Consider the following 128,786-nt stretch of genomic DNA (forward strand, 5'->3'; position numbering starts at 1 on the left):
TATACTGATTTGTATTCTTGCGAATGTTTTTGATTTAAATAAGTGATTGTTATTGTATAATTTATAACTTATCGGAAAAAATAGCACATTAAGTAACAATGAGCTACAGGCAGTTATTTGTTTATCGCGTACTATAAAAATTTAATATTAATTTAATATTAGAAAGAATTGTTGTCTAGTCGAATTGTCATTTATTCGAAATTACATTTTCCAGAATTCTTAAAACGCTGAACTTCTATTTGTCCGAAATTTCAAATGACCGAAAAACAATAAACAGAAAAATTCGCGCCAAAATTTTTGACAGATATTTGAAGAAATGAAAATTCTGTAAAATAAAAATTCTGTATTTTTAGAATTCTGAAAATGTAAATTCAGGTAGAAAAGATAATTTAATGAAAATTCAAGTAAATAATACTAATTCTGTCAAATTCATGTTCATTGACATAAAAATTCTTTAAATAAAAATTAATTTAAATCAATATAGAATATAGAATATTATATAATATAGAAATTCGTTTTAATGGAACTTCTGTAACATAATAATTCGGCTAAAAGTAATTTCTAGGTAATGAAATTCTGTCAAACAAAACTTCTAACAAATTAATTTTAGAGCTTAATCATATGCGTCTATTTAAAAAGCAGAAATTTATCATTTTATGAATTCTGACAATCTGGTAATTTTTAATTAACAACCCCAAGAGCATCTGAATAAAAAGTTTCAAACAAGTTCAAATAACTCTAGATAAAAAATTTAATTTAATTTAACTTATGCAAGGAGTTGTAGAACAACAAATGAAAATCATTTATTTCCATTAACAAACTTTGTGAAATAAATATTTATAATTTCTTTTGGTATTAAAAATTTGAAAGTGTTTTGAGAAGAATTTTATTTGTTACTTCATTCAGTTTTTTTTTTTAGTAATTTGGGACAAATTTGCAATAATATTTTATAAATTATTCATTTAAGGGGAGAAATTAGTTAAATTGAAAATTAAGGATTTAAAATTGTAATACAATATGAAAAAATATTTTATTATTTAATAAATAACTGGAATATATCAATCAATTTAAATCAAAGTGATAAAAAATACCCAATTTTTTAACGATTCGATTGTTCAACTATTTAAATTAATTTCCAGATGTAACTATTGTTATAAAAGTGAAAATACTAAATTATCATTTACTGTAAGAATGTAAAATGAAATAAATTAAATTTGTATTGAAATAACGGTAGCCACGTTCATGGATAAACTTCATTTATTATTTTTTTTTATCAATTTGTTATTTATTGAATTTTCTAAATATAACTTAAAAATTCTGGAAAAATTAACTTTTCTCATAATTTGTATTATTTTTTCCCAACAATTTTTTTAAATCTTTTTTTCATGATTCTAAACAATCAAGTATGGATTTTTAAAATTTCCAAATTTTTTCAAAAAATTATTTCTAAAAAAATAATAGAAAAAAAAATGTAAAATGGTAATTAATTATTTTTCTTTAAATTTTAATAATGAAATAGTTAACAAATTTGTTGTGAGTAACATTTTTATTATTTGCAACAAGTTGTCTGTAAAAAATTAATGAAATGCAAACCTGTCACAAAAATAAAATTATAAAGACGTGCCGTAAATTCTCCCGAATTATTTAATTATCAAAATTTTACCACTATTTTTGTTTCACGAGACAATCTACCTCTTTTAGAAATTAAATCCATAAAAAAAGGGCTACAATCAGTTTTTTTTTTATTAAATTTTTTTTAATCAATGGCACTATACTAAAGTTTGAGCGCTCACTAAAAGTTGAACGCTAGTGAAACAAAAACAGTGTAAATATCAAACAATTTATGAGAGTTTTTCTGTAGTAGTGCCGATTTAAAAAATATCTTATAGAGTTGAAACTGGATGCAGATGTTTTTTTTATATGGTTTCCTTCCCTGGTGATTATTCGACGTACAATAAATACAGCAAAAAATAATAAATTTAAACAATTTCCATGAAAAACAATTACTTTTCTAAAATTAAGTTCAATGATTTATTTTAACGTATATTAGTGACAATTGTCAATAAAATTGACAATAACACTTTGTAATAAAGTACAATGACTTTACTATAGTTTATCAATAAATTTTACATTTCAATTCATTATATTGTAAAATGAGCTGAAAAAATTTTATATTAAAAAAAAATAGAGACAATTTAAAAACTTTTTTTATTAATATTTTAAAACATTAAGTTAATTTAAAAAAAAATCAAGTTCACTATTTAAAGTGAAAACATTGCCAATAATTTTATTTTTAAATATCAGTGTAATATCTCTCAGGAAAATAAATCACTATAAGAATAAATTCATTTTATAAAATTGGTATAATAGATTTTTAGAATACAGTTAAAAATCAAATTTTTCATAATCGACTTTTGTCTCTTAAAAATTGACTACTTTCCTCGTCGACTTTCGACTTTTTTCTCTTTAAATTTGTAATATGAAAAGATAAAAGGTGTAAATGTATCTTAAAATCAAAATTATATTTTTTGTCATAACTATAGATGACATTTAAAAATGAGAAAGTGCATGTATCTCAGATGGAAAATTATATCTATAATTTTTGTGAAATGAAAATGCAGAAAAATTAATTTTTTCCACTTATAAATTTTTTAAATTAATTAACCAGAATCTTATATGTTCCAAATATACTTTTCGACAATTATTTTAAATTCAAAAGTTGAAATTTTTTTTATTTTTTCTGAACTAGGAAAAAATTTTCCGTTTTTTTAACAGAAATATTTTTGGCTTTTGTAAACATTTTTTTTTTTAAATTTACATACAGTTCCTTTTGAACTTGAAAATTTTTAATTTTTTTGAAATTTCATTTTCAATTGTAGTTCAACTACTATTTTATAGATTTTATAACAAATTGCCATTAAAAATTTACTTAAAAAAAAATTGAATCCATAGATCAGGGACGAAATTACGATTAAGTTACACGCACTTATCTCACTTTTTGTAGAAAAATTTTTCAAATTTCTTTCTTTTTTCTCTTTGAATTATTTTCTATTTGAAATAGCAAACAGCAATATAAAATAAAAAAAATTTAATTTAACTAAATTGACTAATCTTAAAAAAAAATAAAATATATAAAATGAAGTCGACTAATTGTGAATGATTGATCGATTTTTAAGTCAATGAGTACAAAGTTGATTGAAAAATCGACTTTTTAGTAAAAACTCTCCAACCCTAGTCTCCATAAATGCAACAAAATTGTTTATCTATTTTTAAATTTAAAATACGTGATAATTTATTGCATTTAACTTCTTTTCAAAATGTACTTAATCAATTCTTTAACTATATAATAAGCAAGAGGTATATAATAATAATAATAATAATAATAATATAATAATAATAATAATAATAATAAAAATAGTAATAATAATAATAATAATGATAATAATAAAGGTGGTTAGTGGCATCTACATCGTGTTTCGTATATTGTGCACCATGACTGCAAATTTGTTTTTAAAAAAAATTCTATTTATTACTGCAGAGCAAAAATTTGCAATTTTTCATTTTTTTTCTCCACTTTTAATATATATTTACAATCAATTAATCATAATAGAATGTTTAAATCTCATCAAATCATTCTAGTTTGCTTCTATTTTCCAATAGAAATATTGATACATAAATTCGTCATATTAACATTTTGAAAAAAAATCATAACAGACTCTGTCTGATGATTCAATTTTATTACACTCGACTGTGTTCCATTATATGGTATTGTTTTTTTTTTTTTAATTCTGAGACGCGATGACAAATTTAACTGGCGAACGTTGTAAGAAAAATTACATAAAAATTGCACCGAGAAAAAAATTGAAACGTTCGCAACGAGAAAATCCTAGAGGATTCGAGCGCCAATTTTCATATTAGTAATAAAGTAACGTGATATGTCTTTCATGTTACTTTTTTTTATTACCAAGAAACAATGACTATTCTCAGCAATTACGTCTTTTTTTTCCTATTGTACTAAGATTAAAATACAAATCTTCAAATCTTCAAATTAAAGTAATTAAAGATTTTCTATTTAATGTGTAATTTTAAAAATATTATTTAAACTTTAAAACAAAACACTTTACAAAAAAAAACACTTTTTTTCTAGTTTTTCTTTTTCATTAAAAACTTTTTTTTTTCTTAAATCAATCTTCCTTTATTTGATTCCTATCATTTTTCTAAATTTCATTAAATATAGAAAATTTTTTTCTAACAATAACAAAAAAAACATGCTATTTCAAAACTCGGCTTGGAGTAAATTTTTTAAATAAAAATTTCCATTTTAAAATATAGATTACTAATTTTTAAGGTTTAAAAATATGAATTAATTATTAAATCAAAAAGTATTTATTATACTATTTAATTTTTGATGACTACTAAAATTTTAATTATTTAACACTCGGACGTAATTATGCTAGAGAGAGAGAGAGAGAGAGATAAAGAGAGTGACGTAATAGAAACTGTTTTCAGTGTTTCCGGTAAGTACAAAATCGTTATTACAAGTGTTTACAGCGCGTCAAATTCCCTGGATATAAACTCGAAGGAAATTAAACGTATTTTTATTATTCCTGCAAATGTTTACAATTCAAAATCAAAGAGATCCGATAGACCTTCTTCTGTACCTAACGTGAAGGGATATTCAAACGGTGCCTCCAATGGCAGTAAAGGATCTTCAAAATCGAGTAAGTTCATTTCTGCAACAGAGTAAATAAAAGTACATCAGTATTAAAATTTACATTAACATTTTTTTTGCATATTTATAAAAAAGAAAATTTATGATTAGATTTCATATTTCGTCGAGATGATTTAGCGGCAATTAACAGCTACCCAACTAGAACTCTGCCTGTGATGTGACTCAATAATACACACTGGTCACAGTCAGAGCTCCATCAGGGAACGGTAAAAAGAATTTCTGTTAGTCAATAATGATGATGATGATGATTATGATCATTTTGATGTAGTCTTCTGAAATTATGTAAAAAATTTCTGAAATGTGAAAAACAATTTTAAATAATCTTCTTTATGAACAATACTGAAAAAATGGTTTCAATATTTTTTAATTAAATCTTTTTCAATTCACAATTTCGTAAAATTTAATTCTGTTGATTTTTTGGTCCTAAAACTCTCATGAATTCGTAAGGAATGGAAATATCGACATTAAAAAAGAAAATAAGAAATAAGTACGCTTTTGAATAAAAATTTGATTAAACAACTTTTTTGTAGGTCATATATTTTTTTCATTTGTTTCTATATTTCTATTCATTTTCAAAAATTTTGAAAAATCTCATAAATCTAAAAATTATAAACATTTTCAAAAATTATTTTGAGACATTTCATTTATATGGTGTATTTCCTTACCATTTTACCAAGTTTTATTGAAATCGATGAACTAGGGGACAACATTGATATTTTAGGCCTGGTTTCACCCAAAATTATAAAAATGTGAATTTTTTTTATTAATTTCAATGTATTAAAATTTATAAGACGGCAATGACTATCAAAGTCAATATAAAAAATAAAGTCCAGAAAAACTACGAACAAAATATGAGAAAAATGACATAATGGATGACGAAATTTATAATGAAGTATTTTATAAACGTCAAAAAAATCATGATTTACAAGGACATCCAGGTCCGGAAAAAACGTTCAATAAAATTGCTGAATTTTTCTATTTCCCTTTGTTGAGACGATATATCAAATTGATAATTTAACAAGGTTTGTCAACATAAAAGCAGGCAAAGATATAAAAGCATCGAGTTTAGTCAAAGTGATGGAAGACTTTATTTTGGATTTTGGAGCGTCTATTCGTATAGTTTCAAATCGAGGAATGTGTTTTACGTTTGAACTATTTAAAGAATTTTGTTCTCGTCATGGAATTCATCATACCTTGAATTCTCGTCGACACCCTTACTATCCGCGAGAAAATTCAAGGCCCCTGAAAAATGATAGACTTTCACTTTGAATAATCCTTTAAAAAAAATTGCTAGGAAAAAACGGAAACAATATTTGGAAAACTTAGAATCTCACAAGCTTGTATACTTCAGGCTGTTTCTCCAAAAAAAATTTTCTTTCTGACAGACGCAAAAATAGATCAAAATGCACCCTATTTTTTGTTACTTTAGAAATTACCTGACTTTGCATGACACTTTTATATGAAAATCTTCATTGAAAAAATTTGAAAAAAGTATCATTTATTCATTAAATCCTTCGGTATGAAGCAATTTTTGAATTTTTAAAAAATATTAATTATTATTGTTTTTATTGTAAAAAAATGAAGACAGTGTTATCTCTCGATCTACTGGGCCGATTTTAATGAATCAAATTTCTGTGCATAAATATTAAACCCAACAATTAATTCAATTTGTTGGAAAAAGTGTAATTATCGTTCTTTTCGCGATTTGGGTCATTTCTGTAGACAGTTTTTTTTTAGGAACAGGTGAAAAAGGGTAGCGGTAGGCTAAATTTTCTTGAATAGAACTATTAAACCTGCCATAAAAAAAATCCCGGCCAACTCCTTTGCCTGGACTCAGAATTTTTTTCACGAAATATTATCAGTGCTGTATATATGTTGTGACTAAGGGCCCAAAAATAATAATTCGTATGTTACTTATAAATGACATTTATTTTTTAATAATAATTATTATAATAAATAAAAACAATAATAATTAATATTTTTTAAAAATTCAAAAATGGCTTCATTCCGAAGGATTTAATGAATAAATGATACTTTTTTCAAATTTTTTCAATGAAGATTTTCATATAAAAGTGTCATGCAAAGTCAGGTAATTTCTAAAGTAACAAAAAATAGAGTGCATTTTGATCTATTTTTGCGTTTGTCAGAAAGAAAATTTTTTTTAGAGAAACGGCCTGAAGTATATAAGCTTGTGAGATTCTAAGCTTTCCAAATATTGTTTCCGTTCTTTCCTAGCAATTTTTTTAAAAGGATTATTCAAAGTGAAAGTCTATCATTTTTCAGGGGCCTTGAATTTTTTCGCGGATAGTAGGCTAATGGATTAGTTGAACGAACCAATAATTCATTAATTCCTGCTATACAAGCTAGCATCAAACATTCAGACGGTAAAGAATGGGATCTCAGAATGAAGGAAGTTCAAAGAAATCTTAACTCGTCACCTAATTAGATTAGAAAACTTACAATTGAAAATGAAAATAGATACTCATCTAATTTTACAAGAATCAGTTAGAGCACAAGAGCAAACAAGAGAATCTACTAAACTCCAAAGTAAATTCAGAGGACCTTTAGTGATCACTCGAGTGTTACCTAGTTATACTTATGGCGTAGCAGCAATTCAAAAAGATAAACAAAATCATCGATATGCTAGTACAGCTCATGCAAATCAATTAAAAATTTGGAAAGAACCATTATTAGATGACAACCATGAAAATCAAAATTATTCTTCTGATGAAGTTAATTTTTTCTGTTTGATTTTATAGTTATCTTAACTCGTGGTCGAGCAATTACCAGGATGGTCGATTGTTAAATATTTTCATATTTAACAGAAGTTTATATCAAATAAGTTTTATGCTGAATGAGATTTATATCAAATCAAATTTATTCCATATAAATATTATGTTGAAAGAGAATTATGTGAATTGAATTTTGTCAAATGATTTTATGTAAATTAATATTTATATGTTAAATGAAATTTGGGGTTTAATCATACGAGTCACGATTTCAACTCGAAAAATTATATTCGTTATAATTTCGTAAAAAAAATGGTTTCAGCTAAAGAAAAAAATACGTTTTGTCTAAAAATCTTTGAAAAACATTTCGGAGAAAAATTGATTTTCAGCTCCGTCCATATTTAGCTTATCTAATTTAAAATGAATCCTGTCTTTGATGTTAACAACACGATTAAATAGTTTAAAATATTGTTCTCCAAGCAGTATCTCCATGAATGGTTATGTTATTATTTTGACAACAGCTAACCCTAGACCGAGGAGATGTTTTAAGTGCCAGAGATTGTCACACAGCTGTTCAATGTCGTTCTACATTTCCTTCTTGTGAATTTTGTGCGGGCAAGCATTATACCAATAATTGTTGTAACAGAAATGGTAGAGCGAAATGTAAGAATTGTAATGGAACACATATGTCTTCATCAAGTGAATGTCCTATTTATAAATCTGAATTTGGTATTCTAAAATTTAGAACCATTGCTGGCTGTTCTAGAGATGATACCAAAGCTATACTTTGTTCTGAAAATCCAGATTTGCTGTGTGATGTTTTGCCTAGGAATGATAACTCACTTATTGATTCGCTTAATGATTTGCCTTTAATGTCATCTCCTGTGAGTGAAACTATTAACTTGGAAAATGATGTAACTAAATTGTTGAATAAACCTTTAGCGTCTACTCCAGTTGGAGATATGATCAGACACGATGATGATGTGGTTCCATCAATTAATGATAATCTATCTTTGTCTGAGATTGCTGATTTTATTGGTGATTATGTATTATCTGAAAAACTGGATGCTATTGATGAGTTGGTAGATTTGAGTCGTTCTAAGCAAGATTTAATAGATACAATGCGCCGCAGTCTATCTTATTGATATTTTTCAATTAGTGTTCTTTTTGTTACGTTTTATTTTCAGTTTTTTGTTTTTATATTTGTTTTCACTAATTGTTCCCTGGATGCTTGAATTATTAATTATTTTTGATTTTTAATTTGATAAATTTTTGTTAATTTTATATTAGTTTTATTGTTGTTTGTTAGGCAAATTTGCTTTGAGTTTTTATTTTGGAATGCTCGTAGTGTTATTGGAAAGTTGAATCGATCCTTCGTTTAGATGATTTAGATATTTTATGCATTCCAGAGACTTGGCTCTTTTGAAAGTGTCCTGTTTGACAGATTTCTGGTTATTTTACATATAGGAAGGATCGTAGTGATCATCATATTGGTGGTGGCTCTTTATTACTAGTTAGAAATTCTTTATTGATTGCTCCTTTAGTTATTATTAATGGAAATGTATTGTCAAAGATTGATGTTGTGGGTGTTTCTGTTGATTCTAAATTTGGTACTTTACAATTTTTATCTGTGTACGCTCCTCCGGGTAAACGTTTGTCTTCTTCGATATGGGCTGATCTTGTTCAGAGTTGTGATTTGAATAAGAAGATTATATTATATGGAGATTTTAAAGCACATGCTTGGTCTTGGGGTGCCAGTTATAATAATTATCGAGATTCTGATTTATCTAATACAGTTGAAGATTTTGATTTATTACCATCGAATGATTCTGTTCTAACATATATAAAATTGGATGGTGTTAAAAGACATTTGGATTTGATTTTTGTTTCTTCCTCTCTTGCTCAAGTTTCATCATTTGAGGTTACAACCGATTCTTTCACTTCAGATCATTTTCTTGTTATTGCCAGTTCTGATATTGAACTTAAGTACAATAAATCATCTACTAATAAATTTAATCTCAAGAATGTTGATTGGTCTAAGTTCTCTGATATTATTGTGAGTATATTCCTTCAAACTTATCTGGAAAAGGGAAAGTTAAACCACTATGGTGGGATTCAGATTGTGATGTTGCCCTTGAAAGAAGGAGAACGGCTAGAAAGGGATTATTAGCTTTTCAGAGTAAAGAATTATTGGAAAAATTTGAATTGGTTGACAATTAAGTGAAATGGTTTCTTCGTCAGAAGAAAAAATCTGCTTTTGTTGCTTCCTGTGATTCCATTAAACCCACGATGGGAGCTAAGGAAATTTGGGGCAAGGTTAGAGCCTTTTCTAATGTTTCTAAATCTTTAAATACAGGAATTTGTAATGATCCTAATTCTAAGACTTTTAAGAAGCTTCAGGATCCTATTATTTTTAAAATTGTTAACGTTGTATTTGTACCTTGAAAAAGATGGTAGGTATGTCTTATAGTTTCTGAGAAAAAAAATATTTAGTTTTTTTAGCGCGTGAAGTCATTGAAACTATATACTTATATTATGACATTTCATATGAGAATACGGGGTCATGTCTCGGATTTTTCTCAAAATTCGGTAAATTGTAGTGATAGTGGTGCTAAATAAGTGTACAAATTTTGAATATTTTTCGAGATATTTACAATAACAAATTAGAGCAATCTTTTTTTGCTTTACTTATAACTTTTTCCCTACTAAATAATTAAGAGAGAAATGTTGAGAATGTTTTTTACGCAAAAAACCCCAAACTTTTAGAAAAAAATATTAATTTTTAAATAATTTGTTTATAACTTTTAAACATGTTCTCCCTCATTTTGAAGCACGAAAAAAATCATGAATATTGTTTAAGTCATAATAAATCGATGGTTAAATTTTTGAAATAACATTATTTTTTGTTTTCGAGATATTAGTTTCAGCACCCCACGGTATAACTCGGCAGTGGTTGCCTACCTACTAGGCATGATATTTTTCAGTCTTTCTCTAAATACCATTTTATTATTAATTTTCGATTCTTAGTAATACTTAATATTCTTTTTTGACGCAGAATTAGATGATTTTCCAAATAAAAAAAAATTGACGATTTATTTTCATTTCTTCAAATGTTATTAATTATTAATTTAACACCCTTTAATCCAAAATAGTTCATATAGGGCTCGTTGGGTGCGGATTTCGATAAGCATTAAAATGGTATTTTTAAAATTATTCTAATTTTATTTGTTCGTAAAATATTTAATTTTTTATTAACTTTTGTTAGTTAATTAGGTAATTAATATTTCGAAAACAAAAAATAATGCTATTTCAAAAATTTAACCATCGATTTATTATGACTTAAACAATATTCATGATTTTTTTTGTGCTTCAAAATGAGGGAGAACATGTTTAAAACTTACACTGGAACGCCGGTTATTAGGACAGCTCGGGTGTTTGTCCGAATAATCTGTAAAGGTCACCTTGACGAAAAAGCATAAACTTACAGGGCCGTAAGAAGTTTTTTTTTTCCTTCGATTGAAATACATAACCAAAGTTTGACATTTAAATAACAATTTTGAGGTTAGGCGCATTAGACGTGAGAAAAGAAAATATTAATTGAGAAATATTAATTGTTTTTCAGAATTAAAACAAATTTTACTTAGCAAAATTATCACACAGCTTATTAATTTTTATCATATTCATATAACACCAATAAATAATTGCAAAATAATACATTAAATCAAGGCGGGGAACGGACTCTTTAATAGATGCGCTACTGCGTGCAGATATACTTCCTTTTTCTCCTCAACCCGTTTTAGCGCCTAACCTTTCTAAACAATCCAGTGTCCTAATAACCGGCATTCCAGTGTATAAACAAATTGTTTAAAAATTAATATTTTTTTTAAAAATAATTTTTTTCTAAAAGTTTGGGGTCTTTTGCGTAAAAAACATTCTCAACATTTCTCTCTTAATTATTTAGTAGGGAAAAAGTTATAAGTAAAGCAAAAAAATATTGCTCTAATTTGTTATTGTAAATATCTCGAAAAATATTAAAAATTTCAAATTCAAAATATGTACACTTATTTAGCACCACTATCACTACAATTTACCGAATTTTGAGAAAAATCCGAGACATGACCCCGCGTATGCTCATATGAAATGTGATAATATAAGTATATAGTTTACAATGACTTCACGTGCTACAAAAACTAAATAATTTTTTTCTCAGAAACTATAAGCTTTTAAGCTGTCAATTGGAAATTTTGTTAGTGCTCCTATTAGAGATTTTTTTTATCTTGTTAAAATCTAATCTGAGGTCTTAGGGGCCATCCCTAGGGGGGGAGTCGAAAATGGTGAAAAATAGTGCAACGTTATTTATGGATAGCCCCTTAGTCTATTAGATTGTTGCCTTTTTTTGGAACCAGGGTATCACTTAATCCTTATTTTAGCAAGGTTAATGTTAAATCTGTCAGACCTTAGTTTAGTGGCATTGATGCTTCGCGTAGACATATTAATTTGATTACCAGATTGAGATCTGGACATATTTGTAACAGTGAACATTTCTCTAGAATGAACTGGACTCTTCCTTTGGATTGTGAATGTGGCGAAGAATTTAAAAGTCTTCGTCATCTATTGAGTTTTTGCCCACTATTATCAAATGCAAGAACTGCATTTTTTTTATTTATCTTCTAAAATTTCAGATTTTAATCCTGACAGCTTCAAGGTGGATAGTTTTATTTTTAATCCAAATTTGAACTCTGTTTTGGAAATTCGAAAATTTTTTTCTATTTGTAAATTAATATTCTTAATATTTATTATCTCGAAGCTTTAATCTATTTTTTTGTTTATTTATTTTATTTTGTGTGAATTTATATAATTTTGCTTCCTCGTGGAGGAAGCTTTGTAGTCCTTTCGTTTATAAAACTTTTCAAAGTGGTGGAAACAAATTTTTTTCTTTATAGAAAAATGTTATATGAGATCCTGATCAATTGTCCGGATGTATGTATGTGTGTGTGTGTGTGTGTGGATCCCTTTTTTGTTTAGAAGATAACTTTAACAGGTTTTAATGGATTTAGATAAAATTTGGTAGGCTCATTCATCATATTAATATCTCAAATCTGACCAAAGAATTTTGAAAAATACCCAAAAAAAAAAATTTTATCGTCTTTTTTCAAAAAATTTTTTTTTAATCGAAAAAATTTTTAAATAGAAAAATTTAAGGTTATATATAATAAAATCGTATTCCTTACGTCAAGACGAATCAATCGATATATATATAAAGTATACATTTGAGGTAAATTTAAAGAATTAGTGAAAGTTAAAAAATCAAAAATTCATATTTTGTCAATAAAATTTTGCTTTCTCCACGAGGAAGCAAATTTTTTTGCTGATCGTAAAGAGGAAGCAAAATTCAAACTTGGCAGCGGTAGTGACCGGACGGAATTTGTTCCGGCACTCCATGCATTTAACATTGATTTAGTTCTACCTTTGATTTGTTCAAACAAGTTTTGGTTCATTTTTAGCCAAGTTCTGTGCTGTGAATATATATGATTTGTTCTGCTTTTAAAAGCAACTTTTTAACCTTTTTTTAAACCGTTCGTTCTACCACGTGCTCTCCGAGGTGTTCTTCGAAGTTTGTTCTAATCCTGATTTTTCTGAGTTTTGTTCTATAAGTGAGTGTGACTTCTACCCTCGCCCATCGTAACCTTTTTGTGAAATATCCAAATTTTTTGTGTCACCCTGAGGACCCATTTTATTATTTTATTCTGTTCCGTGTGACTTTTCATGAATTTTACTGGTTGTATCTGAGTTTGAAGTGTCTCACTGTTATCGTGCTGTGACCTCTGCTGTTTATAATGCTTTGTGGAATTATGTTTTAAGTTTATTGTTCTGACAGTTGGCTAAGCCTTAAGTCATTTAAGAAGAAGAAGAAGAAAATCCTTGGAATTGGATTCTATTTGGAAGTTAATTATTATTTTTTCCCTGGATGTGACTTTTAGTACTGGCTATTTGTTAATACAAGAGGCCATTTAAACAAAACAAACAAAATATTGTTCTATAAAATTTAGAATTTTGATTAAGTATAAAACAAAAAAATTTCAATTTTTGAACAATAATAGCCCTAGTTGACGGTATATTAATTAATATCTTGAAAAAGTAAATATTTTAAAACAAACTTTCAATATAAAATAAAATTTATAATGTTTGAAAAATTATATAAATAAATAATCATATTGTTACCTAAAGGTTGATTCTGGTCCTCAGATTGGAGATTATATACTTTTCGTGGCACAAGATTGAATTCATTCAATTCACCAAGAAGAGCGTCTCTCATGCCAGCAGACGAGGAAGGAGGTGTTAAATTGCTTTCATGTTTAATGTTGCTTGGTGAGAGTAGTGATGGTTCAATCTTAATATCTCCGTTATTGGCTAATAAACCTGTCGAATAATGTGACAAATTTGATACAGGAAATTGTGACGAGGTCCTTGTTTTAGACGTTGATGATGACGATGTTGTCGCTTGATTTGTAGATGCAAGAGCCACAGGTGGTTTCGGTACAGGTTCGTCGGGACACAAAAACACTTCAATTTCACCTTGCGTAGATCGCATGTGTATTTGAAGCTGAAAAAATATTTTAATTAGGAACCTTTCAAAGAATGTCAAGAAAAATTTTTTTACAACTTTTAACATTTTTCTAGAATATTTTTAAAAAAATTAGTTTAACCCTTTTTTATTTTTTTATTTCTTTAACGAATTAAATATGTGTTAATTTTAATGATATTAAAGTAAAATTTTATATGTGTTTTTTTCCATAAAGATTCGTCGAATAAAATATTTTGACATTTGAAAAATCCTATCATTTAAAATTCTGTTGAATGAGAATTATGCTAAATTAAAATTCTTTTAAATTGAAAATTGGGTAAAATGAAATTCTGAGAAATTAAAATTCTGTCAAATAAAAATTCGGTACCTAACAATTTTGTTAAGTAAAAATTATTTTTTTTTTCAAAAAATGAAAATTTGTAAAAAAAAATAATTGAATCTAAAAAACTTTTATAAATTAAAAATTCTAAATAATTATTTTTATGTAATAATCATGCGCCCCCTTAATAAAAATAATTCTATAAGAATATTATCAAGAAAATTTATTTGGAATATTTCAGAATTTAAGACAAAATTTTAATTGAGTAGGACAAAGTTTTTAAAAATATCTTAAAAGTTCCATTTTTTAAATTTTTTGAAACTTTTTTTTTAAATTAATTGAATTTTCAATTATTTACAATTCAAATTTTTGAAAATAATTGAACTTCAAGTAATTATTAATTGAAATTTTCGGTGATTTCTGTTGCTAAAGAGATTATTAGAAATTAAAGACAAAAATTGAACTTTAAAAGTTTTTAATTGAATAAGTTTTCAAATAATTAAATTTCGGAAGAGTTATAGTTGAAATTATTATTATTACATTTGCTATTTTTAAAAATTTTAAACAATTATTGATTTTCCTAAAATTTTTAATTGAAAAATAGTTTAAGATAATTTGTGAAGAATATCATTTAAATTATTGAAAATAATTAATTTCAAGAAGAATTTTAATGAAAAATTTGTTAAATAATTGAAGTAAATAAGATCTGAAGATCTGTATTGTAAACTTTTTACATTTTATCAATTAAAATATGGAACAGGAAAATTTACATTTCACATTCTTTATTTTCTTATGTATTTTTTCTGATTGCTTCGTCATCGATTAATTTTTTAAAATTATAATTTACTTTTCAGAAATAATTTTGATGGTATTAATTTCACGAAATGAAAATAATTTTTGTTCAAATTTTTGTCACATTTCAATTTAAAGCATAATTTTAGGCGCCTTTTTTTTAAATTTGCTTTTTATTTTCAATTTAGAAATAAAAATTGAATGACATACCTTGGGTGGTCCATAATTAGGAATTGGTTTTGGAACATGAAGAGTTGCTTCCGGTGGTGCTTTGACAGCCATAATTGCTTGATCCTTATACGCAGAAACGGATCTCAAGTCGTGATACGTCACATAAGCAAATTGCTTCTCGACACCTAGTTCTCTAAGGGTTTTCTCAGCTCCATGTATTAATCGATCCAGAGCATTTTCTTTAGCTTCTAGATCATCAATTTCCTTCCTCAAATCTATTACATCGTTTTTTTCACCAGGAAGCTGCCCACCTCTGAAGAAACAAGTTTTCTTTTTACATAATATCTATAATTATGAAAGAATTGAAAATAAAAATTCAATATTTTCACTTACTTCCATTGAATATTGTTTTTACTTTTTTTCTCTAAAATTCCTATACCCTCTAATACGTTTGTGATGTCATAAATACGACGCTTTTGAACTTCCAATTTTTCGGAAGCAATATTTAAATCAACCACCCCATCGGGACTACTCTCAACTAGATTTATAAATTTTTTGGTAAGTAAACTTAGTGATGTGTCGTATCGCGTCCTCTCTATAGTTTTACCTAAAAACAGATATATATATTATTAAAATTTTAATAATTTAAATGTCAAGAGACACTTTTTCACATGTTTTAAAGAGAAACAATTTTTGATAGAAAATTTTTTTATTGCTATTGTGTATTTGTTAAGAAAAATAAATTTTTTTTGTCTTTTACCAATATCGGGCTCAAGTTAAATTTTTATGGAAAATATTTTTTATTATGAAGACAATTACTAAAAAAATTGGAACAAAAACTAATTTAGAGTTTTTAAGTAGGGGAGAGTAATCAGGGTTGGACAATGGTCAGGGTTGAGCCATTGCGTTTATTTTGTTTTATCACACTAGAGCCATCTGTCTTTGTATGTAAGTATTTGTTATCAATGTCAGGGAACTTTTCACATACGTTGCAGTGAAGCTTGTGCGAGCAATAAAGACGTATTATGCGAGTCACTGCTATACGATCAACAAAAAACTTTTTTCTTGTTTCAAAAGAAGACAATTAGGTGCAGAAAAAATATGTCGAAGATAAAGTAACTTGACTAAAATTGTTTATTAAGATGTTATATGAAAATGTGGAACGTAATATGGTGTTTGAATCACGCGTTTATTTTTGTGTGTGATGTGACGCTAAACGACGCGTGAGACAGGGTTGAGCCACCCAAAAATTTTGCAATTATGAAGGGTTCTTGCAATGGAAATTTATTTGTCGACTTGAAGAGGTGTCAAAACTTCATTTCCATTGGAAAGAAAGGAAATACATACAAATTTTTGATAATTTTTTTTTCACTTTTCAGACCAGCTTCGCGATACAAGCGAAAATATGAAAATTACACAATAAGGGCTTTTTATTTGAATTTCGTGGTTCCATTACACATTTCCAAGTGTATTTGAATGACATTCTATCATTTGAAGGTCATTATTAATCATTTACCTGCATATTTCATTGATTTTCTACAGTGGCTCAACCCTGACTACCTGGTTCAACCTTGACTACTTTTTTTTTTTAATTGACTATAACTCGGAAACTTTTGGTCAAATATTTTTACAATGTTCAGCAAAAACATTGCATTTTAGTAGATATTTCGAACCATATACAAGAAATCTCAAAATTCGGCTTACAGGGGAGGTTATAGAGAAAAGTTAAAACTATGTGCAACCCTGACTACACTTTATTAATGTATAAGGAAGTTTTTTGAAAAATGTCAAATTGACTTATTGAACAGTTTAGAAAAATGTAAGTTTTAACAAACTGCGCGTGGCGCGGTAGTAACACCGAAAAAACGTAAAGCTAAATTTAATAATAATTTTAAATATTATTTTTCTAATTATTTATTAAATTAAAAATTTAATATATATGGTACCTGGTACTATCTACATAGTACCCCGTACCATCTATTTCTCTTCGTTTGTGTGTTTAGTATTTTATTAATTAATTTTATTAATTGGAATTTTAAGTAAGAGCTCCAAATACCCCACGCGGTGGGGTAATGAGAGAAAATGCATTTTTTTAGAAAATTTTTTTTTGCAAATTTCCTTTCTTTTTCTTAGTTTCTAATTAATTATAGTTAAAGATAAATAACAAAAGGAGTAAAATATGACCGAAACCATATTTTATCATAAGAATAAGTCGGTTTTTTAGTCATTTTCCTTAAGGGGCTCCAATTCTCCCACCTTCCCCTATTAGAGAATTCTAAATATTTTTTTTATGTTCCGAAGCGATATCATAGAAACATTCAACCTACTTATACTGGATGTAAATCCCTACAGAATACTATTTTAAATACTATGTGTGATGCATTTAATAGTGTTTCCAATGATTCTGAATTTGATACCAATTTCCATTCTGTGTTTACTTTTTCAAAATTGGAACATGATTTTACTGAAAGGAACTAATTTCACTGCGATAAAATATTTAGTCATTATCTTTATCATTGTACTTGTTATACTCTATATTTTGTATTAATAATCCTGTAATTAATCTTCGGACTGTTGGATTAAATTTCAATAAATAAATAAATTCTCAAAATATTACTCTCTTCAAAACCTAAATAAATAATCAGATATTTAAAATTTGACTGTGCCATAAGACTTTTAATATTATTGTACAATTTCTAAGTAACACCTATTTTCCTTTGCTCAATAAATTGATATAATGGTTATAATTCATAATATTTCGATTGCTGGTCATTGACCCTATCGTCTGTATATAATGCGAAAATTGTCATCGAGTCAGTCAGTTTGACTAATCACTTCTATTAATATGTTTGTGATTTGTAAATTTAAATATTTTATATTTTTGTTGTATTTTGTTTATTTATTTCATTTTATTTATTGATGTCATGCTTATTTATTGATTTTAATTAGGTTAAAAAATTTATTGTTTAATTATATAATTTTGAATTTAAATTTGTGTTGTATTTATTTGAATATAATTTTTTATTAAAGTGACCTAATGATGGTGGCGAACAAGACCACCGAAACGTTGTCTTAAATTTTTAAAAAGGTGAAAGATTGTTTTTTCTTTTACCTTATATCTTCCAAAAATCAAAAATCTAATTTATTAAATAATTGTGGAAGATTAAACTAAATATTAAATTTCAAAAAAGTTTCTAAATCAAAAAAAAAAATATATTCATGCGGTGACAATACATGTCTTGTTAAACAATAAATTGATGAGCAAAAAAATCCAAACTTCATAGGGTGACAGTATAAGTCTTGTTAAGCAATAAGTCGTGGAGCAAAAATATCCATACTTCCTAGGAGGATAGAAAATGTATTGTACAAGAAAAATAATATTTTAACAGGCTATATACCAGGTATAAACTAGAAATAAACAGGATTCTCCAAAAATCATAATGATGAAAAATAACTGATTACAATTCAATAATTAATAAAATAGAGCGTTAAAAAATGTACAGAATGTAGTAATGTAAAATAAAATTCAGCTTACTTTTAGTTGGCGTGTGTCCACCTAATGAATTAGAACCAGTTCGCCTGCGTTTACCCCGAGGAGTTTTAAATGCAGAATGATTGGGAGTTGTGGTTCCCATTTCTAAATTAAGTCTTCGTTTAACTGCTTGTACTGACATCTGCAAACAATGTAATAAATAATTAAGGTTCCAATAATTCAGCTTTCTGATAAATTTTGACTGATAGATAGCCTTAAAAATTAATTAGCGATAAATTTTTGACCAGCTTATTTTCAGGTGAATATTAACGTATTTTCATTTTACTGAATTGTTAAACTAAAATTCTTTTTTGTGGAAATTCTGATAAATATAAATTCTCTCAAACGAAAATCGCGTTAAATGAAAATTTGTTTATAAAGTTTATTTTATAAAATTTTGTTAAATATGAAATTGATAATTTTTAATTCGACACCTCAAAAATTCTAATAAGTTCAATGTGGGTGAATATTCATGTGTCCCAAGAAGAGGTTTAAAGTGCTACAATCTCATAGTTTTTATACATTTTTTTTTTCATTGAATTTTTTTAAACTCTGAATTTTAAAATTACCATTACACATAAACTTGCAGTAATATTGCAAAAATTGCCTCAAATTTAGGTGCAAAAAATGTATAATACTAATGCGTAAATCACACTGAAAGAAATTTATTATGAAAATGTATCAAATCTTGTATTATATTTAAATATATTTTTTTAGAATTTAGAGAAAAATTCGGACTGTCGGTTGAAGGGGAATAAAAATAAAGTTTTATAATCAATGATTTTACACACTTGAACATTTAAAACATTTAGAATCCTTTAAGCATTAGGAGAATTTAGCAATAAAATTTGAAAACAATATAAATGTACCTCCGTCCGAGGTGGTGGCTGTGCAGGCCTTCTTGTCATTTGATAACAAGGTGTTTGTCCATATTGATGATCCTGTAGATGTGGACTTGGCGTTTCTTCTGCCAACTTTTGTGACTGAACTTCACCCAATGATTCATCATCAATAAATTCAGATTTTACTGAAAACAGATATAAAATATGTACAAACAAACATAATATTACAATAAATCTGAATTTTACTTTCAAATAAAATATAAGAGATGCATAAATAAGCTCTAAAATTAATATGTTAGAATTTTCATTTAACAGAATTTCATTACTTACAATTTACTTTTAGCCGAATTTTTATTTCTTTGAATTATTATTAAACAGAAACTCTATTTAACCGAATTTATATATTACAGAATTGTTACTCGAATCTTTATTTTACAGACTTTTTATTTCATCGAATTTGAATTTGAGAGAAATATTATTTTTTCGAATTTTTATTAGCAAAATAGTCATTTAAAAGAATTTTCATTTTACAAAAGGGTCAAACAATTATATTTCAACTAAAGTCGTTGCTGACTAATTTTTAAAAATTATAATACTTTACAAGAATGATTTTGAAGTTATCAAGATCACGAAATCAAAAGAATTTTATTAAAAATTTAATTATTTATTTAGGTTAAATTAACCATTATTTTTCTTCTACATAAAAGTAGGATTGAAACGAGGGAGAATTTACTCTGGTAGTCAAGTGTACACTTGCCTGGTAATACTCGGTAATATCTGTAATATTTTGTAATGTCTTGTAATGATAAGTATTACTGTGTAATACCATGTAATACTGTGTAATACTTGTAATATTGTGGTTTTATGGTGTAATACCTTTAAAAATTTAAAGAAATCCAAACCAGAAAATGTTAATATAAGTAAAAATTTTAAACACTTATTCAAATGTAGCGCGGGAGTTGATGCTGAAGTATAGCAACTTTGCCATAGGTGGCGGTATCGAATGTTTACAGAACACGATAGCAGACGACAGTTTCTAGCTTAGTTTTCCAGTGACAACGAAAATAAAAGTTTTATCTAGGTATATTTTATTATTACATGTAATTATAATTAATAATACTAAATTATTGATTTTATAAGTTGTATAACTTAAATAGAAGACGGTAAATTGTGACGTTTGGTCCGTTTATAGATTTTAAATCGATATTAAATAAAGAGGTTAGTTTTGTAAATATTGATGATGATATTAATACAAATTAATTACATAAATTCTATTTATTTACAGGCAATGGATAATCTATGGAGCATTTTCGAGGAAGAATCAATTTTTATTCCTGAATATTTAAAATTAATTCTGTCGGTTACGAATTATGACAATTTGTTCAATTTGGAACGATTTACTAAAGATGATCAAAAAAAAATTGAAAATTTCATGCAAACCACTTTGCATGTAATAATTAAAGAAGAAGATCGTGGAAAATATTACGGTATTTTTAAAGATCATCCTGAAAAATTCATGTTTGTTGGAGGTCTTGAACGAGCCCTGTCAGAAATAGTAAACGTAGCGAAGAAAATTGCTTTAAAAAATAAAAAAAACTAAAAATGTTGTTTCTGATGATTCTTCTGGCTCAACATCATAGTTGGTTAAATCTCACGAAAAAAATAGTCAGAAAGAAAATACCAGCACTGTAATAGATTTAAAACTTACATTGGATAAAAATGTGAACAAATTTATCGAAGAAAATTATTCTAGACAAGATTTGCCTCAAATTTCAGCTAAAGTAGCAGAAGATTGTCTTGGTTCTTATGTTGCTACATTGGAATGTCCATTTCCTAAGTGTGGAAAAGTGATTAAAATTACAAGAAATGGAAATAGATGGATCACATCAAACTTTTATAAGCATATTAATTTGCATTCTCAAAAACAAGAAGCTAGTAAAAAAAAGAATTTGACTATTGATAAAGTGTTTGATAAATTGCAGGAAAAAAATTTAAACAAGATCAACGAGGCAACTATAGAAGGAAACGACGAGAGAAATGATCAGGGAAATAACATGAAACCTAGTTTAAAACGAAAAAGGATTCAGACTCATGATTCAACCAGTGATTTTTCTTCTGATGAGGATGAAGTACAGTCTAAGTCACAGTCAAATAAAGTAGCTTCACACTTAGAAAATGAAAATTTAAACAACACTCAAGAAACATCTGACATTACTTCTACTGGTGAAAACTCAAATTTTCGGAACTTGGAGAAGATACAGGAGTGGTAACTCTTCTCCACAGAACTAAAACAAATCAAGATAATAAATCACGCTCCGCACGAAATCAAAGAAAATTAATGTTTGCTTCTCAAAGTTGTCATAAAATCGATGAATATGGAAAAATTTTAAACGAAATGGAAATAGTTCTAATGCAAAACGAAGATCTTAAAAATAAGCTCGTAACGGTCATGAGATCTAATTCAAAATCCAAACAGCCTACGAATGTTAGTAATATGCTACAATTATTGCTTGATTCTGCCAAGATTAATGCCGATAAAAATCCAAATGGAAGACGTTACTGTACTGTTATAAAGGAACTTGCTTTTATTATTTATTCAATTGGTGGATTATCTATTTATGAAATTCTTTCAGCAAATTTATGTTTGCCTTCAATTTCGAATGTTAGGAAACAAATTTATAGCAATAAGGTTTTAATTGAAGGTGAATTTCGTATTAAGGAATAGAAACTATTTCTTCAGGAAAGACATTATCCACTTAGAGTGCACATCTCTGAAGACAACACACGAGTTAACGGGCGCATTCAATATCATTCGGCTACAAATCAAGTTGTTGGTTTTACTCTTCCCTTAGATTCGGATGGGATTCCTATAGTAGGTTCATATCTTACTAGTTCAGCTGAAAAAATGTGCAATTATTTTGACGAATGTGATACTAGCAATGACGTGTACTGTATAATAGCTCAACCACTCTGTGATAACGCATCAGTATTCTGTTTGGCTATGTTCGGAACTAATAATAAGTTTACTGCATCACAAGTTCTAAAAAGGTGGAAGTGGATGAAAAAAAAATTGAAAGAAGAGGATATTGAGATAGTAGGCATCTCTTCGGATGGGGACACTCGACTTTTAAAAGCAATGAATTTTCGCGTTATTACACCGTTACATACAAAATCGTGGAAGTGGTATCAAGCTGATCACTTAGTAAAATATTTACATATTCAGGACCACATTCATATTGGCACGAAACTCAAAAGTAGACTTCTCAAACCATCAGTAATTTTACCTCTTGGCAAAAAATGTGTAGTTTCCAGTGGTCACCTTATTGAGTTAATACAAACCACAAGTAAAGACCAACACGAGCTTTGTTTAACGGACATTAATCCAAGCGACAAAATGAACTTTCGAGCAGTTCAAAAAATGTGTGACAAAAAAGTTCCAACGTCACTTCGATCAAAAATTCAGAATAGTGAAGGTACGGCAACTTATTTAGAAATGATACGTGAAGTCATGGATGCTTACATTTTGCCTGAACTGAAACCTTTGGAACGAATTGAAATGATCTGGGAATGGATTTTTTTCTTAAGATTGTGGAGAGCGTAGATTTTAGAACAAGATGACTACACTTTGAGTAACAACTTCATCACATCAAATACGTATACTTGCCTTGAAATAAATGCTCATTGCTTAATTCAAGCAATAATTAAATTTCGAGAAGAAAAAGAGCCTAGTTTGTTTTTGCCTTGGTTGATGTCCAGTCAACCTTGTGAACAAACTTTCAGAAAATTAAGATCAACAACAACATCTCATTGTGGTGTAGTTTCGTTTTCAATCTTAGATCTGCAGAACCATTTTAGGCGAATCGATTTGTTATCATCAACGTTCTTAAAATTGGGGAATGAATTTTCTTTTCCTAGGCATCATAAAGCTTTTAAGGTTTCTGATGTTACACCTTACATTCCTACTACCCTACCGGAAAATTACGAAATTGAAAATTCAGTACAAGTTGCTCTCGATCGTGCTATTAAAAGAGCATACAATTATGATTTAATTAAAAAAAATAGATCTTCTGTTCCAGAACCTGATTTGCGTGTAATATCTCCAACCGAAGTAGATATGAATACAATGGATGATGTTTACTTGGATGAAGATAGTAATGAAAATCTCGATGAAAATGATCTCAATGGTGCTGATGATAATCAAGAGCTAAATGGTGATACTGATTATATCCAGGAAATTGATAATGAGCTGGATCAAGAGGAGGAATTAAATGACGTCATCGAGGACCTATTCATTGTTTCATCTGGTGCTTTGGGTGTCAAAACTTTCAACGATGTAAATATTAATGATAGTAGTCCATTTGTTAGAGTAGCGGGTGGTAGAGGCAATCCTGCTATTATTAAAAAGCAGATTTTATTATGGCTAAGAAGCTCTGGAAATTTGAAAATTAGTTCGGATAGACTTCAGCGAGTTCAAGCGACACATGTGTCCCATTTAACACCTTTGTGGAACAAAGGACTTTCTTCTCCACAACGAGAAGATTTTGTTTCGATTGGAGATTGGTGTGCGTTCAAATCAGAAGATGGTTCTCTTGTAATTGGCCGAATTTTAGCTTTTAGCTACCTTACAGGTATAATTAAAAAAAAAGAGAATACAGTAAAACATCTGCTCCTGTAATTACACCAAAACAAAATTCACGAGGCTTAGGTTGTTTATGTTCATGGTTTACTATAGCAAAAAACCAAATATTAAAAGTTATAAACATGGATGCTCATGGTTATTATAATATTGAAAATTATATTTGTTCAGTTCCTCGTCCAAAGTTAGAAACTAATCAGTTACATTTATAGTGTTCTTTGAAAGAAATTTCAAAATATTTGAAATAATATTGTTATTTACGATTTAAAAAAGAAAAATTTATTATTTTCTTTTATAAGTAATATTTAAAAATATTTAATTATTTATTTCTCTATTTCTTATTTTAGTTTTGCTCTTAAATAATAATTTTAAGTAATTTTGTTGAAAGTTCTACTTATAAGAAAGTGCTATTTAACGTGTAATATTTTTTGTAATAAAGGGTAATACTCAGTAATATATGTGTAATACTTTGTAATACAGTAATATTTTGGTAATAGTATGTAATGCTTGTAATAGAAGTAATACTTGTAATATATGTGATACTAAGATAATAAGTGTAGTTGTAGTCAAGTGTACACAATTTTTACTAGTAAATTCCCCCTCGGATTGAAATTATAAAAAACATTTGAATTGAGTGGAAATAATTATTTGTACCTTTAACTGATCAAATTTTTCATAATTTCAATCTGCATATTTTTCTGAAGAAAAAAACTAGTGATGTGCAAATCGAAATCGATTTTAATTGAAAATCGAATATTGCTTCTACAGTAGGGTACACTGAAAAAACGATATTCTAGATTTAAGAACGCCTTCTTAAATAGGAGTGAATGAACCTTAAACCAGTAAATGAACACTTATTTTTTTCAAACAGTTTATTTATTATAAATAAACTAAAAATTCGGAAAGAAAGAATTAATAAAGTTAATTGCTAAAATCTTGAAATAAGTCATGCATATCAAAATATTAAATATAATCTGAAAATAATGTTGACATAAATATTGCAAACATTAGAATTACTCTGTCAGCTGTTTTCGATATTAGCGCCGCCTAGCGGATAAAAACTGGCGACACCAATGAAAAAACACTGTCTATTTACTGGAACATTGATATAAAAATGTTTCAGTGAGTGAACAGCTTTAAAATTTTAATGATATGAATATTTTTTTGTAAAAAATTTTCATAATAAAACTTTGAAGTCTACAAAATTTATTGGTAACATATTTTGCACATCTTATTAAAAAATTGTATTTAAAATACATATTTGAAATTTAGATGTGCTTTCTACAGTGTAACTAGAATTTATCTTCTAGACCAGCAAAAACGGGCATCTATTTAAAATCTATATTATTGACAAATTATTTTAAATTAACCTTTCATAATTTCTATATAATTTAATAAAAGAAACATTTTAAATGATTAATTTACAATTTTTATATTAAATAATAATTTTTAGCCTTAGTTATAATACTTTTTCGCCAAGTGTTCATTCACTGGTACATTTACCCTAATTGATTTTGAAATACTAAAAATCGACAGTATTCCATTTTGTCAACGATTTTTATTTTATCATTTTTTATAGCTTTACTTTTTGCAATATGGGTGGTTCACCATTAAATAATTTTGTTTTATTTGTTAAAAAACATGTTTTGCGTCTCCTAAAGTATTTATTTTCATACTTGAAAAGTTTCATTATAAATATTTTATTATGGAAAAAAATGCTAAAAGACAACAATTTTTCAGAAAAACGAAAAAAATTACAATTTGTAAAAAATTGTAGTTTTTCTATAATTAATAATATTTTCAGCTAATGTTTTACTTTTGTGTTCTCGAATAGTGGTTGGTTCAATAAAACAAAAATAAATTCTATATTGTATTTTTTTGACGAGATCTAGGTGACAAATGACTGAAGCATCTTCGTCAAATATTTGACTAACTAATTTTTCACTTTAGGACGGGCATAAAAATTTTTAGTTAGAATTTTAATTTTGCGAATTAACATTTATCAGAATTTCTTTTTTAAAGAATTTTTAATTAACAGAATTTTTAGGCTCCGAATTTTTATTTGTTCGAAATTAAAAATGGCCGAACAAACAATCGACAGAAAGATTTCAGCGCGATGTTTAAAATTCACCAATCAAAAGTTATCAACAAAATCGTGATTGGTGGATTTTAAAAATTGCGCCGAAATCTTTAGGTCGATTGTTTGTTCATCCATTTGCAATTTCGGACAAAAAATTCGTCATTTTAATAATTATATACAATAAAAATTCAATACACAAGAATTCTGTTAAGTAAAAATTTGTTTAAAAATAAATTCTGTCAAATGTTAATTCGAAAAAAAATTGTCAGCACTGTCGTGTATTCACTGTAACTGTCATAACTAACCAGATTGAAGTTATTTTAGGTTATTTTCTTATTAAAGCTCTTTGTTTAAAATTTTATCCTCCAGGATTCAATTATTTTTGTAATATTTTACTCATTATAACGAATTCAAACGAACTCACTGTTTTGTCGTACAAACTAAAAATATAGGAAAGCGCCATTATCACTTAGGTTAATTTTCTCATTTTTATACTATAGTAATTACGATCTAAGCGACGGTGGTGCCTACGTATCTTTTTAAGGAGGAATGAGCCATAACAAAAAGTAAAGATTTCTTGATACATTTGCAATATGTTAAAGTTAAATTAATTTTACGTAATTTTGAAAGTTTAAACAATTTTCACCGTTTAGTTTTGAAAATATTTGAAATCAAATTAACATTGTGTCTTATGAAGTAAATCTCTCCAAACCTATAAATTTAGTTTTTTTAAACACTTTCAGTAAAGATATAGTCCTAGAATTGTGATTTTTTGATAAATTAAACCTCCAAAATAATGTAAAAAAATTTTAAACGAAGGTATGGTAACACTATTTTATGCATGCAGAAACATTTGGCCGGTAAGACTTTAACGAAATCTATTGAATGTTTAGTAACTTTCTAGTTACAACCGAAATTTTTGGAAAATTACTAGATTTCGATTACATTTACTAGATTTCGTTGAAGTGTGACCTGCCAAATGTTTCTGCATGCATGAGATAGTGTGACCGTACCCTGAGACTTCACCGTCGATTAATATATGAAAAATATTTTTAAGGGGTTACACCACCCTAAACGCCTGAAAATTGGTCGGTATTTCAAAAATAAATCTTGACAAAACTATTAAAAATATAACTTTTTAATAATTATGGTTTAAAAATACATGTATTTAATTTAAAAAAAATTTTTTTTAAATTAAAAAATATTCAAAAATGGCGGAGGTATGGCGTTTTTTCGAAAATACATTTTTCGGAGCGGTGTACATGTTATTGCAGAAACTACTCAACCGATTCTCTTGAAAATTTGTACAGAACTTCTCAATAACAATCTCTATTGCATCATGTAGCCGTTTTTGAAAAAAAATTTTTTGAGCAAATGGGAGCACTTAAAAAAAAGTTTTTTTTTATAAAGGTATAAAATTTTTTAAACAAATCATATCAAAAAAAAATCCTACATGATGCCATAGAGAATGTTATTGAGAAGTTGTGTACAAATTTTCAAGAGAATCGGTTGAGTAGTTTCTGAGAAAACATGTACACAGTTCCGAAAAATGTAGTTACGAAAAAACGCCATATCTCCGCCATTTCTCAATATTTTTAAATTAAAAAATTTTTTTTAACTCGAGTTTTAACTTAAATATATGCATTTTTAAACTATAATTATTAAAAAGTTGTATTTTTAATAGTTTTGTCAAAATTTATTTTTGAAATACCGTCCAATTTTCAGGCATTCAGGGTGGCGTAACCTATTAAAGTGAACTAAATAAATCTCGAAATAAATATTTCAGCAGTTCCCTGAAACATGGCAACATTGTATTTTTTTTAATTAAACGTAATTTGGCGCGAAATTTAAAAACTGTTGCATAAAAGCTTTAAATAAATTAATTTCTGACGCCATGTTTATTTATCTGATGTCATTCGTGATAGTAAAACATAGATAAAAGACTGCTAATTATACTACGCGATTCAAAAAAGGTTATTTTTAATATTCAATCAAATGCATCATTGCCACGTTTCTTCAAAATTTTTCTCAAATTTTGGATAGAATCTATAATTCTTTATGTATTTTTATAGAGATTTGACTTTTAGTTATTCTTAGTGACAGTGTGTTTCACAGATAGCTAATACACATAAAATCGTTCAATAATTATAAATTATAATGATTTTAGTTTAAATGAATTTTTGTGAGTCACCCGATATAACAATTTTCTTTTGCCAATATCTCATTAATTTTACTATATTTCTCCTAAATTCTTTGCATTTGTGACTCGTAGTAACGTAAATATACTTCAAAATTAGTTTGCTGATTTTATAAAATTGTTTTATAAATATTTTTTTGTAAAAGCTCGCTTGACTTCAATTTGCGGTATATTCCTCCTTAATTAATTTGTACGGCAGTGTTGACATGGTCAATTCTTTTCAATACATCTTAACGGATCAGAAAGCAGAATTAATGCGAATTTCCTGAAGTTAATTCTATTCAATTCACCTGAATTCGTTTTTTTTCTGGATATAGTTATACAACAATAAAATTTTTGTGACTTCCTTTGAAGAGGATAATAAAGTGAACCATTAAAACGTTGCAATAACTTAAACAACAAATTTGTTATTCATTTTCTTCACTGGATCAAATTTTCATCTCTATATTATAAAGGAAGGATTATATGATATGAGAAAGTTAATAAATAGGGTGTAAATTAAAAAAAACCATTTGAGCATAATTTATACCTACCTAATTTTGTTTGTATCATGTCAGGTGTGACAGGTCTAGAAGGATCTTCCAGGGCCACATGCCTTCGAACTCGTGGCATATTTTCAATGCTGGAGAACCTGTAAAAATAAATAAATAAATATCTAAAGATATTAATTTCTTAAATTGAATAGTAATAATAGTGTAAAGTGACTTTATTTTGTGACCCAGGTGATATGAAACTGAGTGTTCAATTAAAATTTGTTTATTTTCTGTAAATTACATAATTTTTTAATAAAGTTTAATTTATAAGTTTAATTTATCTTTTAGACTATAGTTATTTGGAAGAATATATTTCGTAAAATTCTGCATCACCCTTAATTTTTGTTTGTAATATTCAATTTAAAAAATGCAAATCGTATTTTTAATCTAATTTACAAGTTATGCAATTTCTAAAAAATTTTTTTTATTAAAACTGCCGATTAATCTCTATTCCGCGTAAGAAAAAAAAGTTCTACACTAAAAAAGGGGTAAATTGTTTAAATTGTAGTGTTAATGGTTCATTTTATTCGTAACCATATCCATTCTTAAGCTGTAAAGTTGATTTCTAAAACTCTTGCGATTTAATTACTCACTATTAATCATTTTTAAAATGTCCTACCGTTTTGCGTAAATAAATAAGAAAATATGTAATTTTTGACATTTAAAGAAAACAAAAGAAAATTGTAGCGATAAGTTATAAGATGTTAAATAGATATTTGAAATAGTGAAAAGTATTATCAGCTAATTATTTTTCCACAAGCTATGTAATCGTTGCAGAATTGCTTATCTAGTGTTTAATTGATTGGCTATTGATTTCAAATTTTCAATAAAATGCAATATTTTTTTAATCCTAAAAGAATTGGAGTAACATAACAAAAATAAATTCCTGGAACATTTTATATTTTAATGAAATAGTAGGTACAGTAATAAGTTTAAAAAAAAAGATTTTTAAAAAAACAAACAAACTTTGTTAGTTAATTATACAATTTTTATTTTATTTTAAAGATAGTAATTTATATATTATTCTAAAACAAAATTGGGGTGGTTCCAGTTGTTAATACTGTTACATGAAGCTTTATATTAGGGTGATAAACACAGATAGTAATAAAAACAGCATTTTCATTACTCGAAAAATTCTCGAATCAATTTTACTTAATGTATCTTAAAGGTCCAGAAAAATTTTAGACCTTTTTGAGCAAAACCGGTTAAGGAGTTTTTAAGATAACAGGCCTGCAATGCTTTTATTACGACCTGTTTTTATTACCAAATATAAGGCTGGGATGTAACAGCAACAACTGCAACCAATTTTTTTTTAGGAAATATAAATTACTACCTTTAAAATAAAAAAAAATTCTATGATTAACTGTCTTAGTTTTCAAGAAATATAAGTTTTAAAAAACTTGTTTTGACTTATTATCGAACTGTCCCTTTAAAAAGTTTTTCATTCATCAAAAAATGGGTGATCGCGGTACTAAGCGGTACAGTGAAAAAAAATTATTTTTATCTAAATAAATCATTTACTTGACTATTATCCTATTTGAGCATTAAATCCAGTTTCAAAAACATCGTTTCGAAAAAAACGAGTTTGAACATTTAAATTCCAAATGTACAAATTTTTGTCAAAGTTTGACACTATATTTTAGAACTTAAACATTTTCCAATATAAACATTTCTTATGTGCCAAAAACCGCAAATTAGAATGAAAAATACATCGCGCTCATAAAAATACTATATAAAGCTGAAATTTTATTATTTCTTAATTTTCTAAATTGGAGTCGTCTCATGGAAAGTACTAAAACACATTTGCATAATTTATAATTAATAATATCAATAATTAAAAAAACTATTTAACTAAGAAATACATGAAAATGTATAAAAAAAATCAAGTAAAAAACATTTTATAAAATAATTTAAAAAGTTATGAATCCGGCCAAATTTTTTTTTAAAATTAATTATTAAACATCCCTGAAACAAATCCCACAAACAAAACTTGCCCGAATTTGCCCCTTTTTGATTTAGATGTATTTTTATTCAATTACTCCAATTAAATTACATATCTCTCTATTGGATTTTCTATTCTATTCTATTCAACTAATATTACAGTTATTTATACTAAAAAAGTTTTTTGGTCGTTAATTATAAATCTGAAGTCAGATTTATGAAAATTCAAGATGGCGGATCTAATAAGACAGCTAAACATTGTAAAAAGTCAATTTTTAAAAAATCTTGGAGTAAGGCGGTTTTTTGCGTTACTAATTACCATTCAACAGTAACGCCGATGGAATGTTGCAAAAATTTGCAAGATAAGCAATTAAATTCTAAAACAACTACGCCTGCGCAATAAGTTTATATTCTTCGGATATAACGCTCAATGTATTTTGAAAAATAAATAGTAGATATGAAACATTTATTTAAAAATCATAATTACTCTTCCGTCTTCCAGTGAGTTTAATTAAAAAATTGCAAAACTAATTAGTCGAAATAAAATTACTTATTTTATTTATTATTACATTAATAATAATTATTTAACGAAATTGGTTACTTTTTTAAAATAAAATATTCGAAAATGTCTTCCACGATTTTGACAAATCAGGCGTCTTTATAAAATAATGACAAATTTTTTGGTAATGGTGTCACCAGAAGTGAAATTCAAATTTGTAATCAGCGACCTAAAAAATCCCCTAATACTCATTTTTTCAAAAACCCATTGATTTTTAAAATTTTAATCCGCCATATTGGATCCGCCATTTTGAATTTTAAAAAACTGACTTCCCCCTTTTACAGTTTGTGATAAAACCTAACAATAATTCGTGGTCAAAATACCCAATACTAGGGCTAAACTATGTGCAAGTTACAGCCCGATCCGATCAATTTTTTTTCACTTAGAGATTGGCTACACCAAGAGCCAATCAGGAGGGTTAAATTTAATCCTCTGGCGTACTAAACTGGCTAAATTTTGCGTCTGCGCAGAATGTTTTCCTACTGAAAATCCCCACATAGGCACCTATATAGGAACCCACATAGGCTCCTATATAGGAAGCCATATGGTTTCCTATACAAAATCGTATACGTAATTGGAATTTGAATAGGAAATTAAGTAGGAATTATCATATGAATGTACATTATATCTTAATATCATGCGCAGTAGTTTTCTTCAAATTTTTCGGCTGCGCAATAAATTTTTTTCATCTCTGTAGTCTATTAGGAGCCTCTACTATTGAAAGATATATATCTTAGAGTTGAAAAAAAATTCATATTATAGGAATTGAAATAGGAATATACATAGGAATGTACATTCCTGTATGGATGTGGATTCATATGATAATTCCGACTTAATTTCCTATTCAAATTCCTGTTCCAATTACGTATACGATTTTGTATAGGAAAGCATATGGTTTCCTATATAGGGACCCATGTGGTTTCCCATATGGGAACCTATGTGGGAATTTTCAGTGGGGTTATGTACATCTGCGACCATGGTTGCGATAGCGAGAGGTTAGAAAAGTTAGGTTAGAAAAGGCTATTACGTGGCCGCTAATCCCAGCGAACTTTTCTAACCTGTCACTATCGGAACCATGGTCGCAGATGTACACAAACATTCTGCGCAGACGCAAAATTTAGTCCACTTATTTAGTACGCTCTTAGTACGCTATGCAGGAATTTTATCCTATACATATAAAGTAGAGGAGGTTGAAATTTTATTTTATTTAATAAGATAAGTTTTGACTTTTACGGTAATACTGTAATTTCTAAATCCGTATAACTTCTACAAAACATTACGGATTTTAATTTGTCAACAAGGTTTTTGTAAAGGACTTTTCATGTAGTTTTCAAAGCCAAAAAATTTTTTCCAAAAAATAATTTTTTAATCCAAGTTTATCAAAATAGCTGTTATTTTTCATTTTTACCCATTTTTTGCCTTTGTTAAAAAAAATTTTTTGATATTTTTATTTAAAAGCTAAAATTATTTCCAAAAAAAACTGTATAGATATAAAAATAAGAGAACAATTTGTTTGCGAAAAAAAAGAAAAAAAGGGTAAATAAATGTTTTTGTTTTTATTTTCTCTGTCAAACCCAATGTTGTTCAATTTTTATATTTATAAAGTTTTGTTGGAAAAAATCTCAGCTTTCAAATAAAAATAACAAAAAAAAAAAATTTTAATGGGGACTAAGGGGTTAAAAATGAAAAATAAGGTTAATTTAAAAAAAAAAGTAGGATTAAAAAAAGGTTTTTTGAAAAAAAAATTTTTTGCATTAAAAACTACTTCAAAAAACCATCAAGACAAATTTAAATCCATAAAGTTTAGTAGAATTTATACGGCTTTGAAAATGACATAGTTATCTAAAAACTATTCAACCCCCTCTACTTTTTATAATTTTATTTTAAATGAATTTATATTTTAAGGTTTTTGTTACTTTCATATCGAACGAAAATTTACCAAAGTATCAAGCAAATCGCAGAACTTTTTTTTGGGGGTGCCTCTTTTTTTTCCAGAGAATGCCTCATATATATTATAAATATATTTTTTATACATAATGCTCAGATTGGAATTATGCTGCTTTAAAAACTATTGTTTTCCAAAGAAATATATATTATACTTTCTAATGCTTTCGTTAATTGCAACTAGTTCAAAAAAAATACTTTCTACCATGCGAATTTAAACACTAAACTAAACAAAATTAACGAAAAATATTTTTATGTTCAAGCATAAAATTCCTGTTTCACATTTATAGTGAAATTAATATAAAAATTTTAATTCTTAAAAAAAAAACCAGTGAAAAATGACACATTCTAAAGTTGGTGTAATGGAGTTGATTAAAGCAGACTAAAAACAGGTTATGTTGTATATACCAAACTTGCTGAATCTATAAACCGCACTGTCAGATTACTTTCGATATAAAATGATTATTTTTTTTTAACAATGCAATTCTCAAAAAAGAAGCATCAAAAATAAAAAAGAAATCTCACTTTTTTTCTATAAAAATATACTTACAAGATTTTTTATGAACATGAAATCTTATTTTTTCTAAAATATACAGAAACATTCACAGAAACTATACAGTATGTTGACATGCTCAATTCTGTTCAATATGCTTTGGCGAATCAGAAAAATACACAAGAATTCCGAAAAAAAAATTAATTCTTTTTTCTAAAACAGGCTAAAAAAATTTCGCTTCATAAAAAAATAAATTCCCCCAAATAATCGTGAAAAATCACTATCAAAATTATTCGAATTTAATCGTATTTTTTTATAGCAACCATAATTTTATAAGTATGAACATTTCATGTCTAATCTCTATAAGGTTATGTTAACTTTGCCTTCGAATTAAAAAAAAAAGATTAATTCTTTTCTACGTTCTAATCAAATAATAATAATTATAATAATAATTATAATAAATATGTCCTTTTAAATTAGCGCTTGTTCATAATTTTCTACTGGGAAAATTATTTAAATGTCCTTTATTCGTTACTACCTAACCTCTTTAAAATGTTAAGAACGTTAAGAATAAAACCAACCCCACAGCTTTTATGTATCATAAGAATCACTCAAAGAACCCTAAAGCTGAAAATAATGCCAATTTATTCTACTCAAATTAATATTCCTTTCGTGTAGAAAATTTTTTTCAACTACCATTTTTTTCGGAGTATTTTAATTTTACTAGAAAAAGCTGGACTTTAAATTGAGAAATATTTAAAAATTAAAATCATTGATGACCCTCATATTTCAGGAAGAGAGTGTAAGAGAGAAAAAGAGAGAGATAGAGGGGAGGGGAGTTTGTATTGTGAGCGCACGTCAGTCATCCCGCCAAGGATTCCTGCAGATTGTAAAGGGTTTCGGGTTTATTAATGCCAGCATTAAATTTCCAGGCACTATTTAAATAGATTTTTTTTTTCTAGAAAAATAAATAAAAACTAAAAAATTTGATCGGTAATATTGTAATATTACAAAAACTGAACGATTATAGAAAAGGAAAGGAGAGGGAAAAAAAATGTTAGGCTTTTCTAGATTATATACACCTAACTGCAGATGCACTTACTTGGCTTGTATGTGCAGTATTTTAGGCCCCCCCAAACTGCTTTGGGTCTCTCCGTTTATCTTGAGCGTGTGTCACAGCGGCATTCCTCTTTCTTTTTCCCGGCAAAAGAGAGGAGATCCTCTTCTCTTTTTCTATATAGTGTTTGAAAGAAAAAAAAAAAAAAACCCCTCGTTCCTACGAAGAAAACACAAGCTCGATGAAACAAATATTCCACAGCAAGTGAAACATTAAGCGAAAGAAAAAAAAAACCCTTTTCGATTGGAAAAAGACCTCTCTTTTTTTTCTCCTCTATATCCCTCTCATATAGGCGCGCACACACAATACACTCAAGCCCTCAGCCACATAACAGACGCGCACGCACTCACACAAACACACACCGACTATACTTTATTGCAGCCTGCCTTCTTTTTTTCTTCTTATTCTTCAATTTAACATTCTACCGAGCATCTAAATAATGACTAACATTGTTATCCATTTTTCCTAATGTTCCTATACTACAAAGTAGTATGCACTATAAAGCAAATAACCACACACAATAAAAAAACAAAAAAAAAAACAAAATAGTCACAATGCGGGAGAAATGAGATAATTTACAAGTGTTAATTTGAAATAAACGTTTATTTCGCGATTAAAAAATAGCAATAAACAAAGAAAAACACATGAGGCCGGTTATGTGTGTGGCCGAAAGTGAACTGAATTCAGCTGTGTTGGATTATGATAAAGTGGCGCGCTCGCGCCTTACACTCATTGCCATCGTCTGCTGCTGCTAATACTGCCATGGAGTATTTTCAATGCACACACGCACTAAATATGGCACAAGAAATAAAACACATTTTTTTTCTCTTTTTTTTTAATTAAATAGTAAATTTATAAAAAAAAATTAATTTATTAACATTTATAACATAAACCAGAATTGCACATTATACAAAACATACTGGTTTCAATCACTCGTAACTGTCACACAACAAGTCGGGGTTTCTGGAATAGGGGGAAAAGCAGAAAAAAGAAACGAACGGAAAGAGTAAGAGAGAGAGGAAATATTCTTCTCTCTATTCTATTCAATGGTAGATGGAACAGATGTAGTTTTAAAGGTTCTTCTACAATATAGACAGGATTGTCGTAGTCACGCGTAAAGGAGTATTTTCATGGGAGAAACAGCTGTGGCAATGAAACAGCAGATAGAAAAAGACAGACGTTGCAAATTGCGTGTTGAGAGAGATAGGTGATCGTTGACTCTCTATTTCCATGGCCGATTCCGAATTGGGATTTTTAATCACAAATACGCTAAAAATCCCAATTCGTAAACGATCGATAAAAACGCCGTCCCATGACAGCGTGAAACGCCGACGTAAAGCGGAAAGGATGGAAACGAAAGAAATGAACATATCTCACTATCTCTTTCTTTCTCATGCATCCTGCTTTTACGCCGGCGTTTCACGCTGTCATGAGACGGTACCTTAAGTTAGACAGAGATAGACATTTGTTTTTAACTCAGGGGAGAAAAAGGTTTTGAAGGTTAAAATATTGATTATATTTAAATGCAGAAATTAGAAGTATTAAAACATATGTTCCTAAAGGCCCTAGAAGCAACAATCAACGTATGTTCCTGACTTAACCAATCATATTTTCGCAACGAGACCATAATATACTGACAATTAGAAATATACAAATTAAAATACGGGTCTATCTTTATTAATCAAAATAAATATTATAACGACTTTTTGTTTTAGGAAAAAAAGAACTCAAGTTTGGCTCGTTGGTTAAACTCTGGACTCATGTGCATTATATTCAGGGTTCTATTTCTACTATGAGTCCATTTGTCGTTAAACTAAAAGTCATTGTAATATTATCTCAATATTAACTTAATGTTACAATATAATGTTACCTGGCAATATTGGCTCAGACTTGCCGTGTAGTATTTCTTCAATATTGCCTTAGAATTGCCATGCAAGGTAGTTGTGAGGCGAAGCTATTCAATATTACACGAAACTTGCCTGAATATTGCAATGTATTATTACCAAATTTACCATGCAATACTATGTCAAGTTAAATGTAATTCTGATAATCTTCTAGGAAAATCAAAATGTTCGCCTCATAGAATATTGCAGTGACATTGAGGATCGCGACATATTCAATAGTGATATATTGAGGGAATATTTCACGGTTATATTGAATTTTTCTTTAAATACGTTGAAATCATGGAAATATGTTATAAATTATTATTTAAGTAAGGAGGATGATTAAAAACAGTATGTAAATATGTGATGCTTCACGTGAAAAGGGACCTAACGCGACAAAACAGAATTATACAGGAGAGGCGTTTAAAGTCAAACGTTCTCATTGGCTGAGACGCGCCAGCGAATATCAGCCCCACTACCTTACTACTACATCGTTCCTACGTCTCACGGATACAACAAGTATACTAGTAGTAGTGGTGGTGGGGATAGTTTCCGTAGTCCGTGCTGGAACGCGATTGAGGTCGTCATGTTTAAAGCTTTATTACAAAAAAAAGTAATTAGAAAAATTTTATTTTTGACATTTCTATATGAAAGAGCAACTCAAATACTATCGATTCGCATATAAAACTGGAAATTAATTTTTTGTCGCGTTAGGTCCCTTTTCTCGTGGAGCGTCACATATGCTTTTAATTTCTTTTTACCGATTTTATTATTAATAACATACAAATATGTGAGAACAAGAATCATTTTTAACCCGGCGAGAGTTTATAATTTAATACTATAATCTTGATCTCACATTCCATATTTGGGCGATTTCACGGGAGATTTCCGTCCACCCTTTAAAATCGGCCAAATATATTTTTTTCTTGTTCTATAGTGAAAAAGAGTGATACGTATTTTTTTGACAAATTTTCAAGTTATGAATTTTCAAAATTTCAGTTTTGTAAATGTAGACCTATTTTTAATATCTGCTCTCTAATTCTGAATCTAGAAATTTTACTAATTCAATCAGTACTTTTCATTTTCACTGAAGTTTCAGTTATTTTTTGAAATTTACTAATATAATTATTGAATATATAAGCAATAGAAAATAACTTATGTAAATCAGTAATTTGTATATAACATAACCTTTAAAATTAACTGTTAAATCAGTAGATTTTGCGGCCGCTGCCATATGTTTATATTACTGATTCAATCAGTAATTGATATTTTACTAATTGAATCAGTAAATTTCTATTAATTATCAGTTGCTCAATTCTCGCTATGGCAATTAGTAGATTATTTTCTACTGCTATAATCAGTGAAATATGACTGATTCAGATTTAGAGAGTGAGAACTCGAAAAACATGGATTTTCTCAAAGAGAAGAAAAGTTTCAGTTTTTCTTATACTTTTCAGTAATGCTAACGAAAAAATTTTTTTTTTCATTTTTTATTAAAAAAAATAACAATTTTTTATAAACAAATTAAGTTTTTTTATTTTGGATATGATTTTTTTTAAACATACCTGGAAATAATTCTCGTTAATTACCGCACCCTGCTCTAGTAAAAATTTAGTAAATGTAGTGTTAAAATTAAAAGTTACTAAATTTTCACTAGAGCAGGCAGTGGGCGAGATAGTTAACAAGAATTACGAAAAATGTCGAATGGAGAGTTTGGCTAGTGGGGACAATAAAAACCAACCAATCTACTAAATTCTTTCGATTTATCGAAGTTTTGCAGAATCAGCATTGCTTCTAACCCTGGACCACCAGAATTCGGAATAGCCTACGCGCCACCTGCCTGTTCTGCCTCTGCAGAGAGTAGAAGGTAGGCCGTTTCAAGAAGACTAGAATAAGGAGGTCTAACTCAAGTAGTGGGGGTATGCTAAGTATACGTATGAAATTGGTAGTTGTAGTAGGCGGATTTTCGAGAAAGGCAGAGTGTGCGGTAGACTTCTGCGCATACCAATACATACGAGTTTCAGTAATTCTTGACGAGGCAACAAAAATGTATATGTGTTGGTGTGCGCAGAAGTCTACCGCACACTCTGCCTTTCGGCCTACCTCGAAAACCAATTCTTTACGTACCCCCACTACCTAAGTTAGACCTCCTTATTCTAGTCTTCTTGGGCCGTTTCCAAAATGAGATTTTTAACGCACTTTTGATAAAGTGTATACTCGGGAAGTATGCTCTCCCTCCCTGCAGAAAGCGCAATTCTTTTATAAAAGAGTAATAATAATAATTATTATTATCATATTTTGTTTTTAAAAAGTATGAATATTTGTTCAACTTACCTTAAAAAACTCATTAAATATGCTTTATTTTAAAATTTTTAATTGAAACGGATGAGAGACGTAAACGTAAACATTGAAAGTCAATGTGTGTACACTCTGCAGAATTTCATGAAAATCGCTACCTCCTTCTCTCGGCAGAGGCAGATCAGGCAGGTGTCGCGTAGGCGCTTCCGTATGACAACCCTGATCCAAGCATAATGTCTCTATCCTTTTCTAATTCATGCGAACGGCGCATTTTTGATAAAGGCCTTTCTCCAATATGTTCCTTAAAGGTGGTTCCAGAATAGGTGCAAAAGCCAAGTCCAAGTGGCAATCTCATGAGTGCGAAGGAGATAGGTAGTCTATCTATCTCTCTTGCACTCATGGGATTTGCATTTGGACTCGCACTTGTACTTGGCTTTGGCACCTATTGTAGAACCTCCATAAAAGTGGTTCCAGAATAGGTGCAAAAGTCAAGTGCAAGTACAAGTCCAAATGCAAATCCTATGAGTGCAAGAGAGATAGATAGGCTACCTATCTCTTTCGCACTTATGGGATTTACATTTGGACTTGCACTTGTAGTTGGCTTTTGTACCTATTCTGGAACCGCCTTAATGTTTACGTTGCGTGACTGACGCGTTGGTTGGCAAGCGCAGTGACGTCATCAAAGCATTGATATCAATCGCGAACAAAAAGTTTGGATTATGATTTTAAGAAACTGAATTTTTTAATTATAAATATTAAATAATTAAAATTATTAAAAGCCGAAGAGAAAAATTTGCATTAAAAATTGTAAACTTGGAAAACAGGGATAAGAGGAACATAAACCAAACTTTTTATTCGCGATTGGTATCAATGCTTTGATGACGTCACTGCGCTTGCGAACCAACGCGTCAATCACGCAACGCAAACATTTAGGAACATATTGGAGAAAGGCCTTAAAGTGTATACTTGGGAAGTATGCAGTGTCCTTTTTTTCACACGGAAAAACAAGGACAGTACATACTTCCCGAGTATACACTTCTGGCCAGATATGCCTGCACTTTTTTATCCTTTTCTAAATCATGTGTACCCATGACAACACGTACGTAAGACAAGGACAGAAAAGTGTAGGCATGTACAGTCAAAAGTATACATTTTACCAAAAGTGCGCTAAAAATACCAATTCGGAAACGGCCTTGTCGTAAATCGTATCACGTAAGAACGAGAGAGAGAGAAAAAGACAGAAACATCGTCTTTCTTTTTCTATCTCACGTTAAAGTTTACGTGTTACGATTTCAATGTGCGTTGGCCCATACATATATAAGTATATATTCGTCTTATAAAATGGCGATATGAGCAAATACAGCCAGCTGACGGAGAAATCCGACTGGGAACGAGTTTAGGCGAGCGGTCAATTACTCTGTTGTAGTCGCCATTTTATCGGAAAATTATCGGTGATCGGTTGATCGTGATTTAACACGGTTTATAACGCGGCCTTCCTAATTTTTCTCGAATTAGACAGGCACCTCTTCAAAAAAGTCGGATCAGCGATCTTCCTTTAAACCCCTTGCGAAGCCCAAATGGCTTGCCTGAACACCCTCAAACAGGAGATCAAAACCCTCGAGTCTGTCTTCCCCAAGAGCCATGAGAGGTTTCAAATAATGTCCGCGAGTGTGGACGAACTCAGTTGCAGGTTCGTGGGAAAAAATGGAAAGAAGTACGAAATTCACGCCAATATCACAGTAAGTTTTTTACACTTTCTTTTTTACACTTTGTTTCGTGGGATTTTCTCCTGCGACAAGTCACAGTCGTCAAATCTCAAATGACAAATGATGTTTATTTATTATTTATATTTATTTATTACCAATTCTTTTGTTACTCCCATCGTTTATATGTTTTTCTGATACTGTCTTTATAGTTAACAATCTTGTGCGAAATTTTTTAATGTTTTGACGATTCTTCGTTTTTCTCCCTGTTTTATGGCAAATATATGATTGAATATTAATTCTCCCTATCGAAGAAAACGTTTTTCTCTTTAAAGTCAAATGATCTTTCACTTTGCAAAATTGTCGTTAAAATTTATTTTTAAATTCTCTTTTCATTTGGAATTGTCTTTTTTATTAAGAATATTGTAATTTTTTTTACGAATTAGTTTTTTTTTTAATTATTAGTTCATTGTTAACAATAATGATTGTTTTCAAATAGATTTGTTCAGTGTCGTGAAAAAAAAGTTGTGGATTAATATTAAAGAGAGACAAAGACATTTCGGAAGTTTTGATTTTCATTGTTTAGATTTCTGCGTGTGACAAGTGAAAATTGATATTTTCTTTTAGATTTAGTATTTGTCCTTAATATTCATATATGTCAACAATTATTATATTGTGGTAGGTTCAAAAACGCGATTTAATTTAAGAAGAAAGTAATTTAAAAATTTGACAATTTTTTTAATGAAACTAAATTAATAAATTTTTTTTTAAACGAACGATAATTTGATCGTAATTGAAAAAATGAGAAAGTAAGTTTACATTTCCTTTCAATCATTTCATAATACCAATTAAATACGATGTTTAAAATTTATTTTTAATGACACGTTCAATTAACACGATACACGGAAAACAAAGTGATTTAGATAAGGTGACAGTTCGTTTGAATTTTTTTTTTTTTGCTTATATATAGTAAAAAATTAATTCTCATCGGTGTTTCGAAAATCTACTTCCGTATTTTCAGGCCACGGATTTTACAACTTTTTCGACTTATTCCGACTTTTTTTTTAAAATGAAATTTTTGATTCAAATATTTTTTCAAATATTTCTATTTCAATTTTAAATTTATTTTACAAAATAATTTTGAAAAAATGTTTTGAAAAATGTGAAAAATTTAAGGTTGCGAAATCGCGTAATAATTTTTTTAAAAATCCTATATTTGATTAATAATATAACAAAAAAACGAAGCTGAAGTACACAACGTTTATGATAAACGATTTTCAAAGAAATAATTTTTTAAAATGAAAAATGCTATAATTTTTTGCCTAAAAAATATTTCTTTTAGTTTTCATTAATCAACAAATTATGAAAAAATATTTTTTAGGCAAAAAATTATAAAAATTTTTACTTTAAAAAATTATTTCTTTAAAAATCGTTTATCATAAACGTTGCGTACTTCAGCTTCGTACAAAAATAAAATAAAATTTGTTCAATAATATTTTGGTCAAAGAACTTATAAATTTTTTAAGTTTCAAATTTTAAATAAAAAAAATATTATTATTAAATTATTCTTACTAAGAAATTATTAAAAAAAAAATTTTGAATTTAATTTCACTTGAATCATGATTTAAATCAAAAAGTGTTTAATATTAAAATTTTTAAACATTTTTTAAAAGATTTAATATATTTTTTACATTCAATTTTGTATATTTTAAGTTTTAAAATTAATTAATGTCCAAGAGGTTGTCAACGCCATTTTATTTTTTCAAAAAATCAATTTTTGTGCTAAATTGTGCTGCAAATATCTCGAAAAGTACGAATTTTCGTAAAAAATGTTTAAGATAAAAGTTGTTCGAAACAAAAAGATGTACATCTTTGAAACCAAAAATTTGGGCCCGGAGCCCAATCTTGGTCCCTAGAATGAAAAAAAATGGTTTTCTTTAATGAGATCACTAATTTTCAGTATCAAATTCGTAATCCCCATGAAATTCTGCGTTCAGACATGTGGTATAAGTGCCCAAAATATTGGGTCCCAAATTTTTCTACAGATATATAAATTTTAAAAAATCTCATCTTGGAGGGATTTTGAGATCACAGGATTAGAAATTGGAAGCTAATTTTCAAATTTTGCATAGAGCCCAATGTGAGGCTCACAGTAAAAAAATAAAACAGTAAATAAATAAATAAAACCCATTAATTTTCAGACTCGAATTCGTAATCTCCATGAATTTCTGGGTTTAGACTTGTAGTAAAAATGACGAAAATATTGGGACCAATGTGTGGGATTAGGCCCAACATTTTTCGTTAAATAAATAAAATTAAAAAGTTACATCTTTAAGGGTTTTTGGGGTCACAGGATTAGAAATTCGAAGCTAATTTTCAAATTGGACACAAAGCCCAATGTAAGATTCTGTAGCCCAATGTGAGTTCCCAATATTTTTGGAATTTGTACCACAAGTCTAAGTCCAAAATTTCATAACGATTACGAAATAGAACGAAACTAAATTTTTTACTGTGGGTCTCACATTGGGCGGCGGAATCTTACATTGGACTCTATGCCCAATTTGAAAATTAGCTTCCAATTTCTAATCCTGTGATCTCAAAATCCCTCCAAGATGCGATTATTTAAAATTTATTTATCTGTAGAAAAATTTTGTACCCAATATTTTGGGCACTTATACCACATGTCTGAACGCAGAATTTCATGAAGATTACGAATTTCATACTGAAAATAAGTGATCTCATTTAAGAAAACAACTTTTTTCATTGTAGAGCCCAACATTGGGCTCCGGGTCCAATTTTTTGGTTTCAAACATGTACATCTTTTTGTTTAGAACAACTTTTATCTTAATCATTTTTTACGAAAATTCGTACTTTTCGAGATATTTGCAAGTTTCCATACTTTTGAAACACCCTGTATATGATTCCATATAGGATCCTTTATAAAACCGTTATGAAATCCTAGGTCCACATAGGAATCCACATAGAATTCCATGTAAAATCATATATGAAATTCGGACACGATTTGGTGTATGATTTCATGTAGGAATTTATGATGTTGTTTCTACATTGAAATCTATATGAATTCCTACATTATTTCCTATAATTTTTCTGGCATATTATTTTTGTCAATTTTCTTCATAATTAAGGGGCGGGGGTATGATATTTAATTTTTTTTTGCATTTTTTTTATTTTTTTAAATGAATGTAAAATATTTCAAGAATATTAGGTAAAAATTTCAAGCCGATCGGAGCAGAATTGTCGAAGTTATGAGCATTTGAGCATTCAAGTATCGGTTGCTCCGCGCTCTGTGTTTTCGTATATTTTGAATTTAGTTTTTGTTTAACCTTTTGCGGACATTTCTGAATGTTTTCTGATGTCGTTGATGTTGTATGTATAAGTTTTGGTGTCGCTGATTACGAATCTGAAGTCAGATCCATTTTTTTACGAGGCGCCTAAAGAGATTTACTGCCACTCGTTCAATTTGCAATATTTTTCAATGAGAATTTAGGAAAATATACTTCAAATTCCGTCATGTATGAAGGAATACATGTAAAATCATATGTAAGAATGCACATAAAATCCTATATTAAAACTTGTATGTAAGATTTTATATGAGGAAATTTTTAGAATTTTATATGATATTTTTTATAAGATTTGATGTGAGTTAATTATGAAGGAAATGGACAAAAATAATATGCCAGAAAAATTATAGGACATAATGTAGGAATTCACATAGATTTTAATGTAGAAACAACATAATAAATTCCTACATGAAATCATACACCAAATCGTGTCCGAATTTCATATATGATTTTACATGAAATTCTATGTGGATTCCTATGTGGACCTATGGATTTCAAAACGGTTTTATAAAGGATCCTATATGGAATCATATATAGGTTCTTATGTGGCGATTTTCAATAGGGCAGAATTTGTTGAACATTTTTGGACCACATTATCAATTTTTTTTTCTAACAGTGAACTGGTTAAAATAAGATTATTTTGTCAAACGTTTTTGTAAATTTTATAATAGTTTTCTGTTGCCTTAAGCTTACACAAAATCAAAAAACACAACAAAAATTGATTTTCAAAAATTTTGACATTGTCGATTTTAGGGTTAAAAATATTGTTTTTGAGTAATAAAATTGCAATTTCTTTTGAATTTACACAATTTTTCAAAAAATTTTTTTGAGCTTATTTTTATGCTAGCAGTGAAAATTACATCACAAAAATTGATTTTCAAAAATTTTAATATTTGTCTATTCTAGGATTTAAAATATTATATTTAAGTATTAAAACTTTGTTTTTTTGAAAAAAAAAATTTTTTAAATATTTTTTGTCGATTTTGTTGGTGTTGCATTACTACTTGCACAATGATTTGATTGTAATTAAAAATAATCATAAATTTTGAGCGTTAAACTGTTTCTTTTTAAATTTTGAACTCTAATTTTAATTTTTTCAAAAAATTTTTGCAGCACAAATTAGCACAAAAATGGTTTTTTTGAAAAAATAAAATATGGCGTTGCCAACTTCTCGGCTGTAAGACTACTTCTTGGATAATTTTAATTTAAAATTATTATATAAATTCTAATTTATTCTAAAAAAAATAATAGTTATTTAAACTTTATTACGGAATTATTGACTTTTTAAAAATAAACAAGTTAAAAATTTGATAAAAATATAAATCCAAAAAATCAGAATTAAAGAAATTATATTTGTTTGATTTTTTTTTTAAATCATATTTATCAGGGTTTCAATGGTTTAAATCAAAATGTTATTTACTTTTAAATAATGATTTCAATCAAAAAAGTTTTCTACATAAAAATGTTTTGAATATACACTACATTTTCATAAATATCTCGAATACTATAATAGTTACAGTAGAGTCTCGATTATCTGAGCTTCGGTTATCCGAGATTCCGTATTATCCGAGGCACCGAAGACGAGGTGCATGCTCGGATAATACGGAAAAACTCGGATAAAATGGATGGAACCGATATGCATTAACAATAATTATACCCAGAAGTTAATCTACGTTCATTAGATTTCAATTTTTATATACATTTGTGATTAATTTTCTTTGTAGCACATTAAATACATAAAAAAATGATTAAAATTTTTGAATTTTAGGTATTTATTCCGTTTTATCCGAGTTTTCGCTTATCCGCGGTGCCTCTTCCCCACATTACCTCGGATAATCGAGATTCTACTGTAAATGGATAATTTTTTTTTAATTGTAGGTCTCATTGGCGAACAAATAATGAGAGTACTTTGAGTCATATTAATAAAGATTAACTATTAGTTTTTTGCTTTTTAAAATTTTTGAAAAATCGTTTTTTGCCCATAACTTTTAAAAAAATGAATTTACACTAATAGATATATTTATCTCAAGTTTTTTGGAGTTTTTCAAGACGCATCTTTTGACCTATTAGCGAATATTCTACTGTTATTTTATTCAGAGTTATTAACATTTTGAAATTGAAAAATTTTGAAAAACCTGCCTTTTTTGCATTATTTGTGACAGTCCCCGAGAGAAGGGACCTTAGCTCACCAAAACGAATTTCACAGGGCAAGCGTTTGAAGAAGAAGCAGAAACGCGGAACTCGAAGAGTGGGGCGGAACTTCTGAAAAGTTCCCCCACCACACTAACACAACGTTGTGTTTCTGTATACGTGAGTTTCGTCTACTTCGTGTATCTTCGGGTCTCACGTACGCGAAGCTCACGTACGCGAGAGTATAGTTGTGTAAGTAAAGTAGTGGGGCTGATTTCTTGAGTGCCACAATCCGCCTCGAAATGCGCTTGACATACCCATCTTCAAAATGTTATTGTGTCAAAAGCAATTATCCTAATCAGTTTTTGACTTTTGCATGTGAAAAAGCAATTCAAAATCTATCATTTACCATATAAAACTCAATATTGACCTCTGGTGAGCTAAGGTCCCTTCTCTCGGGGACTGTCACATTTGTTAAAAAATCTTTATGTAACTGTAAAATTATTATGAACAACATGGGCAATATTTAAAAACGAATCATTTGACCTATTATTGAACCTTTTATTATAAAATATTTCGAAGTTATTGATCTTAAAAATCTATCTCTGCAAACATCTAAAAAATACAACTTAACACTTTTTTAAATTTATTATAATACTAAATAAGTTATCATAAATTGATCACAAAAAATCTCCATGAGGAAGCAAAGTGTTCATCAAATAAACACAAAAAGTTCATACTCCCTGGCGATTTTGATTTACCGAAAGTTAACCCAGCTGGGTTAAGTTTCGGTTAATTTTAGAATATCTTTTGATTTTTTCAAGAAAGACTTGATAAATCGACTTAATATGAAGGAAAATTTGCATTTTGAGGGTTAAATGGATGTTTATAGAGTTGATTCTTATCAAAATTACAATAAATAATGTAATAATGATTTATTAAAGATAAATTTTGGCCTATAAATTCTCATCTAGTATTCAATATACTTTTTTCAAACTTTACATTAATCAATATAATCTAAACAAAAAATAGGTTTATATATTTATAAAGAAATGCAAAGTACATTAAGATTAAGAGAAAAATTCGTTTGCATTTAATTATCGCCCTACAAAAACGGCACTGAACGTTAAAATGATAAACACTGATTTTAAAAGGTCGGTAATCCTGGAAGTACCCCTTCCACAAAAAAAATTTTATATATGCCAACATTTAGGGCTCAATTAGAGCTAATTTACTACCACATGCAAAAATTTAGGGCCCTTTACCTATTTAAAATAACCCTTGGTACTGATAGCTTGAAGTCAAGGTGGAAGTACCACACTATAGAACCTAAATATTTTTCAAAATTTCTTCCATAGGAATTTAGGGCTCTCAACTGGGACTATTTAAAATTTTCAAAAACCACCCCTACGTACAAAAAAACATCCCCAATTATTTAAACTCGATTTAATCAAACAATAATCATATAGGAATTAAGAGCTAAATTAGGGTTCTTCAATATGTAGCACTAAATTGACTTATTAAAACTGCACCTCCAACCACCCCAGCCAAGTAACTGATAGATAGTCAACCACAAAAACTACCCTCAACTAGTTAAAACTCAATATTTTCAAAAACAAACACATACGCATTTAAGGCTAATTTAGGGCTTTAAAATATAATTAAATTGGTTATATTCAAAAATGATACACCAACTTCAAAAACTGCCACGAAAGAGTTTAAACTTAATTTTTTTAATAAACAAATACTTAAGAAGTTAGGGCTAATTTAGGGCTCATAAGTGGAATTACTTTTGGAATTAGTGGATCATTTTTGAACATCTAAGTCAGTGATATTTAAGAACGCTATGTTAGCCCTAAATTTCTAAGTACTTGTTTTTTGAAAAATTAAGTTTAAAATACTCAAGGATAGTTTTTGAAATTAGTGAATCATTTTTGAACATCTAATGTAGTTTTTTAAAGGTTTTTTAAGGGCCCTAAATTTTGGCACGTGGTACTAAATTAGCCCTAAATGTTGGGATATATAAAAAATTTTTTTGTGGAAGTGGTACTTCCAGGATTACCGACCTCTCTAGAAATGTAGTTCCATCCTTAAAAAATCGGACAAGTGCGAGTTACACTCGCAGTAAAACCGAGGGTTCCGTACCCCTAATCCTAAAATTTGTTGTGGAGTGGAGGTCTTTCTTCTATCATTTATTTATTTTCAATATCATAAGTTTTTAAAAATTTTTTAATTTTTTTATCATTTAACATTTTCAATTTTATGATTTTTTTTAGATTTCACCAAATAATAAAAATATCAACAAATAAAAAATGTCAAAAGATAAAAAAAATAGCAAATGGTAAAAAAAAGAAAATGGCAAATTATAAAGAATGGCAAAACACTACAAAAAATATAGCAAGCACAATGGGAGTTCTCGCTATATTTTTTTTGTAATCTATACGCAAAAATACGTAAAAGTGTATGAATTTGAAACTCTTTAGATAAAATATTCTTCGTTTTTGGGGAGAAATCATGATTTTTATCGAAAATTATCAGTTTTTCCTTGAAAACACTATGATAATTAACTCCAATCGTTCTCGCTATATTTTTTTGTAATCTACACGTAAAAATACGTAAAAAAGTATAAATTTGGATCCCTTAGGATAAAATTTTCTTCTTTTTTTATTCGAAAAATCCATGATTTTTTCTAAAAATAGGAGTTTTTCTTAAAAACAATATGAACATTAACTCCAATTGTGCTCGCTATATTTTTCCTGTAATCTACACGCAAAAATACGCACGTACACGGAAAGAAAAAATCTAAAGAATATTTTAAACTTGTATTGAAAAGTTGGACGAAAGTGGATAATTGTAATATTTATTTGATTTCCTAACGTTTCTTTTAAGATTTTTAATCAATTTTATTATGTGTATGATAAAATGTTTGAGACGTATTAAGAAAATTGTAGCTAATAATTATTATTATACAATGAAGGAAATACTTTTAAGAGTACTAAAATTAATATTATACTTTACGAAACTATCATTATACAGAACCTAAACTTTTTTAATACTTATATGAGAAAGATGATTCTGGATAAATTTCCTATACACGTTTAAAAAAATTATCATACTGTTTAAAAGACTTTGTAGAATTGCGCATGCGTCAGTTTTATTCTAAATGAAAAATATCATTGACTACTATGCAAGCTCTTTCAGCGTGCGTTATGTAGTTAGTTGGTTAGGGTTGCGATCTATCAGTTTTAGGGTGTGCGTTCAATTCCCAGCGTTCGAAAATTTTCTGTTAGGTAGACGATTATTAAGTAAAAATAACCGTTAGCGATTATAATGTATATAAGTGGTGAAAAAAGAACAAATTGTGGATGTAATATCAAGATATATGGTGCTTCAATGATCTAAAATTGCAAAATATTTTTTTTTAATAAATTTAATGTATGGAAAAAATTACTATACTGTCTTAAAAATGTTTCAATGAATATGAAGATTTAATATTTTATACATAGATTTCGTATTTTAATACAGTATTATAATTTATTTAATATCAATCAAAACTTCAATCATATTAATCTTTATTTTCTTTAGACTTTATTATAAGTTATTTCTCTGTTAATTTAAGATACAATATAAAATTTTTCTTTAGAATGCCACTTTCATCCAACATTTTAATACTCAGTATTAAAATATTTTTTAGACTTTTTCTTTCCGTGTATACTAAATATTAACTGCCTTCGTTAAATATTGTGTGCGCTAGGAGGATTAATCGCTTTTTTTCAAAATTTTTGATTTTTCCTTGACAACGCTATGTAAATTAATCCGAATCATGTTCGCTATATTTTTCCTGTAATTTTCACGTAAAAATACATTAGTGTACCAAATTTGAGCTCTCTATGTAAAAAGATGTGGCAACCAGGGGGGGGGTACATAGTCATTTTTAGGGATTTTTCGTAAAAATTCATGGTTTTTCCTTGACAACGCTATGATAATTAATTCCTATGAGATTCGCTATTTTTCCTGTAATCTACACGCCAAAGTACATATGTATACCAAATTTCAGCCCTCTAGATAAATTCGTGTGGCCGCTAGGGGGGGGGGGTACATGCCTTGCTTCACTAGTCTCATTAATAGGGTTCCCCCTTCGGGTACGGAACCCTAAAAAAGAGTGAAAATTATTCGCATTTCACAACAAAGTGTACTTTAGGGTTTTTGGGGTTGCTGAATTCAAATTTGACATCAAATTTACAAAATTTATTTTTTTTAAATAGGCGGATCAGAAATGGTGACAGACAAAATTTAAAAAAGTTTCGATTTTCCTGAATCTTGCAACTTAGGGGTTTTTGGGGTCGTTGAATTTAAAGTTGACATCTATATATTTTTTTAAATAACATTTTTCACTTTAATTCTGTTAACAAAATATACTACAAATATAATAAGAGAACATTAAATGTTTTAAAAAAATTGTTGTAGTATGATGAATCGTTTGCATGTATTCAAGCGCATCTTGAAAATTTTTCGGTGAACTTTGCATTTTGGGGATATGCACTGAATATTTTTTTGGTATTATTTTTCCATTTAATTTTTTTTTCATTTTCCATACGTAAAAAGAGTAAAAGACCACAATATCATGTCTTGGAAGAATTTTGTTTTTAAGTCAAATTGTTTTGGAAAATCTGTTGTCTTATGTAAAATCCAATTGCCTACACGTTTAGAAAATTTTACTGTACTCTTTTCTCGACTCTCAATAAACCAGCAAATCCGGTTTATTATTTGTGGTGGAATATTTACATTTATCGAATCTAAACACAAAAATAATTCATTTACAAAATCGACAACCAATAATGTCCAATGATTTCTGCAAAATACGGTAATAACCCAAACTGGATAATTAAATAAGCTGTATTATATAACGTTGTTCTATATTTTTATACGGCTACAATTTTATATTAAAAAATAGAATATTTCTTATTTTAGTTTAAATAATATTTTAAGTGAAGCTACAGTTTTATCTGTAAGTGCAGGTTCGTCTGTTTACTCTATTTCGAAAATTAAAGAAGACAAATAGTGATTGCCTTTTTGTTTTTGCCCTCGAATGTTAAACTTTAAACTTATTTGTAAAGTTATTTAATTCTTCTCCTAATTTTTTACCGATATTTCGAAGTTTGACACCCTTCTCTTAACACCAAAAGCTCTCTTATCTCCGTTTTCATCTTGCGGATTGATTTTGAACATAATTCTGAAATAAAAGAAACTTATTTTTAATGTGGTTTACGAAATCATGTCTACAATATTTGAGTTTTGTTTGCATATCTTAGAATTAAAAATAATGAAAATTTATATTACCTCTAAATAAATTCTAGTATTTTGGATAAGTTTGTAGGGTAGGAATATCCAAAACAATAATACGAAACAAAAGTAATATATAATCCTTCCAACACATCTATTGTTTGTATCATATTTTGTTTTTCTATGCATACATAGCATTTAGCTGATTCGTTGTACAAGCACTCTCCTGTAATCAAAAAATAGTATGGTTTATAATATAATCTCCATATTTATGCTTGTAATGTAATGTAATATTTATAATATTATCAAAATTTTCATTCAACAGAATTTTAGTAATTCGAATTACTTAATGTCAGAATTTTTAATCTATCGGATCTCCATGTATCAGAATTTTTATTTACACGAACTGTTATTTGATAGAAAAGCTAAAAGAGCGAATTTTCATTTGATAGAAATTACAAATGGCCGAACAAACAAACGTCAGAAAGATTTCGGCGCAGTTTTTAAAATAGACCAATCAGAAATTATTAAGAAAATTGTGATTGGTCTATTTTAAAATTGGCGCCAAAATCTTTCTGACGTTTGTTTGTTCGGCCATTTGTAATTTCTATCAAATAAAAATTTGCTCTTTTAGCCTTTCTATTAAATAATAATTTGTGTAAATAAAAATACGGCACCTTAAAATTATGTTAAATAAAATTTGGTTTACAAAAAAAGAAATTTATTTTATGTAAATATATAGATACATATGCCATGGGCTTAGACCATGGTTTAATTTGTAGCTTGCTGATATTCTTTATACAGTTTCTTTGTATTTACTTTGATGTTGTTCAAACAAACCACTTTTGTAAGTTGTTATAATATTAGGAAGCTGAGAGATATAATAGGTATTGAGGGTACAAGAGCGCATTGTCTACATACATTGTTGTGATGTTGGTCCTCAGGTATTTGTCACCGATAATTTGGGAAGATTTTATTATGCCTTAATAGAATAGAGGAACCTTCAGTCATAAAATTTGAGGGAATACCCAAGGTGTTTAGAGGCGAGTTTGAGACAATTATTCTTGGTAGAACTTACTTTTAAGTGGTAGAATAACAAAATTTTTCGTGACAAAGTTTGAGGAGAAATAATATTAAAAAAATATTTTAAAGAATAAAAATTTATTAGTTAAGACATTATTTATGTGGTAACAATTATTTATAAATGGCAATGATTTATTAGGCCAGTATTTCTTTTAACATAACTGAAAAGTTTATTAAATAAACAACGTTACGGTAACAGCCGTTACCCTTATCAAGTTTACATAAATAAGTTGCTAAAAATAATAACAGATTTCAAAATTAGTAATATAGTGCAAAAATTATTCATTTTGTTTTATATTAAGTGTAGAAAAAGCCGTACTCAATTTAAAAAATTGTAAATATGTTATTTTCTTTTATTTTACATTTAAATTAGAGAGGTTATGTTTTTTTATCTCTTTTAATTTTCTTTTTTTACTATACAATAATTTTAACAATTGACATTGTAAAAATACTAAATTAAGAGATGAAAAAACATAACCTCCTTAATTTAAATACAAAATAAAAGAAAATAATTTATTTACAATTTTATAACGTAAATACAGCTTTTTCTACATTTAATATAAAACAAAATAAATAGTTTTTGCACTATATTACTAATTTAAAAATCTTATTATTTTTAGCAACTTATTTATGTTAACTTTATAAGGGTAACGACTGTTACCTAAACGTTGTTTATTTAATAAACTTTTTAATTGTGTTAAAAGAAATACTGGCCTAATAAATCATTACTATTTTTAAAAAATTTATTATAATCCTAAATTTTATATTTTTTTATGATAATTGTAATGAAAAATTAAATATATAATAAGGGAATCCAAGTGACGCTTTAAATGAGTTATTGAAAAAGGACTCCCATTTATATATCCATACACTTATGTGAAGGAATTAATAAAAATCAACGAAATCAGAATAGAAATAATTTGGTTAAAATGTACTAAACAAATTACATAGTTTATCTAATTAAATATTATTAACTATTATAAATTTTCTTATTATCTAGTACAAGTCAAACATTTTTACAAAATACAATACAAAAAAACTTACCTTTGAAATATTTGTTATTAAACTACTTATTTAAGGGCTTCAAATAATAGATTTAAAAATAAACTTCACTCCCGAACAGTAGTATCCTGAGAAGATACTTACGCAAAAAGAACTCACATTAAACTAATGAGACTCACTAAACACAAGCGAGTTTAGGTAGTTGATGGATCCAGGTATCATCTATTACTAGGATAAATAATTTGTAAGGGTATCTTTCAGCCATTACTTGACAATTTCAAGTAACTGAACTTGGATTTTCAATAACAGATTTGAATTTTCAATAAAAAAATTTGAAATTTTAATAACAGATTTGAATTTTTAGTATAAAATTTGAATTTTCAATAACAGATTTGAATTTTTCGATTTTTCAATAACTCTATCTGTATTTTTAATTATAAGTTCATGAAATTTTATATCAAGTTCTTGAATTTTCAATTTATCTTAAGTTGTATTAAAACTTAATTACGTGAGTTATTGAAAAGTTGTTTAATTTTCAGTTTTTTTCTAATAGTGTACGCAACGTTTATGATAAACGATTATTAAAGAAATAATTTTTTAAAATAAAAAATTCTATAATTTTTTATAATTTGTTGATTAATAAAAACTATAAGAAGTATTTTTTAGGCAAAAAATTATAGAATTATAATAATTATACAGGCAATCCCCGCAACCTGCATAATTCGCAACTTGACCATTTCGTATTCTCGCAACCTGACTAATAAGAGTGTTAGTTCTCGTGCGCGAACAGTGCTGTATATTTCGGGGGGAATTGTAGTTTTTGATATTATTTTTATTCATTTGTGTAGCAAAAGCAAATAATATTTCTTACTGAGAAAAAATGAATTTTTACTTAGTTGACAAACAGTGTTGTGTGTTGTGCCTAGATCCTAAAAAAAATTTTACCTACATTTTAAGGAATTTGATAACCCATATCGATGAGCAATGCATATTCATTAACAATACACTATATTATATATTTCTGTACGATAGAATTGAAATATGATTTTATCAATATTTCGAATAACAAAAAAAATGTAATTGTACATTTTCTGAACATTACAATTATTTGTTCATGTATTTGCATTTTGAGAATGTAGATATTGTTTTAATTGGCTATTTTGTTTTAATTTTTTATCAATCTGATATAATGAATATTCATTAACATTGTTATGATTAATTACACTGGGTAACAAAAAAATGGTCATGTTGTGTTTATTTCAAAATTCCTGTGTTTATTGAATATTTGGGTGGCAATGAACAAGAAACTACGAAAAAAAATTTTTTTAATTTGTTCAGTTCCCTGAAAATGGGGATTAAAGTGTCAAAAAATGGTTTTTTTTGGCATTTTTTGAAGTAATATAAAAGGAAAACGTGAGGACATAGAAAACTTTAATAGGTCTCAAAAGAAAGCTTAAGCCTTCAACTTTAAGACCCAAAACTGAAATGTCATGTATCATTGAATTTATAGTTCAAATCTTTGGAAATGTATGCTTGGTATAAAGCGATTCTCCATAATCATATTTGCTTGAAACTCGTCACTTAGAAGTTTTTTGGTTTGCTGATTGCAAATTTGAGGTTAGGTTTTAAAAATTCAAAATGGTGGATCCAATATGGCTGACGAAGTTTTTAAAAACTGTTTAAATTCTCTTGAGTCTTGTTACTCGGGGGTTTTTGGGGTCACTGATTACGAATTTAAAGTCAGATTTCCGAAATTCAAAATGGCGGATCAATTATAGTGGAATTTTATCATCTTCGCATATTATATTGCTAGAATTAAAATAGCTCTCGAAAGTCTTTCGACAAATTCATCGAAATTTTTTTGAAAAGTTCGAAATGTAGCAAGTAACCCGTGTCATTTTGAATTTCGGAAATCTGACTTTAAATTCGTAATCAGTGACCCCAAAAACCCCCGAGTAACAAGACTCAAGAGAATTTAAACAGTTTTTAAAAACTTCGTCAGCCATATTGGATCCACCATTTTGAATTTTTAAAACCTAACCTCAAATTTGCAATCAGCAAACCAAAAAACTTCTAAGTGACGAGTTTCAAGCAAATATGATTATGGAGAATCGCTTTATACCAAGCATACATTTCCAAAGATTTGAACTATAAATTCAATGATACATGACATTTCAGTTTTGGGTCTTAAAGTTGAAGGCTTAAGCTTTCTTTTGAGACCTATTAAAGTTTTCTATGTCCTCACGTTTTCCTTTTATATTACTTCAAAAAATGCCAAAAAAAACCATTTTTTGACACTTTAATCCCCATTTTCAGGGAACTGAACAAATTAAAAAAAAATTTTTTTGTAGTTCCTTGTTCATTGACACCCAAATATTCAATAAACACAGGAATTTTGAAATAAACACAACATGACCATTTTTTTGTTACCCAGTGTTATATATGAATTACAATGTAACTACTATATTACAACGCAACGAAATAAATTGTTATATTCATAATAATGTTATAGAGAATATTATTCCCCATGATCTATGTATAGTCAAAGTGTACAGCCCTGAAATCACTGGTATCTAATGGTGGGGGAAGCTGGTCAGGTTGCGAGTTTGAGAAGGGGGAAAAATTCTGAAAAATAGTCAGGTTGCGGGGGATGCCTGTATTTGAATTTTTACTTTTTAAAAATATTTCATCAACTGAACATTCATTTCTTTTTTCGGATAAATATATATTTATTTTTTGTATTTTTTTAGAATTCGGAAGTAAGTGTTTCCTTATTTACTATTTTTTTAAATTTTTCTTTGCCAGAACTCTTCGTTATGTTCATTTGGTTCTGTTTTTTTGTCGATTAATGTTTTGTCTCTCAGTTATTCTTGAAAATTCCCTTTCCCTTATGCGTCCTTCCAGTAAATCTTGTAGTTCATGAATGAATGTGGTTACTTTTATGTGTTTTTTGTTTGGGGAAAAAAATGTTTTTTATTTTAAAATTATTTTCCCCTATAAATTAGGGGAATAGTGTCAGGGTTAGACAGAGTTTTGGTTTTTTGTTTATAAATATTTTGTTTAGATAAATTCAGTCAATTGTAGTATATGGGTGAAAAGATCTACAAAAGAGGAAGACTTTTGCTGTGGACAGTAAATTGATTGGTCCAAAATTAATAAAGTTATAAACATTTAAAAAAAAAATCTAGTCAGGGTTGGACTTTTCAGTCAGGGTTGGACACTTTTTGAAAATCGAAACGCATTATTGGTAAAAACGTAAAATAATATTTGTAATGTTTTTTATATTTATTTTTTCATGTTTATCTTAACTTATTGTTTACAAATTGTAAAGCTTCATGGGTTTAAAAAAGGAATGAACTCAAATTACAAAAAATAACGCTTTATTGTTCCAAATAACTCATTGAAATGATGAACAAAATTTATACAATTTAAGTATTATTTTTCTAATATCTTTGGCACAATTTTGCACTGAAATATCAATAAACTAAAATTTATTTGTATATTTATTAATAAATTGTGTCAAATTCATAATTAATATGGGTGTCCAACCCTAAATGTATAAAGTGTCCAACCCTAACTAGAAGCATCATTTTCGAATTTTGCTAACCATAACCAGACATGTGTCGCGATTCGATTTTTCACTTTTTTTCTTCTTAAATTATGTACCCCACAATACATTCAATAAGCTTACCTTGACGAATTCTTGCTTTTTTTACACATTTTTTAGGTTTATTCACAAGTCAAACAAAACTTTTTTTGTCTCTTCGATTGCACCGAAGTCACAGGAGACGCTACTTTTGATTCTCCAAAAATGTAACGCCACAAAAAGTTAGGTTACACTACTAGAAGATTCGTCACGTATGCGCACAGGTGGCGCTAGTGTTCTTATTTAAAATAAGCCAACTGTTCAACCCTGACAAGTGTCCAACCCTGACACTATTCCCCTATACATATTATTTTATCGTTTAAATCACATTTGAATGTTTTTTATGTCTGTTTACACTCCATTTTTTTCCTTTAAACGTTAAATTATGTAACTTCATTTTTGGAGATATACATATACGTATTTGCTAATTCACTTTGTTGAGAACTAAGGGGCACTCGAAGTTTTTGGCACTGATTTCCTAAACTGACTTTCTTAAAGATTTCCTTATAAATCCTTATATCCTTGTATATAAATACAGGATTCAAGCTTTAATTTGACTCCTATGACAAGTATGTAGCACGTCAGATTTACCCGGTAGAAATTTGCAAAAACTGCCAAAAACGTGATTTTTGTGACTTTTACCCCCCACTTTTCTCAAAATCCTTGCGTGATGGGAGGTTTTCGTTGGCAGATTTGGATTCAGCGCATCAAAAACTACGTAAATGACTTCTTGATCTCTGACACAACGGAATTTTTTTTTTTTGCAGGCTTGTGTTATTGTTGATTGATATTATTGATATTGTTATTTTCAATCAGAGCACTACGAGAAAGACATTAAAAAAAATTAAAAACAAAATTGCGATAAATGAATTTATTTTTTATTAGTATACAACAGAGACAATTATGTCACCTGATATTGCAGAGAGAGAAGTTTTTTTCAGGCACATCTGTTTGTATTGCATTGTCGAGCAAGCGCTTGACAATTGCATTTTGAAAGCCCTTGTCCTCCTGTAGTTTTCCCTCAATGATAAACTCTGTTGAAGGTCTACTTCTTTTTTTATTACGAATGATGAACCAGCTTTCATAAGTTGTTCACTCGCGAAATTTTCTTTTATAATTCTATTCTTACATTCTTGCTTATATTATATATTATTTAAAAAAAAATTTTATAACCCATAATATTTAGAGGCTGCATGAATATTTATGATATTTACTAATAGAGAAAACTGGAAATTAACCATAAATTTTTCGTTTAATTGGAAATTTTATTAAAAATATAAATATTTACAAGACGTATAAATATGCTTTAAAATTAATTTAAAAAAATGTTTATTTCACAGAATTTCATTTTCTAGAATTTACTTTTATCCGAATTTTTATTTCTTTAAATTATTATATTACTAAAATTCTATTTAACCGAATTTCTATATTACAGAATTATTATTTAATTTTTAAAAAATTCTTGGCATAAAGGTTATTATTATTTATTCAAATTATTAAAAAGTTTAATTATTATAAAATATATGAAAGAAAAAATTTTTAGTTTAACGAATTGTAATTTTATAGAATTTACAGAATTACAATTTGCTTTAATTTCTGATTAGTAAATTTTAAAATTCACTGGAAATCTTTCTCTGTTATTTATTTGTTTGATCATTATTTACAATTTCGATTACATTAAAATTCTGCTTTTTATGTAAAATAAGAATTCTCGATATAAATTAAAATTGAGTTTTAATCAGAATTCTGTTAATTAAACAGTTGGGTAAAGAGAAATTATTTAAAATAAAATTTTGCTAGTAAATAGTAATTTAATGACCTACAAATTCTGTTTAATAAACATTCATTTAATAAGAAATTTTTTCAAAGGATATTTAGAAAAATTAATGTTTGTATAAAAAAATGTTCTATCTATTCAGGCCTCGGATTATACGACTTTCTCGACTTTTACCGACTTTTTTTTAAAAAATACAAGTTTTTTCGACTTATTTTAATAAAATGCGACTTTTTCGACTTTTTTTACATTTTTTTTTAAATTTTTAAACAAAATACGTTTTTTTTAGTATACAATGAAGATCTTCTTTAGATCTTCTTTATTTCAATTTTTTAACTAAAATTCTTCACTAAATTAATTATTTTTAATAATTTGAAAAAAATTCTTCACAAATACAATTATCTTAAACTATTTTTCAATTAAAATTTTTATGAATAATTGTTTATAATTTTTAAAAAAATTAGCAAATAAAATTACCAAAAATTTTTAATTCAAAATCACTTGAAGTTCAATTAATTTCAAAATTCTAAATTGTAAATCTTTGAAAATTCAATAAAAAATGTTATCTAAAATTATTTAATAATTTATTTTTAGTTCTGTAAAATTTAATTAAGCTGTCGGTTATGTGCACTTCTTTGATCTGGCGGCTTACTTATTGTCTGAAAATCAAGAAAATCTTTTGAAATTCAATTATTTCTAAAAATTTCAACTTTAACTCTTCCAAAATTATTATTTAAAAAAAAAATTTTATTTAAAAATTTGTAAAACTTAGTAAGTAAGTATTGCCTGAAAATTTTTTGACCATCAAAACTAAAAAACTATGACAAAATTTTTAATTTGTACAAATTGCTTAAATCAGACTTCAAGAAAATATAAAAATATAATTTTAAGAATTTTTTTTAGAAATTTGTCTTACTTAAATAAAATTTTGAATATTTGTTTTACAATTAGTTTAATTTTGAAATATTCCAAATAAATCTTCTTGATAATATTCATTATAGAATTATTCTCATTACAGAATTAATAAAATGAATTTAATATCTAATAATGTTAGTTATTTAAAGTAAAGTATTTATTAATCAATTAAATTTTGTTAAAATAAAAAAAATCGACTTTTTCGGAATATAAATCGACTTTTTTTGTGTCTAAAGTCGATCCGAGGCCTGTATTGTATTTCTCTTATTAGTTATTTTTTTTTATTTATTTCTATATTGTAAAATTAATAAATTGAATTGTTTTAAAGGAAACGTATCCCTCAACTCCACCAGTTTGGTTTGCCGAATCCGAGGAGACAAGCGTGACGAATGCAGTTCAGATTTTAAGTAACACAACTGGACGTGACAATCACGTGATTAACCAGGTAGGAATACTCTTGAAGGAGTTGTGCCGCCTACATTCCCTACCAGAACCTCCAGACGTCGAACGACTCAGAACAGCTTTGGATCCTCTTCGTTTGGGAGCAACAGCGTCAGTGCCACAGAGGATGGAGGCTGAAGACACAGAGGACCTCGATGATGACGAAGAAAGCGAAGCCGAGGAAGACCTTCACCTCGATATGGATGAAGGCGAAACCAACGCTAAAAGCAAAGTATGATCTGTTTTTTTACCATAAATTAAATGTTTTTTAAGATTTTTTTTCCTCAAAAGTTTCAAAATATAATAAGTTAAATTTTCCTTCTATAAAAGGTGCACTTTTCTCCAAAGTATTATAATTTTTAAAATTAGTCGGCAACGACTTTAGTTAAAATATAGTGGAATAACTCTACATTGATATTTTAAGTTTATAATTTACGTATTTATAATCATGTCAAAAATATTTATTAATAGTTATAACGCTTCTTTCTCTTTTTTTTTAAAAAAGGGAGAAGAAATGGCGCTGGAACACCTAGCAACTTTAGAAAGGTTGAGACAAAATCAGAGACAAGATTACTTAAAGGGTTCCGTTTCTGGAAGCGTTCAAGCTACAGATAGACTTATGAAAGAATTGCGCGATATCTATCGAAGTGATAGCTTTAAAAAAGGTACTTTATTTTTTGTTTTACTATCATTTATTGAGGTTATATGCAAAAATTTCCATAATTTTATGGGTTTCATTAGGAGGGATCGGAGCAAAGCCGCTATGTGGGGCAAAGGCGTTTTTCAAAATATTTTCCTTCTTTCTAATCTATTACAATTTTCGTTTACAGTTTATTGTTAATATGGAACAATTCCATGGGATGTGATCACAAGAATTTTTGATGATTGGAGCATTTTTATTGAAACCTTGTGAATATGTACCTTTATTTGTACAGACTGAAAGTCCACAAACAATTTTTCAAAATTTTTTGAGATATCTCTAATTAAAAATTTGTCATTTTTTTTTAAAAAAACCATGTAACTTTTTTTCTTGTTATCCAAATGAGATCAATTTTTTTCAAATTTCTCACAAAAAGATGCTATTTTAAGAAAAAAATAGTTAATGAAAAAAAAAATTTTCTTTGCCCGGAAAAAAGTCAAAAAAAATTTTTGAATTCATTTTTTGAAAAAACTACCTCTTCGATTTCAAAAATTTATTTTCAACTTGTTGCCTATGATGTTAAGAATAACTTGTCTTAACGGGACGCCCGCATCTTAGTTTTCACGTCCATTATATAGTATGGAAACTTGCAAATATCTCGAAAAGTACGAATTTTCGTAAAAAATGTTCAAGACAAAAGTTGTTCCAAACAAAAAGATCTACATCTTGGAAACCAATTTTTTGGTTTCCAAGATGTAGATCTTTCTGTTTGGAACAACTTTTGTCTTGAACTTACTTATGTTTTAAAGATATTCGGCCATTTATTGTAAGTTCGTACAGTTTAAACGGCTATAATTTTTTTCCTTTAAAAAATATAAGCAAAAACGTCGCTGCTCCGCCATACGGGGCAAAGCCGTTTTTTGCATCTTCTTGAAAATAATTAAATTAAATAATCATGCTTATAATAAATTAAGTAATTATTATTGAAATTTGTTGTTAATTAGTTTTAAATTAATTAGAAAAAAAATCACGTAAATTGATGGTGTAATAACGAAAATATTTACAAATAAATGTTACATTAGCGGCTTTGCCCCACTCTCCCCCATATTTCTTTATTGGTAATGTTTCACTTTTACAGGAGTCGAAAAATTTCTATACAATTTTATAGATTTTTTAATAAAATTACTGCATGCTTTATTTTAAGTGGGGCGCATTAATAACCCATATAATTTCTTAGTTAAAATTTTCACACGAAAAAAATAAATAAATTGTATTTTATTCAACCATTTTTTATTTAACAATTTTATCGATTTTATAACAATGTGTTTTCAAAAATTTGAGAGTGCGTTTTTTGATTATATTTTGTTGTATTACACTGTTTTCAGAGCTGATAAAAATCATGTTTTTTTTTAAGTCAAATTTTTTTAATATTATTTTTTAAACATTTATTTTTAAATAGTTCCATTTTTTTAAACGAAATTATATTACACTACCGTCAGAAATTGTGCTACCTTTGCTTTTTCGATGACTATAAAAAGGTTTAAATCTTCAAAAATATTAAAACTAAAATTTTTCCTTTTTTATCTAAGAAAAACACAGTTTTTAATGTTTTTACTTTTTTTTTACTTCTCTGTCAAAAGTTAATATTTTTTAACATTCTTGGGATCATTGGAATGGTATTTTGTTATTAAATTAGAAATATTTAAAACAATTTATGTTCAAATTCTTCCCTAGCGTATGCAAACCGTGAAAGTTGGCTGAAAAAAATTCAAAAAACTAAAATTTATGTTTACAACAAAATATCATGTTTAAAAATTAAGTAAATAGATCATCTTAAACTTCTTTAATTTATGTAAGTAAATTTAAGATTTACACATTTTATTTTTCATTTTTTGTTATTTAAATATTGATCACAATTTTTTGACTTTTTTTGAGTCAACTTTCACGGTTTGCATAAGCTAGGGAAGAATGTGGACTTGTATTGTTTTCATTAATTTGAATTGTATAACAAAATACAATTCCAAAGAGCCCAAGAACATTAAAAAATATTAATTTTTGTCAGAGAAATAGAAAAAAATAATAAAAACATTAAAAATTGGGTTTTTCATAAATAGCTAATTGAAAAATTAACATATTCTTTTTGTCGAGGTCTTATTTCATTCAGAATTTTATTTGCTTTTAGAAAATAAAAAGGAAAAAATGTTAGTTTTAATATTTTTGAAGATTTAAACCGTTTTATAGTCATCGAAAAAACAAAGATCGCACAATTTCCGACTGTAGTGTATATTATATTATATCTATAAAAATTGAAATTATATTAAATGAAAATTCAATTCAATATAACTTCTACTTTATAAAATTCAATAACATAAAAAATCGAGATTATTAATTTCGAAACCGTAGAAATTTCAAGAAATTCATGGGGAGGAATATTTTTGCATTCTCCAAATAAATAAAATTAACTAAAATGTGTTTTACTGCAAAACTTCTTATTTATTGTGACACATCAAAATGTTTTGTTTTGAAGAATTTTCTTAATATTAATTAAAAAATTAATGAAATTGGATGCCAGAAGAATATTTCAAAACTTTAGTCATTTTTTTATGATAAATATTTGAATTCCGTTTTCAAAAAACCAGGCATAATTTTTTAATAGTTTTAATTCATAATTTTAATAGTGTAATAACAATTAAAAAATTATTCATATTTTTTTAAAACGGAATTCAATTATTGATGAAAAAAAAATTACTGAAGTTGAATTATACTTCTGACATCCAATTACATTAATTTTCTTTCAAATTTTATAAACAAAAAATTTGAAAATTAAAATTGTTTCCAGGGTGCCGTATTTTTTTAAATAAAATTTTTTTTATAAATTTAAATTTAGCAAACTTCTTATTCAGCAGAATTTTAAGTGATTCAAATTTTTAAATTTTCTTTTCACCGAATCTTCAGTTTTCCGAATTTTTACTAGCACGAAGTGTTATTTTATTAAATTCTTAAAGATTCTTTTTCTTAGACGCTTGCGATAAGAAATATTTCTTCAAAACTACTGTATCAATCAATTTTATTTGAACTAAGGGTTTAAAAAAAAAAATTAATGGCAACGTTTTTCTGAAAAATTCCCGACTTTTAAGGTATTTAAAATTTGATCTTTTGACAAAAAAAAAAAAAAAAATGTGGTTCAATTTGAAATTTTGTCGTTCGCTAATGAGCTATTGTAACTATAAATAAAGCCTAAAAGTTCCAGGTCGATCGATACAGTGGTTTTGGAGAAATCTTTCTTACTGTAAGTGTCTAAGAAGTAGGAGGTGTTTTGAGATAGTTGGAACATAGTTTCCACAATTATTAATATTTTTGTTTGATTAAACTCGTTACATGTAACTTGAAACATATTCTATTTGATACAATTTACTTTATTTCAATAAAATTTCGAGGAAATGACTAGCAAAAAATATAAAAAATTTATTAATTTTATCAGACAAGATTTGTTTAAATCTGAGGAATACCATTTTTTAAAAATAATTAATTAAAATTTTTTAGAGAATAATATAAATAATAACAATAATAGTAATAATAATAATAATAATAATAATAATAAATAATTACATAAATTTATCAATTTTTAGGCATGTACAGCATAGAACTTGTTAATGACAGTCTCTATGAATGGAATATTAAACTAATGTGTGTGGATCCTGATTCGCCCCTGCACAACGATCTCGTACTTCTTAAAGAAAAAGAAGGAAAAGACAGTATTTTACTCAACATGCTTTTTAAGGTAAATTTCTTAATCACCTATTTATAAAATATAAATCAATTTATCTAAAAATGCTAACTTGACTGGACTATGTATAAATTTTACATAAAAAAAATTGAACTTTCCATATTTACCTCTGATGTTTCATAATTACCCCTGTTGACGCACAGTGGGACAGAACCCTGAAAACGTGCCGAAAACTCAAAAATTAAATTAATTTTTAAAAGTATTTGATGTTCATAGCATTATTCTCTGACCTTTTCTGAGTTAAAAAAAACACATTTTATAGAGATCTGCAAAAAAAATCATATCCTTCTACAGTTTGTTGAAATTTAGCTCCCGCATTTGTAAAAACTAGCAAATTAGAATGAAAAATACATCGCGCTCATAAAAATACTATATAAAGCTCAAATTTTATTATTTTTTTATTTTCTAAATTGGAGTCGTCTCATGGAGAATACTGGAATACATTTGCATAATTTATAATTAATAATATCAATAATTAAAAAAAAACTATTTAACTAAGAAATACATGAAAATGTTTAAAAAATCAAGTATAAACTTTTTAAAAATAATTTTAAAAGTTATGAATCGGCAAAATCTGGCTTAATTATTTTTTTAATTAATTATTAAACATCCCTGAAACTAATCGCACAAACAAAACTTGCCCGAATTCGCCCCTTTGTGAATTAAATTTATTTTTATTCAATTACTCCAATTAAATTACATAACCCTCTATTGGATTTTCTATTCATTATCTATTCTATTCTATTCAACTAATATTACAGTTATTTATACTAAAAAAGTTTTTTGGTCGTTGATTATAAATTTGAAGTCAGATTTATTAAAATTCAAAATGGCCAAAAATTGTAAAAAGTCAACCATTCTACAGTAACACCGATGGAAGCTTGCAAAAATTTGCAAGATGCGCAATTAAATTCTAAAACACCTACGCCTGCAGAATAAGTTTATATTCTTCGGATATAACGTTCAATGTATTTTGAAAAATAAATCGTAGATATGAAATATTTATTTAAAAATCACAATTACTCTTCCGTCTTCCAGTGAGTTTAATTAAAAAATTGCAAAACTAATTAGTCGAAATAAAATTATTTATTTTATTTATTATTACATTAATAATAGTTATTTAACGAAATTGGTTCTTTTTTAAAATAAAATATTCGAAAATGTCTCCCACGATTTTGATTAATCAGGCGTCTTTATAAAATAATAACAAATTTTTGGGTTATGGTGTCACTAGAAGTGAAATTCAAATTCGTAATCAGCTACCTAAAAAACCCCCTAATACTCATTTTTTTAAATCCATTGATTTTTTAAAAAATTAAACCGCCATATTGGATCCGCCATTTTGAATTTTTAAAAACTGACTTCAAATTCGTAATCATTGCCCCCAAAAACGTATAGTTAGCAAGTTTTGTGTAAATCGAGGAATGTTTTGAGGTTTTCGGCATGTTTTTAGGCTTCTGCCCCACTGTGGTGACGGTACTATATTGTTTTCTAAAAAATCTTGTAGTGAATTTTAACGAAATAATTTTCTTTCCTATTATATCATTTAAAATATTAATGTATTACACATGAATGATAATAATATTATAATACTTTAATTTAAAGGAAACGTATCCTTTTGAGCCTCCATTTGTACGAGTAGTGCATCCCATTATTTCTGGCGGATATGTCTTACTTGGCGGCGCCATATGCATGGAGCTGTTAACAAAGCAGGGCTGGAGTTCGGCTTATACGGTTGAAGCCCTGATCATGCAAATATCCGCAACATTAGTCAAGGGCAAAGCTCGAATCCAATTCCCTGGTACTACAGGCAGCGGAAAAGTCTGTGGAGGACAAGGACAATATAGTCTTGCTCGAGCACAGCAGTCCTTCAAATCCCTCGTTCAAATACATGAAAAGAATGGTAATTATGTTTTTCATACTTTCTTTATTTATCAATTTCAAAAATTACAGTTATTTTATAAACCATTTTTCCAATCAACTGACAACACTAGCCTGTAGGGTACTAATATTTTTTTTTTTGTGACTTACATGGAATATACATTCCCGTGTACATTATTAAATAAATAAATTTAGTTCCAGTTAACAATCCCTAAAACGACCCTTAAATAAAATTTGTTTTAGTTAAAAATTGATTGCTCTCTATTTTCAATTTAAATATGTAGAAAAGCACGATCACACGAATAGGACCACACAGACCCTGTATATGCTCCGAGGGTTAAAAATAAAATTTAAAGATAAATTATAGAAAGAAATATCAATTTTCAAGAAAAAAATTTAAAACTTAAAAAATTTATTTGTTTATACAATTTGCATAGGATAAAAATTTTCAGTCACATCGCTTCTACAGAATTTAAACTTTTTTCTTGAAAATTGATATTTCTTCTTTCAAAAAGTACAATTAATAATATTATTTTAATTATTTAAATGTTAATTAATTATTTTTTTCTGGAGGTCTGCATTTCCGTGGATAAACGTCCTTAAACAAATTAAAATTCTAGCTAATTAATTTTCGTTTAAATAAAAATTCTGCAAAGGACGTTTTTTTTGTGATTTGAAACTTTCTCTGAAATAAAAAATGATTTCTGGTTAAAATTATGGAGCAATGATTTTGTTCGGTACAAGGAATCTCGCTATTCTTCACATTTACTATAACATAACGCAAAAATAATAAAAATAAAGCAATAAATAGTAAAATAATGTGTTTTATCATAATACATTCAGTGACCACTCGCTCGAATTGGCGCTGTTCCCTGGAGCACAGACACACTCACGCAACGTCTGTGTATGCGCCGCCATTTTTTTTTTTTCATTTTCGTTTAAAAATGCCACTTTTTAAACTTTATTTTTTAATAATTTAACGCAAAATTATGTATTTTTCGGAGAACAGCGAGATTCCTTGAACCCAAAACTATCATCCCTCAAAATTTTAGACAGAAATATTTTCTCATTTTAGAATAAGATGTATACTACCAAAACACATTTTCCCATACTAGGTCACGTGGGAGGTTCCCACATACCCTTAAAAAGGATTACTCATGAGAAAAAAAAATTTTCGATTTTTTTTTTTTTTTGCTTTTTTACAATTCTTAATGTCTCTAGTACACATCAAAAATGTTATGACGAAATTTAGCTCCTATTAAAAGTTATGGTACAATTTATGTACATATGTTATGAAAAAAATGTTACTGCATTTTTATGAAATTTAGTATCTTATCGTTTTCGGGGTCGCTGATTACGATGTAGTCTACATAATTTAATAGTCCTATACTTCCGGAAGAAAACGCACCAAAGTTGACTTAAACATATTGATTTCGTTTAAAGATATGAAGGATTTAATGCTAAAGCCAAAAAAGTGTACTTATACTTTAACTGCGTTTTTCTCAAAATGTTGTTTTTTAAATCGGTTGCAGGGATTGTAAATAAACGGATGGATATTGTGACTTAATGTTTTTTTGCATAGACTTTTAAAATATGTTCTTCAGTTGTTATACCTAAAAATTACAAAAAAAATTTTAATATGTTTTTAAATAATAAAATGTCGGAAAGGAAGGTCATTTTTTTAACTTTTTTGTTTAAAGTAGTGCCATTTTTTAAATTTTGATTTATTAAGGTAATTTTTCGTATAACCACTACATTAGTACCTTAACTTTAAGATTATTTTTTGATTTTTGGTTTTAAATCACTGGGGAGTGCGCTAGGTCTGCAACCGCAGAGCGGCTCAAAATCGAAGCGCCAAGTACACTGTAAAACGAAAGGTATTAATTTAATACCAACTTTAGGTACTAAATTGTTATTTGGTTCTATTTTGATACCTAAAATCGGTACTGTTTTAGTACCTTCTTTTTACAGTGTATGACGCCCTCTACAGCCGAACACAATACAAAAACAAAAAAAAATTGAATTGTTTTTAATACTACAAATTATACTTTTCAATACGCAAATAGTCTTTTTAAATTTTATAATTAACTAAGCGAGAAAAAAATGTTGAATGTTTACATATTTTGCACACTTCTTATGAGTAATCCCCCTTAAATTATTATTCTTCAAAAATAATCTTCTACAGAATAACATTCAAATTTTCTCTTTACGGATTCGTGCTCTGCGTCGTACTGTATCACTTACCCTAATTAAAAATTTTTAAATAAAACTTTTATTTAATAAAACTGTCGATGGGTATAATACTCTGGTTTACATCATAAAAATGAATTGGCACTTAAAAATTCTTTTTGATTGTGATTCTTAGATGAATAACAAACATTTCTCAATAGTTTTTAAAATCAGTTTACGTGCCCGATTTAAATAAAATTGAGTTTTTATATAAAAACAGTGTTTTATGGGGAATCAGAATTTATTTAATCTAATAAATACTGTAATAAATGATAAAATAATTACTTATTTTCAATTTTACATATAAATAATTATATTGCTGTAGTATTTGTGTACAATTTAAAAAAATTAAATTATAATGTTAAAAGAACGATTTTAAGAGTGACAAAAATTATTTAAGAGAGTCGAATGGTCTCTCAAATTTTTTGGCAAGAAGAGGCCTTTAATTATCGCTCTATAAAAACGGCACTAAACGTGAAAATGATAAACATTGATTTTAAAATACTTTCTTCTCGAAAGACGGACACTTTTTACAAAAGCAGCTAGAGATCCTTATCTTATATAAATTTCCTAAATCCTAAAGATTATACGAATCCATTCAAAAACACGATTGCAAAACGAAAAGTAATATAATGAGGGGTTCATTACCTCCTGCCGCCGTCAGATGGCAGCAGCATGCAGGGCGCACAAAGTCGCAGCTGTTATTAGATTACTTTTCTACTTTTTGTTTTGCAACCATGTTTTTCTATGGATTCGTACAGTCTTTTGGATTTAGGAAATTTATAAGATGAGGATTTTGGCTGATTTTGTTAAAAGTGTTCGTGTTTCGAGAAAAAAGTATTTTAAAATCAATACTATTTCACGTTCAGAGCGATAATTAAAGCTCTCTTCTTGCCAAAGAATTTCAGATACCGTTCGACACTCTTAATGCATAAATATAAAAACGAAACAAGAAAATAACTTCATTGTTAATAAGTTTATATGAACCCAAATCTAAAACAACTATTATCTATACGCATAAAAGTATACATTAAATAAATTCTGGTTCCTCATAAAACACTATTTTTAAATATTTAAAACTCAATTTGTTTTAAATTGGGCACGTAAGCTGATTTTAAAACCTATTGAGAAAAGTTTTTTATTCATCTTAGAACCATAATCAAAAAGAATTTTTAAGTGCCAATTCATTATTATTTAAACCTCCTTCTGGCGCACCGTGGAAAAAGAATTATATGAGTTAAACCACGTCAAACGTGAGTAAAAATTTTGTAGATTTTTGAAAAAATAAAAGTAATAATGAAAATCTCTAGCTCACAAGAACCAAAAAAATCGGAAAAGTGCGAGTTACTCTCGCATTGAAACCGAGGGTTCCGTACTTTAACTTGAGGGAAAAGTCAAATTTTTTCAAAAATTTTTATTTAAGAAAAATAAACTCAATTAAAACAACTTTCTATCAATGTTTGTTAAATTTTTCCTATAATCTACACGTAAAAATAGGTAATGTATAAATCTGAAGCCATTTAAATAAAATTTTCTTCTTTTTTATTGGAAAAATCCATGATTTTTTTTGAAATATCAAATTTCGTTTGCTAGAAATTATTGGCAATTTTTTTGTTAGTTAATGATTATATAAAATTGTTATTAAAAATTAAAAATTGTTGAAAACTTTTTTTCACAATTAAGTTTATTTAAAAGAGTTGATATTAATTGACTATTAAAAAAATTGCCAATAATTTCTAGGAAACGAAATTTGAGTTATTATCACATTCTCATCATAATGAGAAGGTATTACATTTGGGCGATTTTGAGCCTTCTCTAATTCCAGTAAATCTCGACGTTTAGAGGCTTTCTGATGTATGTCTGTAGACAAAATTTGGTCCGACAATAACTCGAATAAATTTTAATGAATCGACTTCAAATTTGGTATACACTTTAAGTGTACCAAAATGTCGCCTGAGTTCGTTGGCCAGATAATTTCGTCAAAAAACAACAAAATTATTCAAATTTTTGGTTTTTAAAAGTTTCAAAAATTCGCATTTTTCAAAAAAAAAAATTTTCAATTTTTTTTCAAAAAACACGACTAAAAATAAACACTTTTCTCCTCTTACATTTTTTAATAGCGATTAAAACAAAAAAGTTATACCTTTTTTTTAAAAAAAGGACAAAAACGTATGAAAAATGGGTAAAATGCAGGGCATAATTACTTTATTTTGCAAAAAAAACGGTTTAAAGTGTTTTTTTCATTCATTGTGAGTAACAGATTTTTACAATTGCTTCTATTTTTCCAAAAATATAGAAAATGTTTACTTAAGATTAACGGGGTTTGACTCATATGAGAGTATAGAATTTTTCCTGAAATATTTTGACAAAAATAAATCATTAATGTAATGAATTTCCTTTTTTTCAGGATGGTTCACACCACCCAAGGAAGATGGCTAATAAAACTTTAAAAAAATTGATGATGGTCGACGAAAGGACGCGCGGTTGCAATAGAATTGATTCGGTGTGTGCCCATAAAAAAAAATAATAATAATTTTAACATTACAAAAATTTGATACGCAGACACATTATTGTAGGTAAAATGTGTGTGATGGACGCAATTACGCATATAAAAAAAAAAAAAGGAAACAAGAAGAAAATAATTTTATCGTGCTTCCCCACAAGGATTTTACCCGTTTTTTTTAGAAAAAAAAATCAATGATAAACCAGATTGGTTACTCTCGAAATATGACTCTTTTTTAAAATAAGGAGTTGTTAAGAATTTTTTTGCTGAATAATTTCGTTTCCAGGGGATCAGACGGATAGTTTTATAGTTCTATATTAGCGTAAAAGTAAAAGGTTTGTAACAATCGACGACTGAAAAATGGTTGCATTTTCTTTTTTTACAGTATCAAACAAACAAAAAAAAAAAAAAAAAAATCATAGACCTTTCACTTTCAATATACTACTGAGCAGCTTTTTATTTTTATTTTTCTCCGTCTTTTGTTTTATTAAGTAAGATTCTTTTGTGCAATTGTGATTATTGAGATATTTTTCCGATCTTTTTTTGCTTTGAAAACAAAGTTTAAAACAAAAATATCGATGTAAACTTTGTTATTACGCAAATAAAAATGATTCGTGTTTTATGTAAAATTATTTATTTTCACTGATTGGATAAGTATTTCTGAAATCAGTTCACGAGAATTATGCTTAATTTGTTAATTCGAGTGAAAATTTAAATAAAAAATTGTTATTTTTTTGTGATTTATCTTCATTAAGATATATTTTTCTAAATTAGTGTAATATATGTATTATTTTTTTAATTAAATAAATTTAGATTAATATTGTTTAATCGAAAATAGTTAATAATAATAATAATTACTTTTTTTTTTATATAATATTTATATATTAATGTTACCAATTGTGAGAGAGCGTTTGTTTTTATTTTCACTCGAAGAATAAAGAATTCATTAATTGTGAAAACAAACAAAAAATAAAATATCAAGCTTGCAAGAGTACACATAGGCAATATACGATGTGTATATGTGTGTGACAAGAAAGTGATTCGCCTTTTCTTTATATATACCTAGTCTTGAATTTAAAAAAAAAAAAAATTAATTTTTCCTTATCATTTACGTGGATAAAATTTTTTTTTTTTTAGTATAAACAGCAGCACTCATAAAATTTTCTTCAACTGTCTGACATATGAGTTTTGAAAGAAATGAAATTTTTTTTTCTTGTAATAGGCTCTTAGCGAGTTGAAAAAAAAATAACGCATTGAGTCACTGAGTAAATGGATGTGAATGTATAAATTTTGTGTTTATATAAGTATGAGAGGAAATAAGATTCGAAAATGAAACGAAAGACAAATTTCAGAAAAGAAATGTGGATAAGACTAAATAAACAAAAAAAAAAAAAAAGAATAAATAGTGTGATTGTCAATAGTTTAAAAAGGAGAAGAGACGCACGCATCGAAAATTGTAAAAATAAGCTAAAGCACAGTCTCTTCTCTTCGGAAGCGAATGTATATGTATATGTACATGTATAAATATATACATATACATATATATTAAACTATTATCGATCCATTTACTTGATTCCTTCGTTCTCATTCGTGTGTAAAAGGAAAAAAATGGAGGTCTCATACGTGTCCACCCTTTAAACTTGTAGTTTTTTAGATTTTTGTAATACTGTGTTAAGCGTATTAGTGCGATATTACTTTTTATTTTAAAAAATCGCTTTCCAAGATTGAATGCGTTCACTGAAAATCACATCTTGGATTTATTTTTTTCTATATAGAATGTAAGTTTTACATTTTAATGTAAGAGCGGAAAAGAAAAAGAAAAAAATTTTTTTTTCCGTATGGATAATAAATTTTCTTAGCGCCAAATGGAGGTACAAAAAAAATATTAGACATTGCACTACGATTGATAATAATTGTATTTATAAAGTTGAAAATGCAGAAAAAAATTATGTTTTATTATTTAGTTTTAGAAAATTTCTTGACCATATCGTTTAAATTATTATTATTATTATTATTATTAAGAAAAAAAAGCGAGAGAAATAAAATACAAAACAAGGTGTGATTTTAGTTAACGGAGAGAAACGCTTTTAAAATTTGTTGCGATGAGATATTTTAACTTTCGTTAATAAAGTTAATTAAAAAAAAAGAATCTGTTAAGTAAAAGACAAATATGTTTTTTTTTTATATTTTATTTTTTTTTCTAATGATTTATAATTTTGATGAGTAAAAACTACTTTGTCTCATGTGATTCGAACATTCTACTGTTTCTCTCTGCTTTAAAGTATTTTCTCCAGAGGAACTTTATTTTTGTGAAAAAAAAAAAAATGCTGATGTTTTGTTTTTTGAGTTTGTAATTTCTCAGCTGCGTTATGTAAAGTAAGTTTTTTCAATTGTTTTTTTTTCTCAGTATGTATATTTACATTGATAAACTCTCAACATGAATATTATTACTTTTTTCATTATTGCTGTTCCTTTTCGAGAAATTTTGTTTTATGTACATATTTAATAAGGACTCAATGAAAAGTAACTTTCGAAAATTATGTCAAATGAAAAAAATCAAGTGTAATTCGATATATTTATAAAATGCACTTTCAAAAAAAAAAAATTTTTTTTTTTTTGAAAAACTAACACTTTTATACAATAGTTAATTTTTTATATTTTTCTTCATATATTCCCCTTTCATAAATTTTGAATTCACATTTTAAAAATTAGCGATCACAGAGTGTTAAATATTCATCTCTTTTTTTTAATAATTTTGAAATTTGTTACCTATACTTTGCAATTTTCTCTTTTTTGATGATTGTATAACAATTTTAAATTTAAAAAATATAAAATCTAAAATTGTTTCATTTTAATTTCCTAAAAAGGGGAGAAAAAAAATTGCAAGGAATAACTAGACTCATGAAATATTCCATAAAAATCATTAATTAGAATTTCATTTGACAATTTTAATATATAGAACTGTTTTTTATTTCTTTAAATTAGTATTAAAGAGAATTTCTTTTTAAACGAATTTTTACGCCTGGTAAAAATTTCGGACCTATTCCCCTTAATTTTTGTGGGATTAAACCGGATTAGTCAGATAATTGTATGAAAAAAGTAAGAAAATGATCCGTGTTAGTTTGAAATTAGTCTGAACAAAATACGAAATCCTAAATCAGTTCTAAATAATTCTGAATATCTATGAAATTAATCAGCAAACAATCCGCAATAATATGAATACAAAACAGAAAAAATTTATCAGCAATAAATACGGAATAATTCAAAAAACGTATCTTAAGAAAAAAATTTCTTTGCTTGACAATTTCTTTTTTAAACTACATTAAATCAAATAATTGAATGCGCATTTTTTTAAATTTGTTGACGACTAATTCCTAAATTACAACTTTGACTATTGTTTCCAAGAATCAGGATTAATTTCGGACATGTAGTTAATTCCGGATTTACTATTTCTAAACATTTAAATTCCTTTTTCGACTTTTTTTTACATTTTTTTGACAAAATTTTTAACCCTTTGCGTCATGTACTTAACTTATTTTTCTAGTTTTAAAATTTACAAATTGATCGGATTAACTATAGAAACTTTTCGGGGTCGCTGATTATGAATCCGATGTTAGATTTTGAAATTCAAAATGGCCCATCCAATATGGCAGACAAATTTTGAAATATTTATCGGATTTGTTAAACAAAATACGTCTTTTTAGTATACAATGTAGATCTTCTTCAGATCTTCTTTATTTCAATTATTTAACAAATTTTTAATTAAAATTTTTCACTAAATTAATTATTTTTAATAATTTTAATGAAATTCTTCACAAATTAATTAATCTTAAATTATTTTTCAATTAAAAATTTTATGAAATTCAACAATTGTTTATAATTTAAACAAAAATTAAATGAAATTAACAAAACTTCCAATTTAAAATCTTTTAAAATTCAATTATTTTTAATGACTTTTATAATATTTTTCGAAAATTCAATTATCTGGAAGCATTTTGCAATTAAAAAATTTTTAATCTCAATTTTTGTCCTTAATTTTTAATCAAATTCTTCAGCAACAGAAATCACAGGAAAAATTTCAATTAAAAATCACTTGAATACAATTATTTTCAAAAATTACAATTTAAAACATTCTCAAATTTAATCATTATTTCTAAAAAATTTCAACTGTAACTCTTCCAAAATTTAATGATTTTCAATAATTTTTATACCTATTATTCTTCAAAAATTCAATTATTTGAAAACATTTATCAATTAAAAACTTTTAAAATTCAATTATTGTCTGTATTTTTTAATAAATTCTTCATCGCCAAAAATTTCAATTAAAAATCATTTAAAGTTCAATTAATTTCAAAAATCTGAATTGTAAATCTTTGAAAATACAATTACTTTCAAGAAAAATGTTATCTAAAATTATTTGATAAATTATTTTAAATTCTGTAAATTTAAGCAACCAAACTATTTGTTTCAGTCAACCAAAAAATATGGTTGAATGTTTTTTGTTGACATAACAAAAATGTTTAGTTGATCAAACCAACAGTATTTTTTATAAAATTAAAAATTTTATTCTATATTATTTCTTTTCATTTTATTTTTTTTATTATTTATTCATTTTCAATTTAACGTGTAATTTATATTTATCCAATTGAAATATTTGTGGATATTGAAAAATCTCATCTCCTGGGATCGAACCTCTGTTTTTAAATTGCAAGACGGGAGCTCTGACCACTGGACTATCCATCTTTGTGAGAGATTTAAACTAATTGTTTTCTTTAGGTACGAGCTAAGAGCGAATTAAATTATTTGATTATCATAAACAAATTTTGGTTAGGACAACAAACGATCATTTGGTTTTATAGACCAAACTATTTTGTTGCGTTAACCAAATTATTTTGTTATCGTAACCAAATTTTGGTTGGAATTTAAAAATGTTCAACCAAATAATTTTTTTGGGCTAACCAAATGTTTGGTTGTGATAACTCTTCAACTTTGTTTCAGCCAACCAAAATATGAAGTTTCAAATATTTTCATCAAATTTTCACAGTATTCTTGAACAAGTCGAAGGTTCCGACAAATTGTTAACCAAATCTGATCATGTGATCTTTTTTTTAATATCATTAGATTTAATAATCAATTTGGATTAAAATCGTATCTACTCATAAAATTAAATTAAAAATAAATTCATTAAATTCCTCTAAAAAAAAAATAGTTTCAAAAATTATTCCTTGCGTAATTCAAGTGAAAAAAAATCATTTATTTAAATTGAAAACAACATTAAAGAACAAATTCATGAAATCATAAATTATTTTTTTTAACAAAGGATCGTAAAGAAATTAAGATTAGTAGAAATTAAGTTCTATAAAAAAATTTCATTTAAGGGTTGTTTTGAGGATAGTGAGTAGGGAAATTTTTTTTAGCATCAGGTTAGTTATTTTCTATTTTGATAATAATTTTTTTTCATCCACTAGAAGTCAAATTCTTACTGTTCTGATATTGGGATGAAGGAAATGCGTCGCCTAAGGGATGATTTGAAAGACCACGATTCAAGCTTTAGTTTCTGATAAAAGAGAAGTTTTTATCACGTCAAGATTTTATCCCACGATTTTTCAAAAATTGCCAAAAACCCTGTTTTTAGAAACAGTAGTATTTAGTATTTTTCTCAAAAAATTTGACGTGATTTGTTGAGCGCGAAAATTCCCTTCGGAAATACCTAGTAGCATTGATTTTCCCGAAAAAAAAAGTTTAAATTTGCAGGCCTGTGTTATTTTAAGAAAAAAAGGATAAAAAAGATGAAACATTTTATTGCTTCCATTTACTTATTTAATAAACAATGTTCGTTTCACACTGTTATAAAATAATAAAAAAAGAAAAAAAAACCTTATTATTCAACAAAAAAGGAGGATACTTAAAATACTTGATTGAATTATTCACTATCTTCTTTCGACCTCTCCCTCTCCGATCGCCTGGATTTCTTCTTTCTTCGGCTTGGACTTCGTGATCTAGATTTATGTCTACGTGATCTTGAACGTGAACGATGTCGATGTCTGAATATTTAAAAAGAAATTTGAATCTCATTAAAAATAGTATTAAAAATATGCCAACTTATCAAATATAAAAAATTTAAATACATAATAAGATAGTAAATACAAGCTTTGGATCGACTTTAAAGCGCAAAAAAAGTTGTTTTAGTCGATTTACATTAGAAGAAAAATTTTAATAATTTCTTAATGGGTGATTAAAATTAAAATTGTAATTCTCTCTGTTCAGTCCAAAAATCTGGAGTACTAATTTATAAACCAATGTACTTTTAGTCAATTAGTTTTCGTAGTCACTTGTTCTTTTTTTGTCTCTCGTCCGCGCGACGAAATTAGAACAGATCCAATTGTACAATTTTGGAAAAAAATTATTTTGAGTTAAAATTTGTTGTTAAATAATAATTAATAAACATTTTGTATTTTTTTCTTAAAAGTTAGTGAACAATTCTAATTTTTATCCAATTTTTATAAACAATAGCTCATTTTTCTCTTTGAAAGATTCTCTATAATTCTACTTTTGTGTTTTTGTTAAACAATGGTTTATTTAAAAAATATAAAAAATAAAAATTTCATTTCTTTATTAACTTTTGAACAAAATATTTTTAATAAAATTCAACAAGCAAAATTGTAGAAAATCTTTTAAAGAGCAAAATGAGCTATTGTTTATAAAAATTGGATAAAAATTAGAATTGTTCACTAACTTTTAAGAAAAAAATACAAAATGTTTATTAATTATTATTTAACAAAACTCAAAATAATTTTTTTCCAAAATTGCACAATTGGATCTGTCGAATTTGGATGCAATAAATTTTAAATATATTTTTAGTTCTGTTAAAAACTACTTTTTAGTTTGAGGTTATTTTAGAGGGTTGAACCTCCTTAAGTGAACTTGGGGCGGTTGAAGTTGCCCACAATTGAACTGCATACAATAAAAGTGCATACGAGTTATTTAAAAAAAAATATTTTTGAATAAAAATTATATACTAAATACAATTAAAATGCGCACCGTTAAACTGCATACAAAGAACTGCACACGAATTAAAATATTAATATTTTATTTAAAAAATTATTACCGATTCAACTGCATACAGCAAAAGATCCCACAAATTAAATTAATTCAATTTTATTAAAAAATTATATACTGCATACAAAAAAAGGTATGCAAATTAATTTAAAAATGATTTAAAAACAAATTACTTAAATTGCACCCCTTTATTTAAGGCAAAAGTATAAGCAGAACAATTTTTGAATTTTTCTTTGGCGTCTGACTCAAGTTGAAAAAAATATCTTGTGGAATAAAAACTTTACTGATGAAATTTAAGTTTAATATTATCTTAAATTTTGAAAAACAACGATTTGTTGGTCAATCTGATTGTATTTTGAGACTCCTCTACTGAAAACTTACTAAAAAAGTGTGTCGGGGAAATATTTTTTTTTTTCCAATAACCTGTCTGATTATTAAAATATTTTCTACCATGTGCTCGACCATAATTAATTTCATGGATTATACATGCTAGCCAATCAAAACAAAAAATTATTCAACCAACAATTCCAACATTGCCAAGTCAACAGTTGTAGTTGGTGAAAATGAAAATTTTAAATTTAATCACCCTAATAAGAATAATTGCAGAGGAATTGAATAAGAATTTTTATTAAATAATATTTAAAAATTGGGGTCATCCATAAAGTATGTGATACATTTTTCGAAATTTTAACACCTCCCTCCCCCTTGTGATGCTTTTTCTATTTACGATTAACATGTAGTGTGATATTTTACTGACCCTCCCTACCCCCTAAAGCATCACATGCTTTATGAATGGCCCCAATTGAACATAGACAAATTTTTAAGAATTTCAAAAATTTTAGAACTAGAAAAAGTCGTAAAATCCGAGGTCTACAAATATAACTTATTTTTTGTATTAATAAAATATTGATGTTTTTTTATAAAGAAACTAAATAGGCATTTAAAAATTGTTCTTCCTTGCATTACAACACTAAAATTATTTTTGAGTTTTTGTTGTATTTGTTTCAATTAGTTTTAATATTACGTTTATATAGATTTTTCGTATTATTATTTTTGTTAATAAGAAAAAATATGAGAATATTTTTAAAAAATATTTTATACTATAAGCATAAAAAAAGTATGAAATTTAAAATACCTTTCTTTATGGCGATAATGTGAGCGTTCTCTTTCTCTATCTCGATCATCTTCTCTTGCTACAGATTCTTTCTCTCTTTCTCTGACCATTGACTCTTTATCTCTTTCTCTGTCACGATCTTTTTCTCGATCACGAGATCGAGATAAACTTTCCATATCACGATCACGATCCCTCTCCCAATCTCTTTCTCTTCCTTCCCTTTGATCACGCATAGACATTATGGGTGACATAGACATTGGTGGAATCATTGTAGAAATAGGTTTTGGATTAGACTCTTTATCTCCATTGTCTGATAATGGAATAGACAAATTAGCTGATGGCCAAGTCTGAAATAAGACAAAAAAAAAAAGATTTATTATGGAGACTCCTAAGTCGAAAAATGAAAAAAAAATCATATCTTTTTATTTGATTATCTAAAAGTAGAGTCAATCCCAACAAAAACATTTTCGATGCAAAAAGTTACGTCAAGCAAAAATTATTTTAACCATCCAAACAATTCGTGAAATGAAAGTTAGCCAAGTAAATTTCAGGATTATGTTAAGTTTTAATTAACTTTTTAAATATGAATAATTAAATTTTAAAATGGGAAATTACACAAATTATAATTTAAAAATATGCATGCAATGTAGAAAAAAAGGAATAGTTTTGGTCTAAATATGAAATAGAGTTTATAATTATTAAAATAATTAATTGAAATCAATTTTTTGTTTCAGAAAAATTTCTACCTTAGGCGTAGTTATGAAAACTTGATGTGAATTATTTTTTTTACCTATCCCAGTAAACGATAAAGGATTGACATGAATTGGATTGAATTCGCGAAGAGGTTTGGTGAATCCAGTTTAGCGACAAATAGGAATTGGAGCTATGTTACAATTCTCCTGAATTCGACAAGCCTCTATTAAACTGACGAACCCTCAATTCGTTCGATTTATATGAAGTAGTTTTCTAAGCTTTAATTCTTTTTAATTCTTCTGCACGAATTCATAAAAATACGTTAGTCAATTCGTTTGATAAATCACGTCCAATTCGTTTCAGTTTGACCAGACCAAATGCGTGTGTTCAATATTCGTACTGTAATTCAATTGAATTTGTCACAATGATTTTAATTTGTGACACCAAAAATCAAACTTTAATACTTATCAATTCGTCTTAACGAATAAATGACAAATAATATAAATTAATAAACAATTAGTTTACTATGTAACTTAGTAAAATTAATAACAAATATTTTATGAGAAAATTATTAATAATCTTAAGAAATAACATAATATTTTAAACAATTTTTTTAAAAATTTTAATAAAATTGTGTTTTTAAATTTGCACTTTTAATTTTTTTATTTTTAATTTATTTTTTTATTTAATTTCTTAAATTTGTAATATGTCAAATAATTTACAAGTTTACAGAAAATAACAAAATTTATTTGTATGGTTTTAATATCATTTAAAAATTTATAATTTTTTTTCACATTTATTCCTATTGATATTCAAATATTCAAATTAATATGAATTCCAGTTTCGACAACATAAATCTTTTTAATTTGACTGGACATATTAAAAGTCTAAATTCATTCGAATTACAGGTTCCTGATATTAATAATTCATTTCAATTCGTCGTGACAAATCAGTAAGCGGGATTCAGGAGAATTCAACCAAAAGTCAATTCATTTTAATTAGTTTTTTTACTGGGATACTACTGCAAGTGAATTAACGAAAACTTAATGATGGATATAAATATTAACAAATAAAAATTATTATTAAATACTTAAAAATAATTCACGCCAAGTTTTCATAACTGTGCCTACGATAGAAATTTTTCTTAATCAAAAAATTGATTCCAATTAATTATTTTTGATAATTATTAACTCCATTTCATATTAAGGCCAGGTCCAAGTGAGGCAGCGCCATCTACATTGATACTAAAATTTTGGAAAATTTTCAACAGCCTTTTTTTGAAAACAAGATGGTAAAATGCTTTTTCCTTTATGGATAATTGATTATTGGCAAGATATACACCAGCTAAAACTTTTTTTGAGTTAAAATAATAAAAAAAATTTCATGTCAATAAATTAAATATAAGCACTTTTTTCTCAAAAACTGTAACAGTACTTTCTCAGAAATCACAATCAAAAATGCAATTTATATTTGGAAAATTAATAAACGCTAAAAAATACACGACCTAAGATTTACCAATCACGAAAATAAAAAAAAAAATTTTATTAAATATTTAACATATTGATACTGCTTTACTGATTGTGACAGCCCTTTGGTAGATTATGTATTTCAGGTGGTTAGCAAGAGAGCCAATCTCCTCCTTTCGGCAAAACTGCGAAACGTCTGGTGACATATATAACCTGCCAAACGGCTGTCATAATGAGTAAAATATGTTATGTTAAAATACTTTTTTTTTGTTATTTTCGTGATTGGTAAATCTTAGGTCGTGTATTTTTTAGCGTTTATTAATTTTCCAAATGGAAATTGCATTTTTGATTGTAATTTCTGAGAAAGTACTGTTACAGTTTTTGTGAAAAAAAGTGCTCATATTTAATTTATTGACATGAAATTTTTTTTATTATTTTAACTCAAAAAAAGTTTTAGCTGGTGTATATCTTGCCAATAATCAATTATCCATAAAGGAAAAAGAATTTTACCTTCTTGTTTTCAAGAAAAGGCTGTTGAAAATTTTCCAAAATTTTAGTTTCAATGTAGATGGTGCTGTCTCACTTGGACCTGGCCTTAAGACCAAAACTATTCTTTTTTTCTACACTGCACGCATATTTTAAAATTATAATTTGTATAATTTCCCACTTTTTAAATTGAATTACATATATTAAAAAAATTAATTAATCCTAAAATTTACTTGGCTAACTTTTATTTCACGAATTGTTTGGATGGTTAAAATAATTTTTGATTGGCGTAACTTCTTGCATTGAAGATGTTTTTTTGGGATTTCAAAACCTTTTGTAAGTATCATTTAATGTCATGATTCAGTGATGAATCAGCTAAAAAGCATCTAGAGGATCTGATCATGTCTCTATCAGATCTATATTATTATTATGAATTTCAGATTTAAACAGTCGGATCAGGTCCCGCGTTCTTAAATTTTTCTGCACGTATTCTTTTTAAAATTACAGGGTGTCCAACGAGAAGTACAAAAAAATTCCCTGACTTCTTCCTGAAATTCCCTGACTTTTTCCTATCATTTTTTCAACTTTTCTTTATTAAATATTTAATTTAAAAAAAATGAAAAGTATCAAATATTAAAGTATTTTTCAGATAATAAAAAAAATTTCATTTATTAACATTATAAATTTTGTCTTGCACCAAAAAATTCATAAAAATGTTTATTTTTGTCAAATTATTAAAAAGTTCCCTGACATTCCCAGACTTTTCACTGACTAAAATATTTACCTGACTTTCCCATGACTTCCCTGACCGCTGGACCACGGTGCGCCAGAAGGTGGTTTAAATAAAAATGAATTGGCACTTAAAAATTCTTTTTGATTATGATTCTTAGATGAATAACAAACATTTCTCAATAGTTTTTAAAATCAGTTTACGTGCCCGATTTAAGTAAAATTGAGTTTTTATATAAAAACAGTGTTTTATGGGGAATCAGAATTTATTTAATCTAATAAATACATATAAATAATTATATTGCTGTAGTGTGTGTGTCCAATTTTAAAAAATTAAATTATAATGTTAAAAGAACGATTTTAAGAGTGACAAAATTTATTTAAGAGAGTCGAATGGTCTGTGAAATTTTTTGGCGAGAAGAGACCTTTAATTATCGCTCTATAAAAACGGCACTAAACGTGAAAATGATAAAAATTGATTTTAAAATACTTTCTTCTCGAAAGACGGACACTTTTTACAAAAGCAGCTAGAGATCCTTATCTTATATAAATTTCCTAAATCCGAAAGATTATGCGAATCCATACAAAAACACGATTGCAAAACGAAAAGTAATATAATGAGGGGTTCATTACCTCCTGCCGCCGTCAGATGGCAGCAGTATGCAGGGCGCACAAAGTCGCAGTTGTTATTAGATTACTTTTCTACTTTTTGTTTTGCAACCATGTTTTTCTATGGATTCGTACAGTCTTTTGGATTTAGGAAATTTATAAGATGAGGATTTTGGCTGATTTTGTTAAAAGTGTTCGTGTTTCGAGAAAAAAGTATTTTAAAATCAATACTATTTCACGTTCAGAGCGATAATTAAAGCTCTCTTCTTGCCAAAGAATTTCAGATACTGTTCGACACTCTTAATGCATAAATATAAAAACGAAACAAGAAAATAACTTCATTGTTAATAAATTTATATGAACCCAAATCTAAAACATCTATGATCTATACGCATATAAGTATACATTAAGTAAATTCTGGTTCCTCATAAAACACTATTTTTAAATATTTAAAACTCAATTTGTTTTAAATTGGGCACGTAAGCTGATTTTAAAACCTATTGAGAAAAGTTTTTTATTCATCTTAGAATCATAATCAAAAAGAATTTTTAAGTGACAATTCATTTTTATTTAAACCTCCTTCTGGCGCACCGTGGGACAGATTGTAACCTAATTGATATTGGTAAGTTTCCTGCTAATCGGTCAAGAATTATAGGCCTGGTGTGTCTAATTATCAAAAAAATCAAATTTTTTTACCGTAAAAAATTGAAAATCAAAATTTTTTTGAGTATATTCAGATGTCTTTGATTATATATCGAGATTTTAACATAATTGATATTTTCATAATTCTTTGGGATTCTAACCGGGGCATTCAAAGTATACAGACGCTTAAATGTGTCACTCTTGTTTAAACAAAAACTATTACTTATAAATGTGTTAATTGGAACTATCATTGGTCACCTGCGTTAAAAATTAAAATCTATATGAAAACTCAATTATTTAAATATTTAGTTATCTGGGAATGGCGTGAAATATTGTGAAATAATTTGATAAAAATGAAACTAAAAGTGAGAAGTGTAAACGCAAATCTTTTAATAATAGACAGAATTCTGAGGATTGACTTAAATAAGATTAAATTTTGGTTTAACTTGGAGATTTATTTAAAAGAAAAGTGGAAAATGTTATTTAGGAGATGAAAATTTAAAAATTTTGGCATACAAACGAACACATACTTGACTTTGAAGGACAGCAAGGTAAACAATGAATAGAAACAACAAATATATGCAAATTTTTTCTCTCACATCCTAAGAATACAATCCCTTATTAACTGAATATTAATTTCGTTTATTATTTAAATTTTGTTTCTTGTTCAACTGAAATTATTTTGTGATTGAAATTAATTTTGTGGATAAATATATAAATAATCATAATTTAAATATGAGGTATTATCATTGAGGGTCGGAATCCTGCCCAATATTTGCTCTTACAATTTGTTTTGTTTCGTCGATAGCAGAAATTATTTGCGGTTTATAACAAACAAATGAAGTTGACAATCGCACAGGAATGAATGTCGAAACATTGAATTTATTTTCCAAATAAATGCCAATTCTCTCAGAGTCTTAATTAATTAATCAATTAAAAAAAATAAAATAAATAAATAAAAATGAATAAATGGATTAAATAATCTGAATAAATAAATGAATTAAAAGATTTACTGTTCTATAAATGCTTTAAGGCTTACGCACACTGGTTTGAAATCAAAAAGTAGGGTTCAAAACAGTCTAGAGCCTACAAATCGCAACCGATTTTGGAATTTTTTTTTATATAATCTTTAATAAAATTGTAAGAGATCCCTCGAGCCCGATTTTTGATTTTCAATTTGCATAAATAATTATATTAATATAAACAAATAAAAAAAAACATACTTTTTACATATTACTCTAATTTTCAAAAAAATATGTAAAGTTTTTATTGTTAGGTATTTAAATTTACTCCTCTGGATCTCTGAATTGTAGAATGATGATATAGACCCATCCCTATTGAAAATCCCCACATGGGAAACCACATGGGAAACCACATGGGATCCTATGTCAAAAACTATGTAAAACCCCATTCCCCATATGGGAAACCACATGGGATCCCATATAAAAACTCATGGGAAATTGGGACAGGAATTGGCATAGGAAAATATCAAAACGAGGTTCCTCCATGTCATTTCCTATGTCAAATCCCATGTCAAATATCATGTTAAATACCATGTTAAATACTAATTGAGATCCTTTATCACTTTTTTGAAAAATTTTCCCATGTCAAACCCCATGTCATTTCCCAAGTAAAAACCTTTATCATTTTTTTGAAAAATTTTCCCATGTCATTTCCCATGTGAAATCTTTTATCATTTTTTTGAAAAATTTTCCCATGTCAAATCCTCTTTCGCCTTATCGAAAATACCCACATAGGAAAGCATATGGGAATCCACATGGGACACCATATGGTAATCCACATGGGAAATGGAATACGATTTCATGTGCATTCTTCCAAATGATAAAACAAATAGATTTAAGCATAGGAAATCATATAAGATTTCATATAGATTCTGAAATGTCAACCTAAGATTTCACATGGATTTACATATAGGAAACGATATAGGATTTTATTCGGGAATTTTTTAGTTGGCTGCTTTATGCAGGCGGCAGTTTACAAAAAAAATTAATTATTTGATTAAATATCAAATAATAATACTTCAACTCATCTGAAAATAAAAAAAAGTTTACTTTACTTCTGCCTTAGACTCTCAGCTTTTATAGTATTCCAGACTGATCTCAACTGTGAGAGAACATATTTTCACCATCTGGTGGTGAAACAATGAAACTATAATGACGATCAACATCTATATTGAAATTTCCTATGTCATTTCCCATGTGAAATCCTTCATAATTTTTTTGACAAATTTTCCAATGACAAATCCTCTTTCGCCCTATCGAAAATACCCACATGGGAAAGCATATGGGAATCCACAGAGGAAATGGAATACGATAAAGGATTTCACATGGCAAATGACATGAGGTTTGACGTGGGAATTGATATGGGAAAATTTTTCCAAAAAATAATAAAAGATTTCACATGGGAAATGACATGGGAAAATTTTTTGAAAAAAATGATAAAGGAATTCACATGGGAAATGACATGGGAAAATTTTTCGAAAAAATGATAAGATTTCACATGGGAAATGACATAGGAAATTTCAATATAGATGTTGATCGTCATTATAGTTTCATTGTTTCACCACCAGATGGTGAAAATATTTTCTCTCACAGTTGAGATCAGTCTGGAATACTATAAAAGCTGAGAGTCTAAGGCAGAAGTAAAGTAAACTTTTTTTTATTTTCAGATGAGTTGAAGTATTATTATTTGATATTTAATCAAATAATTAATTTTTTTTGTAAACTGCCGCCTGCATAAAGCAGCCAACTAAAAAATTCCCGAATAAAATCCTATATCGTTTCCTATATGTAAATCCATGTGAAATCTTAGGTTGACATTTCAGAATCTATATGAAATCTTATATGATTTCCTATGCTTAAATCTATTTGTTTTATCATTTGGAAGAATGCACATGAAATCGTATTCCATTTCCCATGTGGATTACCATATGGTGTCCCATGTGGATTCCCATATGCTTTCCTATGTGGGTATTTTCGATAAGGCGAAAGAGGATTTGACATGGGAAAATTTTTCAAAAAAATGATAAAAGATTTCACATGGGAAATGACATGGGAAAATTTTTCAAAAAAATGATAAAGGTTTTTACTTGGGAAATGACATGGGGTTTGACATGGGAAAATTTTTCAAAAAAGTGATAAAGGATCTCAATTAGTATTTAACATGGTATTTAACATGATATTTGACATGGGATTTGACATAGGAAATGACATGGAGGAACCTCGTTTTGATATTTTCCTATGCCAATTCCTGTCCCAATTTCCCATGAGTTTTTATATGGGATCCCATGTGGTTTCCCATATGGGGAATGGGGTTTTACATAGTTTTTGACATAGGATCCCATGTGGTTTCCCATGTGGTTTCCCATGTGGGGATTTTCAATAGGGATTAGTAAATTGCTATAAACAAATTGTTAATTTGGGCAATGATTTCAATTAACTTAAATGAAACTGATTACTCGGGGGTTTTCGGGGTCGTTGATCACGAATTCGATGTCAGTTTTTCAAAATTCAAAATGGCGGATCCAATATGGCGGACAAAATTTTAAAAATCGCTTAAATTCGCTTAAATTTGGTTACTCGGGGGTTTTTGGGGTCGCTGACCACGAATTCGATGTCAGTTTTTCAAAATCCAAAATGGCGGATCCAATATCACGAACGAATTTTCAAAAATTCATTGGATTCGCTTAAAAAAGTTTTCTTAGAAGACATTTAAAATTTTTAAAAAGACTAATGTATAATTTATATACAGTAACAAAAAGACCTAAATAACAATTTTCAATCGAATTTAATTTTTACAAAATTGTCTACCTTATTGGATATGCTATTCGATTTTGATTTTTTGAAAAACAAACATCGAATTCGTGATCAGCGATGCCAAAAACCCCTGGGTCACTAAATTGAAAATCAAAAATCGGGCTCGAGGGATCTCTTACAATTTTATTAAAGATTATATAAAAAAAAATTCCAAAATCGGTTGCGATTTGTAGGCTCTAGACTGTTTTGAACCCTACTTTTTGATTTCAAACCACTGTGTGAGTCAGATACTAACGATCCGGCAACAAATTTAAGGATTGCGGCATTAACCCTCAATCCAGATCAATTATGGAAATTAAAAAATTCTTTAATCAACACAATATAATTATTTGAATCACAATTTAATTTAAGCTCGATTACATATACACTACCGTCGGAAATTGTCGATACGATTAACGTGCGAGGAGTGGAAATTCGGTGCGGACTTTAAAGCAAGATATTTTCAGTTAGAAAAAAGTTAGAGGTTTCTAACTTAGATGGTTGGAAAGCTGATAAAGTTCTGCTTCTGAATGTATATCAAGAAAATTTTTTTCTTTTTTTTTGTATTTATAACACCGAAAAGATTTCAAGAAAAAATTATGCAATTTTCGTGCATTATGCATATACAGCAAATATTCATGATACTTGACCACATTCAATTTATTTTATGGCTATTTGACCTTCGGAGACAACAGGCCATTAACCAAAACCAAATCAAACCATAATTCTTTGGGAATCCTCCCATTTTCACAACAGAAATTATTTTTTGCAACACTAACCTCTAAAGTTAAATTTTACACACCGAAAAGTGTGTGTAAAGAAGCTCTTTTTAAAACGGTGTGTAAAGTAATTCACTTTACGCACTGAAATTTTTCTCACATTACTATAAAGGATTGTTTTTAGACCATACAAAACCACAAAATTAAAAAAAGAATTTTTCATGTAACTAAATAAAGTAAGATATTTAGCAAAGTATGTAATTTTGATTTTTTAAACATTTATGTAGAAATTTTTCCATAATTATTTGACTTCCTGCTTTCTTTTTATCTCAATGAATTCTTCATAATAGGTACTTAACTTTAGAGGTGGGTGTTGCAAAAAATATTGTATGATACACGTGCGTAAATCTGATTATACTCGTATATAATCACTCACTTTTCGCACATGTATCATAAATAACTATTTTTTACATTCTTTACTCGGCAAAAAAAATGCGATTGCGATTTTTCGTCAGTTAGGCAAATTAATTCTGTTAAATTTTGATCAGTCAGCATAATTTTGTCCAAAAAAGTACTGTTTGTCACACTGTGCCCCATGGCGAAAAAAAAAAATTTTCTTACTTACCGGATCACCACCCCATTGTCTGTCTTGAGTTGGTTCATAGCTTTGATAGTATGGATCAACTTCTGGTACGAAATATGGTGCTGGCTCTTGATATCCAGGAGGTGGCATATCAAAAGTCGGTGGCGGAACAGTTACCGGTGGTGGAACACTCATGTCAGGAAATCCAGGTTTTCGCGAGTACTCCCTTCTATCGGCAGTCATAACTTGAATGACATTTTCTTTTGGTGGTGATTTATCAAGATTTCGTCGTGATGCCAAGCCAGTACTACCAATTACATCGATAGTTCCCGCCATTTTTCTCCCAGGTGGTGGTCCAGCTCTTTTTGGCCCCATAATACCCGAATATTTACTATTGTAATTGGTTATTGTTACTTGTGGTACTCTTGAACCTAAACTTCCGGTATTACCAACACCGCTACCGGCATTTAAAATTAATCCAACGCCCGATTCACTTCTCATGCGTTTTTGACGTTCACAATAAGCACGCCATGTTTCTTCATTGAAACCATAATTAAAATAATCAGTGATATCGGCACCGGGTTGACGCCAAGGTTTATCTTCCAATTGATCGAGATTAAATTCATGTGCAGGAATGCCATTTATCACACCAATTGTTTCAAATTCATCAATACTAAATTTCCCAGGAAGCTTGTTTATTTTTTCAGGTACATTACCAGAAGTCAAAAGACCACTTCGTTTTATATTTAAACTACTGTAAGTTGGTGCTGATTTAATGTCACCAATAACGACATGTACATCATCATCGGAATCAGAATCACTTGCCGGTTCACCGTCGTCTTGATTAACGTTGTCTTTTGTTCCATTTTTATTTATTCCTGCATCATCAACGTTAGAATCATTCAAGTCAGATTGCTCTTCGCGTTCTAAAGTGCTCAATTCTTCGGAGAGATTCTGAAAAAATACAAATTATCAAAATAAGATTGTATTGATTAACTTATTTTATTACAGTTGCGGGAATAAAATAGTTTCTTTCTGATTTTTTTTCTTTTTTTTATAGAAATCAAATAATATCCAACTTATATTTTGGAGATAAAATATTAAATTATTACAAACTATTTTACTAGCTTTAAGGCTAGCTTTTCGTAATCGGCATTTTTACACTTAAAAGGGTTAAAATAGTCAGCTTATGTATTCAAAAGTATGTTGAAAAAGTTTCTACAGCGAAATTCTGTGTCCTTTCTGTGCTACAGGCACAGAGAAGAATGAAGCTTGCTCCGAGTAGCGAAACAGGTTGGTAACGGCGTCGCTGAGAAAATCCCTTTGTGAATTTATGATTTGAGTTATGAAGAAGAGGAAGGACTAATGTATGGTGAAGGAATATCAGATTAAAGTATAAGCACTTTAAATGGTTTTTTCTTATAATTATTTTCAAATTTTCGATAATTTTTTCAAACGCGTTTTTCTCGAAACAGGATTTTTGAAATTGCTGTGCAGGATAGCTCAAAATGTTATTGACCGATTTCGAAAAAGAAAATTGCAAACTGTTCGTTATTAAATTTATTATTAAGTGAACTAAACGTTTGAAAGAAAAAAAAATTTTAATACCTTCTTTTTTAATCTCAAAGACGCAAAAAAATATGCCAAAAATCAAACATTAACTTAAAAGTAGTGTCAATTTTTCAATATTTTCACTTAAAAGTTAGTTCAATTAATAATAAAATTTGTATAAAATGTGAATAACCTTCAGTTTTTGCTATTAGATCAAATTTGTGGACTCTACCATGCACAGCAATCATAAACTCAGACGGCACAGCTCCAGGTTTAATAGTTTGGAATGTTTTAAAAAATTGTGAGACACAGATAAATATATTTGCAACATAATGTCATTTTTGCATTTCATTTAAAAAATGTTATCCCTTTTGAAAAAAATCCCGAAAAACGGTTTAAAAAACAGCGTCGTAATGTGGTTTCCCCCCTTAAGAACAATCACTTCTTTCATTTATAATGCCAACTCGAATCAATAAACGTAAATTCAATTGATACATGTGAAAATTCTTTTCGCTTCCTCCCAATACTTTTTTTTACTGGGGATTTAAATGAGTGATAAATTTTAGCGTGTAAACCAGAAAAATGAACCAAATTAAGTAATATTGCTCATTTTTGGGGTTTTTGGGTTGCTGATTAGGAATTTCATTATTTTAAGTGAGATTTTCAAAATTAAAATAAATTATTAAAACTATGTATCTGTTCTTGCCACAGATATTATTAACCCCATCGTTGGCCGAGGGAATTCGACAAAATGTATTAAAAATTCTTTTTTTAGGAAAATTTGTACCTAGAGATTTTTGAGAGCACTGATTACGAATCCAAAAAAATGCCACGCAGGGCACAAAAAATTTGACTAATATGTATATTGTATATGATGTATTCCACGCCAAAGTGAAAGTTTATCTGCAATTGCATCTCCGACTTTTTTGAGATTTTTTTTTCTTTTAGTACTAATTGAGACTAGCTTCCATGAATTTTTTCAAATTTTTTTAGCAAGCCATTTTCGAGTTATGAAATTTTCAAAATTGGAGAATTTTCATGACTTTTAATTTTTCAATGCTCATAACTTCCTTAAAAATGCATCAATTTTAAAAGTTTTTTTTTCAAAATGTGTGTTTTTAAACGTACTTTGCAAAAAAAAATCGAAAATTACTGTAAAATTTTTCAGTTTTAACCCTAGAAGGAGTAACTGGGGTGTCTAGACACCCCAAGCAACATTCAAAGTATGTTCCTGACTTAACCAATCATATTTTCGCGATGGGACCATAACGATAATTTAATTTGTACATCTGACAGTTGATCTACGGTAATGCGCGCGAAATTTCTGCACCACAAACAGCTCTGTATCAAATTAAAATACATGTGGGGTATATTTACACCCCAGTTACCCCCTAACGTTACAAAATTGACAAAATAAGTAAATTTAAATTTTATGTAAAATCTTTTTTAATCAGTTCAAATCATCTAATAGACTAAAAATTTATAGGTTGTACATAAAAATAAGTTGTATTTAAAAAAAAAAATATTTTTGAACAAATTATATATTGTTAGAAAAAATAAACATTTTTTATTTATAACTTCATATGAAATTTCAATTGAGGATTATTACTGATAATAATATATTCACATATATTATATAAATATTCAATTCGTAAAATTTTATATTTATAACACCCATTCTAATAAATATTAATTGATAAAATCTATTTTATAATTAATTTTTGTGATTTTTTCAATTGGTCAATTTTCTTCAATTTTTTTTTGCACTTCAGTTGTTCAAATAATTATATTTTTTTAAAATAATGCAAAAACCAATATTTTTTTCTAAAAGTGTATCTATTCACCTTTCAAAATCTAATCGATTTTTTTTAAATAGTCAAATTTTCGAAAAACTACAGCATTTTTTAAAAAAAAGAAAATTTTTGCAAATTTTTCGGTTTTTTTTTCGTTTTTGCAAGTTTTTTTCAACTTTTTTTTATTTTATCAAAAAATCAGTGAAACTATTGTTTTCCTTACTAAAAAAGCAATAAAAATTACTATATAATTAATTTTATGTTAAATAGAAACGTTTTTACACAAGTTTCAAGTTGGGGGTGTCTGGACACCCCAGTTACCCTTTAGAGGGTAAGAAAATTCAGTTACTTCTTCTAAGGTTAATGATAAAAAGTCATTTTTCTCATTTGACGTACTGATCGATTTTTTTCAAAATTTTTTCAAAAAAAGTACTTCTTTTTACGAAACTTTTAAGCCTAGCCCGATAATGGACAAACAATTTTTACAATATTTTCGGAATTTTTCAAAAATTTTTGAATTTTTTAAATTTATTTTTGTTTTTTTTTATACTACGTATTTTTATGTATTTTGATGCGCTGATTACGAAAATCATAGTGACAATACCCGAAAATTTGATTTTTATGGTGAAAACCATAAAAAAGTTTACATTTTCTATTTAATTTTTTTTCTTGCATGATTTAGGGTTTAAACTTATTCTAAATTATTGAAATTTGAAAAAAATTATTTTTGTCAATTTTAAAAAAAGTAATAAAGAGTATTAAAAAAAAGTATTGAGAGTAAAAGGAGGAGGGCCCATAAGCCTTATATTTAGGCAATTTTGGATATTGATTTAAATGATTGAAATGTATTCTTTTACAAAGTAGAAATATATTTTTGATGATTTAAAGTAAAACGGGAATTTTGAAAATACGACTTCAGATTCGTAATCAGCGATCCTAAAAAACCTCCGAGTAACAAGATTCAAGTGAATCCAACAATTTTTTACAAAACTCGTCCGCCAAAAACTCTTCGTTTCAAAGGGTTAATATGACTAAAATTCCCCCGTTTCACCTTAAATCATCAAAAATATACTTCTTGTTTGTAAAAAAATACACTTCAATCATTTAAATCAATATCCTAAATGACCCAAATATAGGGCTTATGGGCCCTCCTCCTTTAAACCAATAAAAATTTAAGACTTTTTCCATTTTGCTTCCTCGTGGAGGAAGCTTTGTATTCGTTTCGTTTATAAAATTTTTAAAAATGGTGAAAAAAAATTTTCCTCTATATAAAAACATGTTATATGAGATCCTGATCAATTTTCCGGATGTATGTATGTATGTGTGTGTGGATCGTTTTTGTGAACACGTTATCTTTAACAGTTTTTATTGGATTTGGATAAAATTTGGTAGGCCTTTTTAACACATTAATCTCTCGAAAATGACGAGAGGATTTTTAAAAATACCCCAAAAAAAATTTTATCGTCTTTTTTCCAAAAATTTTTTTTTAATCGAAAAATTTAAGTTAATATATAATATAATCGTCCTCCTTACGTCAAGATGAATCGATTGATATACAGGGTGTCACATTTTAATCTATTAGGCCTAATTAAGGTCATTTAGGACAAATTTAAGGTCATCACTGAATATTCCCCTTTAAGTACAACAACTTTTGACTGAAACATGTTTTTGTAAAATTAATTAGTTCAAAGTTATTTCTTCTAATACAATAAAAATTAAATGACCTATTTGTCCTAAATAGGTCGACCTATCGAAAGAAAGTGCATCAATGATTTCGACATGGAATTTCCTGCTTTATCGATTTCCGGAATAAAAAAGTAGGTGGTTCCATTTTAAAAAAATGAGTTGACCTTAAAATGACCTAATTTAGGTCAAATTGAAGTTTACCACTGGATGTCCCCCTCTGAGCACAACAACTTTTGTCTAAATCATTTTTTTGTAAAATCAACTGATTAAAAGTTATTTCGCCTGATAGATTAAACTGGGACACCCTGTACATAAAGTATAGATTTGATTGAAATTTAAAGAATTACCTAATGAAAGTTAAAAAGTAAAAAATTCACATTTCAGCTAAAAAATGTTGTGTTTATTTAAATACATGTTTATATATGAAATAATTTTATTCCCTGCATTGAAACGAATTGGTTGGTATATGTAAAGTATAGATTTCATATAAAATTTGAGAATTAATAAAAATTGAAATATCGAAAATTCATATTTTAGCTAAAATTCTTCACTAAATTAATTATATTTAATAATTTTAATGAAATACATCACAAATTCAATTATATCAAAATTATTTTTCAATTAAAATTTTTATGAAATTTAACAATTGAGGGCCTCCATGCAATAAGGGGACGAGCGCGCCAGTAGAAGTCCCCACGGACGGCGCGCGGCCGGCTGCGCAAGGAGACAACGAAAATCACGTTCGTCCCCTTATTGCATGGAGGCCCTCAATTGTTTATAATTTTAAAAAAATATCACAATAAAATTGAATTATTTTTTAAAAATTTCAATTCAAAATAAACTAAAATTCAATTATTACCCGAAATTTTAATTCAAAATCAATGAAAAATCCAATAATTATCCAAAATTTTCAATTTAAAATTTAATTATTTACCAAATTTTTAATTTAAAATGAAATAAAATTCAATTATTTTATAAAAATTTCTATTCAAAATTAATTATCCAAATTTTCAATAAAAAATGAACTTAAATTAAATTATTATCCAAAATTTCAATTAAAATTCAATTATTTCCCAAAATTTTCAATTCAATTATTTTCCAAATTTAAAATCAAATAAAATTTAATTCTCAAAAATTTGAATTCAAAATTAATTGAATTTTCAATAATTTGAATTTAAAAGCATCTAAAATTCAATTATTTCTAAAATTTTCCATCGAAAATTTTTTTTTTGAATTAATTAATTAAAAATCACTTAAAGTTTCAATTAATTTCAAAAATCTCAATTTTAAATCTTTGAAAATTCAATTAAATTTAAAAAATGTTTTCCAAAAATTGTTTGATAAATTATTTTTATTTCTGTAAAATTTAATAATTGTTTGAAAATTAACAATATCTTTTGAAATTTAATTATTTCTAAAAATTTCAACTTTAACCCTTCGAAAAGGATTATTATTAAAAAAAAAATTTTTATTTAAAAATCTGTAAAATATTTTGTAAACAAATCCACTTTTTTTTGGAATATAAATCGACTAAAACGACTTTTTGTGTCTTTAAGTTGATTCGAGGCCTGTGTTTTTATAATTAATATTTAATAGGTATTTGTTGGCCCCTGGTACCTTAAAAATTAATTTTTAAAAATTAATCATTTTCAAATTACTATCATGTACGAAATTTCTTGGCGCATCTTTTTTCTCATCAGAAATTTTTTGTATTTGTATACAATTTTTGAATGAATATACAACTTTAAAAAAAATTTCGTTTGTAAACGTTGTGTACTTCAGCTTCGTGAATTGAATTTTGGAATTTGGAATTTTAAAGAAACTTATTCCCAAATTTGGAAACACGATTATCCAACTTTGGCAAAAATGAGAAAAAGAATTGTCAAAATTTGACACGTCATAAGATTACTATTCAACAAAACACGTGAAATCAGAAAAGGCCAACTTCAAGTTAGGACAGAAGGACAGACCAAGCATTTTATTTTTATATAATATTTGTGTTAGGACTGTTTGTTTATCATGTGGTTTTAAATAATCTCTTTTATTTTCATTAATTGTTTTTTAGAAATCTTTTTGTTTGTCCGTTGTAATTTTCGAATATTTCAAGGACCCTTAAACCACTCACTACAAATTCAGGAGTAATAATTAATTTGAAAATTAATTAAACTGACTAACAATTGAAATAATTATGTCTTTAAATAAATAAACTCAATTGTTAATAAATTAATAGACACTTATTATAATCTGAATATTCTCGTAAAAAATTCTGACAGTAATATTAGACGAAATAATTTTTTTGAGGTTAGGTTATTCGTTTAGACGGATGTTTAATATAATTTAAATGGTTATATTCAAAATTCCGAAAAATATTGAAAGTATAAAAGTGTCATGTCATTCAATAGTATTGTTATTAATTAAAGATTTCAACAATCATATAATCAATACATTATTTAAAATTAAAAATAATTGAGCAAAGTAGAATATTCAATAGATTCCACTCGTAGCCAGTGTAACAAAGAAGTGATAGCTTTTATTCAAATAAAAAATATTGCAAGTTTTAGAGAAAGAGAAAAATAAGACGAAAAAAAGAAAAAGTTGATATAAACTGAAGTTGACAGTTTTATTTACATACCACTGCATTGCCGTTTTCTACATTTCTTTCATTATCGAGATTTAAAGAATCTTCTTGTGGTTCGAAAGAAGCATCATTTCCATCAGTTATGGAATTAGTGGCTGGATCCGTGCACTCTTTACTATCTACCGAGTCGCCGTATAACCATTGATCCTCATTTTCATCTGCCATTTTTTACGAGTTTTGATGAAATACTTTTCATGAAGAACTTTTTTTTAAACAAAATTTGTATGTACTGCAGATTTCTTTTTTACAGGCCCAAATAGCTGGAGCACAGCTGTTAAATGCAAACACCTGAGATCAGGGATGTGCAGGTAATATACTTTGAATCCCTGTTATTTCCAAATCATGTTTGTAAAGTAGAACCTCCAGAATGTGACACAATCTTCTTTTCAGTTAAAGGTGCTTTCATACCACTGTTGGTTTGGACGAGGAATGAATGGTTGGGTCGTTTCCGAATTGGGAATTTTAGCGCACTTTTGATAAAGTGAATACTCGGGAAGTGTGCAGTGCCTTTAAGGTGCTTTTATACCTCAAATTTCGATCGGATGAACATTATTTCTGGACCGTGAAAATGCGTGAAAAGTCATTTTCACGGCGGGTATTTTTGAATTGTTTTATACAAAAAATGTTTTCTTAAGAAATATAATATTAAATAATTGTTTTAATATGTAAGAACACTTTAAAATAGTGATAGAGAGATGATTTGATTAAAAAATTTAGCAAATTTTGCTTTAAAACGTTTTCTGCTACAAGAAAGTGTAAAATGGCGATGATTGTGAAATGGTTTATACAGTGCTTCTTCCTTGTGAGTGTCTCTCAGAGTTTTGTTTATGTTATGTCGGTTCTTTTTAACTTGTAATAAATAATGAGTGCTGAAAATAAATCGGTAAGTTGAAATGTTTATTAAATAAATTTAAATTCAACCAATTGTTTCGAATAACTGAAAGAAACATATACACATGTACACTGTACAAACCATTTCACAAACATCGTCATTTTACACTTTCTTGTAGCAGAAAACGTTTTAAAGCAAAATTTGCTAATTTTTTAAATCAAATCATCTCTCTATCACTATTTTAAAGTGTTCTTACATATTAAAACAATTATTTAATATTATATTTCTTAAGAAAACATTTTTTGTATAAAACAATTCAAAAATACCCGCCGTGAAAATGACTTTTCACGCATTTTCACGGTCTAGAAATAATGTTCATCTGATCGAAATTTGAGGTATAAAAGCACCTTTATACGGAAGCCTGTACGGCTCACGAGCGTCTCGTACGCAAGTGGCGGTGTTTCGTACCACAAGTGGCACGAAGTCCGTCCAACTTGTGGCAAGTTCGTTAGTTCGTGCCACTTGTTGGACAGACTCCGTGCCACTTGTGGAAAGTGGATTTCTTGAAGGGTCATTCACAAATATGACAATTCCGTTGTATTCTGTTGCCGTCTATTTCGTCAGTGCTTTTCATTTCAAGTATAATTTCATCCGGGCAAGTCCGTTTAATGTTTTTGAATAAAAATGAATTTGTTATTTTTTAATTGAAAATATATGTAAAAGATTACATTTCAGTGTAAACAAATGATATTGACATCTTTATTAATCTTAAATATTCATAAAAATATACTTTTAATTTTAAAAAATAAAATGCTCTTCATGTATTTTAAATTAAAAAATGGCAACATAACCAAAAAATCTTATTTTTATTCTAAACTAAGAAAAAACTTCCGCTTAATTCTTTGTGGAATCCGTAGTTTATTAATATGTATATTTACGTTTGGAAGGAGTATTTATGTGTGAACTATAAAAAGTTTGTTCGATGACATTTACTAATATGCTAATATTACTAATATCTTATAAAATTCATTTTTTCTTCTTCACATGAAATTGAAATGAAAAGCACTGACGAAATAGATAGCAACAGGATCCAACGGAATTGTCATATTTGTGATTTTGTGAATGACCCTTCAAAAAATCCACTTTCCACAAGTGGCACGAAGTCTGTCCAACAAGTAGCACGAACTCTTGCCACAAGTTGGACGGACTTCGTACCACTTGTGGTACGAAACACCGCCACTTGCGTCCGAGACGCTCGTGAGCCGTACAGGCTTCCGTAGAGAAAGGCTGTAACCGGAATTGCAAACGCTAACGCAACCGGAAGAATGAGTTAGAGAAGGATAGACATATTGTTTGTCCATCTCTAACTCACTATTCCGGTTGCGTTGCGGTTACAATTCCGGTTACATTTCTATTCAGCGTTGTCCTTAAAGGTGCTTATATACCTCAAATTTCGATCAGATGAACATTATTTCTGGACCGTGAAAATGCGTGAAAAGTCATTTTCACGGCGGGTATTTTTGAATTGTTTTAAACAAAAAATGTTTTTTTAAGAAATATAATATTAAATAATTGTTTTAATATGTAAGAACACTTTAAAATAGTGATAGAGAGATGATTTGATTAAAAAATTTAGCAAATTTTGCTTTAAAACGTTTTCTGCTACAAGAAAGTGTAAAATGACGATGTTTGTGAAATGGTTTGTACAGTGCTTCTTCCTTGTGAGTGTCTCTCAGAGTTTTGTTTATGTTATGTCGGTTCTTTTTAACTTGTAATAAATAATGAGTGCTGAAAATAAATCGGTAAGTTGAAATGTTTATCAAATAAATTTAAATTCAACTAATTGTTTCGAATAACTGAAAAAAACATGTACACATGTACACTGTACAAACCATTTCACAAACATCGTCATTTTACACTTTCTTGTAGCAGAAAACGTTTTAAAGCAAAATTTGCTAAATTTTTTAATCAAATCATCTCTCTATCACTATTTTAAAGTGTTCTTACATATTAAAACAATTATTTAATATTATATTTCTTAAAAAAACATTTTTTGTTTAAAACAATTCAAAAATACCCGCCGTGAAAATGACTTTTCACGCATTTTCACGGTCCAGAAATAATGTTCATCTGATCGAAATTTGAGGTATATAAGCACCTTTAGAATAATAATGTCAATAAGGCTACGAGTCGAAAAGTAAGCTCTATTTCTTTCACCTAGAAAGAAAGACAAAGATAGAGATTACACTTTTCGACACGTAGCCACCTGTCGGCGAGTTTACACCACAGGATCCCGTCTCACCATTATCGGCATTGAAGAGATTCCGAACCTGTATATATACGACCGTGCAAAAAAGTAAACATCGAAATTGTTGACAAAAAATAATAAAATAGAAGTTGTTCCAAGTATAATTTATTAATCTATTTAAATGGAGTACAATAGAATTCGTACAGGAAAACTTGTACTTAAAGGAGAAAAACAGAAGTAATTTTAATTTTATAATTTCAGTTATATATTTATTTTATTAAAAATATTTACTATTACACTTTTCTTGATGACTTTCTTAATCTAATTGTTAATATTTATAATTTGTAAAATTGTATAATTAGTTGATTGTTTTACATAATTCTCAAATTTTGTAAAAATATTTTTTCTATTGTTTATTAATATATAAAACATAAAGATAACTGAAGACTAACATTTTCAATTTTCTGAAATTTTTAACCTTTAATTTATTAATTTCAGTAACATATTTTATTTATTTATTGAATATTATACGGGCTGCAGCCATTTTCTACGTTTTTATTCATACTACACATTATTTATAAATTTTCTTAATAGAAAAATAATTTATTTCATGCTTTTAATTTTAACGAAAAATTTTTATTTCAGAACAAAAAAAAGAAAACATAAAAATTTAGAAAAAATTGAACAAAAACCCGAAGTTCAGGACACTGATGTCATTAATCATGGTAATTATTTCTAAAATTTTTATTTGTTTAAACATTAACAATTTAGTGAGTATTATTTGTAATTACACAGGCCTGCGAAATTTAATTTTTCCAGTAAGTAATTAAAATAGTTCTAGGTGATTCTTATAGATTTTTTTGTGCTGAAAACGAATCTGACCTTCAAAATGCTCCTTCACGTCAGGATTTTTAGTAAATGAATTCTAAAGAGTAAAAAAAAATGTCTGTTATAGTCATTTTTGATAATTTTTTTTTTGGATAGAAATTTTTTTTATCAATTTTCGACAAACGGATCCTATAGTACTACTCTTAAGCTTAAAAAGCCATTTTTTAAAATTATTTTACGATTTTTTAAAAAAAGTTTTGACATTTTGAAATTAACACTTTTAGTATTACTCCCTCACAACAAAAGGATATCCTGAGGATATCCTCAGTATATCCTAAACTAATGCAGGATATTCTGAAAACGTCCATAGGATATCCTGAGGATATCCTCAGAACATCCAAACCGCCGTTACGTAGGATATTTTTGGGATATCCTGGGAATATACTTAGGATATTCTGGGATATCCTGAGGATATTCTAGGGCTATCTTGAGAATATTCTAGGGATATCCTAGTGATATCGTGGGGATATTCTTGGGATAAAGTTGGTATATCGTTAAAATATTCTAGAAATATCACTAAGATCTCCCTAGGATATCATTATGATTCAAATTTTGACTATTTGAGATAGCGATTTTTTGATACATGATTTCTCAAAAACTAATGCACCGATTTTTCTGAAATTTGGTTCACTTTTTCTACATAGTATTAACTAGTGATTGAACAAAGTATTTTTTTCTGTTGATTACAACCAATTTTACAGGTTGAGGTCTAAATGGCCTCAAAAATCGTAATTTGTGATAAAAAAAACACTGCCAAAAATCAAATTTCAATTATTTGAAAATCCTTCGTTCAATCACGAGTCATACTCATCTACTACTGGAAAATATTTGTTTTTTTTTTATTTTTGATGAAGCAGTCATTAGATATCGTGACTTCCGCAAATCACTTATTATGGAAGGAATCTCAAACAACCTATTGCCATTGGCTTAATTTCTAATATTTATTAACAAAAATTTTGTAACTTACTTATTTTATGGTGTACTTTAAGGTAATTAAGTGCTCAAATAAAATAATTTATTTATGCATATATTTTCAAGAATTTTTTTTATAGGAAAATATATTGAAATCTCTTAAAACTTTTATATATTATCTCACATATATTGATGCAAATGATATATATATTTTTTTAATTTAAGGCGAGAAAATGGCGGTTGAAAGGGAAGTCTATAAAAATCTGGTTGACATAAAATCTCGACCCAGGTGCGAATTTAGGCTGGCTGCCAGAGTTGGATGGTTGGGCCTAGGTTGGCCTAACTTTGGCAAGCGAAGTTTGGTAACCAAAGTTGGTCCAACCTGGGTATTTACAAGTAACCAAGGTCGGGCCAACTTTGTATGCCAACTATGGCATGCTGAGTAAAGCCAACCGTTGGCCCAACTTAAACCAGAGTTGGGCCAACCGTCGGCAAAACTTCGGGAAACATGGTTTAAAAGACTTAAATGCTTCGGTTGGCCAAACTCTGGGTGAAGGTTGGCCCGACCGTCGTCAAAACTTCGGCAAACGTAGTTTAAAAGACTTAAACGCTATGGTTGGCCAAATTGTTTTTATTAATTATTTGTTAACAATTCGTTAATTCAAAGTACTTCATATAATAGGCATGTTAAATGCAGAATTTGATAAGCTTTTAATTAATAAATTCAGAATAATCCTCATTTCATTAGTTTTAAAATATTTCATTTTTTAATAACGTTTATCAATTTTGTTAAATATATTTTTTATTAAAATATGTATGTCGTGCCGCATCATTATTGTTTCTTTATTCTTCTAATGCTGCCTAAGCTATTATTTTCTTCAGTCAGCTTTCAAATACATTTCTGAAAAATAATCCCATGTAAGCGTAGCGTAATGGTTAGCGTATAAGACTGCGATGCGTTAGGTTAGGGGTTCGATCCCAGCGGGCGTTAGATATTTTCAAAAATGTATAAGGAGATTGCGTTTAATATTAATAAGTAAGGACATATGTAAAATTCTTCAGAACTTACCAGTGTGCTAATTGTATAATTAATTCATGTTTTTAATTATTTATATTTTTGGTACATACTCATTTAAAGTTGGTTCCACTCTGGGACAAGTTGTCGGACCAACTTTGGGACAAATTGTTGGGCCAACCAATGAGAATTATAGTTGGTACAACATACACTTTTAGAGTTGGACCAACCTTGGGACGAGTTGTTGGGCCGACCATCGATGCCAATGGGTGGTAAACCGTTATCATTTCGCTAGTTGGCCCACCCTTTGGCAGGTGAAGTTGTCCCAACTTTTGCAAAGTTGGCCCAACCATGGGCTGACGGAAAATTCGCACCTGGGGAGTCAGAAACGTTGAAATCTAGAAATTGAAACGGGATATTAGAATATAAGTAAATGGTTATACTCTGTGGTAAAATAAAACATTTCCGGTAAAAAGAAAACAATATTGGTGGATTTATAAATATTTTAATTCTTCTTAGGGTTTCGTTCACGCAGTGAACCGAAACGGAACCCTTATGGTTTCACTCATGTCCGTCCAGAAAATCATGTCCCCCCTTTAAAACCCAGCCTTTTCAACCAATTGAGCTCAAATTTGGTATACATACGTATTTTCGTGAGTAGATTAAAGGAAAATTATAGCGAATCCGATTGGAATTGAATTGAATATAGTTCTATTCCAAAATTCGTAATTTCGGAAAAAAGCGTGTCCTTCCTGCTTGAACTTTTAGTTTTCGAGCTAAGAAGCTGAAACTTGGTACCCATAGTTAATTTTACATGGAGATTTCACGAAAAATATAGCCAACCCCTTTGAAATAGACTTAAATATTTTTTCGCTATAAAAACTCAAAATTCCTGAAAAAGCTCAAATTTTCTTTTTATCTTAACTTTAAGAATCTTAAACTTTAAATAATCGTGAACAGAACCCTAGATAAGCGAGTGTAACTCGCACTTGACCATTTTTTCAAAATTAAATTGTTTAAAAAATATATTAAAAATTATTGAAAAATTATAATTTAAATAGTTTCTTCAAAATCATGTCAACTATTTCTAAAATATGTTTCAACTCTGACGAGAAAAAAAATTTGAACTCAAATAATTAAATTAATAATTATTTAAATGTGCATCTTTATTAGTAATTGTATCAAAAAAAGATTAAAATAATTTTTAAAATCATTTTGCAACAGTTATAAACGCGCCGTAATTGATGCACTTACCCTATTAGGAAATAGTTAATTTTTATTATTCTTTAAACTTTTTTATTGAAACTATGCAGAACAACCTGTAATAAGAAGATTATATTAATGTGGATTATTATAAAATTTATTAATTAAAATTTTCATTTGACAGAATTTCAATAGATGGACTTTTCTTTTAAATAAAATTTTAATTTTTTCTAATTTGTATTCAATAGAATATAAATTTATCCAACACTTTATTTACAGAATGTTCCTTTTAATTCTTTTTTATTTAAAAGAATTCGATTTTAATCAAATTTTAATAACTCAATAACTTTAAGAAAATTTATCAAATCAATTTGTTTTTATTAATATCTATATTATATTAATTTATGTATATTGTCTAAATCAGTTTTTGAAATATATGAATTAGTATATTTGCAGCTTACGTGAGTGTTAAATATTTAAAAATTATCGCGTTTAATTATCTTAAATTATGATGATTAATAAGTATTTTCCATTTTTTTGTTGTGTTTGTGGTCCAAAAGTATTGCGGGAAATGTTATAAATAAATAAATATTTTAGGTGGTTGGTGCAAAACAACTAGTGTGTCAGAGATAACAGGAACAGTAGCTATTGAATTTAAAAATCAAACATATATAAAAGCACTTGATAATGGACTTTTTACATTGGGAATTCCTCATGATGAAGGTGAGGGTCCGTGTCCAGAAGAAATTTTAATAGCTATTCCAGTGAATGAGACAAAAGTTGCCCTAAAATCGGGATACGGTAAATATTTAGGAGTAGATAAAAAAGGAGTTGTGGTAGGGCGCAGTGATGCAGTCGGTACCTTAGAACAATGGGAGCCAATTTTTCAGGTATAAATTATTGAATTTTTAGCATTTTTAAATTTTTCGAAGATATTAATGGTTAAAGACTTCTTTTTGTAAAATGTAAATTATATCTTAATTACAAATTAAATAAATAAATGCTTAATTCAATATTTTTAGGACGGAAATCTTGCTATTTTAAGTAGTACTAATAATTTCATTTCTGTGACAAATGATGATGATGTTGTTTGTCAAAGTAAAACTGCTGGACCTGCAGAATTCGTTTGTATCAGAAGTATTGTACAACGAGTAGACGATAATGATAAAGAAGTATGTGAAGAAGAACTAGGATCTATGGCACAAGTTGAAGAAAAATTTGTGTGAGTATATTTTTGTTAACATCTTTTTTTTCACGAGTTATACCTAGTTCTCAAAGAGGAAAAGAAAATTTTTTATTTCAATAGCACTTAAAATTATTTAAAAGATGATGCTAAAACTTTCTTATGTTATTCTTATGTTTTTTGCTGTTAGAACCATTTTTTTTAATTAATTTAAAATTATTGACGAAATTTGTTTTATAGGTTCTGTTAACTTGGTGTCAGTTTCAGCATCATTTTATAAATATATACATTTAATTTATTTAAAAAATGCCATAATCAAGATATACTTAAAAAATTATAAAAATAAAAATGATCATGTATCACTATATTTTTCCCAAAAAACATTTTTTTATTTTGTTTATTTATAATATGTAAACACTCTAATTGTAATTGAAATTATTTACTCTTTTAGACGCAAGTTTCAAAAGTTTCAAGACAAAAAACTACGAATATGTACGTCAGATCGTTCAACACTAAAAAAAGCAAAAGAAGAAGGTATACTTCATGAAACTTTACTTGACAGAAGAAGTAAAATGAAAGCAGATCGCTATTGTAAATAAAAGAAATTATGTAGTTTAAATTACCTACATATTAATTATCATTTAATATTTGTCAAACGGTTTTGATTATATATTTATAAATTAAATACCCAATTGTAAAATAACAATAACACTTGATTCTATTTATTGAAATTTGGTTTCAAATTTGTACGAAATTCATTGAAGAATTACAAATATACTTATATCTTTAGAATTTTAAAATTAATTAGTTTATGATTCTTACTATACGCATATGTGAAATTGTTGAACTACAAAGACAAATTATCCGCGGCAAAGCCTGTTGAAATTCTATTGTTCGCTTATACGAAGTTTTTGAAATATTCCCCAAATATTGTGAAAGGTGCACTTAATTTGTAATACAAAATTTCTTTTGCAATGCCATCCGCGTGGGTTGTGAACAGTTGTTTTTTGGAAAAAGAAATAATCGAGGGTCTTTCAATATTTTTTTTGTAATCATTGGCTTGGCACCATTACCGTTCCCTCTTTTTTACATTATTTTTTTTACCTAAAACTGAGTTTTCACGAAAGGAGTCAAGTGCCAATTTCATGTTTTTCAGTAAGTGAAAAAAACATATTTAAAAATTCTGATGATCATTTAAAATAAAAATAAGAAAACTTTCGAGTTATAATGTTTTATTTATATAGAAGTTACGATTTTTTAAAAAATCCACTGTTCACATTTAACGAAAATTTTGAACTCTCTCTCTCCCCCTTTACAGTTTTGCATAAAACTTAATAATAATTTGTGGGTGAAGTACTTACCCATAGTACTAAAGTTTATGCAAATTTCAGCACGATCCGAAAATGTTCAATTTTAAAGTTGGATCACTTCAGAAATTTTTCCTCATATATATGGGCGATTCCACATGAGATTTATAGTCGAAGTTTAAAATTAGGGTAAATATATTTTTTCTTATTCTTTGTAGAAAAACATGATATACGTATTTTTTTATTTTTGAAAAATTGGCCAAATTTTTTAGTTATGAATTTTTAGCTTTGCGAAAGTAGACCTTTTTTTAATGGCTTATATCTCTGAAAATATTGAAATTGGTAAAATCTCGCCAAAGAATAAAAGTTTTGTTTTTTCTTCAACTTTTAAGAAATTTAAGAAAAAAATTTTTTTTTAAATTTTTAATGAAAAAAAATTAAGTTTTTATAAACTAATTATTTTTTTTTTAATTTGGGCCCGATTAAATTTTTTTTTATGATTTATTCATGTCTGAAAATAAACAGAAGATTTTGCAAAAAGAGCCGGAGTGGGCCTGATGATTTAATTAAGTTTAAATGAATTTTTAAAAATTCCGTGTAAGCTCTACGCGCGCTACGCTACTCAGTGGGCCGTGAACAAATTAACATAGAGTCTACAAATTTTAACCGATTTTGACGTTCTTCGTCTTATTTTAAAGATGATATAATTCTGCATAACGCCTTTGATTTTGTGTTTTGAAAAAAAAAATTTCAATTGTTTAAACAATTTTCATAAACAATTTTAATGATTTTAGTTCCTCATTACGAAATTAATGACATATTGAGAGAAATGTGCAACATTATTAGTCAAGGTAAACGACTAATACTTATTTTAATTAATTTTTACAAATAGCATTGTTTAAACACATAGTACAGCTGCATTTTGTATACAATTTTATACAATAAGCCACGTATTGTTTATATTTTGGCTATTTTTGTTTTGTAAGTATTAAAAGCAGGTTAATTTATTTATTATTTGAGTTTTATTTTTGTTTAACATTAAAATCATAAATTTATGTACAACTAATAAATTAATTAATTAATTAAAATTAGTTACTAAAAATATGCTGCAATATTTTTGGACATTTGTGCCTGCATGCATATTTTAATTTTTAAAAAGAAATTATTATTGTTATTGGAGCCAATTTGTGTCTTTGTCTTACCGCAATGGAATTTTTTAGTTTGTGTATACATAAATCCCACCATCGGTATATTCCATAGAACAATTTTATGGGGTAGCAAAAATTTTTGATAAATTACAATCGCAGGAAACTTAGCGTTCGTATTTACCTCGATACTTTGCAACTTTCCTAAAATACCGGGGTAAATACGAACGCCACTGTATTTCAGAAAAATCTTAGGGAAAATAAATTTAAAGTATTGCAATTGTTAAACTTATATAAAAACTCAAAAAAAAAAAAAGATAATAAACCTATTATGTAATAATGCATCATATATAAGTACAAAAATCAAACAGGTTAAAAATTAAAATGCATTACACAATTAAAACCTTCAATAACTTTATCAAATCATAACGGATTTTTGCAAAACTTGGTACAGATAGTATTTTGAAGTGATTGAATGTAAATACAAAAATAAAAGTCAAATTTTTTAAATTCAAAATGGCGGACTTTCTTAAAACTTATTTTTAAAAATGTTCAAATTTGCTAACTTCAAATTCGTAATCAGCGACCCTGAAACCCCCCGAGTAACAATTTTCGAGCGAATCCAATGAATTTTTTAATTCTCGTCCGCCATTTTGAATTTTGAAAAACTGACTTCAAATTGGTAATTAGCGACCCCAAAAACCGTAGAATACCAAATTTTATTAAGATCCTGAAAAACTTTTTTCAACAAACCATTTGGCAAAAAAATTGAAACACTCCTTCGAGAGAACAGAGATTAAGTTTCTGTTTATTAATTACTAACGAGGATACGTATAGAAAGAAAAACTTTTTTCTATGTACTTTTATAATGTTAAAATAATAGTGTAATTAAATAAAAACAATTTTGTGTGGCTCTGATGTAAAAAAAAATTATTGAAAATACCGTTCGGATTTACCCCGGTTTTCCAATTTTCCTGGGTAAATACGAACGGTCTGATATTATTAATAAAATTTTACAGAAGGCAAAAATCAAAAATAGTTTCTGTTATAGTATTCATAACAAACAATTATAAATAATAAAATAAATTTTTAGCTTCTTTTTCTTCAAATACGAGACAAAATACTGAAAGAGTGTCATCTTTGATTTTCAATCTTTTTTGCAAAACTCGTTATCTTTGTTTATGCTGTTGCTAATTAACAAACGAAAAATGGGATAATACTTAGAATCTCTTGAAGAGGATCTGAGGTAAAAATTCTCATATCGAACTTATTTTTAAAAATTTTAATTAAGCTGAAATAATTAGCGTTCGGATTTACCCCCCGTTCGGATTTACCCCGGCTGACCCTATACGCGTTTTATTTAATATGTTTATTTTAACGAATTTTTTATTTAACATAATTGTCTTATTCAACAGAAATTATTATATTTATTTATATAAACTTTTATATTTCAAAATTTTCATTAAATAAATTCATCATTTGCTCGGAGTTTAATTTACTCAAATTTTTAACTGATTAAATTCTTAAATAATATCTAATTTTTTTTTTATTTATAAATTAGCTATTGGTGTGCCGCCGGAAGTAGTAGCATCAATCGTGGCAATACAGGCGGCTGTTATTGCATACCTCCACACGATTTTAAGTAAAGAAGAGGAAGAGGAGGAATTTGAAAATTTATTTCTGTTAATAGCTGGACAGAAGATGATAACTCACATTCCGAAGACAGAAAACTATTTTGAATTAATTATTCCCAGATTTTCACTGTCAGGTACAAATTTTTATAAATATATTATGTTTATTTTTTCGTATAGAAAATAGCGAATTGTTTAAGTATATGCATGTATGTATATATAAGCTGTTTGTAATTTTTTGATGCAGATTTCAAATCTCATTTTAGAATGAGCAGAACAACGTTCGAGGAATTGAGTCTCATGATTGGACCAGATTTAATTACAGAACAATCAAACGTTCCGGTGATGAAGAAATTGGCCATCGCAATTTGGATTTTCGGCAATCAGGAAGTTCATCGGTATAATATACTTAATTATTATATTGTATTATATATCTTTTTTTGAAATATGTACACAATACTATATTGAAGCTGTGTGAAAACTATATCTCAAATATTTATTTAAATTTTCATATTTTTTAATAAAAAGTACACAAATTTTGATAATCAAATTGTAAAAAAGACGCAAACTGTATCTAAATATTCATTTAGAAATTATGCAGACTATTATCAAAAAAATATTTCTGGACGTTTGCATGAAAAAGTTTAATTTAATAATTTAATTTATTTAATATTTATTATATAATTTTTTAATTAATTTCTAGTAATTTATTAATTAATAATTTCTTATAATTTCTCGCAGTTTTATAGTTTTCGAGAAAATCACAATTTAGTAAATGCGATGAAAAATCTGAAATTTTTTTTTTTCCTTTTTTAAATCAACAATCTATAGGCCGGAAATAATCAAGTTATTCGTACTTTTTTACGTTTGGTCTCGTGTGATCGTTTGATATAGACATTATCGCGACGCATTTTTGAATATTATTTAGAATAAAGGCATTTAAAAAATTTTTAATTAAGTCTAATTTCGCTTATCCTTCTTTAGAATAGTTAATACAATCACATTCAAATATTAACTACGTAAAAATTTCCATTTATAAAATTAAAAATTTCATTTTTTAGAAATGTTCCCACTTTGTCAGTTTATCATCATTTTTAAAACCGTAAAAGTAAAAAAAAAAATTTAAACCAATTGGTTTCTTATCAAACAGGTGCTTCTGATGACTTAATAAGATCATAATCCGAATAACTTGTCGAAAATAACCTAGTTATTGACTTTTTCATGCGGAAGTCCAATAACACAGCCCCACAAAAAAAAGTGTCGTGCGCGGCAGACCAGACTAGTCATTTCCCATGTATTTTGACGCGCTGAACACGAATCCGAAGTCCGTTTTGCTCCATCACGTCAGGATTTTTTCTAACCTCCAAAAACCTGTCGGATTTTGAGAGGTAGGCTATTTTTTTAAAAATTGATGGATTTACTTCAAAATTGGTATCTAGGGGTTTTTTGGGTCGCTGATGAAGAATTTGAAGTTAGATTTTCAAAATTTAAAATGGCGGCTCCAATATGGCGGACGAATTTTGTAAAAATTGATGGATTTACTTCAAACTTGGTATCTAGGGGTTTTTTGGGTCGCTGATTACGAATCTGAAGTTAGATTTTCAAAACTAGAAATGGAAATTCTTATATACATAAGTAAGGTATTTACGTCTTTTTATGGTAGCGCACTCTTTTGTCCTCAAAGGATTTGTGTAATGGTTTTCTTTTCAAATTGGTGCCTCCAGGTACAATATCCCTTTTCAGCATCCAACAGTAGTCGGCCATCATATTTACATCCCATCTTCCTTGATACCGACGCTCAAATTCTGTCAGATCTCGATGGAATCGTTCTCCTTGTTCTTCACTGTAATCTCCCAAATTTCCAGGGAATTAATCCCGATGCGAGTCTAAGTAATGCAACTTTATGCTCATTAAGCATCCTAACTTACCAAAGTTTTTAATCATATCACTAACTATTTGCTCCCAATTTTCACTCTTGTGATTACCCAGAAAATTTTCGACAACTGCTTTGAAACTAAGCCATGCGGCTTTCTCCTTTTTATTCATCTTGGTAATAAATTGCTCATCTTTTAACAATTTACGAATACGTGGTCCGTCGAAAACCCCTGCTTTTAGTTTCGCATCAGAGATTTTTGGAAACTTTTGTTCCAGGTATTTGAAACAGTTTCCTTTTTTATCTAAGGCTTTGACAAACTGTTCAATTGCTCCTAGTTTCGTGTGTAAGGGCGGATTTATCACCTTTGAAGGGTCGACATCGTCCGCCATATTGGAGCCGCCATTTTAAATTTTGAAAATCTAACTTTAGATTCGTAATCAGCGACCCAAAAAACCCCTAGATACCAATATTGAAGTAAATCCATCAATTTTTACAAAATTCGTCCGCCATATTGGAGCCGCCATTTTGAATTTTGAAAATCTAACTTCAAATTCTTCATCAGCGACCCAAAAAACCCCTAGATACCAATTTTGAAGTAAATCCATCAATTTTTAAAAAAATAGCCTACCTCTCAAAATCCGACAGGTTTTTGGAGGTTAGAAAAAAATCCTGACGTGATGGAGCAAAACGGACTTCGGATTCGTGTTCAGCGCGTCAAAATACATGGGAAATGACTAGTCTGGTCTGCCGCGCACGACACTTTTTTTTTTGTGGGGCTGTGTAATTACTTAATTAAATATTTGTCAAGAACCACTATGCAGGAAATTAATTTTTATATTTGCATTTGTGTAAATAAACTGTAGAATATTAAAATTTTTTTTTAAATTATTTTAATAATTATTTATTAAAGTTTGATTTTATTTTTATTTATTTATTTATTTATAGATCTGTAGCAGACAGATTCGGTGTGTCCAAATCTACTTCATGGCAGTGCATGATTGACGTAGCCACATTACTCTGTCGGCGTTCACGAACTTTTATAAAATGGCCTACAGGACAAGCTATCGTTGAAAATCAACTAGAATTTCAAGAAATTGCTCAGTTTCCTGGAGTGATTGAAGCCATTGATGGTTGCCAGATACAAATTAGTGCACCTCATGAAAACGCCGATAGTTATATGAATAGAAAGGGATATTACTCCATTAACACACAGGCAATCTGTGATCACAGAATGCGATTCATTGACGTTTACGCAGGTTGCTGCGGAAGCGTCAATGACGCTAGAGTATGGAGCTTAAGTGATATTAAACAAGAAATTATCCGAGATAATGCACGCTACTTTCCAGACGAAACCCATATTCTTGGAGACAAGATATATCCCTTACTATTCAATTTGTTGACACCGTATAAGGATTGTGGTCGGTTGACAAGAATTCAACGGAATTTTAATCTTGTGCATGCCCGAACAAGGCAGACAATTGAAAGGGTATTTGCTCTCCTTTTGTCTCGTTTTCGACGTCTCAAATATTTGTATTTACAAAATATTGAGTACGCTTCAATGATAATTCTCGCCTGTTGCTGCCTCCACAATATTTGTCTATCACTCAATGATTTATTCGATGAGGGGGTAGCTGTAGATAATAATGCAGCAGCAGACGATATCAATAATGTTCCTGAGGCCGTTCACGAAAATGTCGACAATAACGATCAAGAGCTAGAAAATATTGGATTTGGTGGACAAATGAAACGTGAAATAATTGCGAATGTATTATATCGTAGAGAGCAACATAACTAGATACGCGATCATTATCGAGATCGTCAAAACGCGTGAGACATAAAAATTTTATTGTTAAGTGGAACTTAAATGTTCACTTTTTGTGTCACTTTTTGGGCGACAAATACGATACGACGAATGGAAAATTGACAGTGCCGATGCAAAATAACAAAATACATTTTATCCCTGTTAAAAAATCACGATAATCTATATTGTATTATCAATTGTCCATTTACTTGGCACTTAGTGGCGCGGTTATCATCGCGTTTTGAAAGACAAAAGCGCATGTCCAGGGAAAATTGTTAAGCAGGCCATATTTGTAATAGAGGCCAATAAGGCCATGGCCTAGGGGCGGGCGGATTTTAGGGGCGGCAAAATATTGAAATAAAAAATTTTAAAAAATTTTAAAATGTGTTAGGTAAAGTCGAAAAAAGTTAAAAATAGAAAAAAACGAAACATAGTTTACATGTGACTTTATCTGAATACCAGGGGACAACTTTCGATCGTAGCGCCAATCTGATAATCAATTTCAGGAACTTCTCTTTTCTTCATACTGCTCAACACTCCCACCTATTAAGTTTGTAAAACTTTTTGGTTATGACTTTATGTTTACATATTGTTCTTGTTGTTGTTGACATATTGTAAATGAAAGTTAAATTACTTAAATTATGTCTTCTAAAAAAAATAAATTAAGCGGTTGTGAATACCGTAAAATAAGAAAAGAAAAAAATGTAGCTTTAATAAAGCATACCGGTCAATACCAAAAAATGGATTCTTTCGTTACGAAAATTCAAGCTAATATATCAGACAATAATAATTCGATTCATTTGAACACCGTGGAAAATGTCGCCGAACGTAAGTTATAATTTTACCAAGTTTTCTTATTCTTTGTTCGAGTTTTTTAATATAATTGTACATTTACTTTTTCATCATATTGTGCTATTTTTAAAAATTCTAACCTCTATTTATACCTAAATAGAAAACGCGGAAAAGGGTTTATCGGAAGAACCTGGTGATTTTCAATTAAATGAGGGTCTTGACACAGAGGGTATTCAAGACATTTCGAAATTATCATTAACTCCAGACAATACAGAGATTGATTTGACAAATTGTGAGATCAGTGATGATCCGGCGAAATGGACAATTAATGATTCAACGGTAGAGTATTTCACAACACACGGATTTAATCAAAACATTGATGCCGACTTTTCGAAATCAAAAAGACAGTATAATAATAGAGCAAGGTACATGTCAAAATCACTTTTTAATCGAGAACTAAAAAATGGAGAAATTCAGGTGCGTCCGTGGTTGATATATTCAACAAGTGTAAACTCGATTTTTTGTGGTCCCTGTAAATTATTTAAAGTGAAAGAAAGTTCGTTTACAACAGGATTTAATGATTGGAAAAACGCACATGATCGTTTAGTGCAACATGAATGTTCCACGGAACATAAGGATGCAATGATGAGGTTTTTACAAATAAATAAAACGAATAAGAGTATTGACAAATCAATTATTTATGAAACACAAAAACAAATCGAATATTGGAGAAACGTTCTTAAACGAGTAGTGGCAACGATCAAATCTTTGGCATCTTATGGATTACCATTTAGAGGAACAGATGAAAAATTTGGATCATTCCATTCGGGAAATTACATCATGGCTTTAGAGTTAATTGCTCAATTTGACCCCTTTCTGGCAGAGCATATTAAGCTTTATGGAAACAAAGGTAGTGGAAATACATCTTACCTTTCATCTTTCACTTGCGAAGAATTTATTAAAATTTTAGGAGATAATGTTCTGAATACTTTTCGATTAGTATTGATTCAACTTCAGATGTAGCACATTTTGATCAGTTATCATTTATCTTGAGACATGTAGATGAAAATGGTTTACCAAGAGAAAATTTTGTAAAGTTTATTCCCAACTGTGGACACAAATCAGAAGAAATGTTCGATACCATTCTCGGTGTTTTGGCTGGTGATGATTTAAGCATAGGAAATTGTCGAGGACAGTCTTACGACAACGCAGCCAATATGTCGGGTATGTATTCTGGTGTTCAAGCAAGAATTGTTGAAGTAAATCCCGCAGCTGTCTTCGCTCCTTGTTCACCACATTCACTCAATCTTGTTGGGACAAATACTGTTAAAAGTTGTCAGTTAGTGGTAAATTTTTTCTCTATTTTGCAACAGCTTTACAATTTCTTTTCCTCGTCAACACACAGATGGGAGATTTTACTCGAAAATTTGAAAGATAACGCGACTGTTCTTAAGAATTTATCTAAAACTAGATGGTCAGATCAACACCAAGCATGTAAAAGTGTTTGTCAATCTTGGAGTGAAATTTTAAATGCCCTGTTACAAATAGCTAACAATAAATTTGAAAAACCTGAAACTCGTCAACAAGCCAAAGGAATTCATGTTTCTCTTGATAATCTTGAAAATTGCTTTATTTCACTTGTTTGGAACGATATACTTCAAAGGTTGAATGCTGTCAGCAAAGCATTACAAGCTAAAGATTGTCACCTCGCTTTGGTTGTTGAACTTTATCACTCTTTAATGCAGTACGTTGCCGAATTCAGGAACCAATTTTCTGTTTACGAAGAGAAAGCCAAAAGTGTTTGCAAGCACACTAGTTATAAATTTTATTTGTCGAGAAAGAAGAAACGTAAACCACATTTTGATGAAGCTGGAGAAACGGAACATGAATTTACGGGCAGAGACAACATCAAAGTGAACATGTTTTACTTTAGCATTGATAGGTTGGAAGCGGAATTAAAAAAACGATGCGAAGCCTATGAAATTTTGTGTGACAGGTTCTCTTTCTTAACATTATTGCATGTTCAAGATTCTGGCGAAATAAGGAAGAATTGTACAAAGTTACTCTCTTTTTATCCCGACGATTTAGGAGACGAATTAGAAGTTGAATGCCTTCACCTTGGAGCACATCTAAGATCGATGAAGATACAAAATATTTCGATGATTGAACTGTCGATTATGCTGCACGAAAAACAATTAACGATTGTTTATGCAAATGTAAATGTTGCGCTTCGTATTTATTTAACAATCCCTGTTTCAAATTGTTCTTGTGAGCGATCATTTTCTGCTATGTCAAGAGTTAAAGACTATTTGCGCTCAACCATGTGCGAAGAAAGATTGAATGCCTTGTCTATAATGTATATTGAATCTTCCATTCTTCAAACAATTGATACCGAAAAAATTATAAACGAGTTTGCAGAAAAAAAAGTACGTCGAGTAAATCTGTAGACTAAAAGTCTTACTTCATTATTATTTATTATTATTAAATAAAAATAATTTTTAAATTATTAATTACATATTTCTTTCTTCTTCTCCATTAAATTCGCGAAACAAATGAGAAGTTATTCAAGTCTCTTTTTTTATCTCAACATGCAAATAAAAATCTTAATATGCAAACATTTTAATATATCATTATTAATCATCATACGCCAAAATTAATTTTTCCAAATATTTGTATTCATGCATGAAAATCCTCGCCTTAAGGAGGGCGGATCAGTAAAATGGCCTAGGGCGGCAAGATGTCTATATTCGGCTCTGTTGTTAAGCGTATCAATTCAAAACTTTCGAGTTGGGTGCCGAATTTGTTCTCGTTAAATCAGCGTGCAGTTATTATACTTTGTGGTGAACCGGCCGAAGCATTCGTGGCCTATATTGCTGTCGTCGGCATGGCAAATTTTGGAATATCAATTATTCGCGTGTTCATTGATGATCGAGAATTTAAGAATCAACACGAGGAAATTGCCCAAAGGAAAAAACTGCAAAGAGCACGTGTTCAAGGAATTATACAAATGTCACCTCAAATTAACGAAATAATTTTTTAATGTACCTGCGAATATACAGTAAAATATGAAATTAAATTAAATTTTTATACAGTTATTATTTTAATACAGACAATTTAGACACAAAACAAATAATTCTCTAACTAAATATTCGAAAATTTCTCAAAAATTGATTTTTCTTGAATATATTTTCCTCTCACGGACAAAATTCTGAAATATTGGAGAATTTTTTTTTTTTTTAATATTTTAAATGGAAATTATACCATCTTTGGCCTTGAGCTTGAGATAAAAATGATGACGAAAAAGCAGGAGCTACTTATTTGATATAAATCGTCGAGCTTGAATATCATTCTTGAAATGAAAAGTGTCAAATAGGTATATTATTTTAATAAATTTTTGAAATGTTGAATTTGTATGAGAAAAATTGTTTTTATTTTATAAATATCTTGAAAATGCTGTTTTTACAATGCGATGAATGTGCGCGAAAACTTTAATATTAATTACGATAATAAATAACAATTGATAAATTGAATTCTGCCCATAACAATTTCTAACACAATGCGAATTATGGCACAATAACCTGCTATTTTTTAAATAATTAACATGTTACAGAAATTCGACATAATAACCGTACTTGAACTTATTTTGTAATTTTTAAATTAATTTTTAAATGATTTTTAAACTTTTATGTACATGTATATTTGAATAATATATATGTTTAAAAAACAAAAAAAAAACATTGCAACAGTTTTAATTCTTTAAAATTTAATGGTTTTTTTTTTATTTTATTTAAATTTAAAGTAAGTTGATTACTTAAAACTTATACATTAAGTGTAATTATTTGTAATTATTGCACAGAAATATATAGATAGGTATATAGTCAAAAACAACAGTATTAATATCTAAATCAACTGTATCAACTATCTATCTAACTTTAACTTTGGTATACATGTGACGTATTTGCACTTTAAAATATACGCAAAATCATATATATAAGTATCGATAAATATTTGAAAATAAAAATAAAACACCTATCAATATTTTTAAACGCGCAAAAAAATGCAGTGATTTTCTGCTATTCAAAAACAAGAAACAAAACATAAATTTCTTTTTTATACAGTATACTGATTAACAGACAGCAGAAAGAATCGCTTTTATCACCGCTTTGTAAAATATAACTTATTCCCAAAAATTTATTTTTTGAAATCTTTTAGAACTTGTACCATATCTTTTAATGTACCAAGAACTTCAGTTGTCAATTGCGTAGTTACGTTACTCCTTCTTTCGGAATTATCCAACATTTGTTGCATTAATTCAGTCTGTCTGATGTTTTTCTTCGGGTTAATTTTTTTTTTCTTTGAATCGTCACCCAATTCATTTGTGGTGCTGGCGCTTTCAGAAGTTTCCTCGCGAATTCTTTTCTCGTATCCTTTGATGCTTGAGGCGATAGCTGGTGGACTGATGGTCGGTTTCTTAAACATCATTGTATGCATTTCCTCAAAATGCGTCCATCTCACTGGACTTGCGCCCGATCGTTTTAGTTTCTTTAAATTTCGATCGTAACCCTTTAACAATCCACCCCACTTTGATTTACATTTTTCCGCTGGTGCTTTATCATACCCTTTTTCCTTTAATGAATCTTTAACTTTATTCCAAAATTTTACTCCTTTCAAACTTGTTTTTTCATTAAGAGTTGAAACAATTTCGATCAAAGCACTCGTCATTTTCTTTTTCCATTGTATGCGTGATTTATCTATATAACGTAAATAAAAGCAGAGTATACAATAAAATATACTTACACTATAGTATAGATTTGAGTGAAAATAAAATTAAACAATAATATTGTATGTTTTATTTAAATTTAAATAGGTACCTCTATTATTTTTTGAAAATAAACTTTTTGTCGCACTATTACATATATATATAATTATTGTATTACATAATTAAATTATTTATTATTATATTATTATGTATGGGCATTTTTTGTTCTTTTCTATTGAGCAAACGATTTGTTTTGATTAAATTAAATTATTTTTTTAAATTATAATTAATCTTATGGGTTAACTTTAACAAAAGAAATCATTAAAAATTATACAGTTCGCACTATAATTGTCTTGCAACTTATTTTTTCTAATGTCCAATAAGTTTTCCCTAACCGCAATGCCACCACAAAGAATTTTTTAAACTTACTTGGAGCGATATTCTCTTTATCCTGATGATCCTCCTCCCCTTCCTCCTCATCATCATCATCATCATCATCATCCTCGTCAGGCTCATCAATATTATCATCATCATGACGATAATTACCATCACCATCGTCATTCGCCTCAATCTCCTCATTTTCCTCATTCCCCTCATACTCGACATTGTCGTCATCGTTATCGTCACTGTCACCATCATCATCACATTCTTTATCATCTCTATCAACTTTGTCCTTTTCCATAGACGAGGAGGACGTTGAAGGACCCGCTACCACAAAATCTCCTACATCAACATCGGCAGGTGACATGTACGCCAAACCTTATGGTTTAATTGCAAATTGTACTTTAAATGTTCATAATAAAAAATGAATTGAACAAAATAATTTCTAATTTTTGGAAATCAAATTATTTGAGTTGCTCTTTCATTTCCAAAAACTAGAAATTATTTTGTTCAATTCGTTTTTTATTATGAACATTCAAAAGTACAATTTGCTATTATACCATAAGGTCCCTTTCACCGCGTCAGGACACAAATTATGATGTTTAAAAAATTCTCTATACAATTCTGTTCGTTGAATTTTGTGAAAAAATATTTAATTAACAAATATATGTATATTAAAAAAATAATAATATTTGTTAAATAACTTTTTAATAAAATATCTTCAAAAAAAATAATAACGACCAGAAATATAGAGAATCTTTCAACGAACGAAACGAGGTATTGTTTGTAAAAATTGTACCAATTGTAGTTATTTTGTTGTTAAAAAACAATATTATACTATTTATATATTGCAAAGTTATATTGCGTCAAAGAGTTGAATATATCCTTCAAGTGTTCAATAATTTTGTTACATGAAAGTCCTACGAACTAAGTGTTCGATTTTTATTGCATAAAAAATAAAAATTTTACCCAGCAAACACGTTCTATAATTGTTCTATTAAAATTAAAGAACATCGTTCTAGAACAATTATGCCATCAATAACATGTAGCAGTTATAGAACAAAATGGTAACAGTGTTCTAGAAATTTTGTACTTTTTTTGTTCTAGAATTTTGATATAACAATATTATGTCACCTTTCTAGAATAATATTCTCTTTTTGTTATAGAATATATCCGGAAATTTGTTCTTAAATTATTCTATAACAAATGTTCTATAAGAGTTCTAAAACATAGATGTCACAAATGTTCTAGAAATTTTGTTCCGCTTCTGCTCTAGAACTGTGCTGAAAGAATATTACATAACATTTCTAGAACAGAATGCTTGTCTTATTCTACACGGAGAGAAAAATCTCGCTTGTATAACGTGATAAGGCATACGTTTAACGCATGAATCTTTTCATGCTATTATAGTAGAGAAATTCTAGTAATATTAGTAAGAATTCATACGTTATTAGTAGGATTGGTGTCCATGCTTAAAAGGTTTGAGAAACATGCTTTCGTAGTATGTATTTAATACTTTAAATGCATAAGCGCCACGCGCAAATCGTATGAAACTGAAACCTACTACTATTGCAGGAGTCTCATGCTTTTTCAGTATTAGAGTCCTGCAACTGGCGATTAAGACACGCACACTTTAACTTGACTCAAACTTGGTGATCGCCAGTTGCAGGACTCTAATACCGAAAAAGCATGAGACTCGTGCAATAGTAGTAGGTTTTGGTTTCATACAATTTATGCGTGGCGCTCATTCATTTAAAGTATTAAATGCATACTACGAAGACGTGTTTCTCAAACATACTAAGAACGCATGAATTCTTGCTTTCTTTGTAAGAAAAATTCATGCTTTAATGGTAGGAATCATTTTCATGCTATGAAAGCTAGATTTTTCTTTTCGTGTAGAAATTATTAATTATAATTAATTTATTAATTAATAATTAATAAATTATTATCTGTTATAGAATTATAACATTATGTCAAATCTACAAATGTTCTGTAACACTTCAGTCACAAATGTCATTAAATGTTTGATCCTTTTTGTTGTAAGATTCCTATTTTATTTTTTTTCCATTAATAATGCCATACAAAGTAATTTTGTCAATTTTTATGCTAACATCAATTGTTTTAATATTTGAATATTATATAACATTGAATTTCAATAATATTGGATATTGAAACTTGACCGAAACATAAATTATTTGATTTTCAACAAAGAATTAATATACAGTTTGCTTAAATGTATATCGTAATTAAAATTAGTCGAATTGCAAAATTTAGTCATTTTTGGTAGGTTAGAATTAATTTGGGAACTTTTAAATGTTTTGAATTTCGTACATTTTTATAATTTATATATATTAGAAATTTAATATTTGCTTTGTTTTATATGAGTCGCCGGAAAGTAAAACCACACATAAAATTCTGACTCCCATTGAATTAACATGGCCGTCAGAATTTTATGTGTGGTTTTACTTTCCGGCGACTCATATTTAATTAATTTTTAAATTTTTTGCGTAGAAAATTACTATAAGACTTGCAATTTGTTGAGACTTACCAATTTTTTTTTACATCACACTATTCTTATATATAATAATATAAATTACTATTATGAGTAATATAAATTATATTAGTTAATTAAAAAAATTTTACTGTTTCAACATTGTTACTTAATTACTTTTTTGGAGAAAATTGAAATTTATATGTACTGTCCTCTTGACTAAAGCAAAGATTTATTTCCTTTCAAATTAAAAATTAAAAGGTAATAAATTCTAAAATACAATAATTAAAAGATTTAACAATTTTTACATTTATTTTAATTAACATATTTAAGAACTAACAAATAAAAATTATTTATATTGTTAAAAATTATTAATATTTTAGAAACGATATGCTAATATACTCATTGTAATAAATAATAAACAACTAAAAAATTGTTTGATGGTCTTACAAAATAATAAACCTATCTATTTCATGTGTTTGTTACAACCCACACAGCACATAAAATTTCCTGAATTTGTCCTGAATATTTCATTGAAAGATTCGAAATATTTCAATGAAAGGTCCATGAAATTCTGACGCAACAATGAAATGTCCGCCTATAAGAAATATTGCAGTTCCGATTGTACGAAAAATTTCAGCGAAATGTTGAGGAAATGTGAGAATGAAAAATTACTGACATATTATTTTTTAATATTTGCAAAATAAAAAAATGAAATATGTTACAAATTTTTAAGTGTAATATTTTGAAAAGATTATTCATTAAAATTCTAGAAATATCGAAATGAAATATTTCTAAATTGTTAAAAATACATATTTAGGCAATATCATCCGGATATATTTGTGAAAAATAAAAAAAATGAATTTCAGAAATAAATTGCGGTAGTGATTGTGAAAATATGTGACAAAATTTGTGTGTTTAGTGAAATAGTGACAATTTATTTACTATAAAGAAATTATTACACGTAAGATGCAACAAGCGAAACATGATTAATATATATGAACAGTAAGTATAAAAATAGAATACTTAAAATAAATAAGATCCGCTCAGGTACGCAAGGATATACTATAAAAGTCAATTTGTTACAAATTTTACTTGACTGGACTTTCAATATTCGTAACTTTTTAATTGAATTCTTAATTTACTGCAAAATTATAATTGAACAAAAAATTTTTTTCGCAGAATTGTCATTTGATAACATTTCTATTTTTCAGAGTATTCAAATGTGTAAAATTTAATTTGTCTAAAATTGCAAATGACAAAAAGTACATATGAACCGATCGCCGGAAAGACGGCATACGTCGATTTAAGACATTTTGAGATATGTTAAATTTAAGATTCACTTGTAAGTTATAATTTAAGGCATTATTATCGAAAAAATTTTTCTTTTACAAAGGTTTACTATCGGTCAACTAATTTTGTCACATATTTTCACAATCACTACCGCAATTTATTTCTGAAATTCATTTTTTTTATTTTTCACAAATATATCCGGATGATATTGCCTAAATATGTATTTTTAACAATTTAGAAATATTTCATTTCGATATTTCTAGAATTTTAATGAATAATCTTTTCAAAATATTTCACTTAAAAATTTGTAACATATTTCATTTTTTTATTTTGCAAATATTAAAAAATAATATGTCAGTAATTTTTCATCCTCACATTTCCTCAACATTTCGCTGAAATTTTTCGTACAATCGGAACTGCAATATTTCTTATAGGCGGACATTTCATTGTTGCATCAAAATTTCATGGACCTTTCATTGAAATATTTCGAATCTTTCAATGAAATATTCAGGACAAATTCAGGAAATTTTATGTGCTGTGTGGGAAGGAACATTTCCTAAGAAACCTTTATAGTCTCCCTTGGTCGAGCGCGTCTAGGCGCAGTTCCCAGTACGGTTGAGCTCTGCAGTGTAAGTACATTAGTGATGGTCGAAAGCTCGAATCTTGGGAGACAACCGGTTAAAAAATTTCGAGAATGTGTTAGGATTACTAATTTTTTTTATTTTATTAACATTATCAATATCAAATTAAGACAAAATATGACATTCTCTTAATTTATTATATTAATTTTAACTGTATTTTTTTGTAACAAAGTTCTATATTTGTTACATATGTGTTATATAAGATGTTGTTACTGGATTTAAAAAATTTGTAATTATTTTATATAATCGTTACATATCTGTTATAAATCACTAGTAACAGTGTTATGTATTTGTTACATACACAGTAAACTTGGTTGTCTCTTTTTCTATTGCAACGTTTTGATGCACATAAGTTATATCAAAAAGAGATCGTTTTGTGTATCATTTTTAGAAATGATACACGAAATGGTCTCATTTTTTGATGCAAAAAATTTAATCAATTTATATCAATCATGGCCGAATTGAATCGACTCAAAATTAAAGGAATTTTTTTCAAATATTTTGGTAATAGTACAATTGCGGAGACCATTTCACTATTTAATTTAAAAATGAAAATAACAGAAAATCAAAGTCAATGTGCAATTCGATAATTAAAAAGTGTAAGCTTATAAACATAACCTAAAATGCATGAGAAAAAATTTGTCGATAAAATCAATATAGCCGAGCTTTTTAGAAGGTAGATGGCAGTTTTGCTTTTTATAAAAACGATTCAGAAAAATTTAAAGAAAGAAAATAGATGAGTGCTGACATCTACCTTCTAAAAAGCTCGGCTATATTGATTTTATCGACAAATTTTTTCTCATGCATTTTAGGTTATGTTTATAAGCTGTCACTTTTTAATTATCGAATTGCACATTGTCTTTGATTTTCTGTTATTTTCATTTTCAAATTAAATAGTGAAATGGTCTCCGCAATTGTACTATTACCAAAATATCTGAAAAAAATTCGTTTAATTTTGAGTCGATTCAATTCGGCCATGATTCATATAAATTGATTAAATTTTTTGCATCAAAAAATGAGACCGTTTCGTGTATCATTTCTAAAAATGATACACAAAACGATCTCTTTTTGATATAACTTATGTGCATCAAAACGTTGCAAAGATTTGATGCAATTTTTGGTCTCAATTTGAGACTTTTAGGAAAACTGTGTATCTGTTACAGAGATCAGAGCAGACATTTATCATAACCTGCTTGTAACATGCTTGTAACATGCTACAAGCTTGTGACAGAACGTGTTACATCTTGTTATATAACAAATATATAACAATTACGTATTCGTGTTTGCTGGGTACTTACCGTCCGTACGAATCAATAAATAACACAACAAATGCTGGTCTTCCGACCTGACAATTAATTCACCCGTCTCGGAATCAATCACTGCGGTTACACAAATTATGTTTCGATTGTCACTCATTTTCATTTCAACACTTCTTAAAATTCATTTTAAATTAAAATTGCACAAATTGGCGAACTAAACAATAAGAAAATACAGTCGAATTAATTGAAACAATTGCACAACAAACGTAAAACGTTTAGTTTCGAGCCATTCATGAACAAGTGTAAACAATAACATTCATTTTGCGCATGATTAGAAAAAACATTCCAAACGTGTGAAATGCATTTTAGTTGACTTGCACAAAAAATTTAAATGAGCACCACTGATGACTTCTGGAAGCTATTTGCAGAAAATGCCGAAAACAGCCATAAACAAAATATTTTTTTGATATTTTTACCCTGTCTCTTTACAGCTCTTTTCTTTATTTTTTAATTATTTCTCTCATATTTTTATTTAATGTAAATACTAGCAATATTGAAACTAATGTTAATTAAGAAATTTACAAAATTGTTGTTATCAGACATTGTAAATTATTTTTATATACGGGGCAAAATTCCTGTAGCGTACTAAGCGAAAAAAAAGTTTAGCCTTATGGGTAAGTTTTTTAACCACGAAGTATTGTTAAAATAATTTACAATGTCTGAAAGCAACAATTTTGTAAAGTTAATTTACATTAAATAAACAAGTTGTAAATTCAGATGTTCATTACATGAACATTTTGCTTCCTCTTTACAATCAGCAAAAAAATTTTCTTCCTCGTGGAGAAAGCATTAATATTGAAATAAACATACAAAAATAATATAATAATTTAAACATTTCAGTACCTATACATTTGAGTTAAATTTAAAGAATTAATGGAAGTTAAAAAATCAAAAATTCATATTTTAACCGAAATTTCTAAATATTAATGAAAAATAACATATAATTTATAATTATTTACAATTATATTAATTTGTTTTAATGCAAGGAACACAATTATTTTATATTTAAACTTGAATTTAAATAAATAAACAATTTTTCAGCTAAAATGTGTATTTTCTATTTTTAACTTTCATTAATTTATTAAATTTACCTCAAAATGTAAATTTTATATATACCAATCGATTCGTTTTCATGTAAGGAATACAATTATTTCATCTATAAACTTAAATTTAAATAATCACAAAATTTTATAGCCAAAAAATGAATTTTTGATTTTTTAACTTTCATTAATTCTTTAAATTTAAATTAAAACTATTCTTTAAATATACCGATCGATTTGTCTTGACGTAAGGAATACGATTTTATTTTATATCACCTTAAATTTTTCTATTTAAAAATTTTTTCGATTAAAAAAAAATTTTTGGAAAAAAGACGATAAAATTTTTTTTTGGGTATTTTTTAAAATTCTTTGGTTAGATTTGAGATATGAACATGATAAATGAGCCTACCAAATTTTTTCTAAATCCATTAAAACCTGTTAAAGTTATCTTCTAAACAAAAAAGGGATCCACACACACACATTGAAACTTTTTTTTCTATACTGTACTGAAATCATTTGAAAATATTTAGGAAAACAAAGCAATACAACAATTGTTGATTTTATGCTTTTTCACATGAAATCTTAAAAAATAATTGTTTAGTCTAAATTTTTTTAATTTTTAGAGTAGAAAGTAATCAATTCTTTCCATATAGAATACTTTTGGAAAGAAATTTACATCATTAAGTTATTTTTGTGTAGTGTAAAGGGGTAAATGATCCACGACTGGAGCAATGTAATTTTTTTGTTGAATGTGGGTGTGAGGGGGTGTAAACGTTACAAGCAGGTCGAAAACTACCCTGTTGAAAATTCCTATGTGAGAACACATATGGGATCCCATCCAGGATCTCTTGTGAGTTCTTATGTGGGTTCCCATACAGGTTCACACATAAGATCCTGTATGAAAAGGTTCCTGGGATGAACTTGCGTGAGATCAAGCGCACGATCTTATGTCTCTGTAAAAGCAATAACACAGGATCCCATGAGGTTTCCTGTGTAGGTTCCTATATGAACAACACGATAAATAGGAACACACATGGGATCTTATCCGAGATCTTGTATGAGTTCTTACATAGGTTCTCACATATAAGAAGATTAATAGCATATATATATAAAAGCATTCTATAAAATCTTATTAAGCTGCTATTAATCTTCTTATATGTGAGAACCTATGTAAGAACTCATACAAGATCTCGGATAAGATCCCATGTGTGTTCCTATTTATCGTGTTGTTCATATAGGAACCTACACAGGAAACCTCATGGGATCCTGTGTTATTGCTTTTACAGAGACATAAGATCGTGCGCTTGATCTCACGCAAGTTCATCCCAGGAACCTTTTCATACAGGATCTTATGTGTGAACCTGTACGGGAACCCACATAAGAACTCACAAGAGATCCTGGATGGGATCCCATATGTGTTCTCACATAGGAATTTTCAACAGGGATACACGATAGTGTCCTTGAAGACTTGTTAATTCATACTATTGTAAAGATTACCCTATATTTTTCATCTGAAAAAATCTGTACACCTTAGAAGTCAAAATAATAAATTTAGTAAGCTTAATTGATCCACCACTGGTGCAGTTACCGTATAAAGTATTAGTTTAAACATATTAAAAAAGCTGGTCGCTTTTCACTTTTATGAGGGTATTAACGGTAACTCGATCCTTTTCGCAGGTAAATTTCCCAGTTCCATTTCAGTACCAAAATGCACCAAATTAGTACTGAGTTGGTACTGAGCCCTCAGTTCCAAATTTCCAGTACTAATCCAGTACCACCCTTCCGGCAGGGTAAATACCAAGTAGGAAATATACTGGTGCTGCACACAATGAACAAAATTTTGTTTTACTTTAAACTGTCACTTAGTATATGACATAATTAATAACGATGAATAAAAATATCCGTCGCGTTAACTATAAAATATTACGAAATCAAGAATTGTCAAAATTTTAGAAAAACAAAAGGAACAAAATACGACTAACTTCAAGTGTGGACAGACGGAATGAATGAATGAATGAATACGGAAATTATTATAGTTAACTAGTTAAAAGAAACGCGCGTAAACGCGCGTGGTATCTATAATTTTTTATAAAAAAATTAAAAATTTATTTTTATTTGACGGACAGTTATTGGAATTTTGATCTCACAAAAATATAATAATATTATTTTTGTAATCGTTACTGTATTACTATTTCAACATTATGGTGTTATAATAATATAATACCTATTATTGCACAGTCAATATGACCTTTAAATTTTGTACTCAAATAAAGATTATATGCTAACGATCATTGAATTGTCAGCAATACATTTAATTGACCCATCTCAGGATCCATCCATGGTGAATTCCTATTTTGTTTACCACAAGGCCCATGAACTTAAAATCGCTTTACAATGTTAAAAAGTTCTGGATTCTTCATTTCGTCTGTGATTTCAGCACATATCATTTTATTTAAAGTTTCTGAATCGCAAATTTGTGTACGTAAACATATAGTTAAACGCACATGTGGCAATTCACGCTTTTTTCTTCTCTATGAAAGACGATACATATAAAATTGTAAATGAATAAAAATTACAAGTACCTTGAGTATGCTTAAGGTTAACAGTCCATCCAGGATCACCATAAGGAAACATTGTAGGATATGTCATGGGATCAAAATTTTCCTTAACAATAAGACTAGAT

At 27.9% G+C, this 128,786-nt stretch overlaps 8 protein-coding genes across 8 annotated transcripts; 5 read left to right on the forward strand and 3 right to left on the reverse strand.

The window, feature by feature from the left end:
• Positions 1 to 3,768: 3,768 nt before the first annotated feature.
• LOC127285822 (transcription factor E2F3-like) lies at positions 3,769 to 36,177 on the reverse strand. Its single transcript, XM_051312009.1, has 8 exons — positions 35,189 to 36,177; positions 29,150 to 29,247; positions 19,731 to 19,888; positions 18,865 to 19,003; positions 15,723 to 15,936; positions 15,369 to 15,642; positions 13,684 to 14,065; positions 3,769 to 4,733 (listed from the first exon to the last, which is right to left on the reverse strand). The coding sequence occupies exons 2-8, from the start codon at positions 29,226 to 29,228 to the stop codon at positions 4,618 to 4,620; spliced, it is 1,362 nt and encodes a 453-aa protein (XP_051167966.1). The 5' UTR covers positions 29,229 to 29,247; positions 35,189 to 36,177; the 3' UTR covers positions 3,769 to 4,617.
• Positions 36,178 to 40,720: 4,543 nt separating this feature from the next.
• LOC127285823 (ubiquitin-conjugating enzyme E2 Q2) lies at positions 40,721 to 74,210 on the forward strand. The gene is made up of 6 exons (XM_051312010.1): positions 40,721 to 41,123; positions 60,611 to 60,955; positions 61,229 to 61,388; positions 64,993 to 65,144; positions 66,756 to 67,053; positions 71,668 to 74,210. Exons 1-6 carry the CDS (start codon positions 40,962 to 40,964, stop codon positions 71,697 to 71,699), a joined length of 1,149 nt encoding a protein of 382 aa, XP_051167967.1. The 5' UTR covers positions 40,721 to 40,961; the 3' UTR covers positions 71,700 to 74,210.
• Positions 74,211 to 77,548: 3,338 nt separating this feature from the next.
• On the reverse strand, positions 77,549 to 97,651 carry LOC127285721 (pre-mRNA 3'-end-processing factor FIP1). Its single transcript, XM_051311859.1, has 4 exons — positions 97,341 to 97,651; positions 89,721 to 90,632; positions 79,958 to 80,283; positions 77,549 to 77,807 (listed from the first exon to the last, which is right to left on the reverse strand). Exons 1-4 carry the CDS (start codon positions 97,509 to 97,511, stop codon positions 77,687 to 77,689), a joined length of 1,530 nt encoding a protein of 509 aa, XP_051167816.1. The 5' UTR covers positions 97,512 to 97,651; the 3' UTR covers positions 77,549 to 77,686.
• A 2,846-nt stretch (positions 97,652 to 100,497) lies between these two features.
• LOC127285733 (protein FRG1 homolog) lies at positions 100,498 to 106,667 on the forward strand. The gene is made up of 5 exons (XM_051311873.1): positions 100,498 to 100,663; positions 101,072 to 101,151; positions 105,042 to 105,334; positions 105,467 to 105,666; positions 106,079 to 106,667. The coding sequence occupies exons 1-5, from the start codon at positions 100,608 to 100,610 to the stop codon at positions 106,224 to 106,226; spliced, it is 777 nt and encodes a 258-aa protein (XP_051167830.1). The 5' UTR covers positions 100,498 to 100,607; the 3' UTR covers positions 106,227 to 106,667.
• Positions 106,668 to 107,763: 1,096 nt separating this feature from the next.
• Positions 107,764 to 113,381, forward strand: LOC127285692 (putative nuclease HARBI1). The gene is made up of 4 exons (XM_051311827.1): positions 107,764 to 107,785; positions 109,641 to 109,847; positions 109,958 to 110,108; positions 112,532 to 113,381. The coding sequence occupies exons 1-4, from the start codon at positions 107,764 to 107,766 to the stop codon at positions 113,379 to 113,381; spliced, it is 1,230 nt and encodes a 409-aa protein (XP_051167784.1).
• A 574-nt stretch (positions 113,382 to 113,955) lies between these two features.
• On the forward strand, positions 113,956 to 116,689 carry LOC127285683 (uncharacterized). The gene is made up of 2 exons (XM_051311814.1): positions 113,956 to 114,215; positions 114,340 to 116,689. Exon 2 carries the CDS (start codon positions 115,310 to 115,312, stop codon positions 116,624 to 116,626), a length of 1,317 nt encoding a protein of 438 aa, XP_051167771.1. The 5' UTR covers positions 113,956 to 114,215; positions 114,340 to 115,309; the 3' UTR covers positions 116,627 to 116,689.
• Positions 114,128 to 115,202, forward strand: LOC127285693 (uncharacterized). Its single transcript, XM_051311828.1, has 2 exons — positions 114,128 to 114,215; positions 114,340 to 115,202. Exons 1-2 carry the CDS (start codon positions 114,128 to 114,130, stop codon positions 115,200 to 115,202), a joined length of 951 nt encoding a protein of 316 aa, XP_051167785.1.
• Positions 116,690 to 118,370: 1,681 nt separating the features above from the next.
• On the reverse strand, positions 118,371 to 119,686 carry LOC127285694 (nucleoplasmin-like protein ANO39). The gene is made up of 2 exons (XM_051311831.1): positions 119,368 to 119,686; positions 118,371 to 118,930 (listed from the first exon to the last, which is right to left on the reverse strand). Exons 1-2 carry the CDS (start codon positions 119,684 to 119,686, stop codon positions 118,371 to 118,373), a joined length of 879 nt encoding a protein of 292 aa, XP_051167788.1.
• Positions 119,687 to 128,786: the final 9,100 nt, after the last annotated feature.

Source organism: Leptopilina boulardi, unplaced genomic scaffold, assembly GCF_019393585.1.
Source record: "Leptopilina boulardi isolate dan_hultmark-lab unplaced genomic scaffold, ZJU_Lbou_2.1 LbouV2_341, whole genome shotgun sequence".
NCBI classification, from domain to species: domain Eukaryota; kingdom Metazoa; phylum Arthropoda; class Insecta; order Hymenoptera; family Figitidae; genus Leptopilina; species Leptopilina boulardi.

Coding starts and splice junctions, on each gene's coding strand:
- LOC127285822 (XM_051312009.1), bottom strand. CDS start 29,228: ATGCCACGAGTTCGAAGGCATGTGGCCCTGGAAGATCCTTCTAGACCT. Junction 15,937..18,864: donor TGGACACACGCCAACTAAAA/GTAAGCTGAATT, acceptor ATCTGTTTTTAG/GTAAAACTATAGAGAGGACG. Junction 14,066..15,368: donor CTAATTATGGACCACCCAAG/GTATGTCATTCA, acceptor ATATTTTTTCAG/CTTCAAATACACATGCGATC.
- LOC127285823 (XM_051312010.1), top strand. CDS start 40,962: ATGGCTTGCCTGAACACCCTCAAACAGGAGATCAAAACCCTCGAGTCT. Junction 60,956..61,228: donor AAACCAACGCTAAAAGCAAA/GTATGATCTGTT, acceptor TTTTTAAAAAAG/GGAGAAGAAATGGCGCTGGA. Junction 65,145..66,755: donor TACTCAACATGCTTTTTAAG/GTAAATTTCTTA, acceptor TTTAATTTAAAG/GAAACGTATCCTTTTGAGCC.
- LOC127285721 (XM_051311859.1), bottom strand. CDS start 97,511: ATGGCAGATGAAAATGAGGATCAATGGTTATACGGCGACTCGGTAGAT. Junction 90,633..97,340: donor TAGAAAACGGCAATGCAGTG/GTATGTAAATAA, acceptor GTATTTTTTCAG/AATCTCTCCGAAGAATTGAG. Junction 80,284..89,720: donor GACAATGGGGTGGTGATCCG/GTAAGTAAGAAA, acceptor GTCTTATTTCAG/ACTTGGCCATCAGCTAATTT.
- LOC127285733 (XM_051311873.1), top strand. CDS start 100,608: ATGGAGTACAATAGAATTCGTACAGGAAAACTTGTACTTAAAGGAGAA. Junction 100,664..101,071: donor CTTAAAGGAGAAAAACAGAA/GTAATTTTAATT, acceptor TTTTTATTTCAG/AACAAAAAAAAGAAAACATA. Junction 101,152..105,041: donor CACTGATGTCATTAATCATG/GTAATTATTTCT, acceptor TAAATATTTTAG/GTGGTTGGTGCAAAACAACT.
- LOC127285692 (XM_051311827.1), top strand. CDS start 107,764: ATGTGCAACATTATTAGTCAAG. Junction 109,848..109,957: donor TCCCAGATTTTCACTGTCAG/GTACAAATTTTT, acceptor TTTTTGATGCAG/ATTTCAAATCTCATTTTAGA. Junction 110,109..112,531: donor GGCAATCAGGAAGTTCATCG/GTATAATATACT, acceptor ATTTATTTATAG/ATCTGTAGCAGACAGATTCG.
- LOC127285693 (XM_051311828.1), top strand. CDS start 114,128: ATGGATTCTTTCGTTACGAAAATTCAAGCTAATATATCAGACAATAAT. Junction 114,216..114,339: donor CGTGGAAAATGTCGCCGAAC/GTAAGTTATAAT, acceptor ATACCTAAATAG/AAAACGCGGAAAAGGGTTTA.
- LOC127285683 (XM_051311814.1), top strand. CDS start 115,310: ATGTTCGATACCATTCTCGGTGTTTTGGCTGGTGATGATTTAAGCATA.
- LOC127285694 (XM_051311831.1), bottom strand. CDS start 119,686: ATGTCACCTGCCGATGTTGATGTAGGAGATTTTGTGGTAGCGGGTCCT. Junction 118,931..119,367: donor TAAAGAGAATATCGCTCCAA/GTAAGTTTAAAA, acceptor TACGTTATATAG/ATAAATCACGCATACAATGG.